Below are 126,076 nucleotides of genomic sequence, written 5' to 3'. Positions count from 1 at the left end.
ATGAATTTGAAAGAGAGTAAAAAGACACATGGGAGGAAGAAAATGGAAGGGAGAAATGATATAATCTCTAAAAATATTGGTTAAAATGAGAGAAACTTCTTAAACAATATCTACATTGTTCTCTAATTAAAACCTTTATCGTATCACAGAAGACAGCATGTAAATAGCATGGAGGATGTCTAAATTTTGCAGTGGTCTCACTGTGACTACATGAACCACTTTCTTTCAAAGTACATAGCTCTGGGTTGGAGAGATGGCTCCATAGTTAAGAGCACTGGCTGTTCTTCCAGAGGACCCAGGTTCAAGTCCCAGCACCCACATGGCAGCTCACAACTGTAACACCAGTCCCAGGTGATCTTGCACCCTTACACAGATGTACATGCAGGCAAAACATCAGGGCACATACAAATAAATACATCTTTGGGGGGGGGGGGAGCTGATTAGGCTTCTGATGACATCAAAAACCTAAAATGTAAATTTTGTGATTTTTCTTTTTTACGAATTCTATTTTAATGGAAAAAAAGATTAAATCTTGGCATTTGTAGAATATTTTCTCTTAAGGATTTAATGTTGGAAGCTGGGGCTATAGTTCAGTGGTAGAGTACTTGCCTAGCATATATGAGGCCCTTGGTTAGATCCCCCAGCATTACAATATAAACAAAAATAAAGTTAATGTTAGCAAAGTTCCTCAGGTCGGATCCATATGTCAGTCATGAGTCAGATAGTCTCACACACTGACTTCTGTTAGAGTGAAATTTCAGTTCTACATGGTGTTAGCAGGTGCCCTGGTGGATGTTGACCAGTCATGTCTGATCTCACTGGATGCTTTGTTAGATTTATGAGGGAGTGGTGACAGCAAGGAGTGATACAAAGTGCATGTCCCCATTCTCTTCGATTTAATTGATCTTTTACATCTTTATTGTTTTACTTTGTACATGTGTGTGTGGGGGGGGGTTGTCACATGCTACAGAGCACATATGGATGTCAGAGGACACCCTGTGAAAGCTGGGTTCTCTCCTTCCATCATGTGCGTCCCAGGGATGGATCTTAGGTGATCAGGAGTGGTACCAAGCACCATCACCCACTAAGCCATCTTCCTAGCCCCATCCCCTTCCATTGTAAGATGGACAACATTGTTCTTGTTGATTGGAGAGGGAACATGGTGGCCATAGGGGCCATGCATTCCAAAGATTTTGTTGATTGGAGAGGGAACATGGCGGCCATAGGGAATTCCAAGGAAGAATCCCTCACTGTCTTGCATTCTTGTTAGTAAATGTGGTGTCATCTGGCCAAGGGATTGCCTGTGCTGGTGCCTTTGAATCTTGTATGGGTCTTTAACAACTGTGGCACTTAGCCATCTCTTAACCAAGGCTATGCTCACAGCCAGGCATGTTTTGATATATGCACGACCAAACTGGGCTTGCTAACATGTTCATCACCTTATAGTGTACCTTTAAATACTAAGGATTAATCATCTTTATTACTGTATGTTCTAGAAAATGTCCTAGAAAAAAAACAAATTTCATACACATTTCATGAAACCTATATAATTAAAAAGAAAAAATTGGGATCCATCTATAAAAGTTTTTTTAAATATATATAACTGATTTAGTTGTTTAAAAAAATGAGAGCATAAAATAGTCTGAGATGGTGTTTGTTCTTCGGAGAGAAGGTAAATTTTTTTCTTTAAAGGAATAAGTGAGTGCTTCGTGTGTATGAAGATGAAATTAAATTACATCTAAGGCACTGAAAAGTTAATGGAGCTGCTATACAAATCAGCTGCTGTGTTTCCTTACCTCAAGTTGGTTTTGACTATTTCATTGACTACCTGATCCTTGAGTTTTAGTGAGAACAGAACATTAGTATATGGTGTGTCTACGGGCTTAATGTCCCATGAAAAGTGACACGTTTGAAAATCTAAGCATTTTCCTCCTGAAATACAAGTGCAAGCATCAGAAGGTTGCCTTCCTGTCATTGGTTCCACCCATAGAAGCCCTGTTTTTAGCAAGAGCCCCAAAAAAAGATGCACTTTTCCACCTCTTCATGGATAGACTTTGAGCCACACCAAGCCAATCAACAACTAAAAAAATAAAGGTTTGCTTAGCGTTAAAAGTTCTCTTGCCACAAGCAGAATCAACCTAGAGGTTCACTGAGGAGCCGTCAGGTTTCCCTGAGTGTGTCTGTAGGGTCTTGTGGCCAGGCCCTGAATTACAGGAGTGAAGAAACCACGCAAGCCGCGCAGCTGCACTCCTGTCTCTGCTCTCAGCTAGGGATATGATGTGATCAACCCCACGAGCTCCTGCTTTGACTGTCTCAGAAACACGGGCTGTGACCTGAGATAAATGCTTTCTCCCCTAAGTTGTTCTTCTAAGTGTTTGGTCCCAGAAACAGAGCAAAGCTAGAACATAGAGGATTGAGACCAAACTACTAGAAAATGTATATTAGGAATGATGGTTTCAGGGACTGAAATTGGAATTTAGTTAATAACAATGCTTGCCTAGCATGGATGAAGCCCTGGGCTGCCCGTGCCATACAGATAAGAGTATAGTGGCATATACCTGCATCATTGTCACTTGGGAGGTGAAAGGAAAAGAATCAGAAGTTTAAGGATATCCTCAGTTATACTATGAGTTCCAGGCTAGCCTGGGCTCTAGGAGACTCTGTGTTAGAACAAAACAAAACAAAATAAAACCACAAACCAACCAAAGAGCCAAACAAACAAAAGGTTCATACATTTTGGATTGACTAATGTTTAAAGTATTTTTTCTGGCATGCTCAGGCATAGATTTAAGCCCTTTATTTTTATGCTGGTGAAAGTAGCTCAGGACATTTTTATCAACTACAATAAAGCCCTAAAAATGGAAGGAATCTAGGACTAAATAGTCAGGTAAGTTATGCAGGTTTAAAAAAATCACATTACTTATTTTGTGTTCATGTGTGTATATGTGTGTGGGTGTCAGTGTGTGTGTGCAGGTCAGAGGACAACTTTAAGGAGTTGGCTCTACCATGTGGTTCCTGGGGACTGAACACAGGTCAACAGCCTTGGCGCCCTGCTGCTGAGCCATATCGCCCACCCATTATGGAGACTTAGAATAAGACTATTGTGCTCATTTTGATTTTCATTAGCTTATGAATAGTTTTAAAAAAAAGTACAGTAGAAATAGATACAATCAAATCAGTTCATGAATAAGAAGCAAAATAATAGAAAATATTTGGCACAAGTATCAAAAGAAACAAATATATTCTTTTTTGTAGGAAATTTTCATGCGTTAAAATTGCCACACGCTTCCTTAGCAATTTCCATACACAGCAATCTCTCTGGTTACAGAACATCCCCCAAATACTACAATGATGTAATCTGTATTCTTTATTCAGAGCCGAACTCATGGGAAATGAAAGAAAACTACTTGGGAGACAGCCGATTCTACGGGGTAACAGCTCTGGTATTGGAGCCACCCTAAATGTGTCCCCATCCATTCTGGCTTGAAGGGTCTGGGTTTCAAGCAGCCATGTCTCTACGACTTAGAAGAATAAAAGGCAGAGACGGTTTCTGGGTGGTTCAACCAAACAAAACCATACTTTTCACAGCTCCAGCAGCAAGATGTCCATTGCTTAAATGCATGTGATGAGGACCCTCTTCCCAGATATCAGATAGCCAGGCTCTTTACTTGTGATACCCTCATGTGATCTTTCCCTCTGTGCTTATGGGGTTAGAAAAAGCAAACACAAGAACACACACTCTGGTGCTTGTCTCTTCCTCTTCATTGGTCTTCCTTTCGCTACAAAATAATCAAACTTTTATGCCATGGTACAATGGGTACCGTGGTCTTGGAGCCTCTATTCCTGGGGTCCTCAGGCAATGAGAGGCAACAGTTCCTGCTCCTTTGTAGAACACGTCAGAACTTACAACCTGGGATATGCCCAGGGGTGAGAGAGTAATGTCATTACTGACCCTCAAGGCCCTCTCCCTTGTACAATCAGCAAAGCTGTTGGGACCTGCATGGTACAGCCATGGGGTGAATAGAAAGTGAGCAAGGTTTTAGCCTGTGGACCAAAAGGATGCATTGCGGGCGCGCAGGGGGGGGGGCAGATACTTAGGGCTGGGATATTGTGTTGGCTAGTTTTCTGTCAATTTGACACCAATAATCATTCTGAAAAAGAAAATCTCAATTGAGAAAGTGTCCACACCACCCTAGCCTAAAGATAAGCCTGTAGGGCATTTTCTTGACTGCAGAGTTGATATGGGAAGAGCCAACTCACTGTGGGTAGTACCGGCTCTGGGCAAGTGGTCACGGATAGTGTACGAAAGCAGGCTGAGGTAAGTCATCAAGAGCAAGCCAATAAACAACGTTCTATATGGTTTCTACATCAACTTTTACCTCCAGGCCCTACCCTGTTTTACTTCCTGCTCTGACTTCCCTCAGCGACACTGTGAGCTGAGAGTTGTAGGCTGAAATAAGTCCCTTCCTCCCCAAGTTGCCTTTGGCCAATGTCTTGTCACAGCAAAAAAAAAAAAAAAAAAAAAAAAAAAAAAAAAAAAAAAAAAAAACTAACTGGAACAGATATTCTGACAGCTAGGAAGGCATGAAAGACACCCAACTGTAGAGTGTTGATTTGGATAACTCCTGAGATGAAAGATACTCTACGTTAGGTCCAAGAGATATATGTAAGCGTATCCTGCTAGATGACAGAGAGATCATGCAGGTCCAGGAGCCAGGCTTGACCCCTAGTCCTCTGCCAAGGCTCTGAAGGCATTTAGCATGTCAATCACCTGATAAGTACTCTGCTCTGGAGAAGGTTTAATAAAGTCCAGTCAGTCCTAATGGAAACATGCCTCAGCAGTGGCACAGGAGACAGAGAAGGCAGCAGGAAAGAGGCCTGAGGAGCAGTGTGAGGATGGCTGTGCTTATGCTGAAGCAGACTGTATAGAAGAGGCCATTTCCCTGGGCACTGATAAAAATGTGGATGATGTTCAGGAAGACAGTGGCCAGGCAAGGTCCCCAGACACATCCCAATGGTGATGAAATCCTGCTGTACCCAGCTCCACACCCCTCTAGATACAGTCACACTGGGTTTATAGCTACAGCTGCTAAGTTTCAGGGAGGACATGAGTTTGTCTGTAACAGGGACTGAGCTGGAGGACCAGCAAGACTTAGAACACAGAAGGGTTAGGAAAGAGTCAGGAAAACACTCAAACCTATGCCGTCCTTCACTCCACATCCAGACATAAAGGAGAGTCCTAGGCAGTCTTGATATCACAGGACATGGGCTTAGGACAAATTCTCACCCAACACAAAGTAAGAGTCAAAGACTAGCCTGGGGAAAGTGACCCGAAATGGCCCAGGGTTTGCAGTGTTACGAGGGACATGTGACTATCACCAAAGGGGAGAATCTTGAAAGTTACCCCAGGAAGGACAAAGGCTTATCACACCAAACAGCTGTCACTTGGGAAGCAGCAAGGAAGACAGGGAGAGAATACCCATCACCCTGCGACTGCGCCCCAGCAGCTTTCCATGGAAGTAAGAGAAGCTGTGGGTGCACCTGAGTCAGCAGTGCTCAAAGCTACTCGGAAGTCCAACAAGATGGGGCTAAATTCTACATCTGTAAGTTGAGGGAGGAAATCAGACGGGGAAAAGATCAGGAAATTCAGGTTTTGTCTACTAATGTATTAATGCACATTCTATTTTCTAGTAGGCACGAAGGGTAAAAAGTTGAGTGTTCAACTTTGAAACTAAGTACAAAAGAAGTACATGTGAAAAAGCAGAAAAGCACAGAAGAAAACAGTGTAATCTGAGTTTGGTCCCCAGAGTCCATAAGGCAGAGAGAACTCCTATAAATTATCCTCTGATCTCCACATGTATGGTGGTTTGTTCTCCCCTAATAAATAAGTGTCCAACAGCTCAAAATGATATAAGTAAATCCCAATATGTTAGTTTTAAGAGGTATAAATGGATTGTACTTTCTAGCTAAGAATAACCAGGGGGAAATTTTTTCAATTATGAAACAATCAGGTTGTTTCATATAAAACAAAAATTATTAGTTTTGGGGATAAAATAGTAAGTCCAGTAGAAAAGGAAACTCTGAAAGATCATGTAGAAGGAACAGAAATCCTGCACAGAACAGCCCCACCCTAACACACACCCAGTTGCAAGAGCATGTTTTCTAATCACCATGAAACAGGTAGGAAAAAGAACCATATCAAACCCCAATAAGTCTGGATAATCCAATCTTATATGTACCTATTTTTCCGACTAGACTCCATCTGCAGCAGGGTTCAACAATCACAACAGAATTTAAAATGCATGTATGTTAGGAAAGGAAGAAGAAAGCCTCACTTGTCAAGGAGAAATCCGCTAAAACCAGGAAATATATTCAATCAACATTTCCTAGTGGTTTAAAATTTTAAGATATCATTTCTTCTGATCATTATGATCCTATGAGCAACACAAAACTCATAGTATCTCTGTTTAACATAGCACAAGTGTAAATTATGTAACTGAATTTTTATATAAAATATGTGTCAAAAATGATTTGGAAAGGAGGGAAACAAATGAGAAGTGTTTGCCACTGAACACAACAAGAGAAAGGCAACCAACCGACCCTTGTAGAAATTTAACAGTGCTACACAAAACTGAGAGCATTACCATGTGAAGCTTAGAAATTCTGTCCTGTCTACACCCTCTAGAAGGGTATATGTTATACACAAATTTAGGAGGTAACGTGCCTGTTAGTTGTGTGCGCTGCACACAAACCACCCTAAGCCTTTGCTGTGTTGTGTGCCAGTGACCATAACAGACACACCCACTGGCACATGGAATTCTAATTTGGTGACAGCAGCTATTAATGGTGCAGTGGTCACTAACAACATTCCAAAAAGTGCCTGTGATACAAAGGGGATTTTAACTTGCGGCTCCCTCCCTTCCCTTTTCACGTGTGGGATATTTTTGGAAGTGTTCTTTTCCATCCGCTGAAAGAGAATTAAGAAAATTCCAGCATGCTTCTGTGTCAGCGAGCACTCTTTCAGTCCAGGGAGCACAGGATGATTGATGAGCCTGTCAGGCCTACAGTAGCAGACAGAGAAAGTTGGCAGAAGTTCAGTGCTACTGAAAGAAATCTCAAATACTTATTTCATCTCTTCTATTAGCTTTAATCACATTTCAACATGAGCCAAGAATGCAGCTTTCACAGCCGACCGAACATTTACACAGGCACACATTGTCTGCAGTGAGAACACTGAGAGACGGCAGATAGAGACTGTCTGCCTTGCCCTTCTTTACTGAAGAACGGAAAACAGTAGAAAGACCCATCCACACCTCAAATCCACTGGCTATGCATCTCCTCAAATGATCACAGGAACTTCTGTTTAGTTTGATTAGTCCTTCCTTAGACTAAGTGCAGGCAGGGGAAGATCACGGCGGTGGTGGACGGCGGTGGTGGATGGCGGTGGTGGACAGCGGTGTTCCATGCGGACACACCTGCTGGAGAACAGATGCTAATACAAAGAGGATTCGCTCTGACTCAGATCATCCGCTGTGTGGGTGAGCATTTTTGGCCCACCCAGAGCCCATCTTACATGGCCTGCGAAGGACTTCTTGGCAGATTCTGCTGACTACTCACTGAGCAGCTGAAACATGCACAGATGCTGTTCCCTGGAGTGCCTGTCTAGTGTGGAATGGACAGGAAAGCAAGGTGAGTTCTACGGGCAAGACGATGGTCCTTTGAGAGGAAAAAGTAAAATGCATTTTGTTTTTTCTTCTAAGCATAGCTTAGAAAAATATTAAATGCCACAAGGCTACCAATCAAGTATGTCTTGTCACCCAGTGAAACACAGGGCACTGTGTCTTCAGGCAAGCTGTTCAAAGCCCACTGTGGCTCTCTGTCATAGATGTGATGACAGCTGTCCTGTCTGCCATTTAACCCACAGTGACAAGCCATCTGTCCTTGGCAGAATGAAGTGGAGCCTTGAAGACATCTACACTCACAGCTCTTTAAGCTAATCTCAGAAAGTGTCCCACGCCCCCCCTCTTCTTCAGATGGTCACAGTTAAGTGCATAAGCACCCGTCATCCACTGGACATGTGTCCAGCTGCAGCAGTGTCTCTCTCTTCAGACCTAAGAGCCCCTGTGTGTGTTGCTAAGCTTGAAGGAGGGGCTCCATGGTTGGTGGGAGGATTTGGGGGATGAGAAAGTGCTTTCTCATTCATCTGTCTCTTAGATCAGATGCTCAAAAGGTGGAAAACTTCGCTAGGTCCTTCTCCATCGCTGCATATTGCTCCCGGAGCCTCTCCATGGCTCTTCTGTGCTCGTCATCCACATCAGCTCTGCGCTGCGGCTGTCCTTTCAGGAACTCCTCCCACTGGAGCAGACGATGCTTCTCACTAGCTGTCAAGTGGTCATTAATCACCTGAGAAAAGAAAGCATGAAAGCCACATGGTATATACAGAATTACACAAGAGAGCCCTGTCCGCTGACGCTACTGCAACAGCCAGCACAGTCGAAACGCAAACTACATGACCATTTTACCATCCACTGAGAACATTATACATGAAGCCCGTAACCGCAACACTTGTGAGCCTGAGGCTGAAGAATTGCTGTGAGTTCAAGACCACCCTGGGATACAGAGTGACTTTGCTTTACAAACAAACAAATGTATGATGTTAGAAACCTTTAAAACTTTTCATACCATGAGTGAATATAGATATGTTTCTAAAATGTCTAAAATGCTTTGTGTCTTTCCTGTGCTGGTGATCTGAATGGGTACAGGGACTGAGACCGGAGCCTAGAGCTCACTGGGCAAGTACTCAATCACCAGCTGACTCGGGGGTGTCTAGTGTCATTACATGACAAAAACTTATTATTTTCATGCTTTTATTTTTATCAAAGTTCTGAATAACTACACATAGTTTTAATCAAAACTAAAAATCTATACTAAAGTTACTATATAAAGTTAAAATTACTGTCTTACATTTTCTGAAGCATATTTTTTGATACTTTAGAAAGAATCACAGGTTACTAGTCACTGGGGAATTCAAGACATCTTCTGGGTCAGTCTAGTTTCTAAGTGCTATCTCCATCTGGTCAAATATGTAAGTTATTTTCAAGATGGTTTTTAACATTTCTACACCAATGAAGGTTTGCTTTCTTCTGAATACAAATATAGATAAAATATTGTAGAAATTAAAAAAAAGATTTTGAATTGGACTAAATTCTATGAAACAAGCTGCTAGAACCTTTGAAAAATGGACAGAACATGTGAAGCCCTTCTAAATTCCTGTATACCAACTCCAGAGAGTCTAAGAGACTCTCAAAATAATACAGGCTATTGTTGCCTGTAGTTCCTTCCCAGGGGCTGAAGGTAAGTCTGAGTTGGTGAAGACACCACATACTTCAGATGCAGGACTTGGAAGATCTGAGTTGAATCTGACCTGAGAGCCTCCTTCCTGAGTTCTACCAGAGGAACTGTGCAAGCTGTCAGAGGAGGAAAGAAAGCACTTGATATCTAAGAACCACAATGACCAGCACAGCAAGACATCCTCAAAGTGCAGTAGTGGCTCATGTCTGGGCGGTAACCAATCACTGTCTGCCGTATCCTAATACCCACAGAGTATAGTTCTGCCTCCAGAGCAAAGCAGCTCTCTTTGCAGCAAGAGGAAACTATTACAGAGCACAGTCAGTCAAAATGAAAATAAACAACTTGGGGTGCCTAACTCCCATTAATCCATCCACACAACCTTTATACCTAAGACTCAGAACATCTCAAAAGAGGTGGAAAGATCGCAAGAGCCAGATGACTTATGCCTCAATGAAATTTCAACAACAGGGCTACCTAAACAAGACCTGAACAAGATCACCAATCAACATACCAACATGGAAGGGAAAAATGTCATGGGGCCCCACCCTAGACAAAAAAACTATAGGCAACTAATGACCGCTGAGGGTAGGAAAGCTCGTCTTTCCCAGGGATGAGCCCCCTAACTGGTTGTTCAACACCCAACAGCCAGCCCCGAAATCAGCAACACACCACTAAGTGAATGTAGCAGGATGTACTTATTTATTTACATATAGAGAACAGAAAAAGTGTCAGGGATTTGAGAGGGAGTGAGAGGGGTGCATAGGAGGGATTGGAAGGAGGAAAAGAAAGGGGGAAATGGGTAATTATATTTTCACTTAAAAGTGGTTTTTAAAAGGTCAGCAAATAAGACTGTGAACTTGAATGCCAACACCAGCACTTGGCAAAGGTAAAACTGCAGTCTATATGTTCGGGGGCTCTGCAAAGGCCAAGACACTCTTGCTGGCACCACTCCAGAAGTAGTTGCTTGGCAAAGTTTATCCACGTGTAAAAGTCTGTCTCACAATAGTGTACTATCTCATTTTATAGACATACAAAGGCTCAAGCACAGACCTCTGCTTCTCTGTTGTCTCTCACCTGATAGTTGGGCTCCTGATTCAAACTCAGGTCTGTTTAGCATGGAGACCCCTGGCTTTCCTACCAAGGCTGAATCACAGGTCTTTATAAAGGCCGCTTTATACAAGTTGCTAAACATTTCTTTTGTAAGAGAAAGAAAAAAGCTTTGGCTATAGGTTTTCTGCCAAATTTTTCACCATTTTCAAGTGAGAATTAAAATGGGTCTAAAGATGAGGTTTTAGTTAACTGTTCCGCAAATAATATGCTACATAGCATCCTGGGATGTGAGCAGGTATCCAGGAGGTGAGAAGAAAGGCTACACAGGGTTCCAGCATCCAATGGATCTGAGAAACTGTTTAAGCAACCATTTTAACAACACATTATTGTTTTTAAGTTGTCAGACTTACAGGTTGAAATTCTCCAAAAACCAAACAAAACATGAAGAATTTGTTAAATTACTTCTAAGAAAATTTTGAAAGCAAAACAAAATAAAATGAAAAATCAAAACAAAACCATAGAAACTGACAGTCTGAAGGGGAAGTCACATAACGGGAAGAGAATATAAGCACACTTCATGAAAACGGCACCTTGTTCAACTCACTCACCCACTGTGTGCCATACGCCAGCCCTAGTTTTCCTTCTAGGTAAACAGAGGGAATATCAACATACATGCTCGGCTGTCAGATTTCTCCTTTCTCTGTAACTGGCTTGGCTGGCCTTTAGATTTGTTCCATAAAGCAGATGCCTACGCTGCCCTCTGTAGCAGACCACACTCAAGTCACTGTAACTCAATGGGGAGAAACACAGATCTGGGAAGAGGCACAGGGGCCCCATTTCAAATTTATGGTCATGAGAAATTTATGCTGTAAGACACTGAGCAAGTGAAATGTTTCTTCAGTCTAAAGAACTGAGAAAAATCATGTTCATAAATAAAGTTTATGAAGACTGGAGGCAATGCCTGTCATGCCCCTGCTCAGTGCCTGGGGAACTTAATAAAAGGTAAATATTATTATACAAGCACAGTGCGTTTCTAGAAAGCATACCACACCCTGTTTATCCCCTGCCAGTTAAGTGCTCGTTTCTCCAGTCGAATAGCACGGGTCTTAGCAACAGGCGTTTATAATAGTGCAGGCAGCACAGGTATCTTAAGTAAAGTCACAGTTCAATTCCTTCCACTGTAAGCCACGTGGCTGTTAGAAAAGAGTCTTAGTAAAGCCAGTATCAAAGATCAATATTTCTATTCTTTCTAAAAACGTGTGTGTGTGTGTGTGTGTGTGTGTGTACAGGAAGGGAGCAGCACTGTGTCAGGGACAGGAACTGGACGCTGTTCCTCTGCCACAGCACTGTGTGTCCTCTTTCAAATTTATTTATATGTGCATATGTATCTGTGTAAGTGCACATTATGTGGGGTTCCCTTGGAGACAGGAAGGGCATGGGATGCCTAGGAGCTGAAGGTGTGAGTGCTGGGACTTACATTCTATGGAAGAGCAGTAGGGCCTTTTAACCACTGAGCCTTCTCACCAGTCCAAAAGCAGGACATTCTCTTAAGTGATATCCCACCTCTCCAGCCTCAAGTATTTCTACTCTGTACTTTCAGAATGCTGTATGTATGTGTGTATGTATGTATGTATGTATGTATGTGTGTATGTATGTGTGTATGTATGTATGTATGTATGTATGCATGTATGTATGTATGTATATATGTATGTACTTATCCAGTTAGCATTTTATTATCAGGCAAGTCACTCCTTGATATCAAAGCCCAGGTGACCATTAAGTTGAAAAGCTGGCAGCCCCTAACCCAATGAAGATCTGTGGCTTTCTTGCCAAGTTCCTGCAGTCACTCGGCCCCCTGCTTAACCATCAGCTGTGAGTTTTATGCTCATGTATTGACAACACTGTATGTGTACACATATGTAAATAAAACTGAGCTACCTGGAAAGGACAGCAGTTGAAGCCTAACTAGGATTTTGACATAAACTACCAGAAGAAGAGCAACAGTCTGTGTACAAATGTTACCATTCTCAGAAGATCCTGGACACATTCTAGCCAGCTACCTGGTGACTAAGATAGCACCAAAAAAAGAAAAAAAAAAAAAAGAAAGAAAGAAAGAAAAAGGCTCATCTATGAGATGGGAAGAAATGCTATCTACTGAAAATTAGCCTGAAATATATGGCTATATTTATTACTTCAAAAAAGGCAAGGGCACAGAATATATGCCCTTTGAAAGACTACCACCAAAGGCAACAAAAGTTATAAAGTGCTATACTTAAAGATAAAAACTTAAAAATTTAAGGTTTGTGGTAATCATTCATTATATTATATGTTATATATAATATAGTATGTATGGTTGTTTCTCAAAAAATAGATATAGAATTACCATATAATTTAGCAATTCTACTTTGGGCTATTTAGCCAAAAGAATTAATGGAGGGCATAAATGAATATGTGTAAACCCAAGTCACAGGCAATATTATCCGGAACAGCCATAGGTAAAGTGATCCAAGGTGTCCAAATTATACAGAGTCATAAAGTATAGTATGTGTGATGTGTACATATATACATACACAAATGTAATACATGGATATGTGTGTGTTATACATACATGACTGTGTAGCTATTCAGCCTTTAAGAGGACAAAAATTCTGTAGCATTTTACCCTGTGAACAGCCTTGAAAACTGAATTTTGAAGAGATAAGGCATCCTGGGCTAGGAAATAGCTCATTTGGTATAGTGCTTGCCTGGTTTTAATCTCCAGCACCCCCACAAACCAGAACAACAACAAAAATGAACAGGAAATCAGGACTGGAGATACAGACCTGTGATTCTAGCACTCAGGAGGTCAAGGTCATCCTCTGCTACACATAACTATGCAGTGAGTTCAAGGGCCGTCTAAGCACATGTATATGACACATCTGAGAGTCTAATTCACGAAGACAGAAAGTAGAATGCTGGATTCCAGGCATGGAGATAGAGGATGAGTTGGTCTTAACAAGTATGGAGTTTCAGGGCTCTGAAAATTGGTTAATGGACTACAATTACACAGCCAAAGTCAGTAGCTATAATGATAGCATTTCTATGTATGTGGTCAAATGAGCAAATAAAGTTACAACAGGAAAAGTAAGATTAGTAATAGATTGGCTTTCTCTAGTACCATGTTAGAGACATGTAAGTAGAAAGTTATCTGAAACCGGTCTACATCTAGAGCCGAGTCTATGAATGAAGCCTGTACACACAGGAGAACTATTTTTGCATAGATTAGTCTAAGCCAGTAGTTCTCTTCATCTTGAAGACAGGTTTGGCATGGGAATACAGAATCCTCCAACGACAGCCTATGGAGACCCCATTATACACCTGGTCTATAGTGCCAGAGCACCAAGGCTGGGGGACTCTAAGGAAAAATTCTAAATAGGCCAAATGAGGTTGGGAAGGCCTTTAGGGAGCCAATATGGTGGATAATGCCTGTTATCCTAGCATCCAGAGGCCAAGGCCAGCCTGTGGGTACTAGTAAGATCCTGCTTCAGAAAGATTCAGAACATGTTAGTAACACACATGGTATTAGCTTTATACGGGCTTCACATGGGCATAAGAAAATGACCTGAGGAAAAAGTATCAGTATAAAACCTATTAAAATTATTTTACACAGAGCAATATGTTTACTCTGTACTTTCTAGTTCTATCAAGAACAATGCTTATATTCAAACTCTGTCAACAAGGCTGCACGTGATGTCACTGCTCTCATGATAACATCATAAAGGAAGCTAGCTAGAGTCAGTAAGTATCCGGTCAAGATGAAACAGAAGCCCTCACAGTCACTTCCTTGTCACTGGGGTGGCTGGACAAGGCTGCCAAAATAGATGCTTGCACACGGAGCCACATTTATATTCTGACCACTGTCCCTGGCCAGCTCATCCTTCCACGAGCTGTCTTTAGAGTAAGTGGACTTCACAAGCCCACTGTATTTTCAGTCCATTCTCCTAGCCCCGAGAACACAATGCTGTACCAGAGTAGTTCTTAAGACATGGTGAACAGCAGCAGAATGGGCATATATTGTTCTTTTGAATGTTCTTTCAGATATCAATTGTGGGAAATATGATTTGGACAAATGATGCTTATCAATTTACTTCCCACAGAATTCCACAAATTGTCTTAACATAAAAGAATTACTGATTAATGGTTACAGTCTATTTTATTCCATAACTACTTCCATCTTTCTTTGTTCGGAGAGCCTTTCAAATATACAAAATGTGGTCAACAGGTCAACCCAAGGCAACAACTAATATTAGGCAGGAAAGTGCAAATGGGGGTCATTTTTCACCTGTACATACTTGCTATACAGGAACGACTTTACCTTTATGGCAAATGTTATATGCATATGTGTGTGCATGTGTTATATGTGTGTATGTATGTGTGATGTATATATATATGTGTTATGTGTATATGGTATGTATGTGTGTATATGGCATGTATGTGTTATGTGTATGTGTGTACATGATGTGCATGTATGTGTGTATGGCATGTGTGTAAATCTACTAAAACCTCAGCCTTGTCAAACTTTCAGGAGGAAGTAGGGTGGCAGTAAAATCCAACAACTGTAAGGACCTGTAGCCATGCACCTCCAATAAAACTGAAAAGATTAGGACTTAGACTAAAGATTTGTCCGAGCAAACATGTAAGGAACCTTCATTTATTGCTGGTCTGTGAAAATGCACATTTTCATAGTTTCAAGACTGTTAATTTATTAGACTGTTGGGAGGGGAAAACGCAGAGTATCCCTACAGATGCAAGGTCACTGACTGTGCCAGTCCCTGGTGAAAGAGCACTGGAGTAGAGGCCAACACTCCTAGGCAAAGCCAGGCATAGTGCCAAAGTCTCTATCACAGACCTTGGGATCAAGGAGCAGGAAGGTCAGGAGTTCATGGCTAGCCTTACTAGAGAGCAAATACAAGGTTAGCGTAAGCTCTATCAGATTATGTCTCAAAATAAAAAACAAACGAAAGTGTGCAGCCAGCATTCTACCAGATATTCTGTTCTCACAGACAGAAGCGCTCTTGTCCCCAGTAACAAAGTCTGCAGCCCAGGCCTCAGGGTCCTCGACACCCACCGAGAGCGGAGACTGGGACAGCCAAGCCAGTGCTCACTGCCTCCTATCTTCTGTCTTCGCTTCTGCCATTCTCCTCACCCTTCCACCACAGACTTCCACCCACCAGCACCAGAACCCTTGCTTGTCAAATGGGGTCAGGCACGGAAGGTCACACCTTCCTATTCCTTTTGCTGAGATCACACAAGGCACCTGTAAGTTGACCACATGCACACTTTGGCCTATCTTCTATTAGTATTTGTGGTTTAAGAGGCCTGGATTTTAGCTCCACAGTTTATAAACTGCCGTAACCTTAACAAACAAGAAAGTGTTCCCCCGGTGGCTGCTGGTAACGCACAGGATTGAACCGTGCCTGCTGCCCAGGCTGCCTGTCCACTCTGGTCCCTGCCTACAGTTCCCTGAGTGCTGTGCCTCACTGTGTCCTCTGTGCTCAGCAAAGCGGGGCTTCTGGAGCTTGGCCTGGAAGCCCGGGTAGCCTACCCATCTGGCTTAAACAGCAGGTCTTTCGGTAAGGCTCACACCATCAAATTATTGAGCTTCAGAACTCTGTGGGCACCCAGAACGGAATAAAGGATGAGCATCACAAGTCTGGGAAGATTCATTCCATTCCCCACCTATGCTTTGGCAGACCTGGGTTAATGAGAATACACCTGAGATAGGGCATTGCCTTCACAGTGACTAGAAGTCTCAACATCTGTACCAGTAAATGGGATGTATATTTTTATTAATTTAGAACAGTGAGTAAGTTATAAAAACACTAAGAAATTTCCAGGTAAAAGCACCAGATTATCTCATTAACTTATATTTTACACTGCTTTTCCACATTTGAGTTATGATACAATTCAAATTAAGCAGAGCAGTGTCTAGCTAAGGCTTCACACACTCCTGTGACTGTCCACTGAGCGCTCACCACCTGTTTTACAGGGACACGCATAATGCCACACTGAATAAAGACTCAGGCTTATAGGCAAGGTTTGTGTTTCTTTCCTCTGTGAGACAAACAACACTTTCAGAAAAAATATGGAAATATTGAAAAAGCAGTCTATATCTGAATTACTGAAAATGGCTGTCAGTGAAGTACTTACATCAGATCCTGGGAGTGCACAGGCAGCTGTAACCACATGCTGGGACGCAGGGGTGAGGGTGGGGGGTGAGGGTTAGAGACAGGTCGCTCATTGGTCAGCAATGTACCCAAATCAATGAGGCCCTGTCTTCAAAAGCAAGGTAGGCAGAACTGAGGAGGACACCACATGTCCAGCTCTGGCCTCAAGAAGCACACACAGTCACAGGCACACTGCACAGCCTACCACACACACACCTACCTAAAAATATGTCAGGTACACTGCACACACATGCACACGCGCTCACACATACCCATCTAAAAAGATGACAGTGCTAGTATGTTTTCAACAAATGTTAATGGGTTAGCCACCTTTAAATCTTTTTTAAGTTCTGTATATTTGTAATGTGTTAAGTGTTTTGCTTGCATGTATGTTAGTGTACCATGTGCATGCAGTGCCCGAGGAAGCTAGAAGAGGGCATTGATGCCCTGGGATTGGAGTGACTGATATTGGGAGCCACCATGTGGGTGCTGGGAATTGAACCTGAGTCTGCTGGAAGAGCGGTGCTCTTAACTGCTGAGCCACCTCTCCAGCCTCATCTGTCAGCCTTTTAGTCACTGGACCGTAGGAAATGCATCCAGAGACATTAGACACTGGGTAATAACAGGTCCGAGAAGTCTGCGCCCCTTGGCCCATCGCCCATTTTTACCTTTTTCCGTTCCTGTTCTCTCTGCTGGAGTCTGCAGATGGAGTCATTAGCTGCTTGCACTGAAATAAAACACAGTGGGATTTCAATGGCAAGCTCTGGTCAGGAAGATACCTATATGGATTCTTCGAATCTCAACAGAGTGTATTAAAAAATAGTTATTGGCTCCCGCTGGAGGGGTGGCTAAGAGGCAAAGTACATTTGTCAACACGCTCAGGATGGTATAGCTGGAAAACCCACCAATTTTGAGCTCTGAGCTGTAATCCAAAGAGCACAGAAATACTAAGCCCACTGATATGTTGGCATCGACCATCTCAGTCAATATCTCCCTCAGTCTGAAGAGGGAGAGCACCAGATGACTCACAGCCCCGTATTCAGAGCAATGAGGCCCACAGTCTGAGCCTGTCGGCCATTTCCACTCATTCCACTGTTCCCTCAGAGACAAGGCCTGGCAGCTAGGCGGTCCTGTGGCTTTCCTCTCACTCTTCTTGCCTCTGCTCCTGCGTCTAACTAGTTCATTCTGGATACCTCTGAAAATTCACTAATCATTTCCATTTCTTAAGAAACAACATTCTAATGTAGGGTGAGCATCCCCAAATTCAAAATGTTCTAAAACCTAAGACTTTCAGAGAGCTGGTGGGATGGGAAGAGAGGAAGCTGCCACATCACACCTCATGCGGTGGGTCTCAGGTTCCTCACACCTTCCCATCAGCAGCTGAACTTTACTTCTGCTCTGACACAGGCAACTGGTCTGCAGGCTACCAGCCGGCCTTGCCATCTGTGACTGTCCTGCCTTCTTGCTGGTCCAATGCTTCCTGATATGCTTGCAGAGCCCTGCTACATGCCCAGTCCTGCTCTTGCTGAGCTCTTCCCTCCTCGCCACTTAAGTACTTACATCTTAACCCTTGTTCTGGGCACACCAACCTCCTCGCTCTTCCACTGTGCCGATCACACTCCCACCACAAGGCTTGTGCACTTCCTGCCCCCCTAGAACACTTTTCTCCCAACTCTCCTGCGAGTAGTGTCTTTCTTAGTTTACAAATGAGAAACCAACAACAGAACCTCAGGACAGCAAGATGATTCCTAAGAAAGCATAGCAAACACAACTATTAAGAGATTAAGTATTATTAATAAGAATCATGTGGACGGGAGAGGTTTCTCGATGGTTAGAGCACTGACTGCTCTTCCTGAGGTTCTGAGTTCAAATCCCAGCAACCACATGATGGCTCACAAACATCTGTGATGAGATTTGATGCCCTCTTCTGGTGTGTCTGAAGACAGCTGCAATGTACTTATATATATTAAATAAAAAAGTCTTAAAAAAATGGAATCATGTAACCGGGGAGACAGCTACACAAGTGTGAGGACCTAAGTTTGGATTTCTAGCTGCTTTCTCTACAAGCCCCACACTGAGGGCACAGATAGTTTAGCTAAAACTCCAAGGCCCAGGTTCAATGTGAAACGCATAGCACAGCCTGGTGTACGGAGTGTTCCTGAACTCACAGGAAAGGCCCTGTCTCAACAGTAGCTCTTCACACACGCACAGCGTCATGTCATGGTGCACCGAGGATCTGTTCCCTGTGCTGCACTCACACAAAGCCCACACTCACTCTCCCTGTCCTCCCCGCTCAGCTGTGAAATGCCCTCAGCAGGAGGAGACTGCTACAGAGTCTGTTACAGCTGCTGAAGCTGGAGCCATCTGTGCCTTCCTTCCCCTGCCTAGGGCTAACCGAACCAGCTCCACATCAGGGCAGGGTCCGTGATTTCTCTTCCAGAAAACTGGGAAGCCTCCACCTCCCAGATGCGGCCAGCAGATCTCATTTTCAAAAGCTTTACTGTCAGCAACTGTTGACAAACTTTCCCAGATCACAGATGACATCTAAAGATGGAGGATGAGTTCCCAAGTCATTTTTTCTCTTAACAAAAGTAGGAAGACAAAACAAGAGAGGAGTTGACTAGATTTGCCTTCTTTCTGCAGCAGGGAGTACGACATCACCATTCCTAAACATGGTGCTACCTTGTCTTGCTTGTCTTTCTTTCCTTCCTGGTTCTGTGAACAGATCTTAAAATCTGTTTTTCTGTCCTCAAGTCATTTTCATTTTTGGATCATCCTGAGTGCAATTTGAAAGAAAAGTTGAAGAAGCATGTCACTTCTGCTGTCACCTGTCACGGTGCCCCTAACCCGAGATTATACCTACATCATTCACCCTCCCCTTTCCTCCTCCAAATCCTGCCCATCCACCTCTCTTGCTCTCTTTTAAATCCATAGCCTTTGTTCATTGTTACTATAAGCATATATATGTGTATGCTTGTGTGTGTGTGTGTGTGTGTGTGTGTGTGTGTGTGTGTGTGCATATTCCTAGATATAACCTGTGCAGTCTGTATAACGTGACTTGTTTGTATGTTTTCAGGGCTGAGCATTTGGTTCTGAATGACAAACTGCAGTGCTCTTCCCCGGGAAGACTATTTCTCCTACTCTCAGCATTCCTTAGCTGCCTGTAGTTCTTTGTGTAGGGTGGAGGCTCTGCGGGCTTTTCCCCATCCACTGGTATGTCTGCTGGTGTCATCTGTGTTCAGCTCATGTTTAGGCTGTCATGATGATGAGACTTCCTGGGTGTAGCTTCTGACACTACTAGGAGACATTGTCTCACAGCAAACTCCCTGAATCTCTGGCTCTTAAGATCTATCTGCCCCTTCTTCAATGTCCACTGGGCCTTAGGTTTGGGAGTGTTAAGTAGATTTATTCATTGGGACTGGGCTCTACAAATCTGCATTTTGACAGGTAGTGGTTTTCTGTGGTGGTCTCTGTCTACTGTAAAAGACATGAATACTACACTTGTCTGTGGATTGTCACAGCCTTTAAAAAGTTCCTTTGGAAGGAGGTGGTAAGCCTAACACTTCTGTTCCTCCACTGAACTGTCTCCATGTTTGGAAAGAATATCCAGCCCCAGAATTTGATTCCCTGTGCAGTTATCCACATTTCAGCCACGTAGCCACAAAACAGAAAAAGCTTTTCTTTTCCTTTCTTTTTTTAAATTTAATTTTGTATGTGTGTGCAGGTACCTGTACTCTAAGGGGTCAAAGGACAACTTTATTTCTTCTCTCATTTTACTATGTGGGTTCTAGGCATCCAACTAAGGTTGTCAGGCTTAGCAGCAAGTGCCTTTCCCCACTGAGCTTTCTGAACCAACAGTAGCCTTTCTAAAATCCATAAATAAACAATCACTCTCTAACAGTCCCTTCCTTAGTGGTCGGTGAGGCCACGAGAAGGCCATGCTGTAGAGGGTTCTCACTTCTCAACACCTTGTGGCTACGCCCTTCAACAGGAAGCACCGTCTTCCTACCTGTGTCAGGAAACTGTTTTGACTTGTGAAAAACAACCATAACTTATCCAGTGCTCCACCTGAGACAGGATCTCAAGGAGCCAAGGATGCCTTCACATTCACTGTGGCCAGAGATGGCCTTAAACGCCCGATGCTCTTGTCTCAGTCGCCTCCTGAGTGCAGTGCAAAAGGATCTGTCCATTTCTACATAGGGTGAATGTTTTTCTTTTAATTTTTCCAAAAGGTTTTAGGAGATGCATAGCTACTATGTTGCGCTTAGCTAACAATGTCTTGATTTGTTTCACATAAGATAGAAACGAATTCTATCCATTGTGTCTAGTGTGAGCTTCAACACCACACAGCAGCACTATCTCAGACTAGAAATAGAGCAGATGCTAGCTGTGCTCTAGCCATGAGGTTAAGCAGGTAGTTGGAGAGCATCAAGAGGGTGCTAAGCACTGATTGGGTGATATGCAGTGATCATGTGGACCTGTTTTAGTAGGAAGGATGTGCAATATGCAGTTAAGTACTTAGCACGTCAGCTGCTGACAGATGTATGGGCTAAAACACAAGGTAGAGAGCACAGGAATGCAGAAAGGAGAGGCATGGGGAATGCCGTGGAGGCCAAGAAAGCTTCTGGTGACGCCTGAGCAAAGACTTGCAGGAAACTTAAGAGTGTTCTCAGAGGAGCAACAAGTCCAAGTGCAAAGGCCCTGTGGTGAGAGTGAGCTTGGCACGTCAGAGCAAGCGTGAGGAGGTCAGTGTGCCCAGGACAGTGCGAGGGAAAGGGTGGTAGGATACCCAGAGTGGGGAGCATAAGATGAGAAGATTCTAAACACAGCAATCACATAAACTGACTCACATCCTACATGGAGACTAGCCTACATGGAGGAAAGAGAAGCAGCAAAGATCAGCTACTAGAAGAAACCCAGCAGAGGGATGGCAGTGGCTTATACCAGGGTGGGAGCAGCCGGAGTGAAGTGGCAGGTGTTCCTGCTACACTCTCAAAGCCGGGCAAATGTGCAGTTGGCTGAGGACAGGCTGCACTGAGATGCTTGCAGACATCTAAGAGCAGGGCAGCTGGACACAGACCCTGGGGTTGTCAAGGGTGGGAGAAGGGTAGTAGACCAGGCTGTAGACATGTATGACAGTGACTAGTTAAGGCTGCAATTCTTGAGGTCAGCAACAGTATCAACATGAAGTGAAGGGAGGAGGGAGAGAGAAAGAAGGACACAGTAAAGGGTGAAGGCAGGTAAGCAGGGGAAGGGAAAGGGAAACAGGCCAGAGAGGAAGAAGGAAGGGGATAAGGGACAAGGCTTCCAGCTAGGTGAGTAGTGATGTCAGCTCTGAGCAGAATGGACTTGGGAACTGGAGTTTGGCTCCATCATGTTAGGCAGAGGCACCTGTCCAACACCTGGGTGGACTAGGACAAGTGAAGAGTCTGTCATTCTCATGAGTGGTCCATGATGAGTGTGTTGTCACAGAGTGGAAAACAGATGACACCTGACACTGATTATGAACAATCGACACAAAGAAGGTACAGGGCACCCTGGTGATAAGTCAGTCACAGAGCTCCAAAGATGGCTCAGCAGTTAAGTGCACTTGGTGTTCTTATAGAGACCTGGGTTCAGTTCCCAATACCAACAAAGTGGCTCACAGTCTCCTTTAACTCCAGTTCTGAGAGCCTCTTCTAGCTCTGAAGGCTCCTACACACACGGTGCACATACATGCTGGTGGTACATATACATGCACACACAAATAAATACTAAAAAACATTAAGGTAGCTGTAAGTCAGCTGTAAATAGGAATTACTGAAATAGACTAAGGAGGAAGAAACCCAAGAGTGATGATGAACCAGAAGAAAAGAAAAGGCCCTGAGGGGCCAGGGCTGCCACTCGGTTGACAGAGTACTTGTCTAGCACAATAAGCCCTGGTTCCATCCCCGACACTGAGGATGCTAGAACATGCCTTGAGTCCTGGCACTCAGGTAATAGGAGGAACCGAAGTTCAAGGTCATCCTCAGCTACCACAGTGAGTTCACGTCCACAGTGGGCTATATGAAATCTTGAAAAATATGTTTTACAAAGTGACATCCTCAAGTTAAGCTTGAGTTTGGGAGTCAGAGGAGCTTGTAATCATGGGAGAACTATGGACATTAGAGCAGTATACATTTTAGATTTCTCAACAATGAAGTCAAGATGATAATGAATTTTTTTTTGGCTCTGTTAGGATAGTTATTACAGTTTGTAATACCAGAAGTCAGGAGGCTGAGGAGGAAGGCTTACCATGAGATCCAACTAGCCTGGGCTACATACTGGCTAAATACTATCCCAAAATCCAAACCAAATCAAACAAAACAAAAGGCAGGTGAAGATCCCAATAAGTGAAGCTTATGAGAATTAGTATTTAGTGATGGGTGTGGTGAAATAAATATGTAATCCCAGCACTCAGGAGGGTGAGAAAGAAGATAAAGAATCCAAGGCCAGCCTGGGCTACAGAGCAAGTTCTAGTTAATAACTGAGACCCCAGATTACACCCTAACCTGCTCACCCATAAAAGATTTAGTTAGAAAAACCAGGTTGATAAAACTCTTAGAACATTAAGATGCCTTAATTTGTAGAACAGCAACTAGAGGTAAGAAAAGAACAGAATATGAGACAATATGAGACAACAAGCCGAAGTATCTAGTCTTAAAAAGAGACAGAGAGAAGCAAGAGCGCTCCATGGGCTCCCCGCTTTAGTAAGACGCCAAATGTGACGATAAAACACAGACGGATGGAAAATAAGATGCAAAGACGAAACCCATGAGCTCAGTGGTAGCATCACACCTGCAAACAGAGCAGGATCCAGGCACGGTGCATACAAGGACAGATGCAGACACAGTGAAGGTGGGCAGACAGAGTGTCGTGCTGGCGAAGGTCCTGTCCCAGCCAGTTCTAACCAGACATCTCTCCTGGAGGCATTCACAGTGCCACAGCAGAGACAAGACAATAACGGAGAAGAGAAGAGCGTGCCTGCACTTTCCAAAGGCTTCCTTTCAGTATCCACCGAGGACAAGCTTCAGTCACTACTGCCTGGCCTGTCTTAAGTTACTGCCACTGGGTTTGCCTCATGTTCTTGTTCTGTCAAAATGTAAATGAAAATTTAAAACTTACACATCCCATTCCTATCAAGTGTTTCCCACATATGTACCCCAACTCCTCCTTCCTTCTCTACCAACCAGCTGTCAGTCAGTGCATGGTTTTTCTTTGTAGGTTTCCTCAGCTGGTACGTACTAGAGGTAAGAACATTCATAGCACAATGCGACCCTGAGCTCAAGCTATAACACCAAAGAAACAAATTGTTCAACTTTCTGCCTCTCCCCTCTCTGTCTGTCTGTCTGTCTGTCTCTCTTTTTTTTTCCTTGAAAAAGGGTCTGACTTTTAGATCAAATCTGGTGAAATTTAGGAGCCTATTAAGTAACTGATAAGCAAGACAGAGTTACCTGTGTCCTCAGCATGAGACATCAGTGATACTTTTTCCTCAGGGGATGCCTTCTTGTGCTGAGAGAATCTTAGTGCTTTTCTGGGGTTTCTAATAAGCTGCGGAGGAGTTTGGCTCCAAAGCTTCTGTGTACCCAGCCTAGGACACTGCCCAGGCGTGTACGGTCTGACTGCACCCAGTCTCAAACATGCAGTCAAGGAGACTGGGTCTATGGACAGGCACAGAAGTCCACAGTTCATCCCTCTTCACGGTCTACTTAATCATAAAATCCATGTTGAAACTTGGTTATGTGACTTTACACAAATTAACAAAAACAAGCTAATACAGGTTCAAAATGTCAATCTTTTAAAAAATGAAATCTGCTGGAATGACAGCTGGACCTGGGTTAATTTTTAAAAAGACTTCAATTTCCCGGTACATCATTATTTCTATTAGAGCCACGGGCCTTAGCACACTAGGCACAGGAAACCCTCATTCTCCTGCTGCTAGCAGAGAATCGCTTTCACGGCCCCTGCCAAGTTTCTCAAGTCAATGATACGACCCAGCACACTTCGGAGGCCAGATCCCCATTACTAGAATGTAATTCTTCCGTTCAAAGAAGTATGCTTTTAGTTTATATTTTAAATTACTGGTAATACTTTTCCAACATCATTAGGAAGGCCTGATAGCAGATTATCTTTGCAGACTGAATTAGCCAACTAGCAGCCCGTCGTTTCTCACTGCATCTTATCCAATTGCTTTAGGGATGCTGCCAGTATCAAAGGGCTCTTCTTAATTCCTGTATCACCTGATAATAATCAGGGGGTTGTGGACAGGGCTCAGTTGGTAATGTACCTTCTATACAAGCATGAGGGACTTGGTTTGATCCTCAGCACTCCCATAAAAAGGCTAAGCACACGGGGGAGGCAGACACTGTTGGATCCTAGGGCCCAATGGTGGCCAGCCAACCTGGCTTATTCTCAGAGCCCCAGGCCCCAGTGAGAGACACTCTGGCCTTCACGTACATACATGTGTCCCCCTCCACACAGACACACAAACTACCTAGAATGCTTGTCAGCTAGAAATGCAGCACTGTTGACACAATACAAAAACCTAATGTCGATTTTTATTTTTTAGGCCACCCACTCCACACTTGTTCTATCAAATGTGATCTTGGGAGAGTTAGCCTTTTCAACCTCTTTCCGGTGTCAGAGTACACATGACCCTATGGGACTCCACTGCTAACTGAGGGCTCTTTTCCTGCTTTCCTCACAGGCTGGCCTGTCCCCCTCCCTCAAGGCTGGCCTGTCCCCCTCGCTCACAGGCTGGCTGCACCTAGTGCTTCAGTGGTCCGTCGTTATCCCTCTGTGGACAAGCTGCATGTTCTCAGTGTACACATCTGAGAAGCTTTGATGTTCTGACATCCTAATTTTAACATCACGCTAACATCAACTTTCCTTTATGTTAGAGCCTAATATTAAAGAACACTAACAAGTATCCCTTCATCAGCTACTTCTTCTCATTAAAACATTCTCTTTAATGAGGAAGCATAAAATATAAAAATTTATAAAGGGCATAGTCCACTTGAAAAATAAACTCATTTCCTGGTCATCATAATATTTTATAGATAAAATTTAAAAATTTGAGGGTGAAAAGCAAGAATTTTCTCCCATACTAAAGAGCTTGTCTTGTGCAACGCTTGTGTACACAGCTTCCTGATGCCAGCAGAGTGAGCACACTGGACAGTCTGCAGCTGGCCTCCCTGGTAAGCCCCCGTCAGGAGCTCCCCTCCCCCTGCAGCAACACTGAGAACACCCCTGGGTGTGGGGTATGAGGTCAAGGCTGCAGAGCAGCCGGACTTACGTCTCTGCAGGGTCTCCCCCAGGCCGTCCTGCATGGTGTCTCTGCATTTGGGAAGCATACGTTCATTTGTTTCCTGGATCATATTCTTCAAGTTCTCAAGAACTCGCAATTCTCGAAGACCACGTTTTTCCTATTAAGAAAAATAAATTACTAGTATCTCAAGTCTTAGCAAGTACTGTCTATAGTTCCAAGAGAACAGGAACTTGGGAGTAGATACACCTTTTAAGTCTCTGGCTGAAAAGGTCAAAACCTAGTGGCATTTTATTATAAAACACTGTGAACGTTGCAATAAGAACAATACTTTATAGTGTGTTCAGAAACAGACAGGAGAAACACCAGAGAAAGGAAAGGCACTTATATGTTACGTATCTCATCAGAACAAGCCCTGATGCTTCCACTCTTATGTGCTACAGATTTTACGTCTACCTTTTTTCTCTTCCAAGTAATGTTATTTGGTCAATGTAATGGTCCAAGTAATGATAGACAGACGCCCTACCATACAGAAAAAATGTGCAGTGAAGGCTGCTATCCTCAGGAAGGCCTGTGTTGGTCTGCAAAGCTAGAGCAGATTTCTAACTGCTATGAATTTACCCATGAGTTGGAAATGTAGTCTACTAAGCCCAAGGAATTTGTACTGAGAATGTGGATAATGCCAGTGTCTGTGCCATCATGGCCTATGCTAGGCAGAGGTGTGTGTGCCACCAGCTGGGATGCCACCGGGCTCCTCTACTCAAGAGCCAGGGTCGTGTATGGTCTGCAAGCACAGTCAGCTGTTGCTGTGGGCTCCTACTTTCCCCAGGAGCCCTCCTCCCTGTCATCTCCCTTGCTTACTGTGCTCGGAACTCTCTGCAGTCACACCACAGCCACACACACTGCCCTGTGCCAAATCCTGTGAGTGTCACTCAATCACTGTCCCATGGAAAGGGAAGTTTAACCACTGAATGTGCTTTCAATCTATAGGTTTCTCCTCTATCACCATTTCCCTTGGCAAGTCACTGAACCAGCTAGTCATCTATTTGGCACAGTTTCCAGTCTGTTTTACTGAACGTCTGTCTGTGCTGTAATTCAGAATCCTCTGTTGTCTCTTCCCTTTCTGCAAGTCAGCAGTTAGAACTAACCGTACACTCAGTTCAAGGTTTGTCTGATTGTTTGCATAAAGTTTCCAGAGGCTGATGTTCACTCTCTCAACAGGATGGGTGGCATTTCATCTTCATGTATTAACAGGGATACTTCTGAAAGTGAAGACTGCCTTCCATCAGTGATTCCTCTGAGCAACATTCATATAAGAAAAGCAAAAGAAAACACTCTACTCCCTTCCCTTATTTGCCAACTTAAAAGATAATGAGTTGGACTGGTCATGGTAGCACTTGGGATGTAGAGGCAAGAGGATTCAAAGGCATCCTCAGTTGCAGTTCTAGGCCAACCTGGGCTAAGTGAGACACTACCTTGGTGGTGTTGGGAGTAGCAGCAGTGGTAAGTCAGCTTCCTGGCACCCACAGCAATAGAAGGCAACTGCACCTACCCACAGGTTTAGACACACCAGAGTCCCTCAGTATCTCCCTCTGGTACTCAGGTCCCCCACACTGAGCTTATGCAGTTCCCTAGTTCTTTCCCACCTGGCTGTGGTAGCTTCAGTGAGCTTTGGCTTCCTTGACCATATTCTTCCGTTTGGTTTGATCGTATGCACACATTCTACCTGCATGTCTCTCTTGACACTGGCTATCTAGGACCACTGGCATTAAGAGACAAAATTTACAAGAGGAAGGCTACTCAATACTACAGGGTGTGCTACCACATTTAACCCTTAGGGGACAAGTCTAGAAACACTATTCTTCTTTCTTCTCTGGTACCCAGACTAGCTTAGAACTCAGTACATATTACAGGTTAGACTTGAACTTTGGAATCTCGTTTCTGCCTCCCAAGTGCTGGGTTTACAGATATGGCCTATAATGACTTAGGAAATTATTCAGTTTTTATATAAAGCAAAATATTTTATAAAAAAAATATTTTGAGTTCATATTGACCAAATTCAAACACCTTTATCTATTGTTTCCCTTTTGTTCCTGAATTACTTAGTTCTCTTTTGACTTAAATAAAAGTATTAATGATTACTAAAACCTAAAACCTTGTGCTCACTTTGGCAGCACATATACTAAAAATTAAAATGTTTTTAAAAGGATTTTTTTTGTTCTGAGGTGTCAAACCACTGTCTGTCTGTCTAAGACAAAGCCTTACTATGTGGCCCAGGCTGGCCTGAACCTCGCACTCCCCCTGCCTCTGTTTCCTGAGTGGTGGAACTGTAGACATGTTCCTCTGCACCAGACAAGTAATTTTCTTGGTGCTACTTGTAAGAATGTCTGAGAAACACTATCACCACTCACAAGCACAGATGAATTTCTTCATTTGTGACTTGATTTTAGGAACTGCTCTTTGAAATTTAGTATTGTTTCAAATTATATAATATACCTACATGGCTTCAAAATTATATCTGTAAAATAACATGTATCCAGAGAAGTCTAGGTTTCCTTCCTATCCTGGTTTATCCTCTCCTATTATGTTATGTTTTTAAATGTAGTAAACCATTGGTTTAAGTATAAAGATACATATACCTAGATATACAGGTGTGTCTAGGCACATGTGTTTAACACACACATACACATATAGACACGCAGAGCTGAGTATATACAAATAGTTTTAAAATTTGTTTTTAAACAGAATGGGATACAGAGATGTTTCTTTTATCATTCATGAGTTAAGAGTCTTACGCACAGGGCTGGTGAGATGGCTCAGTGGATAAGAGAGCTTGCTGTTCTTCCAGAGGATACAAGTTCAGCTGCCAGCACCCACATTGAGTGGCTCACACTCAATTGTAGTTACAGCCTCTGGGCACTGGATGCCCTCTTCTAGCCTCTGCAGGAACTGTACTCGTTTGTCCAGACATACTTACACATAATTAAAAATAAAATCCTTACCAAAATTCAAAAGCACAAATGTAATATATATAGCTCTCTGCGTGGTCTACTTGTCCCCTTTTCTGGTACTTTCTGAATGATTCAGATGCTTTCAGATTATGAAGGGGTTAACTCCTGATAACCCACAAAAGAATTAGGTGAAGCCGTATTTAATCCCTAACCCATAAAACATTGTATTTTATCAATACAATGCACTGCAGTTTGTTTCTTGAAATAGTCTTGCCGCTGACCTGGAGCAAGGAGAACTGGACCTCAGATCACTAGATTGACATGGGATTCAATTCAAATGCTTAGTACTGAATGGGTATTGTTCTTACACAATTTCAAATGCAAACAGCCCTAAGTTGGAAACTATATATTTTTAAAAGTATACACACATGTGTGGCTAGCTCTAGAGCCAGAACAGTACACTGGATCCCGTGGGCTGGAGTTACGGATGGCTGTGAGGCACGTGATGAGGGTGCTGGGAATTGAACTCAGGTCCTGTGGAAGAGCAGTATATGTTCTCAATCACTGAGCCATCTCTCCAGCCCAGGAAACAGTCTGTTTCTCATGGCTGGTAATGAATGCTAGTACTTTGCACAACACCCCTGTGAAGAAAAAGGGTCAGTGTTTTTTTTTATCCTAATACACAGGATCTCAGTGTTAGGTGATAATTTTGTTTTTTTGCTGTAGTCTGTTCTTTTCCCTCAGGATGGAACTTTGAAGTGTATCCTCTCATTTCAAGCACTGCTCACAAGACAATCATGGAGGGAGGAAAGCCTCCTTTCCACAGGCCTCCCCGTGGAATTCTATCTCTCTTCAAATCCTATCACTCATCTCTGACCCACTGGCACTATCCCTGCTGCTCTCCACTTCAATCTCTTTGCTGTTTGTTTGTTTGAGATAAGGTCTTCTGTAGCTCTGGCTTCAAACCCCTGTGTAGCTGAAGCTGGCCTTAAACACGGGTCCAGCTTCTGCCTCTTTTGTTGAGATCAGAGGCCTGCACTACCACATCCGGCTATATTGCTTAGTACTAATTCTATGACTAAACAGGTAAAAAATATTATGAACACTCACACAGGGCAACGCAGAGTTGTCTTTAGAAACAAACTACGACGACGACGACTACCACCAGTCAGGTGTGGTGGCACATGTTTTTAATCCTAGCACTTGGCAGACATATTTCTAAGTTCAAGGCCAGCCTGGTCTATAGAGTTCCAGGACAGCCAAGAGTACACAGAGAAACCCTCTCTCAAAAAACAAACACACACACATACACAAACACACACACACACACACACACACACACACACACACACACGTGTGTGTGCCAAGGTAGAGGGGTGTGTGTGTAACTCTGGTCCTCAGACTTGACAACAAGCACCTTTACCCATTACTACATCTCTGGCCCCAACAAGCATATGATAATGCTTACAGAAAAGCATCTAACTGTCTGACATGTGTTCTGATGTACAATGGTCCTGAGGAGATGCTCATCTGAATACCATTCTTACAGCCCTGCAGAACCCTAACCATGTGTCTGTCATCTCTATGACTAGGTGCAGATGGACTAGATACAGAAGCCACTGGCATAACACAGACAAATCTGCCAACAGTTGGATTTTCTTTCCTTTACAAAGGGTCTATTCATTTAGCCTGGGTGCCCAGAGGATTTTTTTCCCTATAAAGTCTAAGGTAGTTTTTTTTCTTTCACAAAGAGTCTCAAGCATCAGGTACTCGAGGTTAATCTTCCTAGAATGTAGCACATACTTCATTATGAGTCCAACAGCAATTTCAGGAAAGTCTTCCTGAATTCTCTTTTGTTCTTCTTGGTGCCTTGACCTTTTTCTCAGGTTTGCTGTCCCAGGCTTGTGTCATCTGGACTCTTCGTTAGCATGCATTCCTTCCTCTCTAGTCCCTCTCTTGTCAATGTTAAATCTTCCCAGTCTCATTTTAGAACTATATATTTCATCTATTTATTTCTGGGCTCTTTAATTCTCACCTCAAAAATCATTTTAACATTTTTATTTTCCATAGACTGCATGGTGGTGTATGTCTTTAATCCCAGCACTCAGGAGGCAAAGGCAGGTGATCTCTGAGTTTGAGGCCAACCTGGTCTACAGAGTGAGTTCTAGCACAGCTGGGGTTACAAAATCTTGAAAAAAATATAAAACAAACAAAAACAAACTTTCATTTTCCCAAATTCTTTCAGTTCACTTCTTGACTATTTCATTTTATCCAATCATTTGGACAGTTTTCCCAAGTCTGACTGACACCTTTCCTGGAACGAACTTTCCTGTCTTCAGCTCTTCAGCTTCTCTAGTGTGGCCTTGGCCTCTGTGCTGTTCACTCTGTGGAGGTGGAGCCTATGATGCCATCTGCTGGGCTCTGCTGTTCTCCAAATGGCCTGTTGGGATTTACAAATAGCCTGATGGGCATTTTGAGGGGCCTGGAGTCTGTATGGGCACTCAGGCCTTCCTCCCAAGTTCTGGGATTACAGAGTGTACCTCCACTAGCCCACGCCATACCCATTAAGGCAATGTCTTCAGATTCCTGTGTTACAGCATTTCTGCCACACTTGGAGGCCTCTTCATTTTCCAGTTCTCTATCTGCCCCTAGTACCTTTTTTTTCTCTCTGCTCAAATGTCATCTTTCTGTGGCAGTCTCCTGTGGAACCCCACAGGGAACTGTTTCTGGAGTACTGTCCTCTCTAAGGGACTCTGCTCTGTAGCAGGGCAGCTCTTAATCTGAATGTATTTCTTCTTGTACACATTCTGCATTTGCAACTGAAGCTTTCTGGCTGTGAGGGTTATCTGTCACTATGTGGTATGAAAGACTGAGAGACAGACAGACATGTCTGCATCATTTTTATTCCATTACCAACACTTGACCTGTGCCTGGGGCAGTTATATACCTCTAACAGAGGCTGGCTGCTGCTTCCTGCTTGCTGTCTCTTTTACCACACAACGTGGAGACATAATGATGGACAGACGGAAGCTCTACAGCCACTTTTAAGTGTAAGGGCTATGTGCCAGGGAGACAGGCTGGAAGCAGCTGACATCATAGAGATACCGTGCCAGCCCTGGACTTTCCAGATCTGTCCCAGGACTACACAAAAAATGTAAGTCCTTTTAGAGGCCTGTTTTCCACGTATCTATTACTAGTAAAAACACATTCCCACCGAGATGCCGGGGTGTTTGGCAAGTATTCAGTAAAGCACTGCAGGGGTATGCCAAGCATACTCTACTACGATACCGCAGGATTATCCTCTCCTCGCTAGCAGAGAGACCACCGTGTCTCATGTACCACAATGACGTAAAGGGCAATGCCTCTACCCAGGAAACTGTCACACTGTCTCGCCCAGGTGCTGGGGTGGAAACATACCTAAACAGGCTGCACAACACCCCAACCTTTGCCTATCACGTGCAGTGGAATCAGGGAGAAACTCTGAAAGGAAGAAGAAAGGCTGTTGACTATTCTTAAACACCAGAGAAGACAGAGCCTGTCACCGTCTACCCATGCTTGAGGAATTCTGAGAAATGCTGCCACCGTGTGGCATTTGTTCCCTCTTTTGTAGAGAAAATTTTACCAAAAGATGAGCTGGAGCTTCTTCTGGTCAGCCTTCCTAAGGCGAAGTCTACCTGAGGGGCAGAGAGGTGCAGTGAGATGGCCCCCTGGGGGAAGAACCCTGCTGGGCACGCGGCTCTGTCTGTGTACAAGCACTGTAGACTGTACTGGGCTCCCAAGTCTCCAGACTGCATTCCATCTTTCTTTCCTTTCTGTTTGTTTTTAGATTTATTTTAAGTCATAAGCATGAGTGTTTGCTTATATGTTGTTAGTATGTGTGCCACATAGACCAGGAGAGAGTATTGGGGCCCTGGAACTGGAGTTAGACAGCTGTGAGTCACCATGTGGGTGCTGGAACCTGAACTTGAGTCCTCTAAAAGTGCAGTTTAGACCTTTTAACAGCTAGCTCACCTCTCCAGCCCCAAGCCTTCTCCTTGAGTTTGTGAAATAGCAAGCAGGGATGGGGCAGATTCTGACACGCAGGAAAACTTCTGTGCTATACTATGGAAGCCCTTGGAGCAGACACACGGAAGGTCAGTGTGTGAAAAGACCTGACTGAGCACTTGTCAAAAAGAGCAAATCCAGCACGGCCAAGATTCAGTTTCTGGGTCCTTAGAGACATTCTTAAGTGAGAAGTTCCTCAAGATATGACTTATTTCCTAGGGGATAGGTCGCCATATGTCTCTATCTGTTTTATTTACCATGTAATTTATTTCCTAACATATGACCATGTGACATACACAAATTCTCAACATATTTTGTTTAACTCTCTACATATGGTTACATCTGTCATGACCAATAGGGAAAACTTATTTTTAGTAGAATTTTTCCTTTTCAAAGTATTTTACACTTAATCTTTGCACACGCGAACTCGTGTGTGTGTGTGTGTGTGTGTGTGTGTGTGTATGCATGTGCACACATACATATAGAAGCTAGAGAACAACTTATAAGAAGCGGTTCTCTTACACCTTTATGAGGTCTAGGTATCAAACTCAAGTTGCTAGGCTTAGCAGCAGGTCTTTACCTGCAGACCCATCTTAGCAGGCCCTTGGTCAACATTTTTCTAAGAGAATGCTTATACAACCTGGTCATGGTGGCACATGCTTTTAATCTCAGCATTAAAAGCTACATGAGGCAGAGGCAAGGAGTCTCTGTGAGTTCCAGTCCAGCTTGACCTACAGAGTAGGGTAAACAGAGAGTCCTCAAAAAACCAAGAGGGGAGGAGAAGGGAAGAGAAGAAGGGAAGAGAGAGAAGGTGGAGAATGTGCTTATAACGTTTGTCTAGGCAATCCCTATTTTATCTGGAGTTATTAAAAAGTGACCCCAGGGGCTGGGTGATGGCTCAGCTGTTAGGAACACTCATAGCTACTGTAAAATCCCAGGTTCTGTTCTCAGCACCTATGCTGTTGTTCACAAGCATTCCTGACTCCAGTTCTAAGGATCTGGCACCCTCTTCTGACTTCTGCAGCACCAGGCATGCATGCAGGCCCTATGTATACACCAAGGCAAATCCTCATCCACATAAAGATAAATACATCTAAGATAAAGAGACTAAGCCCAGTGCTCACATTGGCAGCAGTGCATACAGTCAGAATGACACAGAAGACCAGCACAGCGCCTGTGTAGGGATGATCCACAAATCTGTGAAGCCTTCTGAGTTGTTCAGACCAGGCTGCAGGGGGGTGGGGGGGAAACTGAATCCAAACTCACTTAAATTATTGTATAAAAAAATGAGTTACAAAATTAGTAATTGTATTTGTTATATTTGCTATCATCTTTCAACAACATAAACATTTTTATCAACACCCACAGAAAAATGATTTTAAAATGAAGTCTCATTTAACCTTCATAAAGCCCACATTCTGCAGTCTTTATTACTGTTGTCATTTAGTGCTGAGGAAACTGAGCCTCGAGAAGCATGCAGTCAGAGCTAGTAAGAGGGGGCGGGGCTTGAACCCAGGCATGCACGGTGGAGAGCGCTATGTTCTTCCTATCCTTCTTGCCTTCTTGACAAGATCTTGGAGGGATTAAATGTTCTCTCCCAACTTACGTCCACTGTCCTTTGACAACCACCTTCCATTCCAGTCAAAAGACGTGCTGACTTCAACTGAACACAGACATAAAAAACAGACATAAAATGTCTCTCAGGACTCAGTTTCATTTGTATAATGCATTTACAGAAAACATATCCATTATTTCAAGGATACCAGCATAAGTGTGCCAGGGGCACTGAATTTTAGGGATGACTCAGCTGCTAGTGAACTAGTTCACTGATTTCATGCCCCAGCTCAATCTTCATAAAGTAGGAACTTGCATTACAGAAGCCATCTTAATTTCAAAATTCTACAGTTACTTCAATAAAGTATGTCCTTTGACGTAGATTTATAAGTATTTGTCTTAATAACAAAACTAACACAAAGGATGACTTCTGAGACAGGTCATGTACTGACTGTCATAAAAACCCAGGTTTTAAGATTGTTACCTCCGCCAGACACTGTTGCAGATGTTTCAGATACAAAGGAGAATGAAGTCGACATTCTAGTGACAAGGCCATCAAGGTGAATGACAAGAACACAACCAAGTTGGCCAGCAGAAACCTAAATGGCTGCCTAGGTCTGTACCCCTGGGGCACACAGGCCCACCCGTTAATCAACCTTATTGTCTACCATGGAGAAGGCAGGCTCTGGGCCTAAGTGCTATGGACGCGTTAAGGTCTCAAACCAGGCAGCCGTAGGGAGCTATGTCTATGTCTATGTCTATTGAGGCCAGGCCTGTAAGATGAGTCCTGGGCACAGACTGAGAGCACAAGAGGGATTCCAGGTGAGGGAGACTCTCCTTCCTACTCTAGCTCTGAAGACAGAAGAAGCTGTGCGACAAGGACTGCAGCTCTCTTCTGGAAACTGAACTGGCCTCCAGAGAGGAGCAGAATGGTACTATAGTCATGTGGGTTCGGAAGAGGGTCCTGAGCCACAGGGCAGAATGCAGCATGCGGAGTTCAGAATGGACCCTGACTCCGGCTTCCTGAGATGCTGAGCTAAAGTCTTGGCCACTCCATGGGCAAACCTCTGACATACACCTTGAATAAATGCGTCTTGCTGTATGTTACTGAAGGTGTGGTCATCTGTTACATGGCATTAGGAAAGAAGTGAGGTTGCACAGAGTACCACAGAGAGCAACACGACAGAATACTTTGGAGACTGCTTTGCAGTTAAGGTCAGTGGTGAAAATTCAACCTGTGATCGAAACAGAGGAATGAAGCATTCAAAAAATAGAAAGATGTTTTAGAAAGACAGAATTACAGATGTGAGGATACCTGAGATGTGTTCAAGAAAAAGGAAGTGTGGATGCAGGATGGTCCAGAGCTGTGTGGTGCGGTGTGGCACCCAGGGGTTCTCAAGTATGGCCAAAGAGATGGATTTATGTAGGAGGGTAGAGGAGCTGTATGGGTGAGGATCCAGGGCTGTATGAGCTAGCCAGTTTGTAAAAACTGTCTGCTAAGCACAGGGTGACTGGGTAGTCTACTGGCTACAGGTGTGCAGAGAGGGCTGACAGAGGGCTGGAAAGGGGCAGGGCTGCTCAGAACAAGATTTAAGAAGTGGTTTAGGAGGTAAACTTGATGACCGCATAGTTGCTGGAAAGAAGAAAAAAACTGTGCAATTCCACATTTATGAAAAACTAAATCATCAAGATGGCTAATGGTGGTCCCAAGAAACTGAGTGCAACATGTCTGCTGCTCAGGTTATTCTGTGGCTGTGAGAAAGCACGCCATCAAAGACAGCTTACGGGAAGAAAAGCTTTTGTTTGGCTTACACTTCCAGGTCACAGTGCATCACTGAGGAACAACAGGGCAGGGAGCTGCAGTGGAAACCGTAGAAGAGTGCTACTTGCTCACTTGCAGCCTCATGATGACTTAGCTTTCTGTGCAGCCCAGAACCACCTGCTCAGGGGAGGCTATTTCCCAAAGTTAACAAGATTATTAATAAGTAATTAATACAATCCCCCATAAGCATGCCCAGAGGGCAATCTGCTCTGAACAAGCCTTCAGTTGAAACTCTCATCTCAGGTGACCTTTGGCAGTATCAAGCTGACAGGTAAAATGTCAGCTTAAACCTTTTTGGGGAGACAAAAAGAGAAGAACAGAAAAAGAAAAACCGAGAGGTCAAATAGTGCTGTAAGCTGTGAACCAGCAAAGAGGACACACATTATAAATGGCAAACGTAGGTCAAGTCCACTATGACTAGGACCGAAGGACTGCAGGGCAGCTAAGGGAGGAGAGAAGAAAGGGACACTAATGACCTACACCATGGTCTACAGTTTTCTTATTCTGCTCAGAATTCCATTCCGAGGTGACATCCACAAACCCTAGCATCTCCACTGAACACATGGAGAAAACGTGAGTGGGCTGTGGAATAATAAGACACAGTGATGAGCAGGCACAGCCACCAAAGCCACAAAGCTGAACACAGATGAGAAGAATGCTGCTAACTCTAAGTCAAAGAAAAGTGTGACAGCAGCCAAGGGTCCTGCTGTAGTTGCCCAGAAAAAGGATGCATGCACACACACAGACACGGACATACATACACACATGCTCACCACTACCAACACCACCAACAACCATTTCTTTGTCTCCTGATGTATCCCTTAGAGAAACATCTCTTATTTGAGATGTGTCTATTATCATCATTAGGTTTAACTACAAAATTGATCATGGTCACACTGTAGCTTCTTAAAGTGTTAGTGGATTATGTGAGTGTCCAGAGCACCCTAAAACTAGCAAACTTTTACATAGAGCCAAATACTTTTTCTTTTCTTTTCTGTCTTAATCATGTATGTTTATAGACACACACACACAGTATAAATACAGTATAGATTCAGCACCTGAGGACGGCAGAAGAGGATGTTGGAGCCCTGGAGCTAGAGTTACAGGTGACCATGAGCTGCCTGACATGGGTGCTAGGAACTGAAGTCATGTCTTCTTCAAGAACAGCAAGTGCTCTTAACTGCTGAGCCATCTCTCCAGCCCCTCCAAATACCCTTCAAGTTGGAAGGCACTGCCCTGTATCCCTCCATCTGTGCACGTCACTGTTGCCAAGCATTTGAAGCCACTTCTGGTATTTCTGAAAGATGGTACTGACTATGTGGTTACAGATAGACATCCTGAGCTGTACACATGTATAGTTTGTAAAGGGAACGAAACAACGGAGACAAATGCCTGATGCTTCTTGTTTGGTGGAGGCTGGGGGAAGAAGCCCTATGGAGGAGCCATCACCCATGGAGTGTACTGTGAAGCTGGATGTGTTGGCACTGCTGTGGACATCCTTTTGGCTTCAGGATGTCTTGTTTTTATATACAGTGACACAGCATTCTACTGACGTTATTAATTGTGGGAGGGGAGAATGTGGGAGGAGGAGAAGGAGTTGGGAGCTGGCATATGAAGTGCTTGGATTTTTTTCTCTCAGTTAAGTGCAGTAGATTCTAAACTTTTTAAACTGTAAAATTTGCCATGGTCAGCAAAGTTTAGAACTGCTGTATGAATAAATACTCAAGCACATTCTGTTCCCAAAGATGACTTACAACACTGGTATTTTTTGTATATTTAGAATGTGAAAAAGTCTTAAAGTTAAACAAATGTATCACATTGAAAAAAAATGGTATCTAAGGCCAGGCATGGTGGCCCATACCTTTAATTCTAGCACTCAGGAAGCAGAGGTGGGCAGATTTCTGGGAGTTCAAGGCTGAGTGACAGTTTCTACATGAGTTCAACCAGAACTTAAGGATAACTACAGCCTCATCCCATATGGAACATTTAATATTTTAAACATGTTCATGCATGCCAAGGATTCATAGCAAGTTTATATGGATTGGTAATGATTTTTATATCACATGTAAGGAACATTCTTTAGGTAGTTTTCTGTGTCCTCCATTATTCTTATCCTCCATAAAACAAGGACGATAGAAACCATTAACAGCTATTCCTGGCCTTATGGCTTAACTATGTAACACTGGCTCAATATGTCTGAATGCTTAGTACTGGGCTGGTGGTGCTGTTTTAGGTTTTAAACCTATAGGAGGCAGACTATCAGTGGGGGATGTTCTTCACAGAGGCTAAACCTGGAAGTTTACAGCTGGGCCCTGCTTCCTGTCCTGTCTGTACTTGTTGTTCCCCCAGATGTGAAGAGTCCCACCTGCTCAACCTGCTCTCTGCCTTCCTTTCCAGGCTGAAATACATCTCCTATGACCCAAATACAAGGTTTTTCTCTTAAGTTGCTTCTGCTATCTGGTTAAAGTAATGAGAAAAGTAATACACTAAGTAACATACAACATCCTAAGAGATACATACCTCTACACACATCTTTAAACTTCAAAGTCTTGTGGGGTCCTGGGCAGTTTTGGATTATAGGGCCCCTACTGAATACAAAAATGTCTGTTGGGTGCTACAGCTCTGTCTCAAGGGCTGTGTCACGTAGACTTGCTGTGGTTTTAAGAGCTTAGTAGGAGAACCTTTCTTTGGTCAGGTTTAGACATCCTTGATCAAAGTCTCATCTGAAGACAGAACCCCCAAACACAGAATCACCATCTAGCAGTAGCTTGGGAAATGACTACATAATGCACAATGGATCCGTAATGCCTGGGAAGACCTAGAACACGAAACAGAACTACACCCCCCCCCCCCCCCCGTGCAAAGTGAGGAGTGGCAGGTGGTGAGGCTAGAGTAGCTCTGGACTACAGAAGAATGCTTAAACCACATGCTAGAGCTTGCAAAGGGTCTTAAAAAGCGAAATAATGTTGGATCACTCTGGCAGGCAAAGTGAAAACCGAATCTGAACAGGTACAGCAATCAGAAGGAACAGAAATTCCTAGATGAGGTCCATACAGAAGGCTGGGTCACTGTTGCCAGTATGAATGGAACGGGAGAGGCAAGTGGAGTTCTTATGTTTCAGCTTGACTGTTCATGCCCCAACAACAACAACAAACCACACAACAAATGCATCTGAAAACACAGAATGTGGCCTGCCATCTCCTGTTGTCTGGTCTAGCATTTAACAAGTACTTTTTATCTTTGTCTTTTCATAATTTTTACTATATATATATTTTAAGAAGACATAAAATAAAGTCAGGTTTTAGAGCTCAGGAATTACCCCTTCTGTGTAGTCAGTCATTAACAACTGGGGCAATGCTTTTTAACAACCTAAGCTTTAAATACTTACTTCAAATTCTTTTACAAAGTAACGGATTTCACCTTGGGTGACTGGTCTGTGATCCAGCAGCCTTGAATGAATTTCTCCAAGATCTAGAGAAAGAAAGTAGAATCAAGGATTAATTCGCACTCCATGGTGCAGTCTCTGGCCCGTTTTACTTTCCCCTTCTCTATGAACAGTTGAAGACAGGTTAAAATCCAGTCCAGACCATGGATCAGGACGGAATCTCCTCTACTTCCAGTGTGTGTTAGTTGGTAGAACTACTTTTGAGAGTCATCTAACTATATCTAACAGAGCTGAAGATACACATCCTTAGCAATTCCAAGCTGAGACATGTAAAAATATAAAAATTATACTCATACAAATGAGCATGACATTTGCTGAGGCATATGTGTACTTACCAAAAGAGTAATTTAAAAAGGTAACATTCTAAACAATTACACAATGAGATATGGTAAATGGAGAGTTAAAACACTAGTGTACATACTAGATTGACACCTATTAACATGGATCAATCTCAAAATACTTTCAGAAGGAATAGACCCATTTGCATGAATTCTAAAGATATGCTAAATGCTACTTCCTTTGGTACACACCAAGTTCAGGATGGAGGGTGATAAAAATTTAGTACAGCAAGGTGCATGGTTGGGCTTTTTAAGCACTGGGGATTATACTTGGGGCTTTGGGCATCCTAGATCAGTTTCTCTAGTGTGCTTGCTAGAGATTTATCTGTGAAGGTGGGTGGTACTTGGTGTTAAGCATCTTTACTTTATTCTAGGTCTAAAAAGCCATATCTATAAAAGAATTCTAAATTTTAACCTATTTGGTGAATGGGTCAATTCATTCTTCTTACAAACAACTAGCTTAAAATAAAAACCTCAAAATTGCTAGAGAAATTAAATGTCCAAATAAAAATATGTATGTCTTATATTCATGTGCATATATACGTTTAAGTGGATCAGATTCTAATTCTGTTTTTGTAAGTTTTATCGAGACATATCATGTTAATATGCTAAGGAAAAAAACAATAAAAACAGAAGGACAATTTCTGTTTAAATCTCTCAGTAGGTCATTACCCACATCATTTCTGTAAGAAGCTCTTTGGAATTTTCTTTTATGAAGAAAGTTCTATTGAGAAATGTGGTACACAACGGAGTATGCAGAGTTCATTACTCAGGTCTGTAGATTTAGATTAAGGCATACATGACTGGACAGGAGAGAGAGGAAGGCGGGGACTAGGAGTTAGGGCTGCCTGAGATGTGTGGGACTTTATGACCTTGTGCAGAGAATCTACTCTCAACAGCACAACTGGCCAACAGGACACATACAGTTCAGCTCCAAAAGTCCATCGTCCAAATGATCTGCAGCTTTCTAAACACAGCATGTTGTCTCAGGCATCCTGATACCGCCCCTCCAGTTGCCTCGGACTGAGCCCTGTACCCAGTTACTCCACCTAATGTCCGCTTTCTTCTGGGACATCTGAGCCCTTGTGCTTCCCCAACACTGCCTTTTATTCTCACCAGCTTCTTCCTCGGTTTCTGAACAGCTTGCATGCTGCGTTCCTGAAGCACCAGAGGGCCTACTACCATATTATGTCTCACAGGGTCCCCAAATCATCTCTTCCCCACTGAGTATCTCCTAGGCAAGCTGTCTGTGACATTTACACAGCACCCATGAGTTACCACCTCTTTCCATGTGACTGAGAGGCAGTTAAGGTTTGTCAGTTTGGAGACATCTGCTCCTGCAGCCTGGTGATAAAAAGGAGCCCACTTAAGACTCTGCCGATAACTAAGTTCTACAGAGAAAATTATCAGTCACTTCTAAAACCATCATATCATGAAATACACATGACCACAGAAGATACATTAAATAGTGACATGATAACAAGTCCATTATAATAATTCAGAGTTTGTAAGAGTTCGAATATTAAATATAAATTCTAGCTTAACTACGTATGTGTAAAATACAGATTTCTATAGATATCCAACTCTAGCCAGTGTATATGCATTCTTTTACTGTTCCACATATAAAAAAGTTACTGAAATAAACAATCCTTTGGTTGCTACATGTTCTTAACCTAATGTAAAAGTTAGAAAACTATCTCCTCACAAAGACACAGAGAAGGACTTTGATGGAAGATCCCTGGAACTGCAGGATGAGACAGGAACAGAAGTGCAACTCTCTCAGTACCTAATAAAGGGAGGGCTGTGTGTGGGTCCTGAGTGGGAAAGTGAGAACCAGTCTCAAAATAAAAACCAGAAAAGCGTGATGTAGCCTCTAAGTGGCCCGGCATTTGTCTAGCACGTGCGAGGCCTTGGCTCCAGCTCAGTACTGGAGGGAAGGGGAGGAACAATAAACAGTACTACTTCAAAACTTAAGACGTCTGACTCCAAAGACATGATCAACAGAATGACAGGCAACCAGGCAAAGGGCGCTGAGGAGCCTGAGGATAGGTGTGTCAGCACTAATGGTACAGTGGCCGGCATACATATCAAAAACTCTAACAGAACCAACTTACACGAGAAAAGGGCTTAAACAGACATTAAATGACTACCTAAAGAAAAAAATAGGTATTCAGTAAGTACATAAGAAAACACTTATCCTCAAATATGACCGGAAAGGCAAATCCAAACATCTCACACCCATTAGAATAACTAGTACCAAAGACAGACAAATAGAATAGAAAATGGTGCAGCAAATACAGAACATGTCAAGTCCTCAAAGAGTTTAAAGAATCATCATGTGACCCAGAAATCTACTTTTGTAGACATATCCCCAAGAACTGAACACAGGGTCTCAAAAAGATGTCCGGTACATCCATATTTACAGCAGTATTATTTCCAAAAGTGTAGCTGTCCAAGTCCTCAGGGGCACTGAACCAGTCAAACTCACAGATTGGTTTTGGTCAGAGAGGTGGTATGAGGAGTTATGTTTTAATACATACAAAGTTTTGCGAGATGAAAATCATTTGTGGATGGAGTGATGGTAGCCCAATAAGAGCCATAAAACAACTAATCTTCACTAAGATTGCACAGAGAAAGAATTCTAAATTAAGTCTTAACATACACACTCACACACAATACTATCTGAGCCCAAATTAAACCTAAGAGACAATGTGAAACACAGTTTAAACAGTCACAGCCAGCTCAGCTGGGGCTGCCCACAGATCTGGCAAGATTACAAATGGAAACCGCACCTATGGTAAAAACTCTCCGGACTGTAGCTGAAAGTTGGTGGGACAGGCGGATTAGCAGGGAGTAAAGAGAAGCAGTCGGAACTGCAATTGGAGGCTTCTTCGCGGGAAACAGACTTCTGAGGTTAAGGACTCAAACCTAGTTGCTACTGTAAAACTTTAGGTCGAAATCTACTAAGGCTCAGAGGGGACAGGTCACTTAATTTGTTTCAGGACGTTTCCCCCAAGTGTCCTCTCTTCCTGGCATGACTCAGACGCAGAGGGCAATGAACCAGAGAGTGAAGGACTGTCACCCTACTACGTGACTGTGTGGGGCTCAAACTACTTCACATTCTCCTCTTGTGCGCCCTTCGCCCATTACGTTTAAGTGGGTCCTGAGGCAGGCCAGGCAGCTGGGGGCGGCGGGAGCACCGGGGAGCCCTGGGAGGGGCGGTCCCCGGCACGCTCCCCCAACCCAACACGAAGGGTCACGCCCTCCACTCCGTACCCTTGATAATGAGGTGCGCCGCACCCGGAGTCCCCAGCGAATCCCGCTTCTTGCCGCCGCCACCCTGGGCGGCCTCGCACGCTACAGGGGTCTCTGTCCCCGCGCCACTCATCCCGACCAGCTCCACCCACACGCGAACCCCGAGGCTCTTTAGGGAGACAGACGGTCGCGGATGTTGCGTCATTACAGGGCGTCGGAGACGTTGGCTTCCGGAAAGGCGCTCGGAGTGTAGCCGATGCAGCCATGCTGGATTAGGGCAGATGGTCTGAGTAGCAGAGGTGCTTGGAAGTTATCTTGCTTCTCAGTTATTCCATCATCCTACGCCTGAAGGAATTAACTCACTGTGGTTGGATCAGGGGGCGGCCTGCAGACGAGTAACAGTCGTAGCAGTAGTATATACACATTTTTTACGTTGTTACTGGCCTCCGCTATTTTATACAGCATTTTGACATGAATTGTCACATTAAGGTCATCATAGCAATGTGAGGAGACAGATCATAATTTTTAACAAATGAAGCATCACTGTGCGGCATATGCAGACCTTGAGAATCCCAGAGAACAGTGTAAGTCTGTGACATCACCCAGTCTGACCTGATGCTCACAGGTCAGGCCGATCATGGGAGTCAATGCATCAGAACTGCAGGAAAGCAGGGTGTTCTCACCGAGTTGTCTCCACTGGCAGACTGCTCTGTGAGGGAAGGGACAGGCAGGGTTAGCCTTGGTCACTACTCTTCAGCTCTCAACACTATTGAGCACATGGTGGGTGTTCAATACATATTTATTGTGTAGTTGTGAATACAAACATTAGTGTATATGGCCTTTTAAATTGAACATGTTTACTCTCCATTCTTCCATAGTCTCCCTCCTCCACCATCCACCCACTCCTCACCCACAGACAGTCGCTGGAGTAGTTGTCTTTGCCATGTAAAAGTCACATAGCCATTTGGCCTTTTTGTAAAGTGAGAAAGCTGATACCTATTTCAAGGGGGTGCCAGCAGATGAAATGAATTCGTATTTGTAGGGTGATTACCTCAATACCTCGCAGGTAGTAAGTGCTGTGTGTTTGCTTAGTGGTAATGCAATTCTGTCCCTGACTATCCATCATTAGCAGAGACTTCAGAGGTGGAAAACATAGTCACCTACGCATTCCAAGTGTTTTAGACTGGAGCCGCAAACTCCAGGGTTCCTTAGCCATGTGTGGACTTGGTATTTCACTAAAATAACCGTGTAGCTCAGGAAAAATGCTCACACTGAGTTTTATAAAATTGCACCGGATTTGGGCTGAAGAGATGGCTCAGAGGTTAAGAACACTGACTGCTCTTCCAGAGGTCATGAGTTCAATTCCCAGCAACCACGTGGTGGCTCACAACCATCTATAATGGGATCTGATGCCATCTTCTGCTGTGTCTAAAGACAGTGTACTCACATAAAATCAATAAATCGTTTTTTTTTTTTTTAAATTGCATGGGATTAGCAGTCAAATGAGACATGAGGAGACTTGGAAGAGTCCCAAACATGCAACTAGAGCATCCTCGGGAAAGCATCTTCCTCTGGGCACATGGACGTATGATTGATTGCAAGCAAGAAGTCCACAGAGCACCCGTGTCTAGGGATTTCGGGGTGCCTTACACTTTGCAGACATTTTTTAATTTGAGAACACAGTAGGGCAGCTCACATCATGGCCGACAGGAGATAGGCAGCAAGCAAGGGAGTGGGGCCACACATGCTCTTTCTTCAAAGGTGCACCTCCCTCAGCCAGACCCCACTTGCTAAAGTTTTCCTTCCTAAAAAGATTAACAGATCAACACCACTTGGGAACCAAAAGTTCAATACACATGCACGCACATACGTGTATGTGTGTGTGTGTGTGTGCGCGCGCGCACACACACACACACATGTCATATGCAAACCACAAAACAACTCTATATTATTCACTTAAAGGAATTTTATTATCTTTCATGTTTCTGGATTAATGGAGCTTTCTCTCTATATTTTTGAAATTGTCAATACTATAATTTATTTAGTTGTATATTCTGTGTGCATGTGTTCACACACGGGAAAAGATGAGAGGGGATCTTTGGTCTTGGGGGTAAGAGTTAAATTTGGTTGTATTAACTCCCTGAGGTTAAGCACATGGCATGCTCAGTGTGAACATCGGCATGGTGTGGAGAAGTGTGCTACGGACGAGCATCACCAGGTTTTTTGGTGGCAGCAATCCCATGGATCTCATACTGAACCTTCATGGCCCCGAATCACCATGATTTGCCTGAGAGATGCTTCTGGGCACAACAGCATCCTGAGGATGCCACATGAGCTGTGTGGAAGTCCCTGGGACAGCTTCTCCATAGGAACAAAGCATCCCAATTACACCAGAGAAAATAAAACAGCTCCACCAGACATAAAATGGAAGGCTTGAATTTTGGGTGGCCTACCTTGAAGTCTGACCATTCTCTGGACTGGAACAGGTGTAAGAGGTTCTCACAGGATAGTTATCCCACCAGCAACACTTGCGCAGACAGTCTCAGGCCCTACTCTAGATCTCATCAACAGAAAACCTGAACGAGAGCCTACAAATCCATTGGGAGAAGCCTCGGGTGGTTTCTGAGCATGTCAAAATCAGAGAGCCACTGCTGAGTGCCAAGTTTGTTACTCATTCCTAGCTCAAGATTTAAGTTACAATATTTATATAGTTTTAGTTATTATTAATTTCTTGCTATGACCCTGTGATTTGAGTGGCCCCATGGGCTCATGCATTTGAACACTTGTCCCTAGTTGGTAATGTCATTTGGGAAGGTTATGGAATCTTTAGGGGATGCAGCCTTGTTGGAGAAAGCAATCACTGATTTGGGCTCTCTCTCTCTCTCTGTCTCTGTCTCTGTCTCTCTCGGTGTGTGTGTGTGTGTGTGTGTGTGAGTGCGTGCACGTCTATAGCCCCACTACATTTTCTGCTTCCTGCATGCAGATATGTGACCAGCCAGCTCCCTGTCCCTGCTTTCCTGCCTTTCCCACCATGAAGACTTTATTTCTCCGAAGCCAGAAGCTAAAATCAAGTCTTGGTCATAGTATTTTATCACAGCAACGGAAAAATAACTAATATTATCTAATTTATACTTGGGTCTTAACAAAGGTATTGTGATGGTCTAAATATGCTTGGACCATGGGAAGTGGCACTATTAGGAGGCGTGGCCTTGTTGAAGGAGGTGTAGCCTTGGTGGGGGAAATGTGTCACTGTGGAGGCAGGTCTGAGGTCGCATACTTATGCTCAAGTCTTGCCAGTGTGATCCAGTCTTCTCTTGGCTGGCCCGGAAGACAAACTCCTGGCTGCCTTCAGATCAAACTGTAGAGCTATTGGCTTCTTCAGCACTATGTCTTCCTGCACACTGCCATGCTCCCACTGTGGTAATGGACTAAACTTCCAAAACTGCAATCTAGCTCCAATTAAATGTTTTTTTTTTTTTTTTTTTTTTTTTTTTTTGGTAAGAGTTGCCTTGGTAAGGTGTCACTTCAGAGCAGTGAAACCTTAAAACAGGTAGGGATCTGTATTAAGGAAAAAACCCTGGTACTGCTGTAATCTGGGTTTTGGAATGTGGCTCAAATGCCTGTGTGTCGGGACGCACTCGGACCTCAGCTTGGTGCTACTAGGAGGTGATGGCGCCTTTAAAAGGTGGCCTTAGGGTCATCAGGTCAATGTGGTATGATATTGTTCAAGTTTTGGGATGTCGGCCTCTCCTCCTTTATTCTCTTCTTCATCACCCTACCCCTCCCGCCTCTGGCCATGAGGCAAACAACTTGACACACATGCTCTGGGCCTTGATATCCTGCCTCGCCCCAGGTGCTGAAGCAGAGGAACTCCTAAAGCTGAGAAGCACAGGAACTCCATCTTCGGAGGTAAAGATCCTAGGGATTTTGTTATCTGTAATGGAAAGCTAACATACAGACCACCCGGGTTCCAGGCATCCACTACAAGTCTCAGAGAAGGGACGCTGCTATGCTGAGTTGTTTAATCTAACAAATGGGTTCAACTGCTGAAAAGAGGGACTGGCGAGGCCATTCTGCAAGTGTGTACAAGGTCGGGAGAAATGGGACCTCGAAGTTAGCTTACATCACGTCAACAGTCTAGTGCAGAGAATGCACTAAACAAGCTTTGGAATTTTCAGTCTGGGGGCTGGGAGTTTCTTGACTTGGTCAATGCAAGCCTGGAGCCTTATTATTTAAAGCTATGCCTTGTCAAATTAGTCGTATGGCTACCACAGCTCAAACTTAATGTGGACAGACAGGCCTGCCAGGCACAGATTTCTCAAGCAGATGATGTGAGGGAGAATGAATTTTATCCATGGCAAGACTGCAAGGACAGATGACACTCAGCAGGATCGGCAGGCCAAATCTGCGGGATCCACAAGCCCTAGGGACCTGGCCTTGTCCAAGTGGAAGCGACAGCTCGAAGGAGCTACCGAATTAACTCGTTGAGCTGGAAAAGATTCGGGGCTTCTAGTCCCTTGAAAGGAAACAATAATCTTAAAAATCAGAATATTCCCAAAGGAAGTATGGTCATGGAAGTGGGGACACTTGAACCACAGCAAAAACCAGTAAACTTTAGTATCTCCTGACTCTCTGTCGGCCTTCTTTGGGCCTCCCTCTGCTCAGTGAAAGATGATTTTGGGTAAATTACAAAGCAGTAGGAATTAGTTTTATTCCCCTGCAGAATTGGGAATAGAGGCAGAGCCTGCAGGAATCCAGGCTCTAAAAGTACTGTAAAAATAAATTCTGCATCTCATCTGTGATAATGCTGTGTGTAACCCTAAAGCTGGGTATCGCGGTGTTACCAATCCATACAAGACACAGAGCAGAAGATGCAGAGCTCCTTGTGTCTCCGTCTGCCCAGCGAGAGAGACACATGGTGGAACTTTTCTCCCACTGCTTTTGCAATAAAATTTACCCAGAGCTGTTTCTGACCCTAACTACATGCATAGAGGTGAGATCAGGGAGCAAAGAGTAAAAATCCCCATATAAGGCAGTTTCCCTTCATGCAAGATTTCACTTTCTACAATTCCAGTTACTATCAAGTGTACTCCAAAGAAAGGAACAACTCACCAGTTACACTGTGAGTAATTTGAGCAGCATGATGAACTTCTGCTCTACCTTTGCCCAGAGTATCCACATTGTATATTCTACCCTCTCCTTAGTTACTTAGTAACTATGCTTAATTGTTGTGGCAGAAATACATTGTTGTAATTGTTCAAGGTTATTCTATCATTTATTGGATTTTTACCTTATCTAGTTTATAATTTTCATCAAACACATGCACACATAGGATGAAGCACAATATGTGTAGTTCGGAACGATCTGTGTTTCAGTCATTTTGGCCTTCTTAGCATTTATCTGCCTGCAGATAGAGGGAGAAAGCTGTCTGTAGAAACGTTACTGAAATAACCCATTAACTGGATGATGTTTAGCAGGAAAGTCAGCTCATAATAAATGATTTCCTTTATGGACTTCTAGGAACAAAAGGCATTTTCTGGTATTGCTTCCTTAAACTAGTATTTGTTCGAAAGAGTGAATGAATAAAAGTCTCGGACTCTGATCCAAAGCACACTGCTTTTCTACTTGGAATTATTGGTCTCGAAGTTTGCATGTGAAATGGAAGCAGAGCAGGAGAATCAGTAAACAATATGGTCACCAACCTGTAGATTGTCCTGAAGTTGTTTGAATTTTAATGTTAATTCCACTTCCCCAAGAAGGGCTGGCTAGTCAAGTGACTCCTACTGAACCATCTTAATTAGTAAAATAAAGCCAGTGACTGGGCAGGGCAAAGGAAGTAGAGGGAGGAGAGGTCTGAGGAGAGGATCGAGGTTAGAGGTTGTGGCAACAGGGAGCTTCCCAAGGACCAGCTGAACCCAGGTGGGATTTATTGATGTTAAAAGGCTATGAACATTAAGGATTTTACAGGTCTAATATCTCATATAGAAGGGTAGTTTGTATCTTTGTCTATTTGATGCAATCTTGTTGTGTAGAGGATCTGTGGATTGAGAGTTGAATATATAAACCTGTATGAAAAGCTATCGAGCTGTAGTTGTGTTTGTGTGGAATTTTGGGGTACAGAAATACCCTGGGACAGAGGCAGAGAGTAAGCGTTAGAAGGGAAGGGAATTGTGCCATGTTGGCTTGGACCAGGCTCCAGAGGAGCTTGTGACTCCAAACTAAAATTGGGCCTGAGGAGTGAGACCTCAGGGCCAGTAAAGAGATAAACCGCTTTTTATTTTTTAATATTTACTGCAACACCAACCCAGAAAGGTCATATAATTCTCATTTATTACATTTTCATCTGAGGTGTTGTTTAGCATGTGGCAGAGTGTGCCCTCCTTGCTTCGTAAGTCAGTATGAGTTAACATGAAGTTCCCAGTACAGGGTCCAGAACACAGTAGGCAGTTCTTTTTAGTACTTAGTATTTATTTCCAGAGGATAGTAGGGTAAGGAAGACTGTGTGTCCTGCCTCAGGGGCCTGGCCACAGGTTGTTACGGTCTCTGAAACCAAAAATGTGCTGTATGTTGTACCCGAATCTTGAAGCCTATCCATGCCAAGTGGTAAATACACCCGAGGCAGGCACTCAGCATCCAGGAAACACACTTGGGGGCATTAGAGACAGAAATGGTGGCAAAGAGGCATCCACTTTTCCAAAACAACAGCACACATCTGAGTGGTCAAGTCTCACGGATGTCTCAGAAGCAGAGTAAGCACAGTGGTATCATGTTCAACATCCCGAGGGAAACAAGGACTGGACTGGACCATAAAGGTGGTGATGTGAATTTATTTTTCTGCTGCCTTTTGTCTTATGCCTGAGGACTCACATGCTGAGCAGGCTGGCATCTCAGGGATGTGTAGTTTTTATGATTACCATCCAAAGTGAAAGAAGACCACTGACCTCTGGGGAGAATCTCACTGGACACACTGACTTAGCCAGTGCCATGGCTAATGCAGGGTGAGTGTTCCTCTCATTCTGGTTTATTAAACTACTTTACCTGAAATATAATTGCTAAGGTACACGACCATTTCATTCGCTCTTTGAAACCTTCAATATACTTTTATTTCACTAAACACTTAGGGTTTGAGACTAAGATGTCTCCCAAAGTGCAAGGGTTGGAAGATTGGTTTCCAATGCAGTCATGTTTAGAAGTGAGGCTTTTTGCTCTGCTTAAAAATCAAATGCTTAATGATAGAAACAGGACTCATCCCAAGTGCTGAATATTTCCAAATCTCTTGTTCTCTCCCTGGAATTCTGAATCATACCATCTAAGATCCCCTCCCTTCTTTGCCTCTCCTGGTCCTGGGGACTGAACACAGGACCTAGCACACACTAGTCAAGCACTCCACTGAGGTACGCCCTGGTCCTTCAATGTTTTAAGTCCAAGCTTCACCGTGTAGTCTAGGCTAGCCTTGGATCTGTGGTCTGTTCTCACTCAGCCACACTGTGACTAGGTTGGCTACAAACACAATAGGTCATGATATATCTGAGTTTCCCTCTCTTATATGGAAAGATGAGTGCTTTAATTTACAACAACTGATTAGATTTGTATTAAACCAGCAAGTTATACAGAGCCATGGTTAACAGTGTCCCTGTTCTTCTCTGCATTGCAAGGCAGACTCTGTTCGCTGGCTTTCCGTTGAGATGAGAGGGTAAACCCTAGTTTCTTAGGTTACTGTACCTTTCAATTGCCCAACAAGAGAGAAAGCTGGCATTAGCTTAAGAGAAGCACACTTAATTCCCTGGTGGTGGGGGGGACTCGGTGATTCATCTCACCTCAGTAAATACTGACTACAGAAAAGATAATAAACAAAAGTTGGTTTTTAAAACCATTTACTAGTTCACATAAATATTTCCAGAACAAATATATCTCTCCTGATTCCTCAACATAATTTGTCACATGTTTTAGTAAATAAACTACAATAAATATCTAAGAGAAAAATAAAATTTAAAAACATGAAAAAGGTAAACAGCCAGATGTGACACCAACAGCTACATTTTTTAAAAAGCTGAGCCACTGATTTGCAACTGTTAATAAAATCAACTTCGGCCATAAAAAACAAGATTCGAAATTTGATCGTGATTTGTTTGGATAACAGCTGAACTTTTACATTAAAAAAAATACAAAGCCTCAAGTAAGGGACAAATAAAACATTCAGACTTGAACTTACACTTTAAAAATTCTACCAACATTAATAAAGAAACAATGACGTTATATTAATTTACATTAGTACCATGGTCCAAACACATTTTCCATTACACTTCTATTCTGGCAGCTGCACTGCAGGGGCTTCTAGTGGGAGTTAGCATACAGTCTGTTCTTGATGAAGACAACGCTGGACAGATGTTGCCTGATGTCTGGGTAATGTTGAATGTGACAGAACCAGCGAGACACATTAAGATATTTCTCCTTTTCTTGAACTGTCAGGTCAACCTAAGTAGAGATTAAAAACACAACATATAATATTCACTGTACATGAGCAGAGCTGTCAGCACTAGGAGGTGACTGACAGAAATTGAAAAACACCCAATCCCCGAGTCTTCAAAGCCAACATATTTATACCGAAGTGAAAGCTGCAGACAGTTGTGATAGCAATATATTTCCTCAATAGTTTAATGTGCACTTCAGAACCAGACTGCTTTCTAAGAAAATATCAAGCTTTCCATAAATATAAAAATTGACATTAATACCGAATTTAAAGGCCCAGAGGGGTCTTCACTTTACTGAAAAAAAGAAAATGAGAGAGAAGAGTTTTCAAAAGACTAAAATATGACCCTTTCTGGTTTCTTAGTAAACCTCCAAAATGAAGCATTTTGACATGTAATACTCTTAACAGGGGAATATAATGTTAATAGAAAGAAAAATATGTATACCAAGAGAGGGAGAAAGACAGACTAAGAGACCAATACACAGAGAGAAACAGACAACTTCTACTTTCCTTCTCAAATTCAAAGGTTAACACCACCCTCAAAGACAGTGGCCTGCTCAGTTTTAAGTGCTTACACTTTAATAGAAGAAAAGGCTGTGAGCTGGACAAACGGCTGACTGAAAACAGATCACACCTCACTCTGGACAGTAAAGACCTGTGCTTTAGTGAGGTCAGCAGTGATGCACATCACTCAGTGTCTCAGACACAAGGGCACAGGCACTTGTTCCCCTGGGATCACATTCCAAAGTGCTGGTGACAAGATTTCCTTTAAGCAAAATGTTAGGACTAAGTAAAGAAGAAGCCATGCAGGGAATTAACCAAAAACTGTCATCTCACATGTGGGTGGCTTAGACCCTCCACTCGTGGTTAATTCAACATTTATAGAAAAGACACAAAGAAAATCAAAACAAAAACACTTTAGGCCCCACAGGCCCACACCTGAGGAGGTCTGCAAGCCCGAAGGCACTTTGGTGAGGTGGTGTTCCAAGGCTGTGTGTAGGTGTGCCTGTAGGTAATTCCTGCAAGTCACAGGACAACTCCTTATTTGACTGAGGTTGCCCAGAGTCTCACTGTCTGTTTCATATGCACGAGCTTCACAAGCCAGAGTCCAGCACCCAGAGGAGCAGGCCTGTGACAACGGTCAGACCTCTCGCTTGTCTGCAGATTAGAATCCCCAACTTTTACAGAAGACCGAGCAAAACAGTCTTTTTTAGTGTAAAGACAAATTTTTATTATAAGAAAATTTAGATTTCACACAATCCTGATTTTTAGGTTTGAAATAAAAGGAGCATCACACAGAAAAGTCACTTGTGGGACTTTGAACTCAAAAAATACTTTGCAATTTTTAAAAATTCTACGAATGAATATATTACAAGCATCACCAAAGACTTCAAGAGAAGACTGGGATTTTGTTTGCTCTTTGCTGTTGTTTGGCTGGTGTTAGGACTGAATATGGGGTTTGACATGGCAGGCCAGTGCTTCCCACTGAATTGCTCTAAGCCCCCCCCCCCCAAGGTTTTCTAAGTTTAGGGATGGGTGTAGCTCAGTGGCAGGACACACTCCTCTCCAGCTAGCCCTGGGCTCCCTCTCCAGGACTATAAGATGAAAGAACAACCTCCTTGGAATTTACAACATTTCATTACAACAATGCTCCACTTAGCAATTTCCTGAGTTATTTTTCAGGATGTACTAAAATACACAGTACCACATTTCTAAACGCTAAGGTAGGAATAACTATTTGTCTCCAACCTGCACACTGAGATTGTGAACCAGGTGAAAAGAAGTATGCGTATTTCATATTTATATTGTGAGACATTTGCTAACACAGAACTAGCATTTGCTGCTACTAGACCTATTATTTAGAGGATGACAAGCGAGGACATAAACCAAAATAAATATTCTCCAGCCTGCAGACTTTCCATTTGTAGTCTCTAAGGACTACAGTCCAATCCAAGGATAAAAGAATTTGTATTCTGATAGCTTCTAAATCTAATATTTTCCAAATTAATCCAACAATTTTTGGATAGTGGTCTATTCACAATATTCTCAGTTGTCTTAAGCTAATGTCCTTTGAAAGGTTAGACCTCTAAGTCTGAGAAATGACTGAACCTGGCACATTACCTCTTTTATTATTTATTTTTGGGTACATTTTGCACATACAGTTACTGTCAACAAACTAACGAAGAGATATTCTCCTTACCAAACTATTTTAAAAATGGTTCTGATTGATGCTCCTTGGGCTATTTCATTTATAACACTGGCTTTCCAATATCCCCTCCTAGTTATTTTACTTTACGTTTTTCCCAAGGAGGAAGATGAAGCAAAGGCTGTTTCCTGCTTCTCGTGGTCTAGACACCAGTGTCTGTCTGTTGGTGCTGGTTCCTCCTACTTTTGTTTATGCTGGAACTCAGCACTACTGTGGACTTAAGGCCAAACAGATAACATTCGGACTTCCTTGTTTTCCAGGAAGACGTGTGGGAGGGAAACACTGCCATCCACCTGCAGCCCGGCACTAGTGCTGGCTTCATCCCTCCACTGGCACTGGGCCATCTCAGGACAGTTGGGGTGGTCAGTGTTCCTGGAGCTGTTTCAAAGCCATCCTTTTCCCTTCTCCTTTTTCAAAGATTTCAGCTCACAACAATCTTACGGCCACCACAACATCAAAAAGGATTTTAAGACTCTTAAGGCAGTCTCCATGGACCCACGGAACACAGTCATCGGTCACAGTGCTGGAATCAATGCCAGCAGGAATGAGCACTGAAGACTAGATCTCAGAACTTCCCGGCCAGAGCTCTAACTCTGGGCTTCAATAGGAACAATCTAAAGGCGAGTTCACAACATCAGAAGGTAAGTAGAATGGGGTGAGCATCAATACACGTCTAAAGCAAGTGAAGCTAGAAAAGCTGAGGAACACAAGCAGGGGCCAAGCCAGACCTCACATCTCTGTACTCAAGCCTGCTACCCAACTGTCACCTTCTTCACACCTGTGTCTACTCATCCAATTAACAAAAATGTCACTTAACACCATGCTGCAACCCTGTCACCTGGGGGGTTTTAGCTTGAGGCCTACTCCTTAAGGTTTTTCTGCCTGTGGAAACCTTGCCTGTTCTTTGATTGGGAAAAGACACACATTTTGACTTGTATAAACCCAAAGCAACAGTCAAAGAAGTTTAGGAATTATTCTATTCAATGTTGCTTTGAAAATGATAAACATAAGCCAAGTGGTAGTATGCATGTCTTTAGATCCAGCACTTGGGAGGGAGGGGGCAGGCAGGTCTGGATTCCAGGCCAGCCTGTCTACAGAGCAAGTTCTAGGATGCACAGAGAAATTGTCTAAAAAAAAAAAAAACCAAAACCAAAACCAAAAACAAAACTATAGTAACCACAACAGTATAGAAAACACATATTCCAGAATAGAAAATATAAGTAGGTATAAATGGTAACAACTAAGAAAACTCCGATTTTAACATTTAATACTGGGGAAAACAGTTTCCTGAAAGCCAGGCCTTCCAAGTTGCCTGACTTATAGTTGAGTAAGTGCAGCTGGAGCTAGGAGTACTCTGCACTATAGAATTATTGTATTCACTGCTCTGGCAGAGAAATGTTGCACAAGTTCTCCCATGATCTGCACTGAGCCAGCAGAGGAAAATACAAACATGTAAAAGTCCCACACACTTTATTATCACCTTTGGTTTGAATTAGGAGAAACCTTCCTTCTTAATGACAGGAAGCCAGTCCCTAGAGCCCTGCAGAAAATCGCTTGCTCAGTCACCTCACACTTCTCCCAGCATTAAGCTTCAATATTAAGTAACACCAAAATATCCCAGCCATAACACTTTCCTGGTCAAGTCAGGCTCCCCAAGCTCAAAGATCTATGTTTGCCACCAATAGATGCTTAGACACCTTAGCAGCAAATCCTCTTTACCTTAGAGGCTTTTTTTCATTTGAAATGAGGAAAGTTGTGCCATGTCATCATTCTAAGTTCAAAAAGCTACTAAGACACATTGAACCTAGAATGGGATAAAGAGGGGCTGTGATGTTTCAGCTCCAACGAAGCTTTCTTCACATGTAACAACATACTTTAAATACACTGAAGAACTAAGAACTACTTCACTGTAGACACAACAGGAATGCACATGGGTGCAGGAACTCAATCAATTCTGCTAATCCCAAAGCTTGCACCTGGATAAGGCAGGAGGGGACCGAGAAATAAGACACCCACTTCCCCCTTCCTTGGCTTTGAGTAATGAGTCCTGGTTCTCCAAAGCTCAGGACCATCCCCCACTACACTTCTTGTATTACAGAGGGATGAGATGGTTCTCTCACAGCAGACATGCCGCTTTCTGATGAGGATGATATGGCCATATACATGTTAGAAATATTAACAGCTGTTAGAAACTTTATATAGCAATGGCACATTCTTTGGCTAGTCAAGGACAATTGTATTCCTAGTCTTTTTCCTGCATCACCTGACCCTGTAAGTGATCAGTTATATTCTGACCAGAAATCAGGACTTGGTTTCGTTTTCTCTAATTTGTTATTTTCATGTAAAGCAGCCTATCCCATAATAGTAGTTCCTTCTTTATGTCCCTCTCAAATATAGAACAGTGGGCGCGCACAGGAGGCTCTGGACATTTAAGAGGAAGTGGTGTGCTAAGGCCACTCCATGTTACATATAGTTGGTTATCCTTGAACTTGTGGCAACCCTTGTGCCTCAGCCTTCCAGGTCTGGGACCATAGGTATGTGCCACCACACCCAACTTGAGGATCAACTTTAATAAAATCAAGTGAATCCAAACTGAGAAGCAAGGCTTAAGTGGAGACTAACTACAACAACTCCCAGTGTCTGCAGGAGGCTGGTGCTGCCCAGTTCCACGGTGCTGAAGTAAGTGCATGCTACGCTGTAGTGGACAGGGAAGAAAGAGGGAGGTCTCCGGTGTGCACAGCAGATGTGAACTGTTGTAGTATCTCTGCTCTGTGCTGGCTCAATTTGGTAATGTGGAACCTGCCACTGCAGAGGGCAGAGTCTAGCGGCACTGCTTCTCACTCGGGTAGCTTATGGCTTAGAAAGGGCACATACTCAGACACTTAAGAAAAATCTGTGTTGGTCCTTGCAAACATAACTACACATGCATATATGTATCCTATTCCTTGAACAGTATACAGAAATGTCCAAAACATGTATTTGCTATTAAGGAAGTATAAGCTATGCCAGACAGAAAAGAAATTTCTACATATATGACTTAAACAGTGTGTGACAGGGATTTTCAAATAACAATTATGGTATAGCAAAATGAATTCAAACTTAAGGAAGTCTTCCACAAGAAGGGAGCGTTCCAGCATGCTTCAGGAGTCTGAGACCTAAGTGAGGAGGCAGAGCTGGAGCAGAGGAAGGATGTGGCGAGGACCAGGATGTATCAGTCCAAACACATGGGTAGTCAAAGCACAGCAGCCAGCAGGCTTTGGAGTGCTACAGCTCAGACAAGGCATCAGGGACACAGCAAGGGCAGGAGAAGCCAGAGAACAGCACTTCTGAGCTGACAAACTGCATTTTGCATGGGATTCAGGAACTACTCAATTACTGAGAAGGTAAAAGCTTGATCTCAAGAATGACTGGTCCAAGAGGTGACCTGTAAAGATGGTTCGCTACTCTCTTGACCCAGAAAACCCCACAAAATCATGCAAATCCAGAGGTTCAAACCTTCATGTTCACTTTAAGAACACCTGGGACACTGCCCAGGCCATCAACGGTATGCATATCAGCAAAGCCACCAAGTACCTGAAGGATGTCACTGTAAAGAAGCAGTGTGGGCCATTTCAGGGGTCAGTAGGGGCACCCAGGTCAAACAGTGGGGTTGGGCACAGGGGCAGTGGCCAAAAATAAGTGGTAAATTTTTGCTGCACATGCTTAAAAATGAAGATTGTAATATTGAACTTAAGGGTTTACATGTAGATTCTCTAGTCATTGAACACATCCAGGTGAACAAGGCATCTAAGATGTGTCTGCGAACCTACAGAGCTCATGGCCAGATTAACCCATACATGAGCTCCCCCTGCCACATTGAGATGATCCTCACTGAGAAGGAGCAGACTGCTCCAAAGCCAGAAGAGGGGGTCTATGATCCGGCTGAACTGGCACACTTTTAATCCTTCTCATTGGAATACTAACATCCCTTATACACACTATCTCAAACAGTGGTTTGTAGAAGGAAGCAGCCATGTATGAAAGTGACCTGTAACTGAGGTGCCAAGTGATGGATCAGAGGAAGATTTGACAGGATGAGTCAGGGAGAGGATGGGAAAGAGAGGCAACTCTCATCACAGGAAGAGAGGTGATTTAAGAGGCAGCATAGAAAGGGAGGCAGGCAGACAGACAGACAGATACACACACACACACACACACACACACACACACACACACACACACACAGAGTTTTACCAGGACCGGCTGCAGGTAAAGCCAGAATGAGCCAGAGAATGAGAAGGTGCTGGAAGATTAGAACATATTGCCACATTTAGTTTAAGGCTAAGCAGAGCAACTCAGTAAAAAGCCAAGAGGAGCTAATTTGAATCAGTCCACTTAGAGAGGAGTTTGAGCCAGAATAGCTGAGTTGACCAGCCAGCCAGAGTTCAGAATGAACTAGAAAGGGTAAGTTTAGCTGTTAAGTCTCAAAGGCTGAAACATTCTAGGCCTAGGTTAGCAGACAGAGCTGCAAGCTGAGCCTTCAAGGTCCAGGCATACCGAAGATCAGGTTGTATGGAGGCAGGAAGCTTCCAGAACTAGACGTCATGAGAGTTAAGATGCTCTGGGCTCAGCCCAAGCCATGCATTTGTAAATCTGGGGAACAGCTCCAATCTCATCACTTCATCTGAGGAAATAAAAGGAACATTTACATTTATCGCATTTACACCTTCTAAGGCCAGACATGGGAGAGGACGTGGGGAAGGACTTATAAACAGGTGGGCTGAGGAGGAAAGAACTCAATGAAGAGCAAGTGAAGGAGAGAGGTTCTATGACAAGAAAGTCAGAGGGATAAAGATCTAGAGAGGAAAGAGAGCCTACCAACTAAGCCAAGCTACAGTCAGAAGAAAAACTTCCTAAGGCCAGCAATGTGTACTTACATAGTTCCTAAAGACATTTAACATGATGGTAACTCTACAGCACAGAGAAGAAGCTGAAAGGAGGTGGCTGAAATCAAGAAGAACGAGGTAACACTGGATGGCACGAAAGTATTTAAATAAAAGTAATAAAAAAAAGTCATCAAATTAAGCTATGATTGGCAATCAAGACACTTGACTAAGAAGAGCTCGGGCAGGAAGGTGCAGAGGGGGTGGAGGGGTCGAAGACAGCGCCAGAGGCAGCCTGTGGAGAACACAAGCGAAAGCTGAAAATAAGCAGTCAAGAATAGGCTGTCAAAAGGAGAGTGCAACTCTGTAAATAGACACTGTGTCAAGTGTTGCCTACAGTGCCTTGTTTAAAATAACTTTCACTTCTGGTATGTTCAAATGTAAGTATGATTAAAATGCACAACATTCAAGTGGTTCTGAATATTACAGATGAAAAGCCCACTAGCACCTAAATACTCACTATAAAGCGGTGCAGCCCATAGTACAGTAGGATGTCCGCCAGGGTGATGTTATGTCCTGCAAGGTAGACTTTATCTTCGAGATAGGAATTAAGATCCTAGAGGGGGAAAAGTTCTTTGATTTAGAAACAGTGACAACGAAGCTGTTGTGGCCTGTGACTTAAAACATCTAGACGTACTGAGACTTAATTTCATAGACCTAATCTTTAAGTTTGTTGTGGTGGCTCACATACGTAATCCCAGAATTTGGGAAGAGGATGAGGCAGGAGGATTGGGGAAAATGAGAGGAAGCCCTTCTGGGAATAAACAAAAAATTGATAATAACAAAGATGCACTCAAAAAATCACAAATTAATGTCTCCAGGAGAAACAACATTTTAAGCGCCACCTTTGGCCATGCCAGAATGCAATGTTTTTTGTTCTTATACTACACAAACCGTGCTCACTCTGGCTGGGGAGATGGCTCAGTAGGAAAGTGCCTGCAGAGACACAAAGGCCTGAGGTGAGATCCCAGTACCCATACGAAAGCTGGGCGCGGTGGTGCATGCTTGTAACCCCAGTGCCGAGGATGCAGACACAGGTGCATCCCCAGAGCTCACTGGCCAACCTCTCTGGCTATCAGTAAGGAGCCGGTCTCAACCAAACAATGTGGAAAAAGGAGAGACCTGTGAGGTTGACTTCTGACCTCCTCCTGAATACACAGACACACAAACTATGCAAAATAATGCTTTTGTTAAATGTTTTCCCAATATAAAAAATTTCGAATTACTTATTGGTTTTTGACATGTACATACTACATCTGTGTATATGTATGAGTAATACACACATATAGTGTATATGTACAGATATGTATATGTTTTAAACACTTTTCAGAATGGGGAAGGGCGGACTTCTGCTTCCTGGCTCCGACAGCACAGCCTACAGAGACAGTCAAGATACCTTCAGCAGAGTCTGGGTGTCTTCTTTACTGCAGTGTCCGTCTACTCGAGTGACCCTGAACTCCAGCCACTGCTGAACTATCGCCTTTTCTTCTGCAGTGCTCCCCAGCAAGTGCTCCTTATTGGCCTGCTTGACTAGATGAGTCGCGATGGTGCTCAATCCCATTAGACTTGGACCACTGTTTGTTTGCAGGACTGGAATCTTAAAAAGAAAAAGGAATTCTTCAGGAGATGATTAAAAAATGGAGACCATCACGATTGTAAACTGGAAATAACCATAAAAATCCTCTCTTATGATACTAAATTTTACATGTAATTAAAGTTAGGACAGTAGTAGTCTATAATTTAACAGCAGGCTGGGTGATGGGACTGGCAGTAACACTACAAAACCTGGCCAAACATTACCAAGTAATGTTTGGTAATGTTTCACAATTGTTAAGCATACAATGAGGAAAACAAGAAACCACAATACTTTATTATGGGGACAGAATCCTGGGCCATGCACTGAGCCACATCCCTTGCCATACAAAAATGTACTTCTTACTAAAGCAGTACGCAGAGGTTTGAGGAGACTGTGTAGCAGTAGCCCAGCACCTGGTTTGTGTCTTGTAGTCATACTTTTAATGCATCTCTAAAACTAGCGCAGCAGGGGAGGAGCCAGCCTAAGACACTTGTACCAGCAAACAGATGTTTCCAGCTGCAAGTAGTGCTTATCACCTTTTCACCAGCCAGACTTACTCAGGTCACTCAAAACAAGGCCTGATCTACACACGGAGCTCAGGATAGCCAGAACTACACACTGAGACCCTATCTCAAAAGGATAACCTAAACCACCAAAACAAAAACCAAACCACCCAACCAAATATGGGGAGTAATGAGAAGGATGGGAGGTCATGTGCACTAACTGCTCTTCCAGAGAACCTGGATTCACTTCTCAGTACCTACATGGCAATTCTCAACCACTTATATAACTCTGAAATGTTATATATATCACACTGTACATAATTGTACACATACAATTCTTTATGCAGGCTTAATTACCAGAAACATCATTTTCAACGATTTTCGGGGTTCTATAGTCTTACAGGTAATCACTTTGGGGAGGGGGCGGAGTGAGGAGACAAGCCCTCACTCTATAGCCCAGGTTGGCCTAGAACTCTTGGTGATCCACCTTTCTCAGCTTCCCAAATCCAGATGTGAGCCACTTCTAATGGGTAAGTGATTTCCTTACGTACTGACATACTGTGAGTTAGTGAATACCCCTCCTACAGCTGGGTCCTCGGACTGTCCCTTGTATTTATTATGATTTATAATCTCTGAGCACATCTTAACTGCTAGTGCACTGCTGTTAGTTTCCAACCAATGAAACATGGTGATTTCATCTTCATCCTTCATCTATACTCCAACCCCCAAAACTTTCAACTGGGACCCACAATAAAATGCTTTAATCAAACAAGACCCTAAAACCCAACTCTGAACTTCAAAGTCCTCACATTTTGGTCTAAAATTGAACTTATTTTGTATTGCACTACTCTGTTTTGGGTGACTTAATCGACGCGAACTGGTTTTCTACATCTTTTGAAATCTAATCCCTTGAGCGCCAGCTTCTCACTGAAGCTTAACCCTCTTCCTCTGTGCCACTACTCAATGTATTCCTCCCCTGCTGCTTGACCTGTTGGGCCCTTAACTGCTGGTGATTCTCTCTCATGCCTCGAGAGCAAGATTGTTCCTCATGTCCTGGCAAGTTTTCCGAAGTCAAAAGGGGGTGTAGTGGCTGATGCAAAGAAAATAATAGGCTGAGAACAGAGCACTTCACCTCTGGGAAGGCCGGCCTTTGCAGCCTACTGCAGGCAAGCCATTTAACCTTTGCAGAAGTCACATTAGATTAGTGTGAACCCCCACGACACTGCTACGATTTAGGCATTTAATGCGTACCAAAGCAAAAAAACATTAAGGCCCAAGCAAGAACAAGCCATCTGGAATCACCCCCAATGCACACTCAGAAGTGGGTATCACAACCATTCTTCCTCTGGTACAGTCTTTCCACGGCAAATGATGCGTTGTAACGACTCATTTTCTACACCCTAAGAAATCAGGGTCTTTGTATCTCACCAGGAGTTCCACAGCCCCACAGCCGGAAACTTCCTCAATTCTCTGCACAATGCATATCCAAGCCGGTGTGTCGCCAGCATGAGCAGGGCCCTATTCGGTGTTCCCTCCGCCAGGCGGCATCTAGGAATTTGTACTGTTTGCCTGGCCAGCCGCCGGAAGGCGAGCCCCTGGCTGAATACCCGCCCCACTGCCCGGACCGCTCGCAAGGTTGTCCCTGATGAAAGGACCAGGCACGGCTAACGGCCGCTCACAGGGATCTGGACCCACGGCTCTGCCCACACCCCCACGAACCGGCTTTCGGCTCCCAGAGGGAGTGGTGACATTTGCTTGCCTGGAGGTCCAGACCCAGCCACGAGGCTCGCCCCGCAAGCACGTGGGGAGTAGAGTCCACTCTTGTGTCCCGGCCGGGTGGCGTAGGCTCCAGGTAACCTCGCCACCCTGCCGCTTTCCTACCACTAGGCCTCCCTCACCTGTCGCTCGCCCTGAGCGCTGTACTTATTCCCTGGCTTCAGTCCCAGACTCTTCTCCAGCAGCCTCAGCTCCGCGGCCGCCGCCATCTTCTGGCCCAGCTCCTAGCGGGGCGGAGCCTGAGTTGCTTGGGCATTGATTGAGCAGCAAGTCTGGCCCCCACAGACGTCTCCCCGGATTGGCTGGACTAACGGCAAGCGCGCCTGCGCAAAGGGGGCGGAGTCAGTACGGGGTAGGGGACGGTTCTTAAAGGGCGGGGCCTACCAATGTTCTGAGAAGGGTGGAGTCCTCACCGAGGGCAGGGGAAAGCACTGAGTACAGTTTCACAGAAGAATGTATCCGAATGTTAAAGATTGAATCATTACAATGCTTATAAAACTACTGTAGAACAGAAGAAAAAAATTAGATCATTTGTTTCATAAATATAAAACATTGATTCCCAAACCCATCAAATAGTTCTCCAAATAAGAAAATTATAAAACAATCTTAGTTTAAAATATGGATATGTGACCTGGCAAGGGAACTTGAGATCTGTGGTGGTTACAGGGTGTGTCACTATTAGGAAGTGTGATCTTGTTGGAGTAGGTGTGGCCTTGTTGGAGAAAATGTGAGCTTTGAGGTTTCAGATGCTCAAGAATGGCACTCTCTCTTCTTGCTGCCTGCTGATCGCTCCTTCAGCACCATGTCTGCATGCCTGTGGCCTTGATTCTCACTAAAATGATAATGGACTAAACTTCTGAACCTGTAAGGCAGCTCTAAATAAATGCTTTTTTAAAATAAGAGTTAATAATAACTCATGCTGTCTCTTTACAGCAATAGAAACTCTAAGGGTTCCATCCTTATGTGGTAGTTTGAATAAGAATGCCTCTGTTGGCAAATAGAATAGTGACCAAACAGAAGTTGATACAAGGATCTAAGGTATTACTGTGACTGGCTTGATTATGCTGTTTGTTGGGGGAATATGGAAGACTTTGGGACTTGGACAAGAAAAGTGGTTGAATGCTTTATGGACCTTCCTAGGAAGAACATGGAAAATGGTGCTGAGGGTGATTTGAACTGTGGGGGCCCCGTTCAAGAAATTTCAGAGGGGAAGAATATTAGTGAGTGGCCAACAAACCATTCTTACGATATTTTGGCCAAGAATGTAGCTCATTTGTGACCTTGTCCTAAATAAATAAATAAAATCTTCCTGAACTTAAATTGAAGACTTTGGATTAAGGTTGGCAGAGGTGATTTCCAGGTATCCCAGGACTGTGTCGTGTGATTATTATCGGCCATAGTTACGCAGATCTATAATGAAAAGGAGCTAGCTGCACAAGAAAAAAAAATACGGAAGATACTGTTGAGGAGAAAGGCAGCACTAGGATTGTTGGAGCCAAGTCTGGTGCTCAAAGAGATAAGTTAAAAGAAAATTGGATGCTAAAAGGAGCAAAGGAAGTAGTGACCTCAGGGCAAGACCCTCAGGCAGCTAAGCTTCCAATTGGTGAAAGAAATTAAACAAAACAAAACAAAGCAGATTCGAGAGTGAAGGGCACAACCCCCAGCCTAGCTAGCAGCAGAACCCAGCAGCTTCCTTATGTGGCTCTCGATTCAAGACTTAAGGATGTAAGAAAGGGGTTGTGGACTCTTCCTCGAGGGGAGTGTCCCGGCATGGAGAACCAGAGAGGCCATCGTGTGAAGCTCTGAAGATGAAGTCCGAATTGTGTAGACTGCAGGGTATTGAAGATGCCAAAGTCCTGGGATACCTGGCAGGGTCAGGCTGACTGTTGGTGGTTTTTCTTTTTTCAAAATTTATCATCTGGAGGGGTAGAGGGTCTTTTTTTTAAAAGCAGTCATTTTTGTTTTATGTTAACTCAGCTTAGTCAGCATAGCCTGACTTGTCCACTAAAACTTAGTTTTTACATTTTCAGAACCTTATTTATACATCCTCAAAAACTTTGAGGGGTTTAGGCTGATGATGATGATGCATATTTGGACTTTTCTATGAGATCGTGTAGCTGTCAGCCAGTGAATTCTGTCCTTGTTTTCTTTCTCAAAAATGGGTGTTTTGGAAAAGTCTCAGAACCCCTAAAAACTTTGTTTTCTACATCACCAGCTTTCAAGGATTTAAAGGATTTTAAGGTGTGGCCTCATCTTAGTTTGGATTTATCAAGGCAATTCTTACAAAGACAATAATAAAGTTGGGGCTAGCTTATTGTTTCTAAGGTTCAGTTCATTATCATCACTGCAAGAAGCATAGTTGTGTCCAGGTAGGCAAGGTACAGGAGAAGGACTGGAGATTCTTGATCCAAGGACAACCAGGAGAGAGAGACCCAGAGCACTGGGCAGAACTTGAGCAATAGGAACCTCAAAGCCGGCCTCCACAGTGATACACTTCCTCCAACAAAGCCACACCTAACCTAACAAAAGCAACCCTTCTAAGAGTGTTACTCCCTGTGGGCCAAGCATTCAAACACTTGAGTCAATGGGGCCAAACCTAGTCAAACCACTACAGGCCTTGTTGGAGAAAGTGTGTCACTGGAAGCGTCTATGCCAAACTCAGATTCACTCTTTCACTCTGTCTCTCTCTTTTTCTCTCTCTTTCTCTCCCAGTTTGGATCAGGATGTAGTTCTCTAAAATTGCTCCTGTGTCTGCCATGCTTAACAATAATGAACTAAACTTCTGAAACTGTAAACAAACCCCCAATTAAATGCTTTTTATCTTGGGTGTAGAGTCTCTTCGCCGCAACAGAATAGTAACTAAGATACTAAGTAACTAAGAGTAACTAAGATACCCAAAAACTCATAATGGAAGGAGACAATGGCTTCCCAAGTTGTCCTCTGACCTCCATATATGTACTAGCTTTGAGTATAATTGAATACACACACACACACACACACACACACACACACACACACACACAACTGAAAAGTTAAAAATATGATTAATATCATACATGAATATTAATAAAGGAAATCAAATAACATATTTAAACACACAACACATTATGACCAAGTAGACTTTAGTCCAAGTGCTCAAGGGAATTTAATACTATAAATCTAACATACTTCATCCTAAAAATAGAAAAAGGAAATACGACCATTTCTATAGGTGCAGAAAAACCACTCAATATTTTTTAAGACTCACTCATATTAAAAAAAAAAATCAGTTAGAGAGCAAGCCTAGGGCTTTAGATGACTGAAAAGGGAAGAGCTCTTGTTTCCAAGGCTGACGCTCTGAGTTTGATTCCTGGAACTCACATTGTGGAAGAAGAGAGATGATATTCGTAAGATGCCTTCTGGCCTTTTCACAGACAATGTGGCACACTTTACCAGCCCAGCTGTAAATATACACACAGAGAGAGAAAAGAAAGTAAATGCAAAGTTAAAACCTACAAAGTATGAGCTGGAGAGATAGCTCAGTGGTTAGGAGCACTGGCTGCTCTTCCAGAGGTCCTAAGTTCAAATCCCAGCAACTACATGGTGGCTCACAACCATTTATTTGTAATGGGATCTGAAACCCTCTCCTGGTGTGTCTGAAGACAGCCACAGTGTACTTATATATAATAAATAATCTTTTAAAAAACCTACAAAGTAAAGATAATGATTTGGTTTTTTGTTTGTTTGTTTAATGAAAAAAAAATCTTTGAAGCAGCCTTGTTAAAATCCTCTGGCCTCCTACTTTGTTGCATTATGTTACAACCAAGGTTGGTAAGCACTAGAAATGTGTTTTGAAACAAGAGGCCAAGAAGTCAAACCTTTAACAAACTGTGGGTTTCACATTATGAGAACTCAGTCAAGGAAGAAATTACAAATACAAGAATTTATAAAAGTAGCAAACAGAACAATAATATTTGCAAATCAATAGTCAGAAGGTAAGAAAAGAAGACACTACTTAGATTTAATGAAGAGTCTCAGAAATCATGCTTCCATTTCACCCATGTTAACTGGTTGCGACTAATGGTACAAATGCATAAAGCTTCACAATGCAGTTAAATAGCAGGACAGTGACACCATACAGATGTCAACCTTCACTAACTTACATGGGCTTTGTCTTTGTTCTTGTGTCTGTACGAAGGCACAGACCCAGGACCTCATGTATACAAGGCATGTGCTCTACCATTGAGCTATATATCCCAAGTCCTGAAATGAAAGTTTTAGAGATTTATTTATTTATTTTACGTATATGAGTTCTGCTGCTGTCTTCAGACACACCAGAAGGTGGCATCAAATCCCATTACACATGGTTGTGAGCCACCATGTGGGTGCTGGGAATTGAACTCAGGACCTCTGGAAGAGCAGCCGGTGCTCTTAACCTCTGAGCCATCTCTCCAGCCCAAAATGGAAGTTTTAGACATAAGCAATTTTTAATATACTTACTTATTTAATGTGTGTGGACAATCCTGTGCCACAGTATGGATGTGGTGGTCAGAGAATAATTTGAAGTCTATTATCTTTTTCTACCACATGGGTTCTGGGTCTCAAACTCAGGTTAACAGATTTCATGGTAAGTGCCTTTATCTGCCAGCCTGGATTAAACTTTTATTTTTATTTGTAAGTGCATGCCTGTTTGTGTGCGTGTAGGTGTCTGGGAGGCCAAAGGCTGAGATCGTCTCGGACCTGGAGTTATGAGAGTTGTAAGCTGCTTGACAAGGGTGCTGGGAGTCGAACTTGTGTCCTCCAAGAGAGCAACACTTAGTCACTTAGTCAATTCTACCACCACCTCAGATGAACTTTTACAAAACAGTGTTCCCTGGCTTCCCACTGGTAAGCTCCAAGTGTATCAGAAGTTTACCTGTAAAAAATAAATAGATAAATAAAAGCTCACAAGCAGGCATAACCATGAGAGAGTTTGGCTGTAGCAGGTGAAAATTCCAAATCGTGAACTCAAATCCAAGCACAGTACTGAAGATGGCTGTTATATTTAACTGTAAGACAGGCTGGGCTGAGCTGGCTGAGGACACTGGCTCAGTGGAGGAAGTGCTTGCAGCATCAGCTCGAGGATCAGTGTGTGGATCTCCTGAACCCACAGAAATCAACATTAAATCCAGCCCACCTCCTTCCAGAAGGGAGACAGAGAAAGAGAGTTGGAAACATGTAGGCCTACTGGCTTAGTGTGGACACCTGCCTGGAGCAGGGACTGATACTCAGGTTGTCCTTTAACCCCCACTCGTGCTCAGTGGCATACACACGTGCTCAGTGGCATACACACGTGCATGCACATACACTTACACTCACCTGCACTCTGTACACCGTACGTCATGCCAAGCCTACTCAAATGCAGAAGCTTCCAGAAATAAGGAAGTTTGGAGTAGTTATAAAAAGTCATGCGTAAAGTAAGAGGGTCAGGTGAAAAACTTGGTACCACTTGTAACCTGCAATATTATTAAAGTCTGGTCTCTGTAATGTATGAGTGGATGCTTTAAAAAGAAAAAAAAAGCTCTTTCTCTTCCGGTCCCAGGCGCTGCGGGAGCCGCGGGTTACCGTGCAGACATGGCCAAGTCCAAGAACCACACCACCCACAACCAGTCCCGCAAATGGCACAGGAATGGCATCAAGAAACCCGGGTCACAAAGATATGAATCTCTTAAGGGGGTTGACCCCAAGTTCCTGAGGAACATGCGTTTTGCCAAGAAGCACAACAAGAAAGGTCTGAAGAAGATGCAGGCCAACAGTGCAAAGGCAGTGAGTGCACGCGCAGAGGCCATCAAGGCCCTTGTGAAGCCTGAGGCCATCAAGCCCAAGATGCCAAAGGGCCCCAGCCGCAAACTCAGCCGTTTGGCTTTCATCGCTCACCCCAAGCTTGGGAAGAAGATTGGAAGCTACATGGCCAAGGGTCGTAGACTCTGCCAACCAAAGCCCAAGGTTCAAACCAAGGCAGAGGCCAAAGCTCCAGCTAAGGCTCAGGCTTCGGCTCCAGCTCAGGCTCCCAAAGGTGCCCAGGCCCCTGTGAAGGCCCCATAGAAAAGACTCCTGCCAATGTGCAGACAGACGGACTGCTGTGACACACACAGCTACACACTATTGCAGATGACCAGTGTCCTATGCTGTTTTTACAAATAAACTTGAAACAAGAAAAAAAAAAGATTAGACAAAAAACATGGAAAACCAGTAGAAATATGCGTAGCAATTTTGTGAAAAAGTTGTAGTTAGAGCTATAAAAAGGTGGTCAGATAATTAATTTGTAGAGTTAGCAAATACCAGCACAAGCAACTCTTTCACACCTAGGAGGTGGAGGTGTAAAAGTGAAAATGTGCTCAGGTAGGGCTGCTCTGAGGACACTTACTCTCAGGCACTTCAGGTGGAAACAAAACCATAGCATTCCTGTGAGGGGAACTGGGTTTATAATGTCCAACACTCAAATATTCCCAAATAAACGACCAACTGAAGCCATCTTGGCATTGCAATATCTGAATATGAATTATTTCTGAACAGGGATTAGAAACATCCCAGTATAATGGGTAACAATGGCCTCCAGGATATGTCAGTGTAAAAAGCAAAGCGTTTACAGTATACTTTCAATTAAGTTTGGTGTGCTGCAAATATATGCACCATTTTGCTTTAACTTCAAAGCCAAATTATGTACCCAAACCTTTATAATACGTGGAAAGAGGAGAAATAGACCCAGGCTGAGTGGCTGTACACTTTCCTTTAGATTGTCTGTGGAAGCAGGTTTGTTTTTATGCCATTATAAATTTATCAAAATATATAAAAGGAATCTCCAGAAAAGCCAGATGATACATTATGAGATGACTGCAGAGCGTAAAAGCCTTTTAAAAAAGATTTTATTTTTAATTATGTGTATATATGTGTCTGTAGGTGTATGCACGTGTGTGCAGTGGCCCCAGAGGTCAGAAGAGGGGGTTAGATGTCTGGGAGCTGCAGGGTATTTATGATTGTTGGGAACTGAACTCAGGCTCTCTAGAAGGGCAGTGTGAGGTCTTAATCACCGACATGTGAGTGTGGTGCTCTTTTAGTGACTCAATAGTATGATCAATTGATTCTTCATTATATACACTTGAAGGAAACGAATTCAATGGAAGATGCTTCTACCTTTTTACTGCTGTTATTCTGCTGGGGTCACATGACTACTGTGGGTCAAAACAAAGGAATAGCTATAGAGTACTATTGGAAGTTGGGGCTTTTGCATTGCAGGCATCAGATAGGTCAGGTTAAATCAAACTCATTTGTCCAGAATTTGGATCAAAGCACCCAGATGAACTTAGGATGTTTTTGTCTTAAGAAAAGTTAGAAGCGTTTCCTAGTTTGCTACTTGTACTCACAAGGCTTCAGAACAAACACACCTTAGTGGCAAAGAACATGCCCAATCCACCAGATTCTGGCTTCGAATGCCATTTCCCACAGGAAGTTATGGGGGCTCTCTGAAGGCTGACTACTGTTTTCTAGATGTTGGCAGGAAATGCATGAGATGAGGAGGACATATGGTCTTTTCTGCTAGCCTCTGCCTGTGAGTCATGGGTGTGCGTACACTCTCTATAGGTGTATGCATGTTATACTCCCAACACAGGTGTAATGTGTGTGCAATGATTAATTTTGGTTATCAACTTGATTGGATCTACCATTACCTAAAGTGTCTGTGAGAGTACTTTACGGAAGGCTCATTTGGGGGGAAAGATGCTCCTATAGAACGGGCTGCATTCTCTATAGGTAGCCTATAAGCTCTAAGGGAGAAAAGAATGCTGCTTTACCTGCTCACTCTCGCCCCCTGCTGGCAAGTGCATCTATTCTGTTGCTGCTGTTGCCATGTTTCTCTAGGAAGCCAATTTCCTTCAGCTTACCCATGTGGACTGAAAGCCAGTGGCTTTTCTTTCCAGGAAGCCTTTTGGCTGTCAGTACCCTAGGACTGCTGAGGCACCCATCCAGGAGTAGTATTCCACACCTACTGGCTTCTCAACTTCTCTCATTGGCAGATAACAGTATTGTTTATGCCAATTTAATAAATTTAATAAATATTTCCATATATATATATATAAAATGCTATACGTACTTATTTATTTACTTATTGGATGTCATGATACATGTGTGGAGAGCAGAGAGCAACTTTCAGGAATCAGCTATTCCTTCCACTGTTTGGGACCTGTGGATGAAACACTTGGTGTAGCTCCTTAGTGTACTAAGCCATCTCTCTGGCTCAGTATGCAACATTCTGCTGGCTGTATTCCTCGCAGATCCTTGACTAATACAATGAACTCTGAGCATGCACTGCCTATTGCCTGTGCGGTAATCTGGCTGGCTGAATCTTAATTTGACCAATATTTTAATATTAATTTAATTTTTATACTTTAATTGAAAAATTTCATATAATATATTTTTATTGTTTTCTCCCCTCTCTCAATACCTCTCAGATCTTTTCCACCTCCCTACCCACCTAGTTGTATATACTTTTTCTCTTATAAAACAAAACAACAAAATAAACAAAAAGAAAAATAACAAAAACCCCACAAAACGAAAATCAAAAAGAACAATAAGAAATATCAATAAGACATGTACAAAAAAAAAAAGCCAAAGCAAAGCAAAATCAAACCAAAAGTCCTCCCTACCCCACGAACCTCCCAAAAAAGCAAGCAAGCCAGCAAACAAATAAAACACATAGATAAGCTTCATTTTGTGTTGGCCACCTACTCCTGGGCATGGGGCCTGCCTTACAGTGTGATGGATATATCCGCTGACAACCTGTTGGAGAAAGCTGACTTTCCTTTTGCCAGCTAGGATCAGCTACAGATGGCTTCTTGGTGGGGGGTGAGGAGGGGTCTGGGTCCACTTCCCCCTCTCAGTGCTGGGTCTCAACGCCTGAATGTGTGCAGATCTTCTGTATGCTGCCACAGTTGCTGTGAGGTCATATGTGCCTCTGTCCTGTTGTGTCTGGAAGGCACCATTTCCTTAGAATCCCCACCTTGCCTGCTCTCGCCTCGGCAGCACAGATCTCTAAGCCTTGAGGGGAGGGACCGGATAAAGACATCCCATTAAGGACAGGGTGCTCCAAAGCCTCTCACTCTGTACATCATCCAGTTGAGCTGACTAGGCCTTTTGATGTAACAAATTTGATATAAAAAGAGGAATATATTGACCGAGTCTGTGGAGATGCAAACAGCAAATTCTAATGCTTGGAAAACAACCAGACAATCTGATTGTCTCACCTCGTCAATTCAGAGGAAAACCCAGAACAGTAGGACAGCCTGCTATGTATTTACCGTCATAGGGGTCTCACCTAATAGCAGTGTGTGGACCCGTGGTGGTTTTTATGAAAATGGCCCCTGCGGGCCTCCCACACCTACCTTTTCCGATCGGGACGACGTGGCTTTGGAGGGCGTAGGACACTTCTTCTGCAAATTGGCAGAGACTAGGACCCCGAGAGTCTCTTCAAGTTGCAGAACGATCGTGGGGGCCATGTACTCTTCCAGGATGTGCAGAAGTCATCTCAAGATGAATGGGGTAAAACTCAGGACGCCATGGAAGCTGCCTTGGCCCTGGAGAAGAAGCTGAACCAGGCCCTCTTGGATCTGCATGCCTCGGGTTCTGCCCGCACAGACCTGCATCTCTGGGACTTCATGGAAAGCCATTTCCTGGATAAGGAGGTGAAGCTCATCAAGAAGATGGGCAACCACCTGACCAACCTGTTGGCTGGCAGGGCCACAACCAGTGCAGACTGGCAAACCCCAGGAGTCTCTGGGCGAGTATCTCTTTGAGCACCTCACTCTCAAGCACAACTAAGAGGCCCCTGTGCCCTCCAAGGGGCTCCCTCCTCTGCTGCACCAGCCGCCTCAGGACCTCCAGCTGAATGAACCTCTAAAGCTACTAGGTCTCTCTCAAGTCTTGGACCAAGAAAAAAAATAAAGCTTTTTGAAACTAGGAAAGAAAGAAAGAATGAATGAATGAAAGAAAAAGAAAGAAAGAAAATGGCCCCATAGGCTCATAGGGAGTGGCATTATTGAGAGGGGTAGCCTTGTTGGAGTAGGTGTGATGTGGTTGAAGGAAGGGTGTCACTAAGAGGTGGGCTTGTGAACTGAGGTCTCAGAAGCTCAAGCAAGACCCAGTGTCTCTGTCTATCACTGTTGCCTGTGGGTCTACGTATAGAACCCTCTGTTCCTTCTCCAGCACCATGCCTGCTTGAATGCTGCCATCCTTCCCGCCATGACGATAGTAGACCAAACCTCTGAAATGCAAGCCAGACCCAATTAAAAGTTTGCCTTTATAAGAGTTGCTATGGTCACGGTGTCTCTTCACAGCAATAGGAACCCTAACACAGGAGCCTTTTGTTTGATTTTGATTTATTTTTAATCTCAATGCTCATAAACTAGTTAATTTTCATTAAAAGGCTGTTAGCCAGGCATGTTAATTTACCCATACGACAACAGTGTGACTAAGACAAAAAATAAAAGGTATGTGTGCGTCTGTGTGTTCTAGATCCAAATTACAGTCCCCTAATTTGGAATGTTGATTGTATTTCATTTTATATAAATAACATTAAATTACTTGCTCAGTCTCCCATGGACAACAGATCTGTACATAAGTTACCTGTAGTTTTACAAGCTGCAGATACCATGCCATACTAGAGAGTTGACCTTATTTTATGTAGACAGGGGCTAGGCTCAGACACTAAAAAACAACCAACCAACCAACCAAACAAACAGCTAACCAATTTTAACATCCAGCCAGACTTGAGACCCACTACAAAACACCAAGTTCACAGAGCCCTGGCTTCCTCCACTTTCTTTCTCGGTTATAACGAAGAATCGATGTATGCCCTGCTTCACACAGGATTAAGCATGAGGAAGAAAGGAAGCTTATATTTGATTTAAAAGAATCAATACGCGTGTTTTAGCTGCTCTGGTTATTCAATTTGGGGCTATCAGGACAGCGTTCCTCATAAGAAAGATCATTTGAGGGACTGATTTTGCCACATGGACCACTGCCCTAATGCGCTGTTGTCATGGTCAAGTTTGAAATCCACGGTACCTTAGGATACAAAGGAAACGTCAGATGAGATTAATTTGGCAAGAGGGACACGAGCTGGATGGTTTGCTTTTTGGAGCTGACATGACAGCTCTCTGCACGTCCCCCAGTGTCTGTTAAAATGAACCCTGTGTACTAGAAACGGTTCCCGCTTTGGACTGCTCTTAGCGACGCCACCATCTGATAAGGCTCTCTTATGATTCCTTTTCTGCCTCAGACTGTGCTGGATTTTAAAGTTAGGGCTCAAGTGACATCAGATATGTGGTTGATAGAAGAAAGGTGATACAGGTGCTGTGCACACTGTTATTTCTGTCCTGACACCTGTCCTGCCCAATCATGTCATGCATCTGTCCCATTTGTATGGAGTCACCTTTATGCACCAGGTACTGTCCTAGGACCTGAGGAGACAAGAATGAGCAGCTGTCCCTCAGGCTTAGGGATCTTGAGGGAAGCTAGATTTGTGTCTGGGCCCAAATTGCCTTCGGGTCACTGTTGACCTTTACAGTTTAGACATAGAATATTCCTTAAATGCCAGAGGGTTTAAAGGACTAACCCTCAGGTTAGTGATATTAGGAAGCAGTAGACCCTTTAAGAGTTGGGGCCTACAGGTCTTAGGTCATTGGAAATTTGAGGTAATGCCCTTAAAAATTGTAAGAACCTTTCTACTCGGTTTATCTCCCTCAGAGAATATGGAACCCAGGCTGACTTTAAATTTATAGATTTCTTGCATCAGTCTCTTGAGAGCTGGTATATTGATGTGTACCACCAAAAATGATCGATCTATTTAATCTCTCTCTCTCTCTCTCTCTCTCTCTCTCTCTATCTATCTATCTATCATCTACCTATCAATCTATCTTTCATCTATCCATCCTTCATCTATCTTTCTATCATCTTTCTCTGCCATAAGGAAACCAGGCCTCTTCTACCATGCAATCCCAACATAATGTGCTGCCTTACCACAGACCAAAAGCCACAGGGCCAATCAGCCACATATTGGGATCCCCAAAACTGTGAGTCCTAACCAACCCCCTCTCCTTACAAACTGGTTATTTCCCGAGCCTGCTGACTCAGCTATCACAGAAGTTTGTTACGGTGACATTATGCTAATGAGCCCACACTTTTGTATCTATCTTTATAGCCCCCTCTTTGTCACTTGCCACTTATGCCTTGGCATACCCCATCATTACAGGATATGTAAGATTCTCTGGTTCTCAGGGTCCCAGTAGCCACCACACTCCCTGCCATCTGCCTTCCATTCAGAAGTCTCAAGCTACCAATTTACTATTCTATTTCTTATGCAGAAACTGTCCCATAGGACTTAGAACTTAGTTGGGAGACTGTGGCCTGATGACTTAGTTCACTTATAACATTACTTCTTTTGATATTATTTCCTGACTGGCATGCTCTGTCTCAGCCCTGCTTGTCTTTTTGCAGCTTCTGGAAGCTTTAGGTGCTCTCTGGCCTCCGGGACCCTGTAGCTATAGTTTTCTTTACCGTGGTCAGATTCCTCCCTGGAGCCAAGATCCTATGTTGTCATGGAAACCTTTGGCAATACTCCCATGCAAGACTTACTCATCCCTTCTAGACTGAGTGCTTGGGATTGAACCCATGGTAAAATGATGAGTCAAAATCAGCCCACTTTGTTTTCCCCAATTCCATTGAGGATACCTTCTTATCTGGTCTATAAACTTCTGAGGACACACAGGGTCTCTCTGCCTTTGGTCTATAAACCTCTGAGGACACAAAGGGCATCCTGTTTGCCATTCATTCATCAGCACCTGGCCCTGGTTTGGAGCTGAGTGGGCATCAAGTGAGTACATTTATTGAAAGAACAAACAGACATGCAAAGACCCAGGACAATGATAAGTGGATAAAGAGGTGAAATGTGCAGATGCTATTAAGTCTCGGGTGTTTTTGTTTTGTTTGTTTGTTTGTTTGTTTGTTTTGGTTTTGATCTTTCTTCTTTCTGGTCAGTTTTCATTCTGATCTCAGGCTCCAGTGTGGAAGATAGCTCTGCCTTTCACATAAACACATCTCAGGATGTCACTCGGTCCTTACTGTGCCTCAGTGTAACCACACCCTTCACTCGGCTGTCTACCTCCTCCTCTTCTTTCTGTTCTTCCTCATCCAGTCTGCATCTTCCTCCTCCTCCCTGCTTTTGTCCTGCTCGTCGGAATTTGCTTTTTTGTCTTTTTTTTCTCCTCTGAAGCCGCTTCCTTCTTGTCTTTCTGCTCCAGCCTGTATGTTTCTAGAGTTTCTTTCAGTGGTGTTAGGAACCGCTGGACCTCCATCTTTTCCATGACTGATAGCACATCACTGGCATGGAAAGTCTTGCATTTCCCTTTCATTGAGAAGTTGTGGCATGCAGACCACACTGGTGGTGCAGAAGATGGCATTTCAGGCCTTCTTGGAGATGTTGACGCCATCAGGGAGTGCCTCCTTGATGATCCTGGTAATGATAGTGTTGGGCAAATTTTGATCATGAATCTCCGCCTTTGCCTCTTCTGGGGCCAGAGCTGCCTCCATCTCAGGCCTCCTTTTCAGACAGTTCTCAAGCCTTGTCTTTGAGGAAACATCATAAACCAAAAATTATAGCATCTTTTTTTTTCTTTCTGGGGAGTAGAGCATTGCAAATAGAAATGTCCCAGACAACTACAACCAGTTTACCAAAAGATTTCTTCCACCAGTCTCCGAACTAGTCATGCATGGGTCACCTAAACCACATTTGAACTCAGGGATGGCATCATCCTCTTATCTCAATTGTCATGGATGGTCCTCTTCCCCATCCTCCTCTTCCTCTTCACCATCATTATCTTTGGGTCACCGAATAGTCATTGGTCATTGCTACCTGTTGAACTCTGTTCTAAATTTTTATTGCTATCAATACGTTAATTCTCAGAACAGCCTTTGATGCAAATTCCTATTTATTTACTTATGAGAGTGAGGTTTTCTTCTTGTAGCCTTGGCTGGCCTTGACCTCCAAGCCTCTGCCTCCTGAGTGCTGGGATTGAAGGTATTTTAAAGGTGCCTACCACCATCTCCTGGCAGAAAACCCCATTATTAGTTCCAATTACAGAAGAGGAGACAGGCACTCAAAGAAGGGTGAAGAAACTGATTTTCAGGTTGCTACAGAGAGAGTAGTCCTTTAGAGAAATGGAAGATTTTCTAGGTTATGAGGCCTGCAAGGTAGCTTGGTGGCTAACGGGGCTTACCTCACAAGCCTGGTGACCCGAGTTTGATACCAACTACCCATTTTAAGGTAGATGGAAAGAGCAAACCCATTCTGCCCTTGAACGCCGAGATTGCAGGTGTGTGCTACAAGACGTGATTTAGGGTCTACCTCTTAAAACCTATACCGTCTCCAAGCAGTGGTAATCTTTAGTATGTGGACATTTGTGTGTGTGTGTGTGTGTGTGTGTGTGTGTGTGTGTGTGTGTGTAACTATCCATGTTTAAACTGTAGCAAGGCTCAAAGTCGTTTTTAGTCCTATGAAAACTGGCTTGCAGGGTGGTACATTCAGTTTTGCCCTTCACTTGACCAGCTTAGTTGTGCCCAGATGTCTGTATCTCAGAACAACTGAGGCTGGGTATAGGACTTTTTAATTAAAGACGGTGATGCTAAGTAAAGTCGGAATGGCAGGTGTTGCTGTTTGAAATTCCACAGACAGCCTGCCCGCCCACGTCTTAGAGCTGTTTCTGCTTTGAAATCTGGCAACAGGAAAAAAAAAAATATGTGTTTCCAACCCTTGCTTGATTTTCCATCAAGCATCCTGCAAACTGAGGGGCATTTTTCAAATTCCCATAAAGTTTGTGAACAAGAATCTCTGAGGAGGTTTTGCCACCTCCGTCCCTGATTTGTGTGCTCTCGATAGCTCGAAGCTCTTGCCAGGCTCTCCCGTGTTAAATTAATAACAGCTGATGTGGAGCTGCCAGGTAGGTGAAGCTGGAGAGTGTCATGATATTAAAAATTTCTCAATCCATTATGTAGCTCCGTGCGCGACGCTTTGTCAGGTTTTGCCTGTAGGTATCTTAATTTTGCTTAAACAGTTTGCTCACGTCTTTTAGACCCAGAGGATGGAAACATAGCCCTTAGCACCTGTCTAGCAGACTCTGCAGCATACGCTGGTGTGATGCAGAAGACCAGACTCTGAAACTTACTTAGAATTATTTGAAAAGGCACTAAGTAAAATTAGAAGGCTAAAAATACTTTCATGAAATTAAGGATGGTTCTCCTTCTCTCTTGTACTTGTATTTGGGATCCAGATAAACGTTATGTTCTTGAAAACAGCTATGCCTGGTTTCAAAACACATGTGCTCCTTTCCATTGGAAGTGTTTGGCCAACTGCAAATCACCCACCAAAGATTTCTTGGAAAGGGTTCTTAGCAAGGATGCAAAATACTGCAAGGATGTTTGACAAATCTTAAGCTCTGCATATGATCTGTTTTGTACATTAAATGACAATGTAATAGTTCTTTGAAAATATTTACTATGGGAAATTTTATGTATATGTACATACATATATAATGTTATATAGCTATTATGCATATACATACATACATGCTTACATGTATACACACATAGAGAATGAAGAGGCAATAACACAATAAAGTCCCATGAAGAATCAGACTGTTGCAGCTCTTATATATTTTGTTTTTTTAAAGTAAAATCCCAAACAGTCTTTGTTTATCAAAAGATCTGAGCACAGAGACAAGCTGTAGTATCAGGTACAAGAAGGTGGACCCCTTCCTCAGACCCAGGTTCCTAGAGTGCAAGTGAAGAAATAGAAACCCAAAGAGTGCCACAGCTAAAATCTGATTTAGAAACTTCTAGCACACTCCACAATTCAATGTTCTAAGCAACATGACAGCTGTCCCATCCTGAATGACTGGTGACGCTAAAGGACAAGTCTCTAAATAAAAATTGTTCAGGGATTTGATTTGTTTCTTACTTAACTGTCCTCTTGGTCACCACCTTCTTTATGTATCCTCCAAGTCCCACTGAGGACAATCTCGTGGTTTTCTCTTCCCCTTGTCTAGCAGGGTGGCATGCAGTCCCTGACTTCTCTCGCTCCTTAACTCCCTGTGGAGGTGAGATGATGGGCGGGGCTTCTTCCCTGTTCTCTTCTCTTCATTGGCTTTCCTGTGTCTTCAGACTTTCCAAAGAGGGAGACAACTGAGGAGGAGTGAAAACAAGCTAAACTTCATCTTCAAGTTAGAGTCTCTTTGTTTCGAGGCTCAATCCCCACTATGGAAGAGAGAGTGCTTGTTCCCATCTCCGTTCTTTTCGCAGGTTTGCAGAGGTTAACAAAGGTGTGCGTCCTACCTCTGATGTATGTCTCTGATGTGTCCTCCCCTGGCCATTGCTGAGCCCCATGGATCCCCTTTGTCCTTAGTTTTGTTCAGTGAATAACTGGAAAAGAAAATGTATATGTTCATTTTCTGAAGACAAACACCAGTTTTTGGATTATGGTTACAGAGTTCAACTGGAGAGTGAGAAACCTGAACCCAGCAAGCCCAGCTCTGTCTGCAGGTGGGTTTTTTTTTTTTTTTTTTTTAAGCATGACATGCATCTAGGCAGTATACATTTTTTTTTTTTTTGAATCCACTGTCAGTCCCGGGATGTAACATGCAAACACAGATTAGCTGTCCTGGAGGAAAGCATCCATTTCTGCTTGGGCTAAGAAGAGAGCTGGAAATCTCTGTCTTCTCTGGAAGAGAGACCATCCTTTTTCTGGTTCAGCAACACCTGAAGTTTTTCCACCATCCCCATGGCTAAGGCAGGGGATTAACTGCCATGTTTCATCTCAGTTAGCTCATATTTTCTGTTTCACATGTGACCTCTGAAGGGACCTAAATTTGTGACCCCAGATAGAAGCCCATAGAGAGACCTAGTATTTTTCCAAATGCGTATTAACATCTCTGCACTAGCCTCTGTTTATTGTACACTAGTTCACGTCTATGCCCACACCCCATCTTTGTCTCACCAAGTCTCTCAAAAAAGTGTTTTAAGAGACTCATTACAGACCTCAGATGTCTGCTTCTGGAACAGGATTATTTTCATAACAATTGTTCAATTGTGCAAGATTTTATTTGGCTGACTACATCAGAAGCTTAAGAACACTGGCTTCAGCAGGGGAGTGTCTTACATAGTAAAATCCTGTTGCTGGGCTGTACATAGCAACTCATTCTAGTCACGCGCCTCAGAGCTTGGGGGATCTCTGTCTTCCTGTCCTCTTGTTCTGCCATGGCAGCAGGGCTCTCTTAGTGGTTCGAAGATGGCTGCCATTTCTCCGTTGCCTGCATTGAGACAAAGGCCAAAAAAGAAGACACGTGTCAATGGAAGCCATCTCTCTTAACAGGAACATGTATTTTTTAGGCATTTTTTGTAGAAAACAAACTGGACAAAAGTGTGGCAATTCGACTTGGCCCTGAGATGCTCAGAAGCATTTGCCAAAGCTCCAGCAGCTCTATCCCTGGAGGGTCCTGCACAGGCCGAGTTTCCAGCAATGCCGACTGCTCACAACCCCTGCTTCCTTCTTAGTCCTAGAGCCATTGGTTCTTCTGTGGGCCTGCAAGCTGAAGAGAACAAAGAGCACATTTTCTATGGAGCCCAGATGCAGTGAATAGGATTTAGGCTCACGTGTTACACAAGGTGACACTGATTCCCCTGACTTCCTACAGTGTAGACTACACTGACCACCATGGGGCACGAGGAGAAAGCCAGACAGCATCACAGCAGCAAAACCCAAAGCCCAACTCACTGATCATAGGATGCAGTAGTGTTGGTTCTAGATGCTTCTATATGACAGACAATTACATTTTTATCTTGTTTGGGCTATTTATCATTGTTTGGTGGGTTGTTTGTTTCTCTGTCACCTAGATAGCCATAGCTGGCCATTATTTATTTGAATGTTTCTTGCCTACTGGGCAAATTCCTGTTTATTTTTCAACAGTTAACTCAAACATATTGTCTACCTGTTATAGAGTTATTACTGTTTTCTCAACAAGAGAATTGTTCTCTTATTTCTTGTCTAAAGCATTCTATGAAGCATCTTTCTATTTATTAGATTATACCCTATCAGTGAGCTAGATTGTCTCCCGGTGTCTGAATTAATGAAAGTAGAGCTATTAACCTAATGAAGGAAGAAACTATTTGTCATTACCAGTTTGGTGACAGTTCCAGACAAACGGGGAGTATCCAAATCTGGCTTCATTGTGGTCTCCTTTCTGATTCACTTCAAGGGGTGCTCATGTTGTGTTTCACACTTTGTCTGCCTGGTGGGGATGACTGGGGGACTCTTAAAGCTTTATGTATGAGGGAAGAGCTGCAGCTTTCATACAGTTCAATGACGCTTTGAAAAATTTACTTCCAAACTGGCCCAGACTGGAACGTCTCACAGTGACATTTCTATCACGTCCTATTTATCAAGACTGCTCAGCATCAAGGGAAAGGGAGAAGGAAGGCCCTAGAAGAGCACAGAAGGCTAGAATAGTTACTGCAGCCATTTTAAAAAACAGAAACCAAAATGCAGTCCGCTTTAGTACATACCCTGTGGTCATAGCAATGCCTATGAGGCTGCGATGTGGAATACGTTTGCCCCGAAACTGCATCTGGTTTGATTTTAGGCTCCTCTTCAACGTCCAGGGGCCCACAGGCTTGTTTCCACGGTGATTCCAAATACACAGCTGATGAGGTTAGTCATCACAGCACCTTAACTGGTTAAATGCATGGACCACCATGGGGCGGATGCTGTGGTTTCAGTAAGGCGGACTCATCAGGAAGGCAGAAACTAAGTCTGTCACAGCAAAGGAAGTCATAGGGCATTTTTGTGACAAGGACTCATGCAATGACTGCTATAGGATATTCATTTTGCTGATGGTGGTGATGATTTTACGATTGCTGCATATCAAGTTGTATGATTTAAATAGCAGAGTTCAGTATGTTAATTAGAGAGATATTTTTACAAATTTAAAAGAGGGCTGATGAGATGGCCCAGTGGGCTTACTTGCCACTAGGACTGATGACTTGAGAGAGTTTGATCCTTGCGACCCACATGGTGGAAGGAAAGAACCAACCCTCAGAAGTTTTTCTCAGACTTATATATGTACACACACACATAGTAAATAAATAAATAAAAATTAAATGATGAAGAAAGGGTAAAGGCACACTGGTTGAAAGAATTCAGTGGTGGAATATGAAACATGTTACCACGTTCTAGCCTAAGGCTCAGTTTTAATACCCGAGTATGAGTCACTGTGGTCTTTGCCTTCATCTTGTAGTTCTGGTTTGTAACTGAATAACCTTTCACCTGTCTCTTACTGGGTTGTTTTGGGGTATTTTGAAAGCTTCCTTTCATTATGTAGTGTCTATCTCATTCACTTGAGCTAACATAACTCCTTTAAAACCTTACAATATTGTTATTTTTTTTCATCACTTCCCTAACAAGAAGCAACTCAAGGGAAGAAGGGCTTGGCTTACACTTGAAGGGGATACAGTCTCTCATGATGGTGAGGAGACAGGAAGTAGCTCTTCACAGTGCACACACAGTCAGTGAACAGAGAGTGATGGATGCTGATGCTCAAATCATTTGCTCCTTTTTATTCACTTTGGGACCCAATCCCATGGAACTGTGATGTCCACATTTGAGGCGAGTCTTCCCAACTCAATTAGCCTAATCTAGCCAATCCCTCCCAGACATGCCCAGAGGCTTGATTCTATGGTGACTCTAAATTTCATTTAGCTAACAATCAAGATTAACCACCACACAGGGCTCTGTCTTATTTTCTTTTAAGTTATTTTAGCTTCTCTTGATGAACCATTTTATTAGATATCCATCTTAGAAATTAAGAAATCCTAGAAGGTATTTCTTAAAATGTACTATGTCAGATATCAGACAAGCCCAAAAATAAGAAATAGTTTTATTTTAAAATGTAGTCAGGCCTAGCTTCTTTGTATTACCTACTATAATGGCATGAATAATGTGTCCCCATAAGTCCCAGGCTTTTGAGTTCTTGGTCTCCAGTTGGTGGTCATTTGGGGAGGACTAGAAGGCATCTTCTTGCTGAAGAAAGTATGTCACAGGGTGGGCTTTAATGTTTCAGAAAGAGTTGTCCCATTCCCAGTGTGCTTGTGCCTCCTGCTTTGGTTCAAGAAGTGAGTCCCAGCTTTTTCTGTCCCTTTTGCTCCACCACCATGGATTCTAACCCTTGAGAACCATAAGACAAATCAAATGCTTTCTTATATAAGTTGTCATGGTCATTCATGGTGTCTTATCGCAGCAAAACGTAAGTAATTGATACACCTAAATTCTTTTAGCTTATTTTCTCTCTCTCCTTATAGTTCATGATAAACAGCTGCTTGACAACAATTCAATATCTAGGTTTTGATTTTTGTCTGTTTCTCGTTTCTTTTTATTCATTGCAAAGTTCATATGTGTACACAATATATCTTAATGGCATTTGTTCCTACCCTTTCTCTTCATTGCCTTACCCAACACTCCTTCTTTCTCTTCATGTCCTTTCCCTCCATTCTAAAGAATTGCTATGGTGGTTTGAATACTTGGTTCTCATTTGGTGAAACTGGATGAAAAGGGTATGGAGCCTTGGACTTATTGGAGATGTGTTACCAGGGGGTGCTTTAAGGTTCTCTCTCTGCCTTGTAGTTGTGAATTAGATGTAAGCTCTCAACTCCTGTTCTACCATGCCTGCCTGCCTGCCTGTGGCTGTGGCCTCTGCCATGATGATCAAGACTCACCCTTTGGAAGCAGTTAAATGCTATTTTTTTAAAATAAGTTGTGTGAGCACCTGAGTTCAGATCCCGGTACCCATGTAAACAATTGTCATGCTTTAACCCCAGTGCTGTAGGGAACACAGCCAGGACTCTTTCCTGGAGTAACTGGTTACAACAGGTTAGTGAGAGATCTATCTATAGAATAAGGGGGGAAGTTATAAACCAGGCCTCCGTGCATCTATCTCCCAGCATACTTGGGCATATAGCATATACCACACATACACACATGCGTAAACATACACATACATACATACATGTACGTGATGCTCACATGTTAACCAGTCAATGAAAATAGGGTTTTCTTTTTAAAAACACTAAATTGTGAAAGTGGTGGTTTAAGAAAAAAATCTGTCTAGAATTTTTCTTTCTTCCTCCCTCTTTCTCTGCCTTCTCCCTCTTCCTTCCTTCCTTTCATCCTTCCTTCCTTCCTTTTTTTTTCTTCTTTTATTTGAGACAGGGCTTCTCTGTGTAGCCCTTGCTGCCCTGCCTCGGCCTTCTTAGTACTAGAATTAAATGTGTCCACTACTACCAGGCTTCCATTTCTTGTTTTTATACATTTTCTTTTATTTTTTATTTTATAGGTCTGGGTGTTCTGCCTGCATGTCTGTGCACTATGTGTGCCTGGTACCCAAGTAAGCTAAAAGATGTTGTTGGACTCTCTGGAACTGGAGTTACAGATGGTTGTCAGTCACTATATAGATGCTGGAAACCAAACCCCAGTCCTCTGTAAGAGGAGCAAGTTCTCTCAAGCACTGAGCCATCTCTCCAGCTCTTAAAATCTTTTAACTTCTGGATAGCATGTGCATGGAACAGTGTATTCACTGTAAACATTCAACTCAACAAACTTCCACAGGCAGAAAAGCCCTGTCTAGACAGCAGGACCTGGGTTGGGAGGCGATACCGCATCTCTTTGGTAGCTTCTTAGTTGTTCATTCCAGGAGGAACCAGCCACTGCATGGACTTCCAACCCCACTCATTAATTTTTTTTTCTGCTGTCGAAACTTTCACAAAACTGAGAACCCTTTAAAACATTTCTACTATTTTGTTGAGGGCTGACGACATCCATTGCATTTCATATATTTAAATGGTGCAATCCGATGTGTTTTGACATATGAATATGCCCATGAAGCCATCACCACAATCAAGATAACGAACATACCCATCACTCCCAAACTCTTCTCATCTTCCCTCTACCTCATCTTCCATGTCTCTCCCCAGGCCATCAGTGATCTGCTTTCTGCCACTAGACATTAACATTGTCTAGAATCTGACCAATCTAGAATAATATGAAATCCATGGTTTTTTCATCTCCCCATAATCTCTCTGAGACCCGTCTATGCTGTCCCGTGTATCATTACTTTGTTCTTTCTTACTGATGGTTAGTGTTTCTTTGTATGTACATGCCACGTTTTTATCTATTCTCCTGCTAAGAAATACGCTTTGGCATCTGGCTTATCTTACTCCACATTATTGTTGATATTTATTAGGAGTGTAGCCCAGAGCAACTGACTTCCCATCTCTGTGTTTAGGTTTTACATCCCACCCGTCCAGTACAGTGGGATACTTTAGAAATAATAGTAATCACAAGGATAAAAGGGGTTAATATAGTTGTCTTTTGGTATGCAAGGGACATTGGTTCCTGGCATTTCACCTACCTAGAAACCCAAATCCAGAGACAAACAAATCCTTTAGGATTTAATGTTTGCATATAACCTCTGTGTATTCTGTGCATTTTACACTGCTTTTAGATTACCTAGAATATCTAATGCCAGGCAAATGCCTTGTGAGTAGTTGCCATACCTTATTGGCTAGAAATTTATGACAAGAAAAGAACTCGTACATGTTCAGTGCAGGCTCAGTCATTTTATTTTGAATATATTCAACCTGAAGTTGCTTGACTCTGTTGATGTGAAGTGTGACTGTATATACAGAACACCAAGAGCAGAGCCTTAGTGGATGGGTCAGCCAGCCCATATTGTCCCACTGTGTGCTGAGTACTGCGTGTGGACCTACTAATCCATTCACCACTGCATCATGGGTCTAAGACGTGGTCTGATGATGCTATGGTTTTATCCAGGGCCTTGGTTGTTGTTAGAAGTGGTACCCAAGCCAGGAGAGAAGGTAAGTTTGTCTTCAGCAATCCTCCCTTAGGAATATATGGTCTTCTTTGCTAGCATTTGATGGGTGTCCTCTCCTCTTGACCCCATTTGCTCAATGCCTTTCTGCTCTTGGTCCTGGCTGTAAGTGGGTCCACTCCTATCAGAACTATGCCATGAGAATTCCCATCTTTTTATTATATTCGAGGCCCATCTAGCCACACACCAAGCATCTGCCTATGCACTGGGCAATAGTTGTGCACTGCAGGTGTTAGTTTGATTTTTTGGTGCTATGATAAAAACATGGACCAAAACCATCTTGTAGTGAAAAGGGTTTGTTTGGCTTCCACTTATAGTCCATCACCAGAGGAAGACAAGACAGGAACTCAAAACAGGAACTGAAGTAGAGATCATGGGGGAACACTGCTGATTGGCTTGCTCCCCATGGCTTGCTTGCTTAGCCTACTTTCTTGTACAACCCAGGATCGTGTGTCCAGAAATGGCTTCACCTATGATGGACTAACTTTCTGGACTTGTAAGTAACTCTCCACTTGAATGTTTTATTTCACAAGAGTGACCTTGGTTGTGCTGTCTTGTCATGGTAATACAACAGTGACTAAGACAATGCCAGTCTGATGGAGGCAATATTGCAATTGAGGATCCCCCTCCCCTGATGACTGTTGTCTTTGCCAAGCCAACAAAAACGAACCAGAACAGTAGGGTATACTAGAAAATGGGTTACAACTTCTGACTTTAAGAAGGTTTAATGTGGCATTGGATTTATTCATAGTGGAGTGCTGGTATGCTCTGGGCTATGACAGAAGGCGGTTATACTTTTTTAGGGACTATTTCAAAATCTTGATATACTGATATGTAAGGCCTTATTTACCTTTAATCTATGAGGCATGGGGTTACTTATAAATATTAGAAGCTGGGGATGAAACGATAGCTCAGTTGTTAAGAGTTTGTATAGCTCTTACAGTGGACCTGAGTTTGGTTTCTGGTGCCCATGTGGGGCAGCTCACAACAGTCTCTAACTCTAGTTCTAGGGGATCCATCATTCTCTTCTGGACTATGTGGATATCTGTACTCATATTCCAGTACACATGTACACACACACACACACACACACACACACACACACACACACATGTGCGCACACACACACTGCCCAGTAAAAACAAATCTGAAAAAGATACAGCACATGTTATAGGTATTTGAAGATTGGGAATGTACACTGTTCCAGGGTCTGAAACAGTTTGAAAGGCAGTGTAAGGGGAGTGCTCATCATGCATGACTTAGAATGATGTTCCACAGACACTGCAGACAGGACCTGCAGACCTTTCCCAAAGGTCACTGTGCATAGCTGCACAGCAGGAGGAGTAACGATTGGATGCTTTAGCTGTGGCCACTAGACACCTGGTCCAACTCCCCCTACTGGATCAGTCTCCGTGCATTCAATGCTGATGCTACCGGCCAGCTGTTAGGAAACTGCAGAGGTCGTGTCCAATGTCACTGGTCCTTCTTGAGGTCATCTACACTTGAGATTGCTAATTCAGGTCCAAATTTTCCAGGCCTTTCTGATTTTCAAAAATTCTGGCCACATCTCATTTCTCCCAATGGCGCTCACTCCTAGCAATCAGCCCAGATTCTCCCCGTTTCTCCGTACGTGTTCACTCAAAGTTTCTCTTTCCAGCATTCTGTGGCTCCCACTCATGCTCTTCTTGATTAATTTTTTATTTATTGCTCATAATTTTATGGCTGCATTTTGTTTTATATTATGTTTTTTAGATGATTTCTCATGGCCTAGCCTGGCCTCAGTTAATTTGTGGTGAAGATGACCTCAAACCCCCAGTCTTCCCGTATCATTTCTAAGGCTGGGATTGCAGGTGTCCACCATTATGCCTAGCTTTCCAGTTGTTTAATAACCTCTGTTATCTCTGTTTCTTGAGTTCCCAGGTTATTATGTCTCTAATCTTAACCATTTTGTTTGGTTATTAATTAAATCTTAGTTGTTTCATGAACTTCTGGGGGCTCCTTAATGAAACAGGACATCTTTAGAAGCGTATCTTCTCCGTTACTCCACAGTACCTAGGACCGTCCTGGACAGAGGACCGTCTAACAGCTACACCAGACATACAGTGTCAGAAGTAAGGATCTCACTATTTTTTTCAATCTGAAGCTTACATAATCTGAGGGATCCTCTTCGAGAAAAAGAAAACACTAAGATTATGGGAACAAAATCAGAAGCAAAAGTGAATGTGTTTGTAAAGGAATTCTTAAGACCCTTGTTTGGGCTTCTGCAAGAGAGGTGTTCTGGAGCTCACAGTTAAAGGACTAGATATAACTTGGTATTCTTTGTTTCTTTTCTTCACCTATTGTGCACAAACTAACCTCCAGGTGTTGCTGTTTCTCTCACACTGCATCTTCTGGTGACGCAGGAGAGCATCCCGACCCAACTCCAGGAGACATGGGTGCACAAGTGTCCTGAAGAAGTCTGTTGGTTGACAATGAAGCATTAGCAACAATGGTGCATTTTGAAGACCAACACAGACCCTAAAAGCCAGAGATCTGTGCAGTTATGTATCTGCCTGAGATTTGTCACAGACACAGGACTTTCTGTGCCTCCTGCAGCACATAATTCTACCAGAAATGGCAGATTTGAGAGAACACAGTGCTTTGCTCTGAGCCATTTCCTCTTCTCAGAGGCTGCTATTGGGGAATCTGGCCAGCTGATGTCACTATGGGACCGTGGTCACAGCCACAGCCAGGTTAAAAAAAGAAAAGCAGCTTGGGCTTGGTGTTATAGCCCTGGGAAAGATAACCTCTTTCCTCCCCACAGTTGCCTGACCTGATCGCTTCCCCTGCCTGCATAGTTTATAAAATTGAGGACTCGCTGACAGATTCAATTTTGATGGAGAATTATCTGTAGGCAAGAGGACAATCAAACCCATACTGCTCAGGAGGGGCTGGGAGCTGAGGTAATGAATCCATTATCTACGTTTAGCCAGCAGAGAGTGTCAGGTTAATAGTTTACCCACTTCCTTTTCCTCTGCTATACACACATACTTTTCTTTCTATCTTGTTAGGCACCGTGAGCTTAGAACAGTTATAGAAGGGCTGGTTAACAAAGTGTTATGTTTTCTAGGCATCTGAATTTCCATTTTTTTGTTGCCTGCCCCTAATTTACTTGACTCTTAAGAAAAGTTATGGTTGGACTTTGAATTCCAATCCTGAACTCTAGTAACTGTGGAGACTTGGTGGGCAAGGAACTTGAAAACATAACTAAGACTTTTGAAGCTAGTGTTTGATAGAAAAAATTACTGCCTCCTTATTTGACCTCTACTATAAGCTGCATCTGTCACAGGTCGTGGGGAACCAGATAAGCCTTTTACTCTTTAAAGGCTCTTAAAAGAAGAGTCCTGCTGACTCCTATCACAAATGGTTTCTGTTAGACAGCTATGTTCTCTCAAGTTATGTGATCTGTGGAGAGCCTTCACAAACACTGGCAGAGATTCTCTTTGCTCTCATGTTAGCCTCTCTAACAGTCAACTTGGTGGCATAGCAGAGTACCACATACAGAGATGGTGGATTAAATGGCAATTTCCTGGAGGATGACAGTCCAAGGTCAAGGTGCTTTAGTTTCTCCTTGACTTAAAGGTGGCCATCTCCTTCCTACCCCCACATGGTTTTCCTTCTGTGTGTGTCTGAGCCTAACCCTGTCCTACACAGATACTGTCGGGTCTGATTAAAGCCCACACTAGTGCCTTGCTTTACCTCAATTTCCCCTTAAAAGATACTTTGTTGATTCAAGGGGAAGGGGGAACCTGGAAAGGGGATACCATTTGAAATGTAAATACATAAAATATCCAACAACAACAACAGACTGTTTGTAAATACAGCCTCCTTCTGAGGTCCTAGGCATTTTACCTCAGCACCTGGACTTTGGAGACCAAACCCTCCACTTATTAAGGTTTGAATTAAAAATGGCCTCTGTGTTCCTCTTCTAAATGTTTGGCCCCCTAACTTCTGGCTCTGAGAGCTCTGCAGGGTTTGCTGGCAAAGCTTGGTTGGCAGAAGTGAGATATTACTGATGGATGCTGGGCAGGTATAGCCTTTCTTGGTCCACCATGATGTGATGAGCCTACTTCCTTAGCACTTCTGCCCCCAGTGATGAAACTGCTCCAGCTGACAGGCCTGCCTCGTTTCGGATGCATTGAAATCTCTACTGATGAGCCACAAGCATCTTTCCTCCCTTAAGTTGCTTCTGTCAGATAGCTTGACACAATGATGAACATGTAGCCAGGAAAGCCCCTTGCCCAGTCTAGATTGAAGGTGAACCATCTGAGATGAGTACTAACTACTCTCTTATTTTCTTAACTTGGCTGTGTGCTTTTGAGTTGTACCAAACAGAGAGGATCCACAAGCCCACAGTGCCCCAAATCAGAGTCATGAGATCAAAGAGAGTTTCTGCTCATGCCTGGGAAGGCTCACTGCATAACTTGGGAGAATATAACCCAAGCCTGTGGTTTGTGGAGAGCTTTTGTTTGAGTCAAATGTATGCTAATTTGGACTCCTTTCAAGTATTTTAGAGCGTAGAAAGCATTTTAAGCACTCTCTAATACCAACATGCTTGAAAATTTGCTTACTGAAGAGTCAATGCAAAAATAATTGACAGGATGCAATATGGAGTTTTTAACCTATTGATACATAAAAAATAAGGTAAATGCATTTAAATAGCATGCAGAAACATGGATGCATTATAAATAATAAACAACAAGGCTTATCTTAGAAAATAAAGGTAAATAAAAGGAGAAAAAAATCAATTATGAATAACTTACCATAGAGATGTTTTTCTTTTCGTTTTTTCCCCCCTTTCTTTTTGTTTGTTTAATTTTTATTGTTCGTTTGGTTTTTGAGATGGGGTTTCTCTGTGTAGTCTTGGATTTCCTGGAAACTCACTGTAGACCAGGCTGTGCTCGAACTCAGAAATCCTCCTCACCACCACTTAGCATCTGTATTTCTTTCTAGTTATTAATACTCTTTACAAAAGAAAGAGATTATATCACAACATTAAAAAAGCATACTTTTTGTGCATGTGTTTGTATGTGTGCACTTGTGTGTGCAGGTTTACATATGTGTGTGTGATATGTGCATTCATACATGTGGAGGCCAGAGGTTGAAATTAGGCAACTTTCTCAATCACTTTATACCATGTTTACTGAAACAGGGTCTTGCACTGGACCTGGAACTCACTGATTCAAGCTTCAAAGATCCTTCAGTGAGTCATATAGGAATGTTATCAAGCCCAGATATTTGAGTTCTTCAGGATCAAACCCAGGTCACTACGTGTGCATAGAAAATACGTTATTAACAGAGCCATCTTCTCAACCTTATTTTCTGTTTTCTGTCTGCCTCTGTGTATATGAGGAGAGAGAGAGAGAGAGAGAGAGAGAGAGAGAGAGAGAGAGAATGTATCTACAGCTAAATATATACTCCATCACCGAGATATACCTCTAAATACTTTTTTAAGCAAAAGAAAGTAAAACTTTATTTCATGCTTTAATTTTTAGTACCAGGGATTGAATTCAAGGTCTTTTGGATGCTATGTAAGCACCTTATAGTGGATCCATAGCCTGGAGAAGAACATTTTAACTGCAAACAAAGGCCTTCAAAATAGAAACTTGATGGACTTTATGAATTAATTTAATCACATTTTTGGTCAGTGTGAACTGGTTGCCTGGTCATTCACCTCTCTCTGGGACTGAAGACAAAGCAACGAATACACTAAGCAACACTCCTGCCTTTGCACTCTGTGGGAAGACAGAGCACAGGTAATGGATGGATGGGCATTGTCTTTTATCAATTCCAAAAAGCACACACATGGAGAACTCTCTGACAGCTGACTGTGTCTCACATCACTGTTGATCTGTAGTGGTCACTACACGAGATACAAACAGTTTCACGATGCCCACTGAGTGCTTGAAAGAAAATTCCAGCGACAATACGAAGCACTACTTTGATCTCTGTGAGCAAATGGTTCTGGGGCCGAAGTGGGAGCCGTGATATCCCCGAGGGGTGTAGCATCTTTCTGCAGTCTGGAGTCTGTCAGGTCCTCTCAGCCCCTCGCCTGTGGGGTTGTGGTCTCTTATGGCTTTAAGAAGTGCTGCATGATTAATGACCATAAGGGAACAAAAGTGACGTGTGCAAACGTGTAATCATAAACTAGCTGCGACTGGATCAAAAACTGATCCTGACAGGTGGAATTCAGTGCAAATGTTTTCGGTTCTCTTAATTAACTTCCTGCCTTTGGATGCACACTCAAGGGTGTGTATGGTACACATAAAACCTGTACCTAATATCAAATAAAGTTCCTTTAGTGAGGATGAGAGCGTGGTCTGGATGAAGGAGGCACCGTGGCCCGAGTTAGCAGTGGTTTCTTCTTGGTGTACATAAGACAGTTCCAGCTTGCAGTTTCTGAGGCAGTAGAATTTTGGTGGTACACCATGTTGAGAGAGGTGACCTGGAAGCCTCTGAAGTGTTTGCAGGGCTCCTGGAGAACAAGCTATGGGGGCTGTTGGCGGAATGAGGAACACAGCTCTTGTTCCGCTTCTCCCACGAAGTTTCTGTGTGGATCCGAGGACTCAGATTTCTCCGTCTCAGTTTCATATTTATCCAGGCTGTTTGGTTAGGGTATAAATGACGGCCTCCATAGTTGTTCATGAGGGTAGCTAGTGATCACCCAGCACACTCAGCTCTCGTCTTGGTGCTAAGAATGGGGCTATGAGGAAGGTAGAGGATATTCTGTTTCTGCTGGGATGACCCTGTATCACATATGATCCAAATGTTATCTCTGGTTCCTTCTGATTTTCTTCTTCTTCTTTTTTATGTTAAATATTTATTTATTTTATGTATGTGAGTACACTGTAGCTGTTTTCAGACACACCAGGAGAGGGCATCAGATCCCATTACAGATGGTTGTGAGACACCATGTGGTTGCTGGGAATTCAATACCTCTGGAAGAGCAGTCAGCGGTCTTATCCACTGAGCCATCTCTCCAGCCCCTCCTTCTGGTTTTCTTGCCCAACTCATCAAAGGTGCCATTTAGTGTGACAGAAACACATGAGTCCTGTGGTCATGTGTCTAAGCAGAACTACAAAGAAATAGACACCAGATTCCAAATGCCTCCCACAGTTACTTGGGAACTGTTTAATTTTCTGAGCATAGGGTAGGGTCTTTGGAGCCAGAGAAGCTGACTTTCAGGAGGCGAGACATCACTCTGAGAAAATTTCTTCCCAGCCACCAAGGATAAGCACCCTCCCACCATTTCTGCTGGCTTTGCCTTCCTACACATTCATGTTTTTGACATTTTTGATTTTAGGAGGTAATTAGTCCTGAGGCGTAATGACTGACATAGGGTTAAACAGAATATAATTCTTCCTAAATGCATTCCACTTTAGTGGGCAGTAGTTTGGGAAAATAATTGATTTAGTTTTTTAAAATATGGGTTTCAGATAAAAATCAGTAAATAAGAAAATGTTACCTGCTAATCCCACCCTCTTCCAGGGACTGGGTGTGGTAAGTAAGACCTCACAGGCATGGTCACTTCTGCTTCCTAGCAATGTCAGACACACTCATTAGGAATTTGTTTCCTTTCATGTGTAAACACAGGCTGCTGTGGATGGAACCTTTGCAGACCTGTGCTTTACTACTGAGCTATCTCCCAGGCTCTTGTTAGTAAATCAGTCACAGTTCTCTTATTTAAAATTGTAATTTTTAAAAAATCACATAGCTCTCTAATTCAGATCCATCTTCTAAGAAAAGCTGCCTCTTGAAAGAGTAAAGGTTGTAACTTAAACCTCAGATGACTTTATTTACCTTTATTTTCCTAAGATGGCTCTTTCGTTTTAATTTTAAAACATGCACTAAATGGCAAAATGTCATACATGTGCTGGAGTCAGGCACATGTTAGAGAGGGTGAAAAGCAATGTAGATGGGAAATACAAGTCAGGTGGACTCTGTAGTCTTGTGTTTGATGATTTGTTTTCTTTAAAGAAAAATGATTTTTTCATTTAACCTCAAGTGTACTTTCCTAAAAAGTATATAAAGAACTCTCCTTGTTCTTTTTTATGTTATTAACACTGGCTGACAGCATTCTAGCCAACAGGCAGTGCCTGACATCCCGAGAAAAGTGACAAATATTTACAATGGTTCAGGCTTGGTTCACATTATCTGTGCAACCATTTTTTTTTTTAATCATCATCAACTTAATGTGATGTGAAGTGTAGGGGGAGGGTGTTTTTCACAGTGAACTATGATTGAATAAACTCACTTTCCTGTTGGCTGAGGTCCAATCAACAGAAACATCGACGTTCAATATACTGCCCTGTTTTGCTTCGAACTGTGTGCTCTCTCCGTTGGCCCACTTCCTGTCACACAAGGAATAGGGCTCTATTGTATATGGACATCCTAGTACCAGGAACACTCAGAAATACCCAGGAAGGGATCGTGTCTGAACTTCTAGTTCTAGGGACACATAGCCAGGATGTGGTCTAGTGCTCTGTGCTTCGCTGTGGAGCAGCTGCTGGGGAAAGACACTGCCCACTGTCCTTCATTTCACAGCAACAGAAGGGAACAGAGGACTACTCTTTGAGTGGAAACAAACATTTCAATAGCGCAAGAAAACACCATGCAATTTGGATGGAACAGACATGTCCACAATTTGGATGGCTGTTCCTGTCTGCAGATGACATTCTCTGTCCGTTCTCTTTCCTCTATACTTCTGTATGGAAACAACAGCGATAGTGACTTCAGATTCTCATCCTGTGTACTGTGCTTAAGGTATTTCTGTTGCTATCAGGATTATCTCCGTCACCTTACAGTTGAGGAGGCGCTGAACTCAGATGGCTAAATTACATGCCCAGGGTTACACAGATGCTGTAGTAGTATGAACATGGGGTATCTCTTAAAGGTCTTATGCTAAGCTTGGTCCTCAGGGTTTGAGAGGTGGCGGACTCCTGAAGAGGTGGAGCCTGGTAAAAGGAAGGGAAGTCAGGTCACAGGGTGGGGGTGTCCTTGAAGGGAGTGTTGGCACCCCGGTCCTTTCTTCTTTCTCTCTTGGCTTCTTGGTCCCTGGGAAGAGACTCACCTTTTGCTTCCTCCTGTTCCCACTGTGATTTGCTGCAGTCTCCAAATCAACAGTACACACATCTGACAATGGAAATCTCTGAAACCGTGAGCTAAAACAAACCCCTCCCCGCAGTTTATCTCAGATAGTTTGTCGTAGCTGATGGTAGATAATGAATACAAGAACTAAATTTGTGACTTATAGAATCCTGGCCCATTTGTGTTGATGTTTGTCCCTGTGAGAGAATATCTGTTAAAAACAGCTTTAGAAGGTTTACTTTAGCTCATTGTTTCAGTTCATGGTGGGTTGGTTCCATTACTGTGGGCTCAAGGAGAGACAGATGACTTCAGGAAAACAAGGAAGAGAAGACGTTGTCCTGTGGTGGTCCAGAGGCAGAGCACAGTGGCAGGAAGTGGTCAGCACGAAGATGTATCCCTCATACTCATGTTTCCAATGACTTGCTTCTTACGACCTCTTACCTCTCAACAGTCAATTAAAATTGGAATCCATCAATGTGATCGATTCATGAGATCAGGTCTTTTGTGATGTCATTGCTTCCCTATAGCTCCCCTCTGGCATCACCTGTGAAAATCACGTCTTCAAGATACCAGCCTTTTGGAGGAACATTTCACCCACATACCATAACAATAACTTTTAAAGGAAATTATGCTGTGGGTTTATATACAATATTCCATATAGAATCTTGCATTATAGATTTTTTTTAACTACAGTGACTTAAAGGTAGAGTTCTTTGTTTCAGATAGTTTGAGATGTGAAATATGCACAGGCTTAGTAATTGTGCAGAGCTAGACTTATGGCCACTGCTAGTGGTGTGACCTTGGATAATGTTCTTCACTTACAATATGAAAATGCTTCTACTCCATAAATATTATCCTATGGTAATTTGTTCTAAATATAATATATGGATTGCCTACAAAAAAGGGATTGAATTGTTGTTTTGGGGGAATTCTGTGTTCTTTTTTGATTTTCTATCTTTTGTTTAAATCTCTCTCTGTGTTTCTCTCTGTGTCTCTGTGTCTCTCTCTGACTCTGTCTCTCTGGTTATGTGTTATATATGTGGTATGTTTGTGGAGTCCAGAGGTTGAAATCAGATGTCTTCCTCAATCTGTCTCCACTGTAGTTTTTGAGAAAGGATCTCTTATTGAACCAGGAGCTCCCCAGTTCAGCTAGGCTATCTGGCCAGTGAGGTCCAGGAGTCTGCATGTCTCCATACCTCTCTTTGCTCCCGCCCTACCGCAGGGATACAGATACATAACACAGCATTTGACTTTTACACCAGTGCCTCAAACTGATCTTCAGTCTGCACGTGCAGCCAACACCTTACAGACTGAGCCATTTCCCAATTGGTTTACATTCTTATACGAGGAATAGTCTTCCCATGTGTCCTAGCTGGCCTTGAACTTTCAATCCTTGTACCTCACCCTTCTGGGTGGTTAGATTACAAGCATGTGTCACCACTAAGCTAAGAATGTTAAATGTTTCTTACAGGCTTTATTTACTGATTCCCTAAATATCTATCATGCTCACACACAATCATTTTGGCAGAGGTGTTGAACTGGTAATTTGTCTCATTGATAAAACCAGGCCAATTTAATATAATATAATGAAGATGTACAAAAAAATTAAAGTTTTCCTTATTGCTTTTAACTAGGACATGAACTATTCTAGAAATTCCATTTCCATTGATTTCTGAAAGACTTACACTTGACATCTAAAGATAATGGTCTCTTTTTCTTTAAAAACGGTCCCTTTTGGACAAATTGGGTCAATTAAAATTTTCAAATTCCTTCTCATTCTCCCACTCCTTTTCCCCAAGACACACTGGAAGGAGATTGGGAATTCAGACATCCCAGTCTTTCTGGTCACTTTTTACACTGTCCTTTGTATAATGTTAGATCCTGCACGTTTTCTGGCCATTTGTCCAGTGCCAGCTAGGGCGTAACATCCTTCTGGAACACCAAGATCTTTCTGGATATTTCCAGAAGCCTTCCTTGGGCCGTTGGCTCCTCCAGCGCTTTCAAAGAAGAGTCCACTGCCGTAACCAGAGTCCTGTGATGGAGTTATAGCGAGGGTAAAGTACAGGAAGTACAGGCAGAGGGAGCATGGAGCATGCGCACCGTGTCCATGGAGACGGAATCGCTGAAGGCGGTAATTCCTGTGCATGGAAGTTAGGCAATTCTGGGTGGAAACAGATGCTTCCAAGCACCCATGTGCAAATCAGGGGTACTCAGATTTCTTGTGAGGTTAATCTTAAATCGCATCCTGAGAAATAGGTAGAAAATAGCTATATAAACCAAAAATGATGAGTTTCCTGAGAGTTGGTGGTAGAATAGAGGAATGTATGTAACAGCCAGTAGACAGAGTGGCTACTTCTTACTCATGGGACACACATTCCAAGATGCCCTTATAGAGCCTGAAGTTATGGTTAAAAATTGAAACACACACAGACACACACACACACACACACACACACACATATGTAGTTATACAATACACATTATGTAATCTTCACACATATATAATGTATCCATTACATAGAGTACATCATGGGTATACGAATACATATGATAAAGTTTAATATATTAATTAGGCATAATAAAAAGATCAGTAATAATTTATCATGAAATAGGATAATTATGGCAATATCCTGTAATATATTTATAAGAGTGTGCCCTACGTTTTTCAGAATCTCTCAGGTACTGCAGATCTCAGCAACCTCAGCATGGGGTTCTTGATTCTTTTTATGCCACAGGTTTTCATCTTTTTGTCTAAATTGTTTTCAGCTCTGCTTGGTGTATCTGAATCGGGGGTATCATTACTCCTGCACCGTGGGAGCCTTATTAGGTAAAACTGGTTTACTCAAACACTGGCACTGTAATTCCATCCGTCACTCTTGGAGCAGACATGGCTCCTCAGAGAGTAACAGGTAAGTAACTGGTACACTTGGTTATACTGGACCAAGGAATGGCCCAGGCCCTAGGCTGGATACAGTGGACAGCTGCAAGAATTCATTATGCTGCCCAGAATGCTATCCAAACCAAAACGTATCCATTGTTAATTTCTGATTATTTTATTTAACAGTTTCATACAGTAGTTGACCTTGGGAAATTCAAATCATGCAAAAGGAGAGCACAGGTAAATGGGGGCCTACCTACATCACACGGCAGGGCTCACTGGCAGGCTTGTTTCTTTTTGAGAGATTGGTGGGGAGAGAAAGATGTGTGTGGGTGGAGATGGGGACATTAGGAGATGACAGTGAAACCGAGACCAAGTCAAGAAAGATTATAGGAACTACGCTGCTCATGTCAGTCATGGCTAAGAATGAGACAAGTATTTGTTGGTGTTCTGTACAGGTGTGTGTGTGTGTGTGTGTGTGTGTGTGTGTGTGTGTGTGTATGTATGTATGTATGCATATATATATATATATATTTTTTCCTTCTGAGATGGCTTCTCTATCTATCCAAGCATGAACTTGAACTCTTGTTCTCCCCCACCCCCAACCTTCTATATATTGTGACTACAGGTATGAACCATCATTCTTTTTATATGGCACTTGGATCAAACCCCGACCCTTGCATATCATAGGTAAGTATTCTACTAACTGAGCTGTATCCTTGCCTTTATATTTCCAACCAGAAGAGGGGATGGATATATTAGCATGATTTCCATGATTAGTGACTGAACAGTCGCACCGTGGAAGTGTGCAGAGCAGAAGGTTCCAAAACCAGAGGTTGGCAACTTCAGAACAAGAGGGACCACACCTGGCAGCTTCCCAGACAGTTGCTGGTGTAACTTGACACTCTAAGGCTGAAAACTGTTGTTCAAAGTCTCAGGCACCAGGAGTGATAAACAAAATCCACTTAGGAGGCGCTGTGTGTGTGTGTGTGTGTGTGTGTAAGCTTCCTCCTTCTACTATATGTACCATTGGATGGTGCCATTCTCAGTATGTTGACTTACATGTCCACCATCTCTGAGAACAGACACACCTAGAAGTGTGCTTAATCAGTTTTCTAGATGTTTCTCAATCCAGTCCACTTGAAGACCAAGGCTAATCCTCATGGGAAACTACAGAAAGTTTGGAGACAGAGGTTGGCCCTGTGGGGGTGGGGGGGAGAGAATGTCTAAACTGAGAGATCAAGTGAGAGAAGCTTTTGTTCTAGGCTAGAGATCTATCAGAAGAGAGATGTGGATTCTGTTCCTTTTAAAATCACTTGTCCTGTCCTCTACAAAAGCAACCAGAACCTATATGTGCCCTGGAGAAAAAGGCAGAGGCTCTGTGTGGATATGAATGGTTTTCTGAAACAGAGTTTTAAAAATGTTTTCAACATGACCTCCTTCCACCTGGGAATTTTTAAGTGACCTTAGGTATATAAGTTAGGTTATATAAAATGAAAATTAGTTCAGAAAAAGCCATTTAGTTAAAAAATTTATTATCTGTTGATTCAGAGTTTTGAGAAAAGTTCATTTATAGCATTGTGTCGGCATTGGCAGTGTCTAGGTTAGACCTGAAGGAGGAAAGGACGGACTGTTTTTACCCTCCAGTACCTCAGCTTTACATGGAGATGTGGACACAAAGCAAGGATCTCTAGTAAAGATCTGCTAAGTTCTGTGCAGGAAAAAGTCTGCATGCTGGTGGATAGATGCCTGTGCTATTATATGAAAGGGTGGATGGAATTTGGCTTCATCTAGTTCAGTATTGGTCTAGCACATCAGAGAAATTTCCCTATAATGCTTCTTTCCCTGTGAAAATTTCTCATCTTCAAATACACTGCTTATATAATTTTGTATTCAGGTTCAGAATGACTTGATTGGATTTTGTCAAGATTATCTGAGCAAGAAGACAAAATGTCGTAGACGATTTCCTCAAGAGTTAAAAAGTTTTGCATTAAAACAAATACACATATAAGTGTCCAAATAAGGCACCTCTTTGCTTAGCCTTCTAAAATAAGTTGGCATATCCAACGAGAAGGTGCAGGTTAGAAAGCGGTCCCTAACTCTTCTGGCTTTAACATGACCTGACAGTTTCTTATTTAGGGAGAGCATGCTTCATTGTTGACATGAAAAGTTCTGAGGACACAAAGCCCTAATTATCTTCTGCTCTCTGCAAGAGCCGAATCCTTAACACAATTCTGGGTGACATGTCTTCGCCTTTCTTGCTATTATCAGCCTCCACCCACGGGTCTTCATCTCAGCTCAACCTGCAAAGACAAATCCCAAATCATTTAACGAGACCCTCACCTACTGCCAGCTTTGACGCCATTATAGAACTCATTACCAGTGACCAGCATCAAGGGATGCTTTCATTGAAATAGATGTGTCCTTCTTAGAGATGTCAAGTTTGGGGTGCCTTGCCTCTGAAGCTGGATAATGCATTTCTTCTTTGCTAGGACAAGGTAAGGAACTCACTGGGATGATTAGGGCAATTATTTGTAGCTATCTGCCATGGGTAATCAGCCCCAGGTCAGCTGATGGGAAGAGGTGACCCAAACCTGCCTTTTCAGGCTGAGTGCTGTTATCGGTTGACATCTTCGCCCTCAGCATATCCTTAGACACACTAAAGTTTCAAACATCTTTTGGCCACGTTTAACTTTCCTGGGTTTGTATTTCTTCTATATTTTAATAGTTTGACTCGAAGAAGGTCATCTGAGGCTTACTCTGATCTACTTTTCTTCTGCAATTTCTCTTTTTATCCTACTTGACATATTTTCTTTCTAAGTTTCCTTGTGATAAAGCAAGAGCTCTTCAGGTATGGAGAATGTTTTTTCTTTTATCCTGTCAAATCATCCCAAGGAGCAGATAAAAGCCATTCAGTGAAACTCGATATTTATCACAAGCAAGGAAAGAGATTTGAAAGTCAGAGGAAATGGCTACCCTGTGATGCAGACATTATAGAAGAAGAAGGGCTTGTCAGTGACTTCTGTGAGTCTGTCTTTCCCTTCATCATCCTAATCAGCAGCATCTTTGCTAGCATTATTTTTGCTTTAGTACCACTGGGTACTATATGTAGGCCATGTACCACTCAAAACACCATAGAAATGGGGTTAGTCCTGCCTCACTGAAGAATGCAGTTTAAGGCAAAAGGCCTTGATCCACACACAAATTAAGGACAAGGAATTGTAATTTTGAGGAGAGACCAAAAGAGCACAGATTACAGAAAATAACTGAAATATTTTTTTAACTACGCTATTATTATTATTATTTTTTAATGTGAGAACTGTGTCAGGTTTAGTGGCCCATACTTGTGCAGGCTGGTTTTAAGTCAGCTTGACACAAGCTGGAATCATTTGGGAGTAGGGAACCTTTACTGAGAAAATGCACCCACCGGACTGGCCTGTGGGCAAGCCTGTGCTACATTTACTTGATTAATTATTTATGTGGGAAGGTCAAGCTCACTGTAGGTGATGTCACCTGTGCACTGGTTGTCCTGGATGCTGTGAGAAAGTGGACTAGACAAGCCATGGGGAGCTGAGCCTAAGCAATGAACAAACAGAACTCTTCTATGGCCTTTGCATCAGGTTCTGCGTCTAGCTTCACGCATACCCTGACTTTCTTCAGCAACGGAGTGTGATGTGGAACTTTAAGTCGAAATAAACCCTTTCCTCTCCAAGTTGCTTTTGGTTTTGGTGTTGATCACTGCATTAGAATCCTTCATGAAGACACTTGTCATGCTAGAATTCATGAGATGAAGGCAGCATGGTTGTGGGTTAAAGGCCTGCCTGGGCTATGTAACAAGTTTGAGACTAGTAGGGATAGATAGAGAGACTCTGACTCCAAACAATAAAATATAGTGTGAAAAGGGAAATACAACTACATGTGTGATGTATTTCACTCACAGCAGAGTCAGGAGAACGGGTTTATCTCTACAGCTATTTCTCAGCATGAGAATTAGGGAAGAGACAGGGAAAGCATCACTGCTGGAACTATTTTAGAAAAGGAATCAGATGTCTTGTTTTATGTGATGTTTCAGCTATATGGTTCCATTTGTTAAAAACAATTATCGTAAAACTTTTTGTGGATCTGAAATTACTTCCATGGGTTGATCCAGGACAACTAATGATAAGACTGAGATTGTCACCTCCTTGGTGGGAAGAATAGACTTTGATATGCGACAAGGTTTTATTGTTGTTGTTGTTGTTTTTCAAGACAGGGTGTGTCTGTAAACAGAGCCTTGGCCCTGGCTGTCCTGGACTCAATTTGTAGATCAGGCTGGCCTGGAACTTACAGAGATCCACGTGCCTCTGCCTCTCCAAGTGTTGGGATTTAAGGGATGTACCAAGACAACTTATAACAAGGTTATTTAACTTGTTTTAGAACAGTGGATTTTTTTTTTTTTTACTATTCTTAGTTTTAATTTACTGTATCACCTTTCTATAGGACTCACTAAGCATGTTTTAGAAAACATATTAATTTATTATTTCTGTGTGTATGATGTGTGAATTCATTCACTCATACCGAGACACTTACTAAACAGAATGATAGAATTCTTCAAAGTCCTTTTTATCCCAAGAGCTGTTGATTTAGGGAAAAAGAGCTTATGGCTTTTCGTTTCTATAGCTAGTCAGTGTATATGGCTGAGATCAGCCACGCTCAGGTTTGGGACTCTCAGACCTGTTCTTGCTCATGGTGCCCCCGACTTCCACATAAAGAGAGCCATAACTGCTTGGTCATTAGAGGCACAGAAACTCGGCTCCCCACTGAAGTGTGAAGAAGTGGTAGTTATCATTTCTCAAGAGTGGATCATGATAGAAATGTGATGAAACAGCAGGGAGGTTATGAGATTGTTGATCCTGCAAGGAGTGGTAGTGGTATTGATGATGGTGGTGGTGGTGGTGGTGGTGGTGATGGTGGTGATGGTGGTGGTGGTGGTGATGGTGATGGTGGTGGTGGTGGTGGTGGTGGTGGTGATGGTGGTGGTGGTGGTGATGGTGATGGTGGTGGTGGTGGTGGTGGTGGTGGTGGTGGTGATGGTGGTGGTGATGGTGGTGGTGGTGGTGGTGGTGGTGGTGGTGGTGGTGGTGGTGGTGATGGTGGTGGTGGTGGTGGTGGTGGTGGTGGTGGTGGCAGTGGTTGTCCTGGTAGAAAAAGTAGATCTTTAGAAGATGAAGAAACTCAGGATAGGGTAGCAGAGCTCTTACATGTCTTCCAGATTGTTATAGCTTGCTTAACTGGGTAGGGAAGTGTGTATTTTTGCCTTGCATGGAAAGCCCTTTTCTCTGTCTTCTACTAAGGTGAGAACCCATTTGTCTACTGATCAAAGACTGATTCTTTTCTAATAGGAACTATATTCAAACTTTGTACTTAGATTGTGGTGCGACTTCCAAACAGTGCAATCATTACAAGTTCTAGTCCAACTTAAGGATCTTACATCCTGTAGAGGGAGAACTCTGGGGGAGGTGGCTAGGCTAACCATCAAGCTTAGAGAGATACATGGAACCAGAAAGGCAATGACAAATGGGTGAAGGACTGTAGTGGGTAAGAGATGGACTAGAATATAATTGAGTGAATAAGAAAGTTCTGTACAAATTGCACAGAGGTCAGGGAAATGCAGGTAGTCCTTTGATGTGAGGTTTATTTCTTGTTGTACAGAGATAACTAAGGGGTCAGGTTGGCATTCCACGTGCCTTTGGGTATTTGGCACTGCTATACATTTTTTTTTGATGCTGGATACCTTACACAGAAGTAATATTTATTTGTCTCGTAATTCTGGTGGCCAGAGGGTCCGAACAGCTTTGCATCCTGGCTATGTTGTGTGGTTTGGAAATCCAAGGGTGTTGTGGAACTAGTCTCGAATCCCAGCCAGAGTAACTCCATCTTGTAGCAAGGTGCCACTGAGCTGGTGTATGTGGTGAAATATAACCAACCAAGATGTCTTTCTTCGTGGTTAGACAATGTTTTCTGAGATCAGCAGAATTTCTGATGTGAGGAAAAATACAGTGTGGAGAAGCACTGAATCTTCCCAGTGTCAGGTATCGTCTGTCATATGTTGTGTGAGCTTGTTGTCATCACTAATATTCAAAGGGTAGGTGGTGCTCTGAACACAGATATTTCTGTAGACATAGAGCCCGATGAAAAGGGGCTTCACAGACAGTGGTTGGGACTTCTGGTGTACCTGTCCATCTGTGACTCACCCATGCTCCTGTAAGTAACCCTAATACATGTCGTAATTTGACTACATTAGACTCATTAGAGTATTTTTGACCTGTCAGTGCCCCTTCCTTATTTAGGGGCGAATAGACATCCCTTTTATCCTTTACACCTGCCACTCAGGAAAAAGTATAGGCTGTCTGCACAAAACCAAGGTGTGAGTTCACTTTTATTACCATCCTCACGTGAGAGAACAAACTGTGGAAAGTCAATGTCAATACTTTGCATGGGTCATGATCTAACTGTCTGTTTATAGACCCTGTTTCTTAAAGGCAGCATTTCCTAATACTCCATCATGTATTGGCAGCCAGGTTCCCAGCGTATCAGGTTCCCTTTGTGCAGACACTCAAACCATATCCAAACCACACATATCTTTGCTGGGCATTGAGAAACTTTAGGAGGAGATTATGGAAATACAGCAACAGTGAGCTCACTGTTTATTCCAGGGGAACTTCTGTAGGTGAGTGAAGTTGTATTTCATTTCACATGAGAGTTCTTGAATTCTACTTTATTCAGAACACAGCTACTGGTTCTTTTGTTACTTGTGATAAAGAAGAAAATATTTAAACAGCGAGACTCTGTCCTCCTGTATTCTAGAAGTAACTGAAAAAAATGTTACTGTTCTTTAAGTAACACAAGTCTCCACCTACTTGAATTAAAGGCATAGTGCAAATCTTGTCACATGTGTCTGAATGCTACATACTTGAATACCAAAACCATTAAAAAACAGACTATGATACTAGAAGAGCTGTTTAATAGTCTCCAAGTCTAGCTGTATGCTAGGTCGTAAGGACATAGAATGGAGTCTCAATGTTTTGACACACTGCATTCAAAAGCTATTTGATTTAGTGGATTATGGGTTCTGCTTTTGAAAAATGACATGTTTGCTGCTGTGGTTAAAAGAAAAATCTTTGTAAAGATAATCTCATTTCAACCCAATGGCTTTGGGACGGAGCATTCCCCGTCACTGTGGCTGATCAGCTACATTCCTCCCAGGCACACTGGCTCACCCAGTGCCATTGCTTGTAACGGGACTAACATCATAACATTTGTAAGTGGCAGCATTGTACAAGCCTGCAGCACACAAATTAAAGTTCTTCCTGGCTGGCCTAAGTGCTTCATCAAGTAGCAGAGATGTTGAGGTTTAGATGTGGGTTTTGTCCCCCAAAGGTTCAAAGGCAGAATTGGTACTTAATGTAGTGATGTGGAGGAGGGGGTGGGAACCATGAAGGAATGTGGTCTACTGTGTGCTGATCAGGTGTCTGAATCATGACTACCCTCATTAAGGGATCAATGCAGGTCTTGGTAAATTAGTTCTATAGAGAGTTATTTGTTATGACATAAGGCTGGTCCTTCATCTGACTCCTGGTTCTTCTCTGACCATGTAAACCTTCTGGTGTGCACTTTCACCATAAGGTGCAATTGGGGACCTTGGACATTCCAACCACCAGAACCATTGAGACAACTCAATTTCTTTCATTTATATGTTACCCATCCTTGGGCCTTTTGCTATAGCAACACACAATGAACCAAGGGAAAGAACTTCTGCTATCACTCATAAATGTTTGGGAATTTGGAGCCATAACTTCTCACTAATTCTGTTTTACCAACTATCACTGGAGACATCCCCCTGCTTGTGCTGGTAAAGAGGGAGAACATTTTGCCCATTGAAAGAAAGTACTACATCAGAGCTAATCTAGATGATCTCAAAGATCTCTTCTAAACTTAAAATCTTGAACTTATTACACAACTTAGAAACTACACAGAGGACTGAAGTGGGATTTTCCCCATGGAACCTGGGCTAAACATGAACCCAAAACATGTGCAAGAACAGGCTGAGAAGAACGTTCCCTTCTTCTTGTCATTCAATTTTAATTTTCATTTCACTGGCATCACCTGTTTTGACTTTTTGTTTTCCTTAGCTTTCTGAATGCACGGACTTGTTTTTTTGAATGCACAGACGTGCTGTTCTTTGAATGCACAGACGTGCTGTTCTTTGAATGCATGGACGTGTTGCTTTTGGAATGCATGGATGTGTTGTTCTTTGAATGAACAGACATGTTGTTCGTTGAATGCACGGACATGTTGAGCCTCTTGTTTCCTCAGAAGAGATTTTTCTCCTCTTTCACGCCACTATTATTCGGCTTTGGTTGCCTCTAAAATACGATTTTTATAGACAAGTTTGCTTCTTTCAAAGAGTGAAAGTACATTCAGTGGAAGAACCTCACACACAAGGAGATGATAATTACTGGTTTGCAGAGTGTGACTTCTCAGTTTCATAGAAGTCTTAAACATTTAGCTCACTTTTTTCTCAGCTGTCCTAAACTCAGTGACCATATGCACTGAGAACACGGGCTTACATGTTAGCCCTGTCCCACTAAGGGGCAACCTGAGCCTCAGATGGATTATAGTACATAGATAGGGGCAATATTTCCATTTTTATCTCTTTTCCTCCCTCCCTCTCTCCCTTCCTCCCTCCCTCCCTCCCTCTCTCTCTTTCTTTCTTGCATACAGAAGATCAATAACCCACTGCTTAGTGATAAATATGCTAACTTCATAACTCCACACTTGAAACTCAAGTCCCATCACCTTTAGCATCAGAGCACGTCAATGGCAGAGGTGAGTGCTGTTGATTGAAATCCTTACAGAACCACTCACATGTTCCTCATAAAATCATGGGCAACAAACTGACACACTATGTTTCCACAATGACATGGAGACTGGGAGTGCAAAAGTTAAATATAAATCTTCATAGAAGTTTCAGTAATTTTTAATAATTTGTTCTTTTGTGGCATGCATATGTGAATGATATATATTTCCTACAGCAACAGGAATTCATTTCCCCACATCTGTAATATCTGCAGTAAGCTAAATTAAAAATGCATTTGTACTTGTACAGTTAAATGATCATATTTAATGAAATGTCAGAGATGAATCTTAGCAAGTAGCTAGGAAATTATTTTAGAGGGTACAGCGTTTTATTACTCGTAGTCAGGGAAACGCATAGTGATTAAACAAATGGTTTACTGCTCTAAGGTGGCGGCTGCATAAGAACAGGAAAGGAGCATGAGTAGTGGATAGACCAGTGCTGCCATTTTTCTGTCCTTTGACCTCTTTCTTCTGTGTCTTTCTCCACTCCCATAAAATCTTTAAAAGAAGATTTATATCTTTTAAGTTAATGTGTGTATGTTTGAGCCTTCATAAATATATGTGCCCCACGTGTATGCAGGTACCTACAGAGGCTAGAAAGAAGGTGCTAGATCCCCCGGAAATGGAATTACAGGCAGTTGGGAGCTGCCATGTCTGTGGTGGAACCTGAGCCCCCTGTAAAAGCAGTAAGTTCTTCTAACCACTGAGTCATCTCACTAGGTCCTCCTCTGGAATCATGAATCAGTAGCTCACAGTAAGAGGGAAATTGAGCATTAGGAACTGGACACGACGCAAGTGCATTACTCATAGTAGGTCTACAATCAAGTTGTATTAGTCAGTCTTCCATTTACTGTAACAAAACACTTAAGGTGAAACAAATAGTAAAGAAAAGGCGTCTATGTACCTTGGGTACTGGAAGCTAAAAGTCCAACGTAGGCAACTCTGCTCTCTTGGGTTTTGGCCAGAGCTTTAAGGCCTCATGATTGCAAGAGTGACATTGTGAAAGGTTCAATGAGTCAGACCCACTCTTATTTTTTTCTAAAGTAAATATCTGCTTTGAAAAAGGATTGTGTGTGTGTGTGTGTGTGTGTGTGTGTGTGTGTGTGTGTGAATGCATAGCACATGCGTGTGTATACCCTTGGAGATTAGCAGAGAACATTGGATCTCTTGGAGCTGGAGTTATAAATGGTTATGAGCCACCTGACTTGGGTGCTGGGAACTAAGACCAGATCCTCTGGAAGAGTGGTAAGTATTCTTAATTGTTGAGTTCTCTTTCCAGGCCCTGACCTGCTCTTTCATAGCAACTTGCTCATGTAGTCCTTTCCAAGGCCAGTGCCACCATTATTCTGTACTAAGTCCCATGTCATAAACTGTCATTTCCCAGCATTCCACATAGAGGGAAAGGCTGGCGACACATGGGTTTACTCCAGTCACATCTAACCCAGGCCTTTCCAAAGCATAGACAGATTCAGGTCAATTAGATAAGTATCGTGTCACAGTTGCTTTTCTATGGCTATGATGAGACACCATGACCAAGGTTACTTATGTAAAAGAGAGTTGGTCAGAAGTGGAGGTTGCAGGGTCCATCTGCAACCACCATGCAAGGAGCAAGGCAGCAGACAGGCAGGCATGGCAGTGAAGCTGTGGCTGAGAGTCCACATATTGATCTATAAGCGTGAAGCAGAGAGTTCTTCTTTTTGGTATGGGCTCATTCAAAGACTACCCCAAGTGACACACTTTCTTCAACAAGGCCACGTCTTACCAAACAGTTCCATTAACTAGGGACCAGGCATTTAAAAATACAAACCTATAGACGACATTTCCATTCAAAGCACCACACATAGAAATTAGTTTGTCAAAGAAGATCGGACTATTTAGGTCAGCTACAACTTCACCCATCATGGGCATTTGGCATGGGTTTCAAATAAACTAATGCAAGGGGATTATGGGAAGTTTGTTACAGCACTGTGGGTAAGCGTAGGGAGACTGAGGGCAGGCACTTACATCAAAGAAGGGGTAGAGAAGGAGGAGAGGATTAAGTGAACAAGGGAGAGCCTGAAGGGAGAGTACAGGTCAGCGGAAAAGACACTGTGGCTATCAGGTGAACAGTGAGACATTAATTTGTCACCAGGACAGGACCACATCCCACACAAATCACACACACAATTTGATAGTAAAGCCATCCAAAAATAAGAATAGGAACAATCAGTTGCTTTAGCTTGTGTTACGGCTTGAACTGTGGTTTCTATAAACACACTTGGAAGTTCCAGTCCTTGGTACCTTGCTCTGTGCCCTCATTTGGAAATGGGCCCATTACAGATGTAAGTAGATAATAAGAGGGCACTCATGAGTGGGGTGGGGTCTTCATGCAGTATGCCTAGTTTCTTTGTACAGTAGTGTGTAGTCTACAAGTAGAGGTGACACCAGAGGTGGAGCTTGGAGGGACATATCTAGAAACTGGAGAGGTTTGGAGAGTCATCAGCACCACCAGAGGCTTGAAGAGACAAGGGAGGATTCTTTCTTGAGCTTTCAAAGACCATATATCCCCGAGGACACCATGAGCTCAGACTCCCGTAGAGCTGTGAATCAGGAAGTTGCTATTGCTTTAAGTAATTTGGTTGTGGAATTCTTTTCTTACAGCCCTGGAAATTGTATGTGGCTGCTCAAGCACAGTTAGAAGTGGCAGAACTAGTAAAGGCATCTTTCAGCGGATTAATATAAGCCTTTTACTGTTACCTGGAATTATAGGTGGCTCACTGAGGTGCACCCACCGGCTTCACCGATGAAAAGGATAAGTATTTGAAAAGAGGCAAAAGTCAATGGTGAAGAAAATAGGAACGTGTCTTTACATCTATGTACAAATTTTGATTCTTTCTTATTCCTTAAAATAAGGTGTGTGTCTTAGTCAGGGTTTCTATTCCTGCACAAAATATCAAGACCAAGAAGCAAGTTGGGGAGGAAAGGGTTTATTCAGCTTACACTTCCATACCGCTGTTCATCACCAGAGGAAATCAGGACTGGAACTCAAGCAGGTCAGGAAGCAGGAGCTGATGCAGAGGCCATGAAGGAATGTTACTTACTGGCTTGTTTCCCCTGGCTTGCTCAGCCTGCTTTCTTATAGAACGCAGGTCTACCAGCCCAGGGATGGCACCACCCACAATGGGCTGGGCCCTCCCCCCTTGATCACTAGTTGAGAAAATGCCTTACAGCTGGATCTCATGGAGGCATTTCTTCAACTGAGGCTCCTTTCTCTGTGATAACTCCAGCTTGTGTCAAGTTGACACAAAACAAGCCAGTGCAGTGTGTGTGTGTGTGTGTGTGTGTGTGTGTGTGTGTGTGGATATTGGGGCATATTGGATCCTAGGAGTTTGGAAGTTGGAGTTATTAACTGTTGTGGGACAAGTGGAACTATGCCACTCCACAGAAGAACTGGTAAGGTCAAAGCACATTCAAAAACCTTGGTGAATTTCATAATTGAGAACTGAAGGTGTTAGAATCAGTTCCTGGCCAGATTACCTGTGCTGGAACATGTGACCATGATACCCCCATTTAGAGATGACCATGATAACTGGTCACCTAGTCTAAAAACCTGGAGTTCTCCATGCTAATGAAGTATCTATGTAGGTATTGAGTGTTGAGCCAATGAGCTTCTTTTCCTGGGCAGCCTGTAAAAGATATTTAATCTCTGATTCCCCCAGAGTAAGAGGTATGTATCCACATCCATCATGAATAAAGCAGTCCGCATAAGTAAGAACCGTCCCCTTCATTAAGAACTGCCATGGAGGAGGTCTTTGCCACACAGAGCTACTTCTAAGTCTCCCATAGAAACCCCTCTGTGCCCCTGGCACTCACCCATCCTTAAGCATTCCCAGGCTCAGTGTGGGTCCCAGGAGTCTGTTCCCAACTCTTTGCAGTCCCCAGTGGAGTTTGAGAACCACAGCATCCACAGCCGACCTGAAGAACACAGAGTTGGAGCCCTATCTCAGACTTCCCTGAGTGGTGGGTTGGCACTCTGACACCCCAGCAGCCAGGCAGAGATGCAGTCCATCAGGTGGGGTGCCGAAAATCAAAGTTGGGGCCTATGGAAGATCAGTGTGAGCTCTTCATTTCTGAGCCATCTCTCTTGTCCTGATTCTTTTTCATAAGTTGAAGTTTTGTTATGTTGCTCAGGCTGAGTGATCCTCCTGCCTCAGCCTCACAAGTTTTGGCATTATAGGTAAGCGCAACCACACCTAGCCTGTGATCCTTTACAAAAATATGTTTTTCTTCTAACCCCACCATTGGCCTGGCTTAGTACTGTCAGTATCCAAATGCTGCAAGTGTGTTTAAGAGTGTATATAATGGGGGCATAGATTTAAATATATCTACAGAAGATAAAAGGGTTTTTTTGCATGTCTAAGTTATTGTACATGTGTTTATATGTTCATATGTATGGAAATACGCTGTAAGCATGTATTAAACTCATGTGTTGTTTCTCAGGATGGCCTCACTTTGTATTTGAGACACGGTCTTTAAAACTCACCAATTTGGCTACTCAGTCAACCAGTGAGCCCAAAGCGTCACCAGTGTGGGGTTACCAGTGCTCACTCACCAGTGTGGGGTTACCGTGATCACTCACCAGTGTGGGGTTACCAGTGCTCACTCACCAGTGTGGGGTTACCGTGCTCACTCACCAGTGTGGGGTTACCGTGCTCACTCAGCAGTGTGGGGTTACCGTGCTCACTCAGCAGTGTGGGGTTACCGTGCTCACTCAGCAGTGTGGGGTTACCAGTGCTCACTCACCAGTGTGGGGTTACCGTGCTCACTCAGCAGTGTGGGGTTACCAGTGCTCACTGTGTTCTCTGGCTTTTTATTTGGGATCTGGGGGTTGAACAAAGGTCCTCACACTTGTACGGCAAGCACACCACCAACTGAACTATCTCCTCAGATCTGGTACATTCAAATTTTGTCACAGGAAAAAAGTCCAAAGAAGTGATATTAAGTCAGGCAAGACAATCTGGGTCAAATTCATTTCTCTCTGCGTAAAACTCAGATTGCATATGGGTAACAAAAAGACCCTGTCAGAGACCAGTCACGTGCTGTTCAAATCTACAATCTACATTAAAAACAAAAAAACCCGACAAGCTACACTAATCCCAGTAGGAAAGGGGATTAGATGCTCTGGCCTTTCCCACATGACAGTAAACGACAGCATAATAAATAAAGCAAAGATGATTTCTGACTCCTGCTTCTCATATCGTAACCCGGAGGCGCTTTGCTATTGTTACAAGTACATTAAGTGTAGGTCTGATTATTTCCTAGGGAGAGCTGACAAGAGGCATATTCTGTAGCAGCGAGCTGCTGGCATGTGTCTGGTGGTTAATATTTATTGGCCACACACTTCTAAAGGCAGGAGCGATCGATAGTGGAAGTAGGAGAGATTGAGATTGGAGCGGCACATCGCACGTCCAATGCAGATTAGCTCTCAGCTGCTTAGAGAGAGCGAGACATGTGAAGATTAATGTTAGCTTCTCTCTCCCATGCTTTGGAAGGGTAAGTGTCACTTTAGCAGCCAGAGGGCCTTATATATGTGTGCTGTTGAAAAAAAAATGTTGTTGATTCTTTAAAACATTTTAAAGTATTTCATAACACTTGTTTTGTGTGTGTGTGTGTGTGTGTGTGTGTGTGTGTGTGTGTACCAGCCATAATGTATGTGTAGGGGTCAAAGGACAGCTTGGCAGAAGTCTTTTCTTCAACATGGTCTGTTCTGTGGATCAAAAAACTGTATTAGGTTTTGGGATGGTTTGTATATGTTTGGCCCGGGGAGGGGCACTATTGGGAGGTGTGGCCTTGCTGGGGTGGGTGTGTCACTGTAGGCATGGGCTTAAGATCCTCCCACTAGCAGCCTTCAGATGAAGAGTAGAGCCCTCAGTTCTGCGTGCACCATGTCTGCCTGGATGCTGCCACATGCTCCTGCCTCACTGATAATGGACTGAACCTCTGAACCTATGAGCCAGCCCCAGTTAAATGTTGTTCTTATAAGAGTTGCCTTGGTCATGGTGTCTGTGCACATAGGTAAAACCCTAACTAAGACAAGCATTATTGCCTCCCAAATCATCTCTTGGGCTCTTTTAATTGATATTTACTTTGTATGCATTCCTATAAATTTCAACCCATGTCTAGATTCATGGGCCCATTCCCATGATCATAGAGAATAAAGTTTCATATTCTCTCCAGACTTCCACCTGCTACTCTTTCATGGCTGCATTCTGACTAATTTGACATGATCGTTGCAGGGAGGCTTGGTAATAGTGAGATCTTATTTCTTGTGACCCAAGTTATTGAGTAAATGTTCTGACAACTCATTTAGATAATAATACTTCAAAGCTATTTTATATCAAGTTTTAGAATCTCTGAAGTTCAGGCTAACAGCTTACTAAAATGTTTAACAGAGAAGGAAGATATGGAAATAGGTCGCTGCTGGAGCAGAGTTAGATCCACAACACAGGCAGCCAGAAGCAGCTCATGTAAGCACACCTCAGTGACTCAGAATTAAGAAGTGCTTAATCGTTGCGACATAAAATTTGATTTTAGCAGCGGTATTTTTATAACAGAGGGTGACCATTTGAACGGAGTTCAGATATTTTAAGTTTGTTTTTTTCTTCAGCTGTTTCCATGTGTGCACTCTAGTGACAGTGTCTGTGTGGCACAGTTGTCACCAGCATTCCTCTGCAGAGCTTTCCTGTCTTCCTAATCTAAAACTCTGTTCTCATTCTGTACCAGCTCCTCTCTCTGCCCCCTCCCCAAGCCCTGGGCACCACTTTTTGACCACGGTGAATAGCCATGCCAACCATCACACGGAGGTTGCCCTGTCATGACAACCTGACTTATTTTCATAAGGGCCTTGCTCATGTTTTTTTAAATATGCGATAGGTTGCCTTTTCTTTTTAACCTGCATCATGTCCTTTTGCATCCATATTCCTCATTTTAGTGTGCATCTGTTACTAGAGAAGGGCCACTTCAAACTTCTGCGTATTGTGCACACTGCTATGGGTGTGGACCTATGGGTCTTTGCCTAAGATCCCCCTCCCCACCAGCTTCTCACTCCTTCAGTAAACACACCCAGAAGCGGGATCGCTGTCTCACAGAATGACCACATTATTTTTTTTTTCAAGTACACAGTTGTACATTTTGCACAGCCCTTTAGTTGCAGCATTTTGTACTTCTACTAGCAGGGGACAGGGTTCTGGTTTCTCCATGTTTTGCACCAACACTTGCTATTCATCTTGTTATTGTTACTTGGTAAGTATTATCATCCAGGGGCTGGTGAGATGGATTAAGACACTTATCCCCAAACCTGATCAATTGAGCTTCATCCCTGGATCCTACATGATGGAAGCAGAGGCCTAAGTCCCACAGTTGTTCTCTGAGTTCCACGTGCATGTCACTCCCTACCCTGTGCAAGCCCCACAAAATATAAACAAAGGAAATGAATGAATGAATGATGCATCCAAATGAATAGAAAATGGTATGCTGTGTGTTGGGTTTGCATTTCCATAATGACCAATGATAATTAGCATCCTTTCATTTTTATTGGCCGTCTTGTATGATTTTTGGAGGAGCACAAGGTGCTGAGAAGACAGCCCTAACTCTGTAGACTTGTAGGCTCACCAATGACCCTCCATGGTCCAGGCTTGCCCAATTCTTAGGGAAGATTTGACTACTGATTCACTTATCTTACAGATTAAGACCATTTGGACGTGTTTTTTCATTAGGATGAGATTTTGTTCATGTCTAGGAATCTTCACACTTATACTTTGCTGTCAAAAACTTGCACTTAGAACTCTCATAATTATTTTTCTTTCTGTAAAATTCATAGTAACGGGTATGTCATTCTTTCTTAGTAGTAAGTTTTCTCTTTTATTTCTTGTGACTGTAGCCCTGCATTTGTCTATTTGCAGAGCCCCTAAAATCAGTTCTTGGTTTTTTTGTCATCTTTATGCTCCTAACATCATTTAAATTCTAGTTTTTACCTTTGGTAATGCAAGCTTTTTGGATTTAACTTATTTTTTTTCTTTTTTAAAATTGGATATTCTCTATATTTACATTTCAGATGTTATCACTTTCCCCCATTCCCATTCCCCCTCAATGCTTTGGCATTCCCTTACATTAAGAAAACAAGTCTTCATTGGACCAAAAGCCTCTTCTCCCATTGATGCCAGAGAATTCTATCCTCTGCTACATATGCACCTGGAGCCATGGGTTTCTCCATGTGAACTCATTGGTTGGTGTTTTAGTTCCTGGGAGCTGTGGTGGGTTTGGTTAGTTGATAATGTTGTTCTTCCCATGGGGTTGCAGACCCTTTCAGCTCTTCAGTTTTTTTTCTAGCTCCTTCATTGGGGTCCTAGTGTTTAGTCTGATGGTTAGCTGCAAGCATCCTCCTCTGTATCAGTATGGCTCTAGCAGAGCCTCTGAGGAGGCAGCCATATTTGGTTCCTGCTAACGTAGTTTTTTTGTTTGTAAGATCTAGACCTAAATTGTTGGTCTGAGACCTTTCACATTAGTGCAGGCATATCTGATATGACTCTCCTCTTAGCATTTTGGATTGACAACATGGTTCCATTTATTTTTATTCAATGCAACTAATTAATATCCCCTCTCCCCCCTCTTTCTGTAGTGCTGGATATGGGAGAATTTAGCCTTTAGAATTTACTTTCTGTTTAACACTCCCAGTCCCACAATGATTGCCTTCCTTAGTGTTCACTTGATTTAATATATTTTATTCTCTTATGTGTACCCTTTTGTGTATATTCCTTAGATATGTTGTGTGCTGTTTTCCACAAACATTACATTATAACATTGTAAAGTTATCGAAAACCAGTTGAAAGTGAAACTGACATGACTTCAGGTGCATACAAATCCCCCCTTTACAACTCCACCCACCTTACATTAAGGCATCATCAACGACAAATTTACATAATGTATATTTATTTAACACAAACACACAGCTTTTCTTATGGATATTGTGTTTTGACCCATGAAGAAAATAAAAGAATCATAAAGGTTATAACAGCATGAATTTAAAAAGAATTTTCCAACATTTACCTTCATCAAAACCATTTATATTGTTTTTTTATTTCACTGTGAATGAGTCCTTCATAGTCCTTGTAGTTTCTGGTGATAATAAACACCCCCAGTACCCCGTCACCTGTAGCTATTGCTATAGAATTTTCAGTTGACAGGCTCCCAACTGCAGTACTTTAAATATCTCATACTGTGGTGGCTGCCTCGGGCCTGTAAGGTTCTTCATCGAGGTAATTGCCAGTGGTTCTGCTGGAGGTCTTCAGGACTCGGTGATGAGTCTGTTGCTTGTGCTGCCTTCATTGCCAGGGTGTCCACAGTTGCTCTGACGCATGTTCATGGTCACGCTAGACTGGAGTTTATGTTCCTTGGAGTTTGTTGACTCTTAGACATGTGGATTTGTCTTCCCTCACTTGTGGGAGCTTCTTGGCCATCTTCAGCCACATCACTGTCCCTTTCTTTCCTCCTTTTTAGTTACTTTCTTTATATTCCTTCTGATGTTCTAGAAGGCTCTTAGGCTCTGCTCATGTTTTTTCCTCATATTTCTCAAATTTGACAATTTTTTATAAATCATCTTCTAGTTTTCTGGTTCTTTGTATTGCCGTGTTGAGCCTTATTTAATAATACTTCTTTATCAAGACGTATAAATTAGTTATTGCATTTTTTCAACTCCATTTTTAAAAAAACATAATTTCTACCTATGATGCTATCCTTGTCTTGTTCACATTAGTAAATCATTTCCTTCTTTTTTTTTAGCTCTTTGTTCCTGTTTTCCTCTTGCTGCTTAAGTGTCTTCAAGACTGTTCCTTTTAATGCTTTTTTTCTGGTTAGACAAAATGCCCATGTTTCCTCAGGGATGGTTTATTCTTCTGTTTTTGAATGGGTCATGTTTTTCTGTGTCTTTGAATGCCTTGGGATGTTTTGCTGAAACATTGGCCTTTTAAAAGGAGCAGCTGTTCAGCTGCTCAATTTCTATAGGCTGGTATCGAGTGGAGTGTTTTATTGGCTGGCTGCCATGCAGTGTGGGAAATTGGGAGTCAGCCATGAGTAAGGCGTGAGGTCTTCTGAAGTCCTTTCCAGGCATATATTCCTTAAAATATTTTTTATTAGGTACTCTCTGTATTTACATTTGAAATATTATCCCTGTCCCCCCACCCCGCTCCCATCTCCCCTCCCCCTCCATTTGTCTTCAGGAAGGTGCAGTGGCTCCCAATCACTCTCTCCACCTCAGTGCCTTGGCTTCCCCTACATTGGGAAAACATTCCAGGCAAATATTCTATGTGACTTTGTGTATCTTAGTGGAACAAACCTTATATCCATAACTGCATTCCAATATCCTAGCGTCTAGAGTCTCACTCTTGGGCCTCAGATGTACTCTCATATTCCTCCACTGGGAAATTTCATTTTCCACATATGTGACGGACTATAATTTCCCTGTTGTTGCCCAACACCAAGTACCGCAAACCACCTTCTGTCCTTTCTGCTGCCATGAGCAATGTGCTTTGCTGTCATTTTGGCTCCATCTTTGATTCAGACAGGGACCTTTGCGTAGCCATAGGCTCTTCACAGTGTTGCAGTTAAATTCCACGTTGCCCCTTCTTCCCCAACATGGAACTGACCGGGGGCTCTTCTTCCTCACTGTTTGACTGGGAAGAACGCCAGACAAGTGAGAACAAAAATGCCAGCAGTTTCCTCCCTTTTCTTGTCTACATTTGACAAGAAATATTTCACAAGTCTTTTTCAAAAATATATTTACATTTTAATTGGCCCAGTAATACTTAGGGTATAATGTTCCATTTCAGTGCAGTTGCACTGTGTACAATGACCACATCATGACTGATGTGTCACTTCAGACATCATGTCTTTGTACTGGGGAATCCTACCAGATTGCCAAAATCCTGTTAAGCATTTTGAAATATAGTTATCCTACTGGTCCATAAAACCTCGGAAATGACTATTGCTGTGTCTCATGGCATCTCTGTGATGACGACCCATTCTCTCTCTATCTTTCCCTTGACTATGCCTTTCCCAGATTTGATTCCTGCTATCCTGGTGTCTGTTTGAGATGAACCTCTGTAGCCTCCACCCATGAGTGAGAATGTGCCTACTTGTTTTTCTCTGGCCAGCCCAGCAACGTCACTCAACACAATGTTCTCTACTTCTGTTCGTGCTGCTGCCAATGGTAGAATCTTATTCTTCTGTGGCTGAATAATGTGTGTGTGTGTGTGTGTGTGTGTGTGTGTGTGTGTGTGTGTGTGTGTGTGTGCACGCACTCAAGCCACACCTTCTTTTATAAACTTGGTGGATACTTAAGTTGAACAAATAAGGTTTAGATCTCTGGCTGGTTTCAGGGATACTTTATTTTTTTATTTTTATTTTTTGAACAACTTTATTTTAAAAAACAAAGATAAATGTACAAATTTTAAGTATTTTTGCATAAAAGTATACGAATACATTTTTGTCAGTGCTTGGCTTTTTTTTGTTTTCCAAAGGTTTGATAGTGTGCATTAAGGTCTTACTAGTTACAATGAGCATAAAGTACATGTAAAACAGGATGTAACCTGGAATTAGTCAAAGTTTTTTTGGTGTGTAAGGATTAAGTATAATGGTTTTTTCTTTTTCTTTTTTTTTTCTCTTGAACTTCACAAAGTCTGTGAGTTTTTTCTGGGGTGTTCAGAGCTTTCTGGGGTTAGTATCCCATTATCAGTGACTGCATATTATGTCTGTTCTTTTGTGACTGGGTTATCTCACTCAGGATGATATCCTCTAGATGCAACCATTTTCTTAAGAATTTCATTAAGTCATTGTTTCTGATAGCTGAGTAGTACTCCATTGTGAAAATGTACCACAATTTTTGTATCCATTCATCTACTGAAGGACATCTGGGTTCTTTCCAGCTTCTGGCTATTATAAATAAAGCTGCTATGAACATTGTGGTGCATGCATCTTTGTTGTATATTGGCGTGTCTCTGGGCTATATGCCCAGAAGTGGAATAACTGGCTCTTTAGGTAGTACTATGTCCAATTTTCTGAGAAATCGCCAGATTGATTTCCAGCGTGGTTGTACCAGTTTACAACCCCACCAACAGTGGAGAAGTGTTCCTCTTTCGCCATATCCTCGCCAGCATCTGCTGTCATCTGAGTTTTGGATCTTGGCCAATCTGACTGGTATGAGGTGAAATCTCAGGGTTGTTTTGATTTGCATTTCCCTGATGGCTAAGGATGTTAAGCACTTCCTTAGATGCTTCTCAGCCATTTGATATTCCTCAATTGAGAACTTTTTGTTTAGCTCTGTACCCCATTTTTAATAGGGTTGTTTGATTCTCTGGTGTCTAGTTTTTGGAGTTCTTTGTATACCTTGGATATTAGGCCTCTATCTGATGTGGGGTTGGTAAAGATCTTTTCCCACTCTGTTGCTGCCATTTTGTTTTCATGATAGTGTCTTTAGCCTTAGAGAAACTTTGCAATCTTATTAAGTCCCATTTGTCAATCTTTGACCTTAGAGCACAATCCATTGGTGTTCTGTTCAGGAAAATTTCTCCTGTGCCTATGTGTTCTAAGGTTTTCCCTAATTTATCATCTAATAGTTTCAGTGTACCTGATTTAGTGTGGAGATCTTGCACTTGAGCTTTGTACAAGGAGATAAGAAAGGGTCTATTTTCATTCTTCTGCATGCAGAGTGCCAGTTGGACCAACACCATTTGTTGAAGAGGCTGTCCTTTTTCCACTGAATGTTTACAGCTCCTTTGTCAAAAATCAGGTGACCATATATATGAGATCTCATTTCTGGATCTTCTATTCTATTCCATTGATCCACGTGCCTATTTCTGTAGCAGTACCATGCAGTTTTCAGCACAATTGCCTTGTAATATAGCTTGAGGTCAGGGAAAGTGTTTCCCGCAGATGTTTTCTTGTTGTTGAGGATGGATTTCACTATTCTAGGTCTTTTGTTATTCCAGATGAAATTGCACATTGCTCTTTCCAACTCAATGAAGAATTGGGTTGGTATTTTGATGGGGATTGCATTGAATCTGTAGATTGCTTTTGGTAAGATGGCCATTTTAAAAATGTTGATCCTTCCAATCCATGAGCATGGGAGATTTTTTCATTTTCTGAAATCTTCCTCGATTTCCTTCATAGAGGTTTGAAGTTTTTGTCGTACAGGTCCTTTACTTGCTTAGTTAGAGTCACCCCTAGGTAGTTCATATTTTTTGTGACTATTGTGAAGGGTATCTATTCCGTAATTTCTTTCTCTACATGTTTGTTCTTTGAATATAGGAAGGCTACTGATTTGTTTGAGTTAATTTTGTATCCAGCCATTTTGCTGAACTTGTTTATCAGCTGTAGGAGTTCTCTGGTGGAATTTGTGGGGTCGCTTAAGGACACTATCATGTAATCTGCAAATAGTGATGTTTTTACTTCTTCCTTTCCAATTTGTATCCTTTTGATTTCCTTTTGCTGTCTAATTGCTCTAGCCAGGACTTCCAGTACTATGTTGAATAGGTAGAGGGAGAGTGACAGTCTTGTCAAGTCCCTAATTTTAGTGGGATTGCTTCAAGTTTCCCACCATTAAGTTTGATGTTGGCTGTTGGTTTGCTGTATATTGCTTGTATTATGTTTAGGTATGAGCCTTGGATTCCTGTTCTTTCCAAGACTTTTAACATGAAGGGGTGTTGAATTTTGTCAAATGCATTCTCAGCATCTAGTGAGATGACCATGTGGTTTTTTTCTTCGAGTTTATTTATATCGGGGATTACATTGATGGATTTCTGTATGTTAAACCATCCCTACATGCCAGGGATGAAGCCTACTTGATCATGGTGAATGATCATTTTGATGTGTTCTTGGATTCGGTTTGCAAGGATTTTGTTGAGTATTTTTGCATCAATGTTCATAAGTGAGATTGGTCTGACGTTCTCTTTCCTTATAGGGTCTTTGTGTGGTTTAGGAACGAGGGTTATTGTAGCCTCAAAAAAATGAGTTAGGTGGAGTTCCATATGATTCTATTATGTGGAATAGTTTGGAGAGTATTGGTGTTAGGTCGTCAATGAATGTCTGATAAAATTCTGCACTGAACCCATCTGGACCTGGGATTTTTTTGGTTGGGAGGCTTTTGATGACTGCTTCTATTTCTTTAGGTGTTGTGGGATTATTTAGATGGTTTACCTGGTCCTGGTTTAACTTTAGTATCTGGTATATGTCTAGGAATTAATCCATTTCCTCCAGATTTTCCAGTCTTGTTGAGTATAGGCTTTTATAGTAGGATCCGATGATTTCTTGAATTTCCTCAGTTTCAGTAATTATGTCTCCACATTCATTTCTGATTTTGTTAATTTGGATATTCCCTCTTTGTCCTCTAGTTAATCGTGTTAAGGGTTTATCAAGCTTGTTAATTTTCTCAAAGAACCAGCTCTTGGTTTTGTTGATTCTTTGAATGGTTCTTTTTTTTCTATTTGATCTATTTCTGCCCTAAGTTTGATTATTTCTTGCCATCTACTCCTTTTGGGTGTATCTGCTTCCTTTTGTTCTAGAGCTTTCAACTGTGACAAGAGGCAGGTAAAAGGACTTCAGCCAATGGAGATGTGACGCTGACTGCTGTGTCCTGCCATGTCCAGCGGTCTGTTGCATTGTCATTGAATGTTTTTGGCAGAAGACACTTTGTTATTAAAGTGAGATTGAGGACATTCAAATGTCATGGAGAACAGTGCTGATGTAATGGCACTACTCACTAAATTAGAGTTTTAACAACAAAAAATAATTTTCTTTAAAATATGAGTGTTTAAAAATATATTCCACAAACCTCTTTAAAATGGGGGGAAAGTGTCCTGAACTTTTAAAGGCTTTTATTTATTTTTTATATTTATGTGTGTGTGTGTGTGTGTGTGTGTGTGTGTGTGTGTGTGTGGTTGTGAGAGTGTAGTTGCTTGCAGGATCCAGAGGTGGGTGCTACATCCCCTGAAGCTGGAGCACAGTGGTTGTGAATTCTGGGAATAAAATTAAATCCCTTTGGAAAAGCAGTATGTGCTCTAAACCTCAGAACTATCTCTGTAGTCCTGGTGCTGTCATATAACCCATGTGTTAGAGGATGCAGAGTTTTCTACAGTGTAGAAGAAGACAGGGCTAGATTCTAGGCCTGAAATGAAATACCTCCATTTTAAGGTTGTTAATACTCTCTTCATACACAGAACACACAAATTATAAACTACCCATGAAAAGCACCACAGAGCCTTAGGTCTCCCTGTGTCCAATCTTACCCGAACCACGTGGTGGGAAGAATAATGATGTTCCAGTTTAAATTCTGCATTCAAAGACCTTCACAGTGTTGTGCTAATAAACTGTGCTCAGGCAGGTTGAATGGATGAGGAGATACTGACCTTACCCATTACCAGGATCACTCTTCACCTCGTCCTTGGCAGGGAATTCACCTTCATGCCTGGGACAATGTGTTGAAGGGAAGGTTCTGTTCTGCTTACACAAGATGTCAAAGGTGCCTTTCTTCTGAAACAGCAGAAGTTATATGTTGGCTCAATTTCATAATCTAGGAGCATTTTAAAGAAGCATTATTTTCTATTTATAAGTTTGAAAAATTGACATGGAGTATTTTTAAGTTAGGAAAGTTTTTTTTTTTTTTTTTTTTTTTTTTTTTGACATGGAAACAGAGCTCTAAGGATTCATAGAGATGGTTGGGAAAGTAGGTAGGTGACTTGTGTTTAATATGCCATTTGTAGGATCCCCAAACAAATTAAAAGAGGAAAAATGCAGTCAATCTACTGTGTGTACAAAGACAGGTTATATTTTGACACGTTTTCCACTGCTGAATTAATGAAACTGGTTACATGGATTCTCCTATATGAAATCCCAGAGCTGTCTAATGCTAGCAAGTGACATAATTAAATTAATTTGCTTTTCTCCACAGAAAACGAGAAACTATGAAATATTTAAAATAGTGTAGGCAGTCATTAAAACCCTTCCTCATTTCATGGTAAACACATGTAGATTTTTCTTATTTATTTATGTAAAGTAGTTTCTGGTTTTCTTTAGATAATCTGAACTCATTTGCTAGGTGGTCTTTGACAATTCACAGAAAAGTGTTTTTGCAAATACATATAATTGTTATTGTATTGGTTCAGCCACTCCAAATTATTGTCTTAAGCACTTGAGGAATGACAACCCTGTGAGGAAATGACATTGGAACCTGTGGGGCGAGACTGTATCTTTAGGAAAATCCCCTTCGAGGACAAAGCTTAGAATGAACGACTATAGCTTCACACAAAGTGTAAAAACCGAAGTCTAAGCCATCCCGGAAAGAGAGCTTGACTCCCAGGAGGGGAGGGAAGCTTTGTGAGCAAGAAGGCATTTATTTAACTGCAGTCTTGAAGAACAGACAGAACTTCAGGTTAGGGATAGAAAAAGGCTGCTCCAGGCGAGCGCCTTAGGCAAACAAAAGTAGGAGAGGAGACAGCTGGCTAGGAAGCCCAGGTTTAAGGTGGCACTTGAAACAGGATGTGAGGACCGGAACAAAAATAAAAGAAACTGGAAGGAACCGGGCTTTTCCTTCTCCGCCATGGCTATTCATCCCCACGTGAATGTTACTATTTGTTATTGCCTTTTTCTTTGCTTTTAAATTTATTTATTTATTTTTATTTTATTTATTTTATTTTTTGAGACCAGGATTTTTCTGTGTAGCCCTGGCTGTCCTGGAACTCACTCTGTAGACCAGGATGCCCTCCTAAATTAAGTGCTGGGATTAAAGGTGTGCACCACTGCCCCGCATATTATCTCTTCTGTACAGATGAACAGGCAGAGATGTAGAGGAGTGGAGGGTCATGCGTCTTAGTACATAGCAAGAAGACCACGTAAGTCCATTTCCAAGTGAGTACCAAGAACAGATTATTTCCATTGTGTCTGTGTCCCTAACTAAAATGCCAGTAAATTGGGGGTGGGGAGCCTCAGCCGGGGACCCAACACTCCCCCCACCCCCAGCTCAGGAAGCTGGAGATCTGCAGGTTGGAGTGGAGAAAGCATGGCTTATCAGTTTTACCTCACATAAGCAACTTGAAAATTAATACCTGATGAAAATTTAACTTAATAATTTGTCATACATGTTGTCAGGCTAAAGAGTACCTTGAGGAGAATCGTGCTAATGAAATTTTAAGGTTTTATGGATGCAATGGCTGTGCCTTGACAGGGGGCAGCTTGACTCACTGTAACCCCCAAAGTTGGTGTGACTTGTATAATGTCACAGAGCTAATGGTGGGGGCGGGGTCAGGCAAGCTTAGAATTTAGGTTTGTTTCTATCATGTGCGAAGTTTTGTATCCTATGATTTTTCGGGGTGGGGTAAAATCCAGAAGAATTTTGACTTTAAAAGTGGATCCAGGGCGCAGGAGGTTGAAGGTGTACGTCCTTCAGTTTGGAAGTAGAGTATGCACTTAGCATGCACCCGAAGCTAGACTCTCTCAGATCTCCCAATAGCGAACAAGGGAAAGAGGGAGGAGTGAATAAATGCACACACAAACACTGCAGTGGTCCTGTTACGTGTCTCCGTACCCAGCTACGTGTGTGGTACCAGCTAATCTCTCTTGTTCTCTTTCACCAAGGGCTTCTTGCATCATCCCACTGAACCAGCCCTGTGTATAGAAATCGTATCCACAGACAGTGTCACCAGGATGAAGCAAGCAACCCGTCAACACCCGCAGAGTTTGATGAATGATGATAGCCTCTTTCCAATTTCGATTGGCTGTGACTTTGGTGGGGCTGGGGTCAAGGAAACTGTGTTGTTGAAATGTTTTGAACACTAACCTATCAGTAAGAAGAGGCCGTATGTAGCTTGGAAACTCTCGTTTGTCCTGTTCTTTCTCACTCCCTCCTTCCTTCTTTCTTTGTTTTGAACATTTGTTGTTTTGACTATTTTGTGTTGGGAAGAATTTCTTTTCTGGTCCAATCTATTTGGGGTTCTGTAGGCTTCTTGCATGTTCGTGGTTATCTCGTTCTTTAGGTTAGGGAAGTTTTCTTCTATAATTTTGTTGAAGATACTTACTGGGTCTTTTAGTTGAGAGTCTTCACTGTCTTCTACACCTATTATCCATAGGTTTTGTCTTCTCATTGTGTCCTGGATTTTCTGGATGTTTTGGGTTCGAATCTTTTTGATTTTTGCATTTTCTTTGACTGTTGTGTCAATGTTTTCTATGGTATCTTCTGCTCCTGAGATTCTCTATTCCATCTCTTGTATTCTGTTGGTGATGCTTGTGTCCATGGCTCCTGATGTCTTTTGTTGGTTTTCCAACTTCAGGGTTGTCTCCTTTTGTGATTTCTTCATTGTTTCTATTTCTGTTTTTCAGTTCCTTCACCTGTTTATTTGTGCTTTCATTTAGCTTTTTAACTGATTTTTTTTTGTGTTTCCTCTTTAAGGGCTTCAACTTGTTTCCATGTGTTCTCCTGGCTTTCCTGTACTTCTTTAAGTTTGTTATTTATGTGCATCTCAAAGATCTCCATCATCACCATGAAGTATGATTTTAAGTCTAAATCTTGTTAGTCTGGTGAGTTGGCATATCCACTATTTGCTGTGGTGGGAGAACTGAGTTCTGATGTTGCCAGGTTGTCTTGGTTTCTGTTTCTTAGATTCTTGCACTTGCCTCTTGCCATCTTGTTATCAGTGATACCAGGTGGTCTTGTCTCTTGTCACGCGCCCATGCTTCCCGCCGATAGGAACAGGCGTGCAACAAACAAACAGATTCTTCTGCGGACAACCTTTATTGTACAGCACTCTGAGCAGGGGACTTCTTGAGCAGGAAACTTCTCTCTGAGCCGGGACTCCCTACCGGGTTCTACTGTCTAGGCGACCTCTCACGTGCAGTCTCCCACGTGCGATCTCTCTGTCCTCTCTCTCTCCACGTGGGACCTCCCGAAATCTCTCCTATTGGGTTTCTCTCCACGTGGTATCTCTCTGCCATCCCTCCACGTGGGGTCTCCCGCAATCTCTCCACTGTCTTCCTTCCCACGTGGGGGAGAAATGCATTGCTTATATATGCCCAGGAGACTCGTGTCGCTACCTGATTGGTGTGCCCTCCAGTAACTCAATAGTATGCCCCGAGAGCGGGCTATGACGTATGTGGCGCATGCGCATTAAGTCTCTTGGCTGGGCAACAGCTCTGTTTGCTGAGTTTTCGGTGGGAAGCCGGCGCCATGTTTGGGTGTGGCACAAACGGCTCCCTACAGTCTCTGACTGGTGCTGTGGGTCTGTGGGCCCATGGTCTCCAGAGGGAGATTGTTCCTGGGTGTTCATCTCTCTGGGTAGGCTGTGAGTTCTAATGGCAGTGGCCAGTCCTGATGAAACTGGGCCGGGTCTGGACTTGGGCCGGAAGTGT

The 126,076-nt window shown here is 42.8% G+C and overlaps 3 protein-coding genes across 3 annotated transcripts; 1 reads left to right on the top strand and 2 right to left on the bottom strand.

Moving 5' to 3' along the window:
* Positions 1-7,149: 7,149 nt before the first annotated feature.
* On the bottom strand, positions 7,150-43,456 carry BLOC1S5 (biogenesis of lysosomal organelles complex 1 subunit 5). Its single transcript, XM_080925104.1, has 5 exons — positions 43,321-43,456; positions 39,650-39,732; positions 25,921-26,050; positions 17,276-17,334; positions 7,150-8,403 (listed from the first exon to the last, which is right to left on the bottom strand). Exons 1-5 carry the CDS (start codon positions 43,430-43,432, stop codon positions 8,224-8,226), a joined length of 564 nt encoding a protein of 187 aa, XP_080781230.1. The 5' UTR covers positions 43,433-43,456; the 3' UTR covers positions 7,150-8,223.
* Positions 43,457-51,156: 7,700 nt separating this feature from the next.
* Positions 51,157-62,992, bottom strand: EEF1E1 (eukaryotic translation elongation factor 1 epsilon 1). Its single transcript, XM_080923609.1, has 4 exons — positions 62,875-62,992; positions 60,294-60,494; positions 59,358-59,453; positions 51,157-51,774 (listed from the first exon to the last, which is right to left on the bottom strand). The coding sequence occupies exons 1-4, from the start codon at positions 62,959-62,961 to the stop codon at positions 51,634-51,636; spliced, it is 525 nt and encodes a 174-aa protein (XP_080779735.1). The 5' UTR covers positions 62,962-62,992; the 3' UTR covers positions 51,157-51,633.
* A 5,352-nt stretch (positions 62,993-68,344) lies between these two features.
* LOC308436582 (large ribosomal subunit protein eL29-like) lies at positions 68,345-68,815 on the top strand (the record flags this gene model as incomplete). Its single annotated transcript, XM_080937550.1, has 1 exon — positions 68,345-68,815. The coding sequence occupies one exon, from the start codon at positions 68,345-68,347 to the stop codon at positions 68,813-68,815; it is 471 nt and encodes a 156-aa protein (XP_080793676.1).
* Between the last annotated feature and the right edge of the window lie 57,261 nt (positions 68,816-126,076).

This window comes from Micromys minutus, assembly GCF_963924665.1.
Source record: "Micromys minutus genome assembly, chromosome: 1".
NCBI classification, from domain to species: Eukaryota; Metazoa; Chordata; class Mammalia; order Rodentia; family Muridae; genus Micromys; species Micromys minutus.
Note: the sequence above shows the minus strand (reverse complement) of the source record. Positions and strands in the feature narration are given on the sequence as shown.

Coding starts and splice junctions, on each gene's coding strand:
- BLOC1S5 (XM_080925104.1), bottom strand. CDS start 43,432: ATGAGTGGCGCGGGGACAGAGACCCCTGTAGCGTGCGAGGCCGCCCAG. Junction 17,335..25,920: donor GGGGGAGACCCTGCAGAGAC/GTAAGTCCGGCT, acceptor GTTTTATTTCAG/TGCAAGCAGCTAATGACTCC. Junction 8,404..17,275: donor GAGAACAGGAACGGAAAAAG/GTAAAAATGGGC, acceptor TTCTTTTCTCAG/GTGATTAATGACCACTTGAC.
- EEF1E1 (XM_080923609.1), bottom strand. CDS start 62,961: ATGGCGGCGGCCGCGGAGCTGAGGCTGCTGGAGAAGAGTCTGGGACTG. Junction 60,495..62,874: donor GCGCTCAGGGCGAGCGACAG/GTGAGGGAGGCC, acceptor TTTCTTTTTAAG/ATTCCAGTCCTGCAAACAAA. Junction 51,775..59,357: donor ATGGGCTGCACCGCTTTATA/GTGAGTATTTAG, acceptor ATCTCTACTTAG/GTTGACCTGACAGTTCAAGA.